The sequence below is a fragment of the Cupressus sempervirens genome, chromosome 6 (genome assembly GCF_028749045.1).
Source record: "Cupressus sempervirens isolate cs-2001-9-10 chromosome 6, ASM2874904v1, whole genome shotgun sequence".
NCBI lineage: Eukaryota > Viridiplantae > Streptophyta > Pinopsida > Cupressales > Cupressaceae > Cupressus > Cupressus sempervirens.
In genome coordinates, this window is record NC_143123.1 from 560,807,331 (window position 1) to 560,951,509 (window position 144,179).

The following is a 144,179-nucleotide window of genomic DNA, read 5'->3' on the forward strand; positions in this document are numbered from 1 at the left end:
TATACCCACAAGCATGAAATCAAAATTTGGGATGGACAAAACATCCTCACTTTGCTCCCTTTAATCATTCACCCACCACTGCACTTCATCTTCTAAAGAAGAGAGTTCTCCAAGTTCTAGTTGTGTGGGTGGTGGAGTACTCATGACACTCTTTCTTCTTTCCAACTCTGTGGATTTTTCTAACTGAGTTCTTCTTTGTAAGGGCACTTGTTCTTCTTCCTCATCTAATTCCATTTCTTTCTCATCTATTTCTTCCTCCAAAATGGTTTTAGAAACTAATGGATTAGGCACTAATCTCTTACTGACTCTTTGCCTCTTGTTTAGCCTAACCTTGATCCTCTTTTATCTAATTGGAACAATAGGGGAAGTATACTATTCTTGAATAGGAGGAATAGAGGTCTCTAGAATTTCTCATTCTTCTTATTGGCTTCAAAAAATAGGAGGTAACTGAAATTCAACCTAGATTTGGGTAGCTCAACCATTCTAGGGCTCTTGTGGACTTAGCTCTCATTGCTAGGAAGAGACCTCTTCTACAACATGCTCTATCTGAATCCTCTGAGGAGAATCTCTCTTCCTCTTTCCCTTCCTCTCTAAAGGGTGATAATATCCCACTGGGTGATCAAGTTGGTAGACTATTTTACACCTGATAGGAGATTGGATATCAAAGGTAGGAATAGTGACTTTCCTCCCTTTACCCCTCTCTGGGAAAGCATGTGCATGGAAGATCGTTGTATCCAGAAGTGGATTGAGTGGAAAAGGCTTCTTAATCCAACTCTTTGTCATTGGAATGACATGTGTCAGTCGATGATTGATATCATCTCCTTCCTCTCTATCAACTTCTCTATTCAAAATGAGTCTCTTAGCAGCTTTATCTATATTAAATAGGGGATTCAGTAGTTCCTTTGAGTCCTGTAGCCTTATCTCATCAGGGATGGTCAAATGGAGAGCCTTTTCTGCTAGATACAAAGTCATCCTACAATAGTCTCTAATGTAGACATCATAGTCATTTGTGGCATTCATCCAATGATCTTCAATGACATCCTCATGATAGAAATCCTTCCCTACTAAGTTTTCCTCTTTGCCCACATTGTCAAAATATGGTCGAGGAGAATTGTACTCTTCAAGAGGATAGTTCTGGCATTCCCACTCAAATATCAAAATATCTTGTTTTCTCTTCACTTGATATGCTTCTACAGCTAATGGCCAATCCCAACAAGGTCTCTGTAGTCTTTTGATCCTCTCATAAGCTAACTCAAACTATTGGGATATTTCCATTAGGACCAACTTGTCACTTGGGTACCTTGGGAGTTTTTTTAGATTGATAGATGCACCACCTACCCGAATATATGTAAATGTCCTGAACTAGATAAAATATGCTTTGAGAGACATGATATGTTCCTTGGCTTCCTTGGATAATCTCTTCCCATAGTCCCCTTTGATGAATTGAATGATCACAAAGATGAAAGTATCATTCACAATTCTATACTCCTTGCTCTGTGGTGATAGCTTCTTCTTCACTAACTAAGGATAAACTATGTATGGCTAAGCATTGGGGTCCTGCATACTGGCTTTCTTGTATAACCTAGGATAGTTTGTTGCCCTTGCTACAAGTGGGTACACCACATAAGAATTCATATATAACTTCTTCTTTTCCTTTACCATCCTCAACTACTCACACAAGTTTTCACTAAGTGTGGTGGCTCAATCTAGTGGTATCTTTGCATGCCTAATGGTCTCAATGAAGTTGACCATCAATGGAACAAGATAACCTATTAAAGGTAAGCCCATGACTCTCCTCAAGAGAATGATAGAGTATTTGATGTCATCTTCCATGTATCCTCGAGTCATATCCACTTTGCTAATTGTCTTTCCTTGAGGTGGCTTCTCAATGAAGTATAATGAATATATTATATCGATGGCCTCTTGGTGATGCTCCTTGTACCATCTTTTAGTTGCTTCATAGGAGAGTCAAATGAATTGATTGGCTTTGGGAAAATGGAAGACCCTCTTGATGTTATTAGATCACATATCTAAGACCACTTCTCTGGTGATGCTCTTAACCACCCTTTCATGAGGAACAAAGTGTCAAGATAAGGTCGTGATCAATTCTACTGACTATATGGTCCTTGGATGTGATTTTGCATTCACTAATCTATAATGGATTAGTGCAGAACTCATGGTTGACCTTTCTATCAGATTGTTTCAAACTCTCAAGAATTCTCCCAAGTCTGTGTGTCCAAGGTTAGTGTCTTTGATCTCAGTGTAATCATCATGTAACCTCAACTTTGGGGGTACACCTTAGAACTTGAAAACTATGGGTTTTGTTGTTGATACAAATGTAGAAACCATCTGATCATGTTACCTCCACATTATGAGAAAAGAAAACATGATCAATCATTGGATAGAGTAGAAAGAAAAGAAAAACAACATAAGAAAAAAAAAGGTCCCCCTTGGGGACTTATTTATTTTTTGTGTTTGAAAATTTTTATGTTTTTTATAATTTTTATAATTTTTTTATTTTATTTTACTTTTTAAAATAAATATAATAAATTTTAACAAATGAAAATCTAAACTAAACCAAAAAGGGGGCAAAGGTACTGCCATTTGCATGCCTAAGGGTAGCGTGATGTAGGCACCACCACCCATATGCCTGAGGGTGGCACTATGCTTGGTGCTAGCCTAAGGGCAACACTACGTGGGTGCCAGCCCAAGGGCACTATGCACTAGCTCGAGGGCAGTGTTGCAAGGGTGCCAACCTAAGGGTTGTGTGGTGTGTCCATCTGAGGGTGCTACATGGGCACCAACCCAAGGACAATACGGTGTGCTTTCCTGAGCGTGACCCTACTTATGCCCACCTGAAGGTAGCAGGGAGCACGTGTACCAAGGGTGGCACTACACTAGATGAACAACACATGAATGAAAGCGGGGAACTTACACTCCCTTCTCCAAAACTTGACAAAAATGAAGATGAAGAGGGGAGAAAGGGTTTTATAGCCCTCCCCCTCCTCTTGGACAAAATGCAATGCATGTTGTGCGTTGGGTGCATGCACATGGGTGAGGAGAAGAGAGATTTTTTTTAATTAATTTTTTTGAAACTTGGATTTAATTTTCTTTTTCCTAATGTTTTTGCATTTTTGACATTTTTTTCGTGATTTTCTCATTTTTTGATTTTTTGAAACTTTGACTCTACGATGCAAACTTCAAAAAAAAATTCTTCTTTTGACTCTTGAATTGTGAGTTCAAGAGTCAAAAAGAGTAGGAGGTCCCCATTCCTAGCGAGGAATGAGGTGTGTGTTGTGGACACCACAAAAAATAGCCCTAAAAAAAGGAAGAAATGACCAAGGCATTTCTTCATCAGAAAAAATTCCACCAACATGTATCAAATACCAACCAGACTTTAAACATCTCGAGCTTCTTTTGGATGACTCTTCAATCAAAATCCTAGAACTCAAAACCTTCCAACTGAATGTGTGCATTGTGTATTCATTTCCTTTGATGTGCAAGGATGGATTCAATCAAAGTTTTCTAACAACTTGAAACAATCTTCCACTCCTCCCAGCTCATTCATTTGGAATTTCCATGAAAGCTTTTTATCAGTCGATTACTTAACTAGATGAGAGAACCAGTTTAAGGGCTCTTAGCAGGATGCCATGTTCTTTTGAATTTTTGTATTTTGAATAATTGCTCCATGTTGTTCAAAATGTTACTTTTGATGGAATAATACTTTGAATATAAGATACTTCATTTTGAGAGCATATCTTTTGCCATTTTAGATCTTTGGAATTCTTTAGACTTAACACTGCATTTTTCTTTTTCTTTTTTTTATCCTAGCTATGCTTAAACTGTATTATTGAAAACATCAATGTTGTTTCTTGTATTCCATATCTTATGAACATCCCTTGCGTTCCTCTTTTAGAACTTTCATAAAACTCTCACTCCAAATCATTGATCTTAGTAACCTTTTGAGGAGACCCCTCATGTTTGAATTAGTTGAAATTTGGATTGTCTCTCGCTATCTTCGACTTCAAATAAACAACACCTAAACCAATAAAATCTTTAAAGTTACAAAGTGTTGAGAACTTGGTCATCTAGGCCTCTGATTTTCAAATTGAGAGTCATATTTCCACAAGAAATATCTATCACTTAGTTGGTATAAGACACACAATCATCTAAATGTTTTGACAAAGAAATACATCTTCCTAAAATTGGAACCAAGAAGTGGTTAGTGAAATCTTAAGAGAAAATATCAAGTACTCCTTACCCCCAGGACTAACACAACTTTGAAAGAAACACATGACTGAAAGAAAACACATAATATGAAAGCAAACACACTTGCAGAAATAAACACACTTGTAGGAATAAAAATCTAAGCTAAATGTAGAAATAAAATCTAACTAATTCATTTTTGTCTTTTAGGTTTCAAAATAATGCTTCAAAAGCTGTCCATTTATGGGAAAGGGAAGAAATTTCCCCCATAAGGAACTAAGGCTAAAAGAGTTTTCTCCTAGGATCTCCACGATTTGATAAAGACTCATCCATAATCATTGAAACTTGGTATGACTACCTGGTTTTTCTTTTGCCTTGTCCAAAAGTAGAACAAGGTTAGAAATCTTGAAAGATTTGATCGTAGCTCTCTTGTTTAACCATCTTTTCACAATAACTTGATGTTTAGCCATGTGGTCTAATGTAGATGTTAATTTTTCATCCATCTCTAAAATATTCATCAATCTAATTTGTACTTTGTCAACATCTTCAGCATACCCACTCATGAATTTCAAAATAGGAATTTTGAGGTTAAGAGGAAACACTGGTTCTTGCCAATATACAAGAAAAAATGGAGAAGTCCCCAAGGCATTTTTGACTCTTACTTGATCTATCCATATGGCATATTTCAATTGTGTACACCAATCCCTAGGATTCTCTTTCAACAAACATTTTATTACTATGATCAAGTTCTTGTTTGTAGATTCTGCTACCCCATTTCCTTGTAGGTAGTAATTTGAAGAAAACTCGATAATGACTTTATTTCAAAATGCCCATTGGGTCAAGAATGTGGATGCAAATGTGGACCAATTATCATGCACAAGGAACAAAGGCATTTCAAATATGGTAATAATGTGTTCTTCCATAAAGTTAGTCACCACCTTAGCAGTGCAATTTTTGAATGTCTCTACCTCCATCCATTGTGTACAATAGTCTATAGCTTTAAGGATGAATGCATTTCCAGTTGATGATGATGGATTGACTAGACCTATGAAATCCAGTCCCCACTTTGCAAAGGGGTGCACCTCATACACTGGTTATAGTGGCATTGTTGGGTGCCTTTCTTTGTTAGCACTAGTTTGACATATATGGCAAGAACATACATGCTCAAAACTATCCTTAAATATCGAGGGCCAAAAATAACCTAATCTTAAAATCATGTGAGCTATTCCTTTTGCTAAACCATGTCCTATACCATACTTGTCATGGAAATTCTCCAAGACATCCTTAGTTTCTTCACATCCTAAGCATTTCAAATAGATCCCTTCATAGTTCCTTTTATACAACTTGTTATCAAGTAACATGTAGGACTCACATTTCATCTTAAGTCCCCTACATTATGAACTATTCATCCATTTGGGGCATTTTTCTTGTAAGAGATAATAAACAATGTCTTCGTACCACACATCTGTCACCACTCCTTGGTTAATATCAACTTGTGACACAACCATCTTCTTTTGATCATCTTCATCTATCTCATTGTCAAACTTGAATTCCTTTCCATTTCCATCTTGGTTATCAGCTATCATTTTTGACAACCCTTGACCTAGGACTAATCTCATAGATTGAATTTTGAGATGAATTCTTGAAGTATGGCCATCCACTTTCCTCTCCTTTCACCAAGTTCATTCTACTTTATAAACTGCCCATTTATGGGCAAGGGAAGAAATTCCCCCTATAAGGAACTGAGCCTAAAAGTGTTTTCTCCTAGGATCTTCATGATTTCATAAGGACCCATCCACAAGTGTTGAAACTTGGTATGATTGCCCAACTTTTCTTTTGCCTTGTCCCAGAGTAGAACAAGGTAATAAATCTTAAATGATTTGATCGTGGCTCTCTGTCGAACCATCTTTTCACAACAGCTTGATATTTAGCCATGTGGTCCAATGCAGTTGTTCATTTTTCATACCTCTCTAAAAAAATCATCAATCTAATTTGTACTTTGTTAGCATCTTTAGCATACCCACTCATGAATTTCAAAATGGGAATTTTGAGGTTTAGTGGGAACATTGGTTCTTGCTCATATAAAAGAAAATATGGAGAAGTCCCCAAGGCATTTTTGACTCTTACTCGATCTATCCATAGGGTGTATTTTAGTTGTGTATTCCAATCCCTAAGATTCTCCTTCAACAAACATTTTATTATTGTGATCAAGTTCTTGTTTCTAGATTTCGCTACCCCATTTTGTTGCAGGTAGCAATTTGAAGAAAACTTGATAATGACTTTGTTTTCAAATACCCATTGGGTTAGGAATGTGGATGCAAATGTGGACCCATTATCACACACAAGGGTGAAAGGCATTCTAAATCTGGTAATAATGTGTTCTTCTAGAAAGATAGTCACCACCTTAGCAATGCAATTTCTAAATGTCTCTACCTTTGTCCATCATGTACAATAATCTATAGTTGTAAGGATGAATGCATGTCCAATTGATGATGATGGATTGACTGGGCCTATGAAATCCAATCCCCACTTTACAAAGGGGCACACCTCATACACTAGTTGTAGTAGCATTGTTGGGTGCCTTTCTTTGTTAGCATTAGTTTGACATATATGGCAAGAACAGACATGTTCAAAACTATCCTTAAATATCGAGGGCCAAAAATAACCTAATCTTAAAATCATGTGAGTTGTTGCTTCTACTGAACCATGTCCTATACCATACTTGTCATTGAAATGTTCCAAGACACCCTTAGCTTCTGCATGTCCTAAGCATTTTAAATAGATCCCTTCATAGTTCCTTTTATACAACTTATGATGGAGTAACATGTAGGACTCACATTTCATCTTAAGTCCCCCATGTTGTGAACTATTCATCCATTTGGGGCATTGGTCTTGTAAGAGATAATAAACAATGTCTTGATACCACACATCTATCACCACTCCTTGGTTAATATCAACTTGTGACACAACCATCTTCTTTTGATCATCTTAATTAGTCTCATTGTCAAACTTGAATTCCTTTTGATTTCCATATTGGTTATTAGCTATCATTTTTGACAACTCTTGACCTCAAACTAATATCATAGATTTAAATTTGAGATGAATTCTTGAAGTATGGCCATCCACTTTCCTCTCCTTTCACCAAGTTCATTCTGCATCAAAATCATTTTTACTGTTGGATCAAGAACAATTGCATACACCTTACTTCTAAGTATGTAATGACAGAACGTCTTTGCTTCCTTGATTAACATAAAGGACTATTTACCAAGGTTTGAATATTTCAACTCTATTTTCTTTAAAGGACAACTCATAAAAGCAATTGGTTGCTAATCTTCTTTCTCTATTTGTTGTGTTAGGATCCCTGCACAAGAATGTTTGGAAGCAAAGGAATAGATTTTAAATGGAAACTCATAATCTAGACTCACCAAAATTGTGGTAGTGGAAATGGTAACCTTAATATCTTTGAAAGATTTCTTTTGCACAAGAACCAAATTTGCCATCCATGTGGAATGGCAGATAGGAAATATGATCTTAGCATTCAGTAGCTTCTTGACTTCTTTCATGATTAATTGTTCAATGAGAGGATTTACTAGTCTTTGTCTTTTTTTGAATGGTTTGGCATCAGGTTTCAATGAGATGTCATGTGTGATAATCTTAGGATCATAAGTCTTTAGCTCTTCATAGCTCCAGGAAATGACATCCTTATACTCGGTGAGTAATTTGAGCATGTCATCCCTTTCTTGTGAGTTGCATATTTTTCCTCTCAGTACTATTCTTGGTTCCTCATTAGTACCCAAATTTTATGAATCACATTCTTTGATTCCCTTTACTTAAGTTTCCCTTCAATTGAGTGTTGATTCATCATGATCAAAGATAAATTCAAGTTCAACCATTCCTTTTGGAATGGTGTTGGTTTTCAAATTAAGGATTATGTCTTCATCCTCAAGCTCATCATTTTCAAGCTTATCATCAAGTGTATCATCAATATCTTGTCCCTGAAAATGGAAACTACACATAATAAACTCGAGTATATGTTAATCATCCTAAAAAACTTGAAACTTGGTGATATTGTGAGGAATGGGAGGAACAAAAACCAATTCTACTAAGAATCTTTTTAACTTTGTTTAAAGCACTAGTTGAAATAACGAGGGCATCTTCTACCACATTCTTTCTTCTTGGAATGGACTTGATGTTTAAGGTCTGAAAGTCATCCAAGATGTCCTATACCCTTTTCCTATAAGCAAGTAATCTTTTGGCATTGCAAGAATATATGAATTTTAGTTGTTGTATGACTAATTGGGAATCCCCTTTGATTTCAAGAGTTGTGACTCCTTTTTTGAGTGTAAAAAGGAGTCCTTGGATTAATGCCTCATATTCTGCACCATTATTAGTACATCCAAATTGTAGTCAATATGCAACATGGAAAGATCTACTGTTTGGGTTGATTAATTTGATACCTACATTGACTCCCATCTTGTATCAGAACCATCAGAGAGGAGTGTGAAAATTACATTATCCTTGGGCTTTCTAACTTTTTGCTTATTTATCCTTAACTTTTCTTTTTCTTGAACCTTGAATGACTGTTTCTTACAAACCCATTATAACTTTCCTTGTGCAGGACTTGATGAGTCCCCTTCATATCCTGTAGATAGAGAAAGTGTGTGTTTTTCTTGTTTTTCTTGAATTTCCCCTATCAGCTCTTTGATTTTCTCAACGTTAGGTTCAGGATGAATGACTACTAAAGGCCATCCTTTACCTTTAACATATCATCTTCTTCTTTGAACTTTGATCATCGCTGGAGGAGGAGAAGAAAAATCTCCACCATCTAAAGCTGTATCACTATATGATATGTTTAGATCTTTACTTTCTTCTTCAATCTTTTCAACAAGGTGGGATGAGTTCATAGAATCTTGACTTTCTGTGAGTTCATCTATTGAGGTCGTTGTATCCTTGTTTTCCATCATCTGGGTCAATACCTTTGCAACTACTTCTTGACATGATGAAAATTACAATTTTGAATGAACAACTTTGTGCAATTGACAAAATCCTAGAAGGAGGAGGATGCTAGGATCAACTTCCTCTCCTAAAAATTGTAAATTAGTCACCATATTTTCTATGAATTGTGTCACGATTTCACTTTTGGGTACATGCATCTTAGCTTCTTAATTTTGATCTTGAGGTGTATTGTTTGGAACCATATCCAATACCATGACTTTCTATGAACCCAAATTTGATTGTAAGAAAGTTATCTCATTCAGGGAATTGTAATCTATGATAATTGTTTTCAATTTGGGCTTAGTATCTATCTTGATTTGATTATTCAATCCTTTCCATGGCAACCATAATTGAGTGAAGTCTGTAGAAAACCATCCTCTCAGACATTTTGTCCATTCTCTACGCAAGAGGAATCCATATGTCTCTGAGATATCAACCACATGTATGTCAATAACATCCTGCATTCAAGGATCAACTATTAACTATATCCGCACATCTTTCAATATTGCAATGAATTTCACCTCTGTTTTATCCAACTCTATCACCACTCAGTTAGAGGGTTGAGGAGTAACTCCTAGCCTTTGGGCTATTGATAATGGAACTATGTTACATGAAGCTCCTAAATAAATGAGGCAATTATGAAGATTCTTCTCATATATCCTTATACTCATAATAAATGTGGGTACCTCAACTTTATCCTTGAACATAGTGGGCATCGCTTCAGTAGCATTTACTTGTTGTGACACTATCTTTTGAGGGACAACATTTGTATTGTGGGAAACCTTTGTATAACCCAATATCTTCATGAGAACTTCTCTTTGTTGTGCATAATTCTATAACATGTCAAACATGGACATATTGGCTTTAGTTTTCTTTAGATATTCTACTACATTGTACTTTTCAATAGACCAAGTGAGATTCTTTAGTATTTTTGGTATGTTGACTTGATTCTAATACTACTGTCCTCCCTGGACTGGTCTTACTGGTGGTGGATTATTATTTTCTCTTCTCAAAAAGATCACAGTAAGAGGGTCCATAGCATTCAAATAAATCTAAATAGAAACTTCAACTGGTATGATGTATGGCATTTCCAACTTGGAGTAGACTATATGAAAGTGATGGTTCAAGTGTGAAACTATCTCAACTGGGTGTCTTTTTATTGATATGAATTGTTGATGTATCATAGCTAGATTTATGAATGTTTTGAATTGTTCCAAAAACAAATTTTTTAATGTATCCCAATCTCCAATGCATCTGGGTGGCAATTTGTCATACCAATTGAAAGCAGTTTCTCCCAAGAGTAGGGAAATAAATGAAGAACCATGTCCTCATTAGCCACTTGTTTTTAGTTCCAAATTTCTTTGAAAAATTTGACATGATCTTCAGTAGTTTGTGTTTCACCATAGATGAATCTTGGGAAAATTTTCTCGAGATTCTTAGGGATTTCATTAAGTGTACCTCTCAAGTTAATGGGTGAGTCTATAGCATTTGTGAAAAATGCCATTGGAGGATTTGGTGGACCTAACAGTGGTTTTTGAGGAGTAGCTATTAGAGTATGTGGTGGCTCACCAAGTGTTTGGAGTGGAGGTGGAGTTGAAGAAAATGATGAAAGTTTGAAAGAAAGTGGTTGAACTTAGGATGTTCCCTTGTCACTACATGGTTTACGAAAGTGGGTAAGCTCGAGAAACTCATGTGCATTTGACATAGACCTTAATGCTCACTAAAATGGGGATCTTGGATCAATATCCTCTAGCTTGTATTAATTATGGAAAAAGTGCAGCTTTATAGAAGTGCACTTTCTCACCTCTCTAAATTTTGTGCACCAGAGAGTTTTGCAGACCTTCGAATCTACAGACCTGCATACTTATGAACCTATGGAGTTGCAGACTTGTGGAACTGTGGACTTGCGTACCTAGATTTTTGAAAATACCAAAACTACTTTTTGAACTCGTATGGACTGTAGATTATTGCAACGGTGCAACAATTATGAAACTTTCTCAAATTTTCTTCATTTATGGGAGTATGTTCTTTAGTTTGTGGCCTTCCTTCTAGTGCCACTTCTATTGGGCATTCATTTTGTATGAGGTCAATGGCAGGAATCCATTGTTTAATTTCTCTCTTGAAAAGAAAATCTTTTAAAGGATCCACTCCAAGGTTCAGTGTTTGTCTTGTGACGTACCAAAATTAACTTAGTAGAAGATAAATGTGAGTATTCTTGAGGAGGCCTTTGCTAGTTCTAAAAGACTCTTTTATCTCAGGATCGAAGTAAATCTATTCACTGTCTCAAAATATCACACCAAAAGAACAATATTTTTTATTATTTTCTGTTTTCAATCTCTAACAATTTAGCTACTATGAGGTCATATTCTAATAGGGGGTTAGTAAAGCAAATAACAAAACTAAAAACAAATAACATGAAATTGAAATGACTTGAAATTGAAATTCCTAAATGAACATAAGCTACATAACACAACACGTTGTGAGTTAAACCTTTTAAGAAATTAGTAGGAAACCAATGAAGATAGGAGCAGTGCTTCCTAGAATTCACTGATGCAATCATCAGTGAGAATATTTAACAAATCGAAGGATGTTTCACTCTTCATCAAATCACAAGGCCACAAAAAGTGTGCTTATGTGATACAAAGAGTTAGGTAGTAACAATTTGATGATCTCTCCTCAAGCTTGTTATGTCAGCAAAATTTGTAAATCTATAGCAAACATTAGAACTAAAAGATCGCACAACCAGAAAAAATGTAGTAAACCTTTGGCTCAATCACAATCTCATTAATAAAATTCACAAAAATATGACACATTCAGGCAAGAATCACTACACTCCAAATGCGAGCACCAAAATCATAATTTTATTGCATAATAACAGTGGCCTTTATAACAATTCATAATGGGGTATTTATAAGAAATCATCTCCTCAATATATGTTGAGAGTGAGAGATATCTTTCATGCAACAACATGCTTTTAACTAATAAAATAAACTAAATATGTACATATTATCAACTAATATGGTGCTTAGAGGGACTCCATTCATATTTTATTCATTAATTGGATGCATGAGCCCTTTACATGGGAAAAAAAAAGAAGCAACAATAGAGAAAGTAGGAGGAAGCCATCAATCGAAGTGGAAGTTTATGGAGACACCAAAAATAGAAGCTGGTCCTTCACTAGGCATGTGTCAAAGTTAACTTGCCATCAAAACATGCTCTTGATGCATGGAAAGTGCTATTTTTAGAATTGGTAGTCAACTATTGGTGCACCTCTAAATTGTGGGGCTATGGACCTATAAACCTATGGAGCTACAGAGCTGCAGAGCTGGGGAGATACAAACCTCGACTAGGTGAAAAACTCAAAATTTTATGAAGTGTCAAAATTGAAATTCTAGCATCGATGTTTTCTTCTTCATCATCCCAAAGCTATGTTTGGATGTTTTCCCTTGGATTTTTCTATCATCTCAGTCATTTTTCCCACATCTGGAAGATCTAAAGCCTCATACTTGTCCTTGACCTTCTGTCTATAGTTTTCCACCTCAATTCAATTCTCTACAAAATCTTTGAGTTTGGTGTCCAACTCTAACAATGCTTCCTCTTTCCTAAAGGCTTGTCTGATGTCTTCATCATTGGATGCTTCCTCTAAACTCTTCTTGAAATTCTCCACTACTACCTCAACTGGCAATAGCTTCTCTCATTCTTCATCTTCAAAAATTTCCAAGCATGCATTGTTGTACAACTTTTCTACTTCAAAAATTTTCTCTCAGGCTTGGTCCTTGAGCCTATGGATTTCCTCATGTAATGTATCCATCACTTTATTTCCATCTACTATCTTCTCTATCCAATCATCTATCATTTCTAACTCTTCTCTAGTATATACATCAATTAGAGTGCGGTACCTTTGGCCTTTTATGGCTTGTAGAGTTTGCAAATCTTTGCTCCATGCCTATACCTCATCCATGATACTAAAGTCCTACCTCAAAATTGCCACAATTTTATCAATATTCTCTTGCATAGCATGCAACAAATTCAAACTTCCTATGATTATAGTGACACCTTTATCCTCAAGGTTGTCTTGCCATTCATGACAAGCTTTCAAAAAGTGATTGAGCCATACACCTTCCCCTTCTCTAAGAATGGTATTTAGAGTCTCCTTGGGGTGCTAAGGATCAAGAGGTCCAACAACTTTGGCTAAATATCCCTTTAGGATCTCAACTTGCCTTTGAAGAGTTCATAGTTTAATTTCATCCTACTCCATGTGAATGAGAACATCTTTGACTCCCATAGTCATCATCTATTAGGTTGTATCCCATGTAGGCTTTCTCAACATAATATCTTTCACTTCATAGTCCTCAAGACTAACATCAAGAATAATAGCTTCTTCATTTGTACCTTCATGAGGGTGAGCCACTTGTGCAAATAAGTCCTAGTTCCATATGGTAGTGATGAATGCAAATGGAATTTCATCATGTAATGGAGACTTGGGCTTCTTCAAGATCTCTACAATATCACAAAAGTTATCCTCTGAAGCACAAAATTGATGCTCGGCTCTTCTCATTATTTCTTTTTGGAACCATCTTGGGATGTGTCTCTCTACAAACTTGTCTCTAGATGATGAAGGGGCATGTTCAACTACCTTCTTCCCTTTATTACTCTTTTTTGTAGTCTCCTACTATGAGGACTCTTCTTCTATAGTCTCAGTCTTTGTAAATCCTGTAGTTTGATCCTCAACATCTTAAGAAAGTTGTTGCACATATTCTACTATCTATGCCTCTTTCGATGCCTCACCAGTAACCCTTGGTTTTGGTTTCCCTTGTGATGATGGTTCCTTTTGAACATGTTCCTCTTCTAAACTTGGAGGTGGGGGAGTTATTGAACCCTTATTTGCCACCGTAATCATTGGTGGAGATGGAGGAGTGAGATTAGGACCCTATGTCTTTGGTGGCATATGCATCTAGTCTTTCTATTGGATTTTACCTATAGGAGTATCCATGATCTTACCTCCAACTAACTCCATACCTACATGCATGAAATCAAAATCTAGGATGTAGAAAACATCTTCACCTTGCTCCCTTTTCTTATTCACCCACCGCTCCACTTCATGTTCTAAAGAAGAGAGTTCTATAGGTTCTACTTTGGTGGGTGGTGGGGTACTCGTGGCACTCTTTCTTCTTTCCAACTTTGTGGCTTTTGCTAATTAAGTTCTTCTTTGTAAGGGTACTTGTTCTTCCTCATCTATTTCGTCCTCCAGAATGGTTTAAGGAACTAATGGATTAGGCACTAATCTCTTACTGACTCTTTGCCTCTTGTTCATCCTAACCTTGATCCTCTTTTGTCTCTTTGGAACCATAGAAGAAGAAGACTCTTCTTGCATAGGAGGAATAGAGGTCTCTACAATTTATCCCTCTTCTAGTTGGCTTGGAAAAATAGGAGGCAACTAAAGTTCAACCTAGATTTGGATAGCTCCACCATCCTAGGGCTCTTGTGGACTTGGCTCCCATTACTGGGAAAAGACCTATTCTACAACATGCTCTATCTGAATCCTCTAAGGAGAGGCTCTCTTCCTCTTTCCCTTCCTCTTCAAAGGGTGATAATATCCCACTGGGCAATCAAGATGGTAAATTGTTTCATGCCTGATAGGAGATTGGAGCACAAAGGTAGGAATAGTGACTTTCCTCCCTTTACCCCTCTTTGGGTGAGCATGTGTGTGGAAGATCATTGTATCTAGAACTGGATTGAGTGGAAAAGGCTTCTTAATCCAACTCTCTATCATTCAAATGACATGTCTCACTTGATGATTAATATCATCTCCTTCCTCTCTATCAAATTTTGCATTCAAAATGGGTCTCTTAGCAACTTTATCTGCATTGAATAGGCGATCCAATAGTTCCTTGGAGTCCTATAGCCTTATCTCATTAGGGATGGTAAAATGGGGAGCCTTTTCTACTAGATACAAAGTCATCCTATAATAGTATTTGATGCGAACATCATAGTTTTTTGTGGCATTCATCCAATGATCTTCAATGGCATCCTCATGATAGAAATCCTTCCCTACCAAGTTTTCCAATTTTCCCACATTGTCAAAATATGGCCAAGGAGAGTTGTACTCTTCAAGAGGATAGTTCTCCCATTCCCACTCAAATGTTAGAATATCCTATTTTCTCTTAACTTGATATGCTCCTATGACCAATTGCCAATCCCAACAAGGTCTCTATAGTATTTTGATCCTCTCATAAGTTGACTCAATCTGTCAAGATATTTCCATTAGGACCAACTTGTCACTTGGGTACCTCAGGAGTTTCTTTAGATTGATAGATGCACCACCTACCTAAATACATGTAAATATCCTAAATTGGATGAAATATGCTCCAAGATTTGTGATCTATGCCTTGTCTTCCTCATATAATCTCTTCACATAGTCCCCTTTGATGAATCAAATGATCACAAAGATGAAAGCATCATTCACAATTCTATACTCCTTACTCTGCGATGAGAGCTTCTTGTTCACTAACTAAGGATAGACTATGTATGGCCAAGCATTGGGGTCCTACATATTGCCTTTCTATTATAACCCAAGATAGTTCATTGCCCTTCCTGCAAGTAGGTACACCACATAAGAAGTCATATAGAACTTCTTCTTGTCCTTTACCATTCTTAGCTACTCACACATGTTTTCACTAAGTGTGGTGGCCCAATCTAGTGGAATCTTTGCATGCCTAATGGTCTCAATGAAGTTGACCATCAATAGAATGAGATAACCTACTGCAGGTAAGCCCATGACTCTACTCAAGAGAATGATAGAGTAGTCGATGTCATCTTTCATGTATCCCAGAGTCATATCCACTTTTCTAATTGTCTTTCCTCAAGGTGGCTTCTCAATGAAGTATAAGGAATGGATGATATTGATGGCCTCTTGGTGATGCTCCTTGTACCATCTTTCAGTTGCTTCATAGGAGAGTCAAATGAACTGATTAGCTTTGGGAAGATGGAAGACCCTCTCGATGTGATCAAGTCATAGATCGAAGACCACTTCTCTAGTGATGCTCTTAACCACCCTTTCATGAGGAATGAAGTGCCGAGACAAGGTCATGATCAATTCAACTAACTATATGGTCCCTGGGTGTGATGCTGTATTCACTAATCTAGAACAAATTAGTGCAGACCTCAAGGTCTACCTTTCTATTGGCCTATTTCAAACTCTCTAGAATTCTCCCAAGTCGGTGTGTCTAAGGTCAGTGTCTTTGATCTCAACGTAATCATCATGTAACCTCAACTTTGGGGGTATGCCTTGGAACTTGAAAACTATGGGTTTTGCTACTTATCTGGATGTGGATGCCATCTGATCACATTACCTATGCATTATGAGAAAAGAAAACATGATCAGTCGTTAGATAGCATAGGAGAAAAAAAAACGTAAGAAAAAAGGTCCCCCTTAGGGACTTATTTATTTATTGTGTTTGAATTTTTTTATATTATTTTGTTTATTTTATAATTTTTTTTAAATTAATAATTTTAATAAACAAAGAACTAAACTAAACTAAAAAAGGGGGTTGAGGTGCTACCGCACACACACTTGAGGGTAGCACAATGTGGGTGGCACCATGCGCAATGCCTGCCCGAGGGTAGTATTGCACGGGTGCCAACCCTAGGGAAATGCGGTGCCCCTACCCGATGGTGCTATGTTGCACCACCTAACTTGGATTTAATTTATTTTTCCTAATGTTTTTGCATTTTTTACTTTTTTTTTGTGATTTTCTCTTTTTTTAAGTTTTTTGTGTTTTTTTGAATTTTGACTCTATAATGCAAACTTCTAAAAAAAATTCTTCTTCCAACTCTCGAATTGTGAGTCTGAGAGTCAAAAGTAGTAGGGGGTCCCCATTCCTAGTGAAGAATGGGGCAAGTGTTGTGGGTAGCACAAAAAATAGCCCTGAAAAAAGAAAAAAATGACCAAGGCATTTCTTCATCAGCAAACATTCCACCAAGATGTGTCAAATACAGCCCATACTTTGACCATCTTGAGTGTCTTTTGGATGACTCTTCAATCAAAATCTTAGAAATCAAAATAACTTAGTGTGTGCATTGTGTATTCATTTCCTTTGATGTGCTAGGATGCAGTCAATCAAAGTTTTCTAACAACTTGAAACAATCTTCCAGTCATCCCTGCTCATTTGTTTTGGATCTCCATGAAGGCTTTTTATCAATCAATTACTTGACTAGATGAGAGAACCAATTCAAGGGCTCTTGGTAGGATGCCATATTCTTTTGAATTTTTGGCTTTTGAATAATTTCTCCATGTCATTCAAAATGTTACTTTTGATGGAAGAATACTTTGAATATAAGATAGTTCATTTTGAGAGCGTATCTTTTGCAATTTTAGATCTTTGGGATCCTTCATACTTAACACTAGATTCTGCTTCTTCTTCTTGTTTGTATCCTAGCTATCCTGAAACTGTGTAGCCAAAACATTGGTATCATTTCTTGGATTTGATCTCTTATGAACATCCCTTGTGTTCCTCTTTTAGAACTTTTTGAAAAACTCGCATGCCAAATCATTGATCTTAGTAACATTTCAAGGAGACCCCACCTATTTAAACTAGTTGAAATTTGGACTGTCTCTTGCTATCTGTGACTTCAAATCAACAACACCTAAAACAATGAAATCTTTAAATTTTCAAAGTGTTGAGAACTTGGTGGTCTAGGCCTCTGATTTCCAAATTGAGAGTTGTATTTCCACAAGAAATATCCATAACTTGGTTCGTATAAGATAGACAATTGTCTAAATGTTTTGACAAAGAAATACCTCTTCTTGAAATTAGAACTAAGAAGTGGTTAGTGAAATCTTAAGAGAAAATCTCAAGTACACCTTACCCCCTAGGACTAATGCAACTTTGAAAGGAAACACACAACTGAAAGAAAACACACAATATGAAAGCAAACACACTTGTGAAAATAAACACACTTGTAGGAATGAAAATCTAAGCTAAATGCATAAATAAAATCTAAGTAATTTTTTTTTGTATTTTAGGCTTCAAAATAATGCTTCAGAAACTGCCCATTTACGAGCAAAGGAAGAAATTCCCCCTAATAAGGAATTGAGCCTAAAAGTGTTTTCTCCTAGGATATTTGTGATTTAATAAGGACCTATCCACAAGAATTGAAACTTGGTACGACTACCCAACCTTTTTTTTCCTTGTCCCAGAGTAGAACAAGGTCAAAAATCCTAAATGATTTGATTGTGGCTCTCTTGTCAAACCATGTTTTCACAACAGCTTGATGTTTAGCCATGTTCTTGAATGCAACTATTTGTTTTTCATGCATCTCTAAAAGATTCATCAATCTAATTTTTACTTTGTCAACATCTTCAGCGTACCCACTCATGAATTTCAAAACAGAAATGTTGAGGTTCAGTGGGAACACTAGTTCTTGCCCATATACAAGAAAACATGGAGAAGTCCCAAAGGCATTTTTGATGCCTACTCAATCTACCCATAGGGTGTATTTTAGTTTTGTATGCCAATCCCTAGGATTCTCCTTCAACAATCATTTTATTACTATGGTCAAGTTCTTGTTTGTAGATTCTACTACCCCATTTCCTTGTGCATAGTAATTTGAAGAAAATTTGATAATGACTTTTTTTTCAAATGCTCATTGGGTCAAGAATGCAAATGAAAATGTGGATCCATTATCACACACAAGGGCAAAAGGCATTCCAAATCTGGTAACAATGTGTTCTTCCAAAAAGTTAGTCACCACCCTAGCAGTACAATTTCTAAATTTCTCTACCTCCATCCATCATGTACAATAATCCATAGCTATAAGGATGGATACATGTCTATTTGATGATGGTGGATTGATTGGACCTATAAAATCTAGTCCTCACTTTGTGAAGGGGCACACCTTGTACATCAGTTGTAGTGGCATTATTGGGTGCCTTTCTTTGTTAGCATTGGTTTGACATATATGGAAAGAATAGAGATGCTCAAAACTATCCTTAAATATAGAGGGCCACAAATAACCTGATCTTAAAATCATGCGAGCTATTGCTTCTTCTAAACCATGTCTTGTACAATAATTTTCATGGAAATGTTTCAAGACATCCTTAGCTTTTTCATGTCCTAAGCATTTCAAATAGATCCCTTCATAGTTCCTTTTATACAACTTGTTATCAAGTAACATGTAGGACTAACATTTCATCTTAAGTTCCCTATGTTGTGAACTATTCATCCATTTGGGGCATTGGTCTTGTAAGAGATAATAAACAATGTCTTGGTACCACACATCTATCACCCCTCCTTGGTTAATATCAACTTGTGACACAACCATCTTCTTTTGATCATCTTCATCTGTCTCATTGTCAAACTTGAATTCCTTTTCATTTCAATCTTGGTTATCAGCTATCATTTTTTATAGTCCTTGACTTTGGAATAATCTCATAGATTGAATTTCAAGATCAAATTCTTGAATTATGGCCATCCACTTTCCTTTCCTTTCACTAAGTTTGTTCTATGTCAAAAGTGTTTTTACTATTGGATCAAGAACAATTGCATACACCTTACTTCTAAGTATGTAATGACAAAACTTCTTTACTACCTTGATTAATGCAAAGGATTTCTTATCAAGGTTTGAATATTTCAATTCCACATTCTTCAAAGGACAACTCATAAAAGCAATTGGTCACTCATCTTCCTTCTCTCTTTTTTGTGTTAGGATCCCTACACAAGAATGTTTAGAAGCAAAGGAATAGATCTTAAATGGAAACTTTTAATTTGGACTCACCAAAACTAGGGTCATAGAAATGGCAACCTTAATATCTTCAAAAGATTTTTTTATTTTTGGTACCCATTCTATCTTAGTCCCCTTTTTGAGTAAATCATTGAGGGGACAAACTACCTCTACAAATCCACTTATCAATTTGCACACAAAATTTACCTTTCTAATGAAAGACTTCAATTCCTTACAACTATGTGGAGGTGCTAACTTCAAAATAGACTCAACTCTATCCTAATCAATTGAGATTCCAACCTTAGAAATAACATAGCCTAGGAGATTTCCTTTAGTAACACCAAAATTTATCAATAACTTATCAATTTCCACACAAAATTTATCTTTCTGATGAAAGACTTCAATTCCTTCCAACTATGTGGAGGTGCTAACTTCAAAATAGACTTAACTCTATCCAAATCAATCAAGATTCCAACCTTTGAAATAACATGTCCCAGGAAATTTCCTTTAGTAACACCAACTGAACATTTCTTGGGATTGAGGGATATGTTGTATTTATCACATCTATTGAATATCTGCCTTAAGTTAGTAATATGGGTACTTTGATCCTTTGGAAAGATATTCAAGTTGCCCATGTAGATGACTATACACATATTTATCAATCCTTTGAAAGCTTCATCCATTGCTCATTGAAATGTAGCTCCGACATTAATCAATTTAAAAGGCATCCTTCTGTATGCAAAATTTCCCCACTTGATTGCGAAAGCAATCTTCAATTGGTCTTCTTCATTGACCATCACTTGGTTGTATCCTAAGTAACCATCCAAGAAGGACATCATCTTTGAACCATTCACAATTTGCAAAACCTCATGTAGTGAGGGTAAAGGGTAGTTGTCTTTTTGAGATGCTAGATTTAGGTTGCAAAAGTCAACACAAAGACAAATTTCTCTGATCTTCTTCCACATAGGAACCAAATTTTCCACCCATGTGGAATGGTAGATAGGAAATATGATCTTAGCATCTAGAACCTTCTTGACTTATTTCATGATTAATGGTTCAATGAGAGGATTTACTAGTATTTGTCTTTTTTGGAATGGTTTGGCATCAGGTTTCAATGGGATGTCATGTGTGATAATCTTAGGATCATAAGTCTTTAGCTCTTCATAGCTCTAGACAATGACATCCTTATACTCAGTGAGTAATTTGAGCATGTCATCCCTTTCTTGTGAGTTGCATTCTTTTCCTCTTCGTACCATTCTTGGTTCTTCATCAGTACCCAAATTGTACGAATCACATTCTTCGATTCCCTTTTCTTGATTTTCCCTTATGTTGAGTGTTGATTTATCATTATCAAAGATACATTCAAGTTCAACCATTCCTTTTGGAATGGTGTTGGTTTTCAAATTAAGGATTCTATCTTCATCCTCAAGGTCATCATTTGTAGGCTTGTCATCAGGCATATCATCATTCTCGTGTCCTTGAAAATGGCAACTACACATAATAAACTTGAGTATATGTCGATCATCCTAAAAGACCTAGAAGTTGGTGATATTGTCAAGAATGGAAGGAACGACAACCAATTCTATGAAGAATCTTTTTAACATTGTTCTTTCAACTAGTTGCAAAGCGCTAGCTAAAATAGTGAGGGCATCTGTTATCACATTTTTTCTTCTTGGAGTGGACTTGATGTTTAAGGCCTCAAAGTCATCCAAGATGTCCCATACCCTTTTCCTGTAAGCATGTAATCTTTTTTCGTTGCAAGAATATATGGGTTTTACTTATCATATGACCAATTGAGAATTCCCTTCAATTTTAAGAGCTCTGACTCCTTTTTCAAGTGCAAAGAGGATTCCTTGGATTAACACCTCATATTTTGCACCATTATTAGTACATCTAAATTGCAATCGATATGCAACATGGAAAGATCTACATTTTGGGTGGATTAATTTGATACCTACACTAGCTCCCATCTTGCATCTACAACCATTGAAGCAAAGTGTCCAAATTGCATTTTCCTTGCATTTTATGACTTTGTGCTTATTCATCCTTAAATTTTATTTTACTTGAACCCTTAATGACTATTTCTTAGGAACCCATTGTAATTTTCCTTGTGTAGGACTTGATCAGTCCACTTCATATCCTGTAGATAGAGGAAGTGTGTGTTTTTCTTATTTATCTTGAATTTCCCCTATTGGCTCTTTGATTTCCTCAATGTTAGGTTTAGGATGAATGACTACTGAAGTCCATCCTTTACCTTTCATATATCCTCCTCTTATTTGAACTTTGATCATCCTTGGAGAAGGAGAAGAAAAACCTCTACCATCTAAAGAGGTATCACTATACGACACATTTAGATATTCACTTTCTTCTTCAATCTTTTCAACAATGTGAGATGAGTTCACAGAATCTTGACTTTCTATGAGTTCATCTGTTGAGGTCATTGTATCCTTGTTTTCCATCATGTGGGTCAATACCTTTGCAACTACTTCTTGACATGATGAACATTCAAATTTTGAATGACTAACTTTGTGTAATCGACAAAATCCTAGAAGGAGGAAGATGCTAGGATCAGCTTCCTCTCCTAAACATTGTAAATTAGTCACCATACTATCTATGAACTATTTCATGTTTCACTTTTGGGTACTGACACCTTAGGTTCTTCATTTTGATCTTGAGGTGTATTGTTTGGAACCATATCCAATACCATCACTTTGTATGAACCCAAATCTAATTGTAAGAAAGCTATCTCGTTTGGGGCATTGTAATCTATGATCATTGTTTTCAATTTGGGTTCATCATCTATCTTGATTTCATTGTTTAATCCTTTCCATGCCAACCATAATTGAGTGAAGTTTGTATAGAACCATCCTCTTAGACATTTTTTCCATTCTCTACTCAAGAGTAATCCATATGACTCTGGATATCACCCACATGTATGTCAATAACATCCTGGATTTGAGGATCAATTGTTAACTATATCTGCACATCTTTCAATGCTCTAATGACTTTCACCTCCATCTTATCCAACTGTATCACCACTCAGTTAGAGGGTTGAGGACTAACTCCTAGCCATTGGGCTATTGATTATGGCATTGCATTACATGAAGCTCCTGAATCAATGAGGAAATTGTGAAGATTTGTCCTATATATCCTTATACCTAGAAAAAATGTGGGTACCTCAATTTTATCGTTGAACATAGTAGACATTGCTTCTGTAGCATTTACTTGTTGCAACATTGTCTTTTGAGGGACAACATTCATATTGTGGAAAACCTTTGTATTATCCAATGTCTTCATGAGTGCTTCTCTTTGTTTTGGACAATTCTATAACATGTCAAACATGGAGATATTTGCTTTAGCTTTCTTTAGATATTCTACTGCATTGTACTTTTTAGTAGACCAAGTAGGATTCTTCAGTATTGTTGGTATGTTGACTTTATTCTGATACTATTTTCCTCCCTAGACTGGTCTTACCAATGGTAGATTGTTATTTGCTCTTGGATTAGGTGGAGTTGATTGCAAACCTAGAGGAATCAAATCCATCAAGGAGTCCTTTCTATTTTAGAGATTGTATGTATTCTGAGTGTCATTTCTAAAGGTAAACATCTCATCATGTTCAATTCTAATCCTTGGCTAAATGGGAATGATAATTCTTCATTTTCTTGTTGTTCCACTTGTGTATTTCCAATAGCATTGCATTGAATTGAACAGGAGGAGGATTGTCATTTACTTGTGAGTTTTGATTCATCTCCTAATTATCATTGTAGTATGAACCATCATTGTTAGCCATATTTTGGCTATCATGATACTGATTGATATCACCATATTGAACATTGTTGTTGTTGTTATCAGTAGGAATGCTTCTATTATTTGGCCAAGTGTTCCATTGTTATTTTTTCTTTTCGAAGCTATTGTTGTGATCAGGAGGATTGAAGTTGTTTCCTCTACCATTGTTTCCTATATTGTTATTGTTACTATTATTATTGAAGTTCCTGTTGTAATTCTAACCAATTTTTTTTTGTAGGGGATAGCATTATTTCTTTGGAAGTTGTTATTTTATCCTTTTGACAACCTAAGACATGTTAGCTCATTGTTCATTTGTGACATAGTCTTCTTCATTTGACCAACTTCTGAAAGAAGATTGTTATCTACTTCCATAGGAACCATTTCTTTATGTTCAAAGAAAGCTATTTTTGGAGGCTCATGCCTTGGATATGTTATCACTTGAGTTTGTGGAGTGGGTGCTTGCTAAAATGGAACTGGGTTCATAGGCATGAACTAGCTAGGCATGGTGGGTGCTCCCATAGGGTATGTTGGCATTGTAGGTACTGGTTGGGCTAGAATCATCATTCCTTCTCCATTAAGATTGGCTTGTTTCATGAATATGATCACTTTTGCAAAGACGTTGTCCAATGTGTCAATATTTGCTGCAGGAAGTGTTCTTAGAAAGATCATAGTAAGAGGGTCCATAGCATTCAAATAAATCTGAATAGCAACTTCAATTGGTATGGTGTATGGTTTTTCCAACTTGTGGTAGGCCATATCAAAGTGAAGGCTGAAGCATGAAACTATCCTAGCTGGGTCCCTTTTTTTTATAAGAATTGTTGATGTATCACAGTCATATTGATGAATGTTTTGAATTGTTCAAAAACAAATTTTTGAATATATCCCAATCTCCAATGCATCTGGGTGGCAAGTTGACGTACCAATTGAAGGAAATTTCTCCCAAAGTGTGGGGAAATAAATGAAGAACCACATCCTCATTAGCCACTTTCTTTCAGTTGCAAATTTCTTTGAAAACTTTCACATGATCTTCAGTAGTTCATGTTTCACCATAGATGAATCTTGGGCAAAACTTCTCAAGATTCTTAGGGAGGCCATGAAGTGCACCTCTCAAGTTAATGGGTGAGTCTATAGCATTTGTGAAAAAGGCCATTGGAAGATTTGGTGGACCTAACGGTGGTTGTTGGGGAGTAGCTATCAGAGTATGTGGTGGTTCACTAGGTGTTTGGAGTGGAGGTGGAGTTGAAGAAGATGATGAAAGTTCGAAAGGAAGTGGTTGAACTTGAGATGTTTCCTTGTCACTACATGGTTTACAGAAGTGGGTAAGATTGAGAAAATCATGTGAACTTTGCATAGACACTTAATGCTCACTGAAATGGGGATCTTGGATCAATATCCTCTAGCTTGCAGCAATTCTAGAAAAAGCACAACTCTACAGAAGTACACTTTCTCACCTCTCTAAATTTCATGCACCATAGAGTTTTGCAGACCTACAAACTTGTGTACCTATGGACCTCTCTAAAAACTATGAGTTTCACTGTTGATCTGGATGTGGATGCCATCTAATCATGTTATCTATGTATTACAAGAAAAGAAAACATGAACAACCATTAGATAGCATAGGAGAAATAAAAAATAATGTAAGAAAAAAAAATCTCCCCCTTGGGGACTTATTTATTTTTTGTGTTTGAAAATATTTTATGTTATTTTTTTTATTTTTTTATTTTTTAAAAATATTAATAATTTTAACAAATGAAAAACTAAACTAAACTAAAAAAGGGGTTGGAGGCACCATTGTGTGCATGCCCAAGGGCAATGCGATGTGGGTGTTGTAACGGGTAGACCCAAGGGCAACATGACTCACCCAAGGGCAGCATGACTCGAGCATTGCTATGCATGCACTTGAGGGTGGCATTGTGTGGGAACTATCCTAAGGGTGCTACACGCCCACCCCATGGCTACACTGTATGTGTACCAACCTGAGGGCAGTGTAGCATGCTCACCTGAGGGCACTATGTGAGTGCCAGCCTGAGGGCAGTGCCATGTACCTGCCTGAGTGTGAGGCCTCACCCAATCCACCATAGTATAGATGACATAATTGCATCATGGTACTTTTAATTTGATTTTTTGATATAGTTTTGAGACTATAGGGTTATGTCATTTTAATATCAACATTTTGATGATTCACACTTATTAGAACCTAATTGTTATATTTAATTATTTTATTTCATATTCTAAGCTATTTCAATTTGCTTTAATGGAAACTAAATTACATAAATACTTGAATGTCAAATTGTAATGTTCAAATGAAAATTAGCACCAAAGGATAGGTTTAGATATGCAAATGAACCCAACTCACATACCCTATAACTTAATAGTCATGAATTTAATATCTTATCACCATGATAGAGAATAGGTTATGAGGTTGTTCAGAATGTTAATTTGATCATGTTACATAAGAACCTATTATTTTGTATGAAATTATTGAACACATATGGATACAATTTTATGACTTGATACTATTAGATTTTGATGCGATGCGAAACGTTAATTATATTATGATGATTTATGATTTTTAGTTAAACGTTAATTCAATTATGATGCTTTATAAGATGAAGGATTGTGATATGTAGATAAACGTAATTTGATAATGAGGACAAGAAGAAATATGGTTAAATTTGAAAATTGGTTTTATATTGTGATGACATAATTGTGGAAACATTCTAACAATTTGAGGAATTAACCCTAGAAACTCACACACAAACCCCTCGTTATGTGATTAAGGGATATTGCTAGGAATGTCATTATCCTTAACCTGATTGAAAAGATACTAGTTAACAAGTCCACATATTAGTGATTTCCATTTAAATACATATACTAGGATCCATTTATTTGCTTAAGTAATTTAATGGATATGACCTTAGTGTTCATGGTTATGATAGACAAGTATTGTGATAGTGTATAGAATGGTAATTTCATTATGATAAGAAAGATAAATGTTGATGCACATATTTTGATATTGAAATGTTTTGAATAGTTTATGGAAATAATTAGATGGAAGTTAACTGAATAAGTTAGTGTGGATTAAGTGGTATTGGATTATTCTGCACTTATCTACATGTATTTTTATATTATTTCATTGGACTATTGACATTGAGCTAAGTGTGCAAGAAAGTGGAACCATGGGAATTATTGGGGAAACAAGTTCCAAACCTTGTGAACATAGTTTAACCAAGGCGAATCTTTGGAAGATTCAAAAGCCTTGTTGTGAAAGTATTTTTTTTCTTTTCTTCATAATTGTATGGTTGCTTGCTTGTGAATATGTTTAATCATATATTAGATACATTAAAGGCATGCCAATGAAAATGTAATGTATTTTTATGTGTGTCACTTGACACTTGTATAGTCTATGTGTCACCTATAGTGTTGGTCTCAAGGTTACTCAATCTTGGTCCTCTTCCTTCTTTTCAAATTAATGCTTGAGTACACCCATTTGGGAGAGAGTGTTGGATGGGTCACATCATGTTGCAATTCGAATTCAAACTTGACAGGGAGTTTAGGGGGTCTAAATGGGATCCTAATGTGTTATTTTATTGCTAAAAATCTACCCTAATGGTAATATAGTAGGTTAGGGGCCTAAATTTAAGTATTTTAATATTTTCCTAGCTTTGGGAACCCCTTAAACAAAGCCAACTTGAACCAATTCGAAATTTGAGTTTTTCTATGATAAAACCCTCTCAACCCCACTTGGTCAACCTTCTAATTTTGGAGGAACAAAAATATAAGATAGGGAGGCTTGATGTTTCTTACTAAAAAAAGGGTTAGTGGAGAGTCTTTTAAGGGGGGGGGTGACAAGTTAGTGGGTTGTTCACCCACTCTCTAATTTTAGAGATAACTAAGTTTTGGAGGGAGATTAAGGGGGCTCTACTACAACTATCCTTACCCTAGCTTGGACCAAGGTTGGTGGCTCAAAAATGTTCTTTTATTATTTTCTTTAGTATGGATAAGAAAATCTGCAAGTGTGAAAAGTTATCAATGGAGTATGCATTGCATTGCCAATCTTGTGTTATGAGCTTGTCATTGTGTTGGGAAGAAGTGAATGTGTTTTATGCTTTTGGAGATCCTTTCTTGGTTTTTTTTTGTTGTTCTCCTTTTTTTTTTTGTTGTTTCTTGTTTGAATGTGAGTGTTGATTGTGAATTATGGGTGTGAAGACTTCACTCACCCTTGGGAGGGCAGAGAAGCCTTGGGTGAAGGGCACAAGTTGGGCTTGACATTGCAGGTGAGAAAAGAAATCTTTTTCTTTTACCTCATGATGAGGTTTTTTATTATCATGGAGCATGGGCTCCATCATGGCCATGAATCTTGTTTTTTGGGAGGAATAAGGAGGTTTGGTGGATGAGGAGAAGATGGTTGTTTTGAAGGCCTTGAGAGGCAATGCAGTGGCAATATGTTGTTATGTTGTGGTGGCCTTGAGAGGCAAAATGCATTGGCAATATGATATATATATATATTGTTAGAATTTCTCCTCCTTGAAGAGCCCACCTTCACCCAACGTTTTATGATTCCAATGGAGAAGCATTGTGCTAGCCATGAGAGGGTGTTGATCGTATTTTGTGTTGTGTTTCATGCAAAGTTTGGTGAAGTATGTGTGCAACCTATTTGGTTCTTATTTCCCCTACTCGGTGGGTGGCTTCATAGAAGCCTAGGATGGGAGGTGAGCCTCCATGGTTCCAAGTTTTGTGTTGTTTTGCAGGTTATGTGAAGATGCATACCATGGAGTGTTAGGGTTTCACCCTAGTCAAAATGGAGAAAATCCAAATGTGTAATAGGAGTCTCAATGTTCAAGTTCTCATTGTTCATGTTTTCAATGTTCATGGTGATCAATGTTCATGCAACTCATTGTTCATGTCTTTCAATGTTCATGTTCCTTATGATTTTGGAAGGTCTCTTGTGTTGTCTCATTGTGATGAAAGGAGATTGTACCATTGTTACCTAATGCATATGTAGAGGAAATAAATTTGAAAATGTTGTATATGTATGTTCCTTGTTAAGAAATGATCATTTGAAGCTTCATGAGTTAACGAAGAGATAGTAGGAGATGTAGAATACTTTGGCATCATTGTTCCATTTGAAGATTGTGGAAGGTTGAAGAATTGTATGCTTATATTTCTCTTGTAATGAAATCTTCTATGTTAAATTTGATATGTTATGAAGAAAGATTAAATGAGATTCTTCTCCTTGATGTATTGATAGACATGGATTTCATAAAAGGACATGTAGTTGAATGTTATGAGTAGAGTTAGTAAGATTCAAAATATATGAGTTGCATTGAAAGATTGTATGTTGTGTATTTCAAAATTTGAAATAAAATCTTCATGTTTGAAGGCTCACTATACATGTATAAAACATTATGTACTTGGTCCCCAAGTTCAATTAGGTTTTGCTAAGAAGGCTTAACCATCCTACTAGCACAAATGTTCATTGAATTATGAAGGAATGAAAGGAGGATTTTACATGAGTAAAGAGAGTGCATATTTCAACCTTGCTGAAAGTCCACATTTTTCTCTTTGGAAAATGTATGGGGAGGAAAATAAAATCCTCTCCTAGAATACAGAGTAATATTTTAATCTAGAGAAGATTCCTAAAATCATGAACTTGAAAGATTAGTTGAAAATATATATATATATATATATATAAAACATATGTGTACATCTAGTAGACCTAAGTATTATAGAGTGACACTCATCAAAATTCATGTAGAGAAACACAACTTGAATCTCGTGACCCTAAGTATGCACAAAATCCACTTACAAGTAGAGATCAAGGAAACGTTAAATCATTAGAATAATAGTCTAGATATTTAACACTAACCTAGCATATCCCCTATACTCTACTTCACCTTGCTTTATTAAAAAAAAATATACATACATATCTATATATGCTAAGGGACTAATTATGGCCATGCATCGTGGCGGCCATGTGATAAACAAAAAAAAATCATAATAATAAGACAACTCAACAATAAAAAATAACATAGAACCCACTAGGCAAGTGTCTAGTCATAGTAAAAAAGGGGGGACAAGACATTATGGCTTTCTGACACAACTATGAGTTTTCCCATCAAATTTCTTCACATCAAACAAAGCCTATTGTATGCAGATTTTATAAATTACATTCTCCCCAATAAAAATTGTCTTGGTAGGAGTGCATGCATTTAGAAGGGAGGAGGATTGGTAGCTTGGAAAGCATTCCTAGGGGGATATTTAAACTTCCAAAAATATGTGGCAGACCTATCCAAAATTAGAAGATGTAATCAAGTCAACAACATCAAAAATTTGTATTTTCATGTAAGCCTATGCTTGGTAGCTCAAAATTTGAAAAAGGAGGGTTAGGAAAATAAAGTAAAGCAATTAAATGATAAGGAAATAATAGCATATGTAATGGGAATTAAGGTAAATGAATAGATTTTAAATTGTATTTGAGAGTAATTAACATGAAATATATTGAATTAGGATATTAAATGAGCCTTTTTTAATTGTTGAAAATTAGATTATTGTTTTGTCAGGTATTAGTGGTTAGGATAAAATAAGAGGAAGAAAATAAGTTTATGAAATTAGTAGTAATAAGTTGGAACCAATAGAATTAATTTTCTTATGGAATATATTTTACATTATGGAAAGCTAGATTTTATATATATATATATAATTCATTAAATATCAATATGATACTGAGTCAATTTTGGAATTGAATAATGTTATGTGAGTAAGTTCTTTTATAAAATGAATTAATATTAGGTCTCATGATAATGGTTTCTTTTTTAAAAAAAATAATAAATAAATAAATAAACACAATAAAATTATTGTATTTTGCCTTGGTAAAATTTGGGAATGACACTGAGCGTAGACTACTTGCGCTTGTCTGAGGGTAGCACAGAGTGTGCATGCTCAAGGTGGGCACTGCACTAGATGAACAACACATGGGGGCAAGCAAGGGAACTTACCTTCCCTTCTCCAAAACTTGACAAAAATGAAGATGAAGAGGGGGGAAAGGGTCTTATAGCCCTCCACCCCCTCTCATGCAAAATGCAGTGGGTGTTGTGCCTTGGTACGTGCACGCGAGTGAGGAGAGGAGAGATTTTATTTTTTCTGAAACTTGGATTTATTTATTTTTCCTAATGTTTTTGTGTTCTTGACTTTTTTTTTGTGTGATTTTCTCATTTTTTGTGTTTTTCCAAGGCAAAATTCTAAAGAAAATTTCTTTTTTCTGACTCTCGAATTGTGAGTTTGGGAGTCAAAAAAATTAGGGGGTCCCTATGCTTAGCAAGGAATGGGGTGTGTGTTGTGGACACCACGACAGAACTACATAGTTGAATCCTAATAGCAATATCAGAATTTGACTTGTTGAGAAAATATCTCATACTTATCAACTGATGAGCATAATGGGCTTTCTAATGATTGGTTCATAAGGCACAACACTTGGTGTAGGCTTTTCAAATGGGTTTGCAAGCATAGTGGTTTCACCATGATAGAGGAAACTCTATAGTATGCATGCTCAAGCTAGAGTACTAGTAGGATGGTTGACCTCCTAGGAAATCTCAATGCTCCACCTCTATGAGCATCACCTAGACCCAATGGATGCTAAGAGTTCCATTCATTCTCATGAGAGATGGGTTAGCTATGAACTATGAACCACTACTCATGAAACATGGGTCAATGAGTTTGAATGAAACTACACAGTTGAATCATGATAGAAATATAACAATAGTAAATTTTCTAATGGGAGGATATCCAAGGGGATGACCCTATGAGATAAATAAAAAAATCCCTAGAAATATTACATCTAAGGTATTCATGTTGTTCATGTTGATTACAGTTTCTTCTTCCAATTGACCACCTAGACTTCTTATTGCACTTACCACTTCTTTCATTCTTATAGCATACTGAGCAACATTTTCACCTTCCTCCATTTTTATGTCATCAAATTTTCCTCTTAGGCTTTCTCTCTTTTCTTTCTATACATTCAGATCTCCTCCATAGATTTCTGATAAGGTTTTCCACATTTTAAATGTAGTGTCAAAGTCTTTGATGTCATCATATTCTGCATAATTAAGTGTAGAGGCAATCTCCAACATTTCTTGATTGTGCTTCTTCTTTTTGTTCAAATCATTTGTAGTAAGTGGTCCTACTAGATTTACATGCTTTGTTCCAATTGAGGTTTTTGCATAGCCACCTATGGATCCAATGTGCAATTTCATCAAACTCTGTCATGTAGTAAATTTGTCTTTATTGAGCTTGGGAACTTCTATCTTGGACATAATGATCTTCCTGCTTCTAGTACCTTGAAACTAAATCAATAGATGGCTCTGATACCAATTTTTAGAATTTCTTTAGAATAATTGGGAGGGGTGGCGGGGGGGGGATGAATTATTTATTCAAGGTCCAAATGTCCTATTCAAACTTTTCACTAAGTATAGTGAGCACATTAAACCATTCATTCATCCAAGCTTTAACTTTTCTAATCAATAAGTTACTGTAAATCAACATGCAAGCCTAACACACAAGAAATTAACACATAACATAGTAATTTATGTGGAAACCCAATTTGAGAAAAAACTATTAGTAACATGCTACTCAATTCTCACTCTTTTGAAGTGATGCCTTTTGAAAGGCCTTACAACACACTATTAAATGTGACCTTGTTAGAGGATTTAACCACCTTATTAGAAGTGGGCCTGGTTAAAGGACTTTAGAACATTCACTTGGAATGCCACCCTGTTAAAGGATTTACAAATGTCTATTAAACCAACCTAAGTCCATAGAATTTTTAGATCTAATACAATTGCTAGAGAGCATTAGAAAATCTTTACCTAACTACAACATACAACTTATCTTGTAGATCTCAAATCACTTCACAGCTCATATTCTTTTCTGGCCTTTAATCTCTACAACTCTGATAGCTTACCCTCCTTTCAAGCTTAGTCTCCTTGTGTCTTCTTGAGTCTCCTTTCTCAATGTACCAGTGCAATCATCTCTTTATAACCAATCATAGAATCAGAGCCTTTGTGCTCTTCTTTCTCCTAGATGTCACCTCCTTGACACCCTCCCAACCACTTTGTAGATTTGGCTCTTTAGCAGCAACAATATCAGCAAATCTTTGCTTCTTGGTCTAAGACTCCCTAAATAGAAGTCTTGGAGTTCCTTTTCCTGCTCAATTCTTCCATTTATTAAATTTCAATTCATATGAATTATGTAGAATTAATTACATCTAACCCATATTTTGTTTCCTCTAAAAACTTCTTAAATAATCCTTTAGAATTTGCACAAAAATTATTTCATAGGATTCTATGCCACCAGCTCATCATCCTTATCTTACAACTTATTCACAAAAGTCAATGTAACCACTTTGTCAGCTCAAATTTGGCTAATCTTCATCATTTGAAATAATGTAGCAACTTGGCACTATTGAAATACTGGTGCTCAGCACATACTATGTTACTCGGTGCCCACTGTGTTTTTCTTGATGCTCAACACCCAAGGATCTCTTGGCACCAACTAAGAATTTTTTGATGCTCGACACCTGATCTTCACTCAACACCTAAAGATCACTCAACATACACTAGAATTTTTTGTTACTCGACTCCAACTAAGAATTTTCTTAGCTTCAACTAACTTGCTCGACACCCACTAAAGATCTTAGTTTAAGCTTTACAATCAACCTTGTTACAACTTCTTCCTCCAATGTGTCTAAGTATGACCAACCTCTTTATTTTAGAGTATGCTATAAATACATCATTTAACCACTATCTTAACTAATCCTTGTAATTCATTACAAAATCATAACTCAACCTTTCCCTTAGGTGCTCTTGTTACATCTTGTTGATCAAATCCTCTTCATCAATCAACGAAGTGATAGTACTTGGATCTTATAAGAAAATGCCATTCCTAAATGTAGCAAGTTTGACATCAATGACAAAAAAATGATTGAAAAACATTCTCTTAACAACAATCTTCCTTCTTTGCAACAATATCCCTCTTTGATCTTCAACAATGAGCTTTTCAATCAGATTTCCAACAACATATGCATGTTGTAATTGTTAGTGATGTTTTTATGTGGCTATAGTAAAGCTTTGCTGGTATGAAAAGTAATACTAGTTTAATGTCCATAATCAAGGGATTGCATTTTTTATATATGGAAAAATGTGACCAAAATAAGGCATGCCTATGTCCTTGCATGCTCTTTATTCAAATGTTGCTTACATGTAATAAGATTGGGATTATTATCTTGTGTTGTCCATTTTACTTGTCATGGCATTAGGTATTCTATAACTGCACTTTACTATATTGTCTATAGGAACTGAGATTTTCATTGAATTTATCGATTCAAGATGGTTCTTTTCTCAATCAAGTGAAGCCAAACATATGAATAATGAATGGTTTTTTGTTGCCAAAGATGTTTATTATGTATTTACAAGATCATACTATCAAAAGATGAGCTTTATTGATTCATGTTATAATCTACAATCTGAATTCCTAGAAGAAAGTTGTAAAATGTGGAAAAGAATAAACTTTTTTTTGTAGTTGAACATTTTGTACTTTAGAGGAAATCTAAAAGATAGAGTCTGTATTAGACTTGGACCTGAATTAGTCATGCAAGTACAATTAAGGTGTTTTTACACAATTATTTTAAATTAAAATTTATTTCATCAATAGTAGATCCCTACTTTAGGAGTGCATCTAGACCTTTAATGAAGTTCATTTTCTTGGTTGCTTCGACTGTGCACTCTAGTAGAAATGCCTAATATAAAAGAGTTGTGTTAGATGAAGACCAACTTCATGTGTTGCATCTTAATTTCTTTATTAAAAAACACTCAAGCCAAAGAGAAATTCTACATCTAAAAAATAATTCTCTTCATCGCAACTATGAACTAATAGTATTTGCATTATTGATGGATAAAATTGTTATAGGATTTCATTATCTCCTTTAATGCCAATAGTGTGACAATGAATAACATTAGCTAGGTGCATCTATCAAAGATGCCTTTTTAAATAGGCAGACAATGTAACCAAAAATATATATTTCATCAGTAATGTATGTGTATTCTCAGTAGTAGGAATTCATTATGTTCTTCAATGCCAATGGTGTGATGGTGACCAACATTAATGAGGGGCATCCAAGATGCCTTATTTATAGGTCAGATTAATAGATAATGTAGCCAAAAAAATAGAAATCATCATAATGTATCTATAATCTACATGTAGAAATGAATCTCTGCCCTATATAAAGTACATCTTCCTAGGTGAATAGACTACACCTTGGCATGAATTGCTTGTAACAAAAATTCTATAGCAGATCAAGATGACCAACTTGTTAATCTAAATCATACTAATAGAAAGTATGTGGACAAAGGGTCCTTGGATAGTCCAATAGGTTTTGTGCATAACTTTCTCTGTTGATAGAAAACAAACAATTTTCAATATATGGTGTAGGTTTATATTTGTTCATCTAATAAAGTTGTAGGGTGAATATGAGATATTTTTATATCAATGATTTAATGGATGTTAAGTGGTCCGTTTAAAAGTGTTTTAATGAATTGGCTAGGAGTTGAACCAAGGGTCTTTGGTTTGTTGCTTAGATGCTCACCATTGAGCTACCAAACCTCTCGGTGACCATTCCATCCATAAGTACTAAAGACTTTTAGTATTTCCTAGCTTTGGCTGACCTAGGATATGATAACATATTACACTTTTCTTTGACCAGCTAGGAGGTAATCTTAGGGCTTTCATTTACTACTAGTGTCCTCTAAAATTGTGTTGAGTACTCTTGGTGACTAGGCCATCTTTGTTTCAGGCATGGCTTTTTTATAGATCATCAATCAATTCAAATTGATAAATAAATTTTTCAAAATGGAAGCCACAAACAAAAAATGAACACCACCAAAACACAGACTAACACTCAAAACGTAAATTGTAAAATTGATAATTGGACTAACCTTAGAAAAATTGGAGACAAAATGACATTGAAAAAGAAAATTATTAATTCTAAGTTGCCCTACCATCAACAATTTGAGAATAAAATCCACTAAATTATAATCCAATAAATATTCAAGAGCTTGTAACTTAAGTCTTGGGTACACCTCTATTTCAAGTTTCATTTATATTTCACCAACATGTATGATTAAATGTTTACTATCTTAAACCCTTTTTTTCCTTTTGTAAAGAAGACAAACACACTTGGCACAAAGGATCAAGATGGAAGCTATGTTGAAGTTTTGGCAATTTTACTTCACATATTCATCTGGTCCAGATAAAGGGTCAAGATAGTCCAGTGTTTACCTAGAATATGCCATACACCTAGACAAAGAAGCTAATTAAATTTTTTCAAGGTCATGGTTTTATTGAGGCTCATAACAAAAGCATTCTCATGTCAGTAGCAAGATGCAAGTATTGACATGCATCCTACCTCCAAAGCAATCTTTTACTAGGTACCTGTCTTCTCAACTAGTAATCATCTATCACTACCATTGAAGCCTTCCACACAACCCAACTGATCAATCAAAAGTCCCCTCAAATGCCCTTCCCTTACAAAATCACCAAATGTTGCTCTTTTAGTTGCCTTTGTTGTTGTTCATTCTCTTGCCTCAGTAGTTGCCCTTTCCCTTGCCTCTATAGCTATTTTCTCCATGGCTACTCTTTGTGCTCTTTCTCATGCTTCAGCAACTACCCTCTCATGAGCCTCTCTAGTTTCCCTCTCAACTATAGCTCTTTGTGCCTTTTCACACGTGTTAATAATTGCTCTCTCATGAGCCTCCTTTCTTGCCCTCTCCACAACTACTCTCTCTCTCTCTCTCTCTCTCTCTCTCTCTCTCTCTCTCTCTCTCTCTCCTTTTCTATTCTAAGCCTTTCTCTTTCTCATTCCTCTTTTCTCTCTCCTCTCTCTCAACAAGCCTCCCAAGCTGTCCTTGCCACCCTTTCCCTTTCTTCATGCTCAGCAACCTGTTCGACTAGTCTTTTTTCTTTCTCTTTCTTTTCACTCTACCTAACCTTGACCATATCCTCTTCATTTTCCTTCTCTTTCACTTTCCTAGAAACTTTTAGTTTTTCTTCAACCTTTTCCATGCCATCCTTTATTGTAGCTATTGCTGAATTTCTACCAATTTCTTCTTTATATGATGATTTATCCTCTCTTTATTGAGCATAACCTTGAGACCTACCCATTGCAAACTCTTCAATTTCATTGATTGAAGAAATGATAGATGGTTTTTTAGAACCAAATGCTTCTATATATGATTTTGAGGGCCCCTACTTGATCACTAGAGGAGGTAACCTTGATGGTGGTGGGGCTGATATAGGTTGTGTAAAAAGTTGAATGTCATCTACAGTAATCCATTTATCATAGACAATCTCTGAGCTATCATTAGGCTTTTCAAGCAAAGAAGCCTCCTTTGAATTTAAGTTACTAGAAAATGTAGAGTCTTCATGCAAAGAATGGTTATTGGTATTTGAAGAAGATTTTATGGAAGCATAGGCAATGCCACTTGGTATGTCAAAATCTACTAAAGGGTCGATTGAATATATCTTGGTATGATTTTTCTCTACGTTATTTGTCGAGACTTTATTTGGAGATTTTCTTTCCATAGCCTCTCTATTATCCTTAGTTTGAGGACTTGAGAATTGATTTGTCTTTAATGGGTTTTGGTCTTTACCAAAATTATAGATGGGAGATAAGGCTAGGGGAACTACTTGAGAAAAGCCAAATTTTTCTATCATTCATACGAGAAGACTTGATTGGCATGCCAAATTATTCAAGAGGGTCGTGAAATGTAGCTAATAATGCATTTGAGGAAAAAGAATATAATTCTAAAACTACAACAAACAAATCAATTGCAAGCTTCTGGGAAGAATCATTGGGTTGCTGGAGCTTAGTCTCAGATGTGGCCCTACAATAAACTGTAAGATTATTTGCCTAAAATGAGTTCTTCCATCAAAACATACTATGTGTCTCCTACACAGACATAAAATCAGTAGGTGTTAAATCCATGATTAAACATTTAAATCATATATATATATATATATATATATATATATATTTAAAGGGAAATCTATGTGAAAGGAATTGAGATGTTTGATTAGAGAGCCACATTGGAAAATTTTTAAATTGAATATGTATTTATAAAATTCATGTAAGATTTGTGGATGATCAAAAAAATAAATCAACTAAAGCTTTTAGTTCAAATATTTATGGGAGTTTGAGATTGGTGTTTGCAGCCACCATGAAGAAGAAATATCATTGTTCTACTCAAGAGAATAGTGATCACTATAGTATGATTGTATTGTAGTAGGAGATTGCCAAAAGCTTAGCATTTGGGACATGATTATTCATAATAAAGGTAATACCATGGATGCAATGTAGCTGGAAGATTCTTGGGTTTGGTTCAAAAGAAAGTTGAGTTTGGAGTCACAGTTCATGAGTTTAGGAAAGGTTGATTCATACCAAAATGCAACAAAAATTGGAGATCATTGTTAAAGATGTTGATGAAAAATGTGGAGAGGTAAAATGGAAAAGAGGTCTCATGCCATTCAAAGCTTGAAAAAATTGAAGCATTTGATGAAGATGAATTTGAAGTTGTCAAAGAATACCAGTGCAAATATTAAATGAATGACTTTGCTATAAAAATTAGTTTATTTATTCAGATATTGCAATAGAGATCAAAGGTTTTGTCTTTTAAACACCCACAAGTTTATAAAGATAAATCACAAGTTTTAGAAATTTGTTGTATTTGTTTGAAGAGTCTACTCTCATGAAGCTGTATATAAATTGAATCAGAATGCCCAATTTTTTCTTAGAAAGTTCTTAATAGTATGAAGGCTATAGAAAATATTTGGAGCGTACATGAGTATTTATCTAGCTTAAGGGTCATGGAAGGTCTATGTAGGAGAGTACATTTCATGTCTGTAGATCAAAAGATGAGGCGAATAGTTGTTTGGAATTGTGAAAAAATAGCAAAATCATCAATTGATAAGGAAGGAATATGGTTGAATACCAAAACATTATTTATGTAAGCATTTTTGAAGCTAGCAAGACTCATTGGAATACCAAAACATATATAGTGTGATTCTATGGAAGGTCTTGATAAAATAAGAGAATCACACATGAACCAACAATGTGCTTGTAACCAGAAGGTGAGAGCTCATGGGTACAATGTCTTAATACCAATATGGGTGTAAATTTTTGCAATTAGATTTATTCAAATATGGCTGAATGATAGGTTATGGCCTTTAATTAGAAGAAGCCACCATTGATAGAAAAAGCGATATGATAGAGAAACATGACTGAGAAACTCAAACACATAAAAATTAAATTAAATCAAGAATATTGACAAAATCAAATCTTAAATCCCTCTTAAGCTCAAATAGAAAATTAGGGCTAGCAATAAGAGGAAGATAAAGTATTAGTGGATTTGGCTTGTCTGAACTTTGTGCTAGAATTCCAAACAATACATGCTTCCACCCACCTAACTAAAATAGATGCCCTAAAATTTATGTTTCCCAATATTGATAATACTACAACTCCAACACTAGAAAAATGACAACTTCACTAGGAATTATAAAAGACAAATTGAGGAAGAAAAATAGAGATAACATACTAAGTAAATCTATGAAATGCACAATGCTTGTTGTAGGATCAAAACTAGGCTTGTTTGAGTATTGAATCTAATAAGATCTAAATTGTGTTTCCTACAATGATCAATCACTACCCCAATATTACTTGCGAAGCCCCAATATCACTCATGAAGCCCCAATATCACCTACCAATTTCTATGCCTACGTAGGAATGAAATAACATAAAAGTATCACAATATGACTATAAGCCCGCATGAATATATCAATTTTAACATACTTTTTGACCAATATACTTTTAACATATTAAGGTTATGACCTGAGTTGGTTGAAACTTTGAACAACATGGGAAAAATTTAGGACATTTTTGACCAATATGGGGATGGAAACCAAAGGATAAAATAAATCATACCTTTGGTCAAAAAATTTGGTTGAAAAACAAGTGCAAATGTAGTAGTGCTCACTCCTAATGGGGTGATTAAATCCTTTAACAAGGTCATATTTAATAATGTGTATTGTAACCTTTAATAGGGTTGGCCTTTTATAAGGAATCACTTCAAAAGAGTAAAAAAGAGTAGCATGTTACTAGTGGCTTTTCTAAAATTGGGGTTTCATGTAAATCATTGCGTCAAATGTGTTGTTGAATCAATTATATCTACAATTTGATTTGACAATAACCTACAAGTTCTAAGTGATTGCATAGTCTTATGGATGCATGCAAGATGATAAATCTTTTATGGGTTCACTAAGCTATGAAAAGTTTTATTTATACATGTGGACCTTGGATAACTAATTCACCCACCCTTTAGTTATTCTAAAAGAATTCCAACAATTGGTATCAGAGCCATCTGCTTAAGAGGACTAGTTTGAAGGTACTAGAAGCACAAAGATCGAGATGTCAAAAATAGAAGTACCCAAGCCTAATAGGGATAAATTTCCTACATGGAAAAGTTTGGTGAAGCTACACCTTGGAGGACTTGGAGATCATGCACAATCTACCATTACTATTGACCATGTTGATCCTATTGGAGCCCCAACTAGTGAGGATATGTAAAAGAAGAAAGAGCATAACTAGGCAATGCTAGAGATTGCTTCTACCCAAAGTTATGCTGAATTTGATAATATCAAGAGTCTTGACATTGAACAAAAAATGTGGGATGCCTTAACCACCAGCTATGGAGGAGAAACTAATGTTCTAAGGGCCAAGGATGAAAGTCTAAGAGGTAAGTTTGATGATATGAGAAGGGAAGAAGGTAAAAATATTGCTCAATATGTCACAAGGATAAAATAAGTTGTTAATGAAATAAGATGAGCTATTGGTAAAATAGATGATGATACTATACTAAGAAAAGTTTTTAAAACACTATTGCTTATATATGCTATTAGAGTTTCTGCAATTCAAGAAATGAGATGTATACTAGGTAATAATCTATCTCTTGGAGGTATTGTAAGTAGGCTCACTACTTTTGAGCTATCTAACTTTGATAATTACAAATCTAAAAATATTGAATCTACTTTCAAAGATAAGCTATCATTAAAGGAACCAAATGAGAAGAAGAAGAAGAAAAAGACAAAGTGTGTGTCCAATGATAGTGATATAGATGAGGAGGATGTAGAACAACTTGAAGCACTACTAGCAAGGAGATTTCACAAAGGTAAAGGCAAGTTCAAAGATAAATTACCTATCATTTTCTTCAATTAAAATGAGGTTGGTCATATTGCTGCTAGATGTCCAGAGAAGAACTATAGAGGTGGTGATAAGTACAAAAGTAGAAGAGATTAAGACAAAAAAGACTACAAAGACAAAGGCAAGAAGTATTGCTACATTGCTAAAGAAGAAACAAGAGATGAATCTGGTGAACTTGTGTATGTTGTAATGAAGGAAAAATTTTATGAAAATGAGGAAAATAAACTTGTTACTTGTATGAAAAAGAATGATAGATGGATCATTAACAATGGGTGTTCACATCACACGACTAGAGATAAAAGTAAGTTCATTGCCTTAAATTTTTATGATGGAAATAGTGTAGGATTTGGTAATGATGTACCATGATTAATAAAAGGAAAAGGTTCTATCAAACTCATAGATAAGATTTTTTGTGAGAATTCTTACTATGTTGAAGGACTTAACTTAATATATTGAGTGTGTCACAACCAAATAATTCAAGATGTAAGGTTGAGCTTGAAAACAAGATTGTTAAGATATATGACACTAATGGTAAACTGATTGGAAAGGGTGATCAAACTAGGAGCAATCTATTCTACCTTGACATAGAAGATACTTCTTGTCTAATTGTAAAGTTTGATGATGTATGGCTATGTTACAAAAGGTTATGTCACATTAATTTTGATAATTTGGTTAGTATTAGTAACATGAGAAAATTTAGAGGTTTTCCTAAGTTGAAGAAGCCTAATAATATCATATGCAAATAATGTTAGACAAAATAAAAATCAAGTTTTAAGAGTAAAACTCATATCTCCAAAGGAATACTAGAGATTGTTCATACTGACTTGTGTGGACCAATTGAGGTGCAAAGCTACAAAGGAGATAAGTATATTGTGCTACTTGTTGATGATTATTCTAGAATAATGACAATTATGTTTCTAAAATAGAGATTTGATGCTTTCCAAATGTTTAAGTGGTACTTAGCAAGAGTTGAGAATGAAACATGTAAAAGTCTAAAATGTTTTAGATTTGAAAGAGGAGGTGAATTTACATTTAATGAGTTTGAGATGTTCTGTAATGACAGAGGAATCAAAATGTAGATATCTTCCCCTCGAACCCCTCAACAAAATGTAACTGCTAAAAGGAGGAATAGGTTTGTAATGGACTATAAGTACAACTAACTGTCTATACCTTGAAACTAGTACAAGTCAAGAAAGGTACTCATTCAACACCTTTTGAACTATGGTATGGATACTCACCTAATGTAAAATATTTTAAGGTATTTGGAAGCAAGTGTTATATTACCAAAGGCTTTAGGAATGGTAAACTAGATGCAAAAAGTGAAGAAGGTATATTCCTAGGCTATTCGATAAGAAGTAAAGCTTATAAGTGTTTAAATACAAACACTTAAAATGTTGTGGAAAGTGAAAATGTGAAATTAACACTTAAAAAGTTGTGGAAAGTGAAAATGTGAAATTTGATCAATATACAGAAGTATATGAGTTTGAACATATGAGAGAACTAGAAGAATACAAATCATTTGTATACTTTTATGAATGAATGCCTGATGAACATGTCATGCCCAAAATATAGGGCAAAAACACATCAACAATTTTTTTTAATTTTGAAAAGTGATAATAGGATTAAATATAATAAATAAACATTTGAATAGAATCACTTAAATTCCTCATACACATGTATAATTATGAAATTTAATTACAAATCAAATGAGATTCTTTCTTGATATATTTTAAACTTAATTTTCATAACTTTATATACATCACTATGTTACCTAATTAACCTCAATCAAATGAATACAATTTTGAAACATAAGAATGCCACAGGAAGGTGAAACATAATTTTATCCATTTAACATAAATCAACTGAATGAAATTTCAAAATATATAATGCCATAGTAAGATAAAATATCATCAAATCTAATTTCAAGTAAACATATTCAAAAACTAAAAAACTAGAAAAATCACATGCAAGAGTATTACTCAATTTTTTTTTATCAAACTACGTGGTCCAGTCATTTCTCATTTATTTTATTGAACCACTTGATTCAAAGGCTCCATCAGGAAAGAACCAAGAAGAAAACTCAACATCGTTGCCATTTCCACAATAAGTTAACAATAATGTTTTTACATAGGATTTCAATCCCAAGGAGAAATCTCCCAACATAACTGGAATTCTAATAACAATTCTGAATTTTCTTCTTGGCTCCATAATAGGGAAACCATTATGAAGTCTAAAACACATCATGGTGATCATGGAGAGAACAAAAACTAATTAGGAGACAACCAAACTTAACATGAAGACAAATTCAAACATTCACTCCCATCCAAGTTTACACAACAAGTTTGACATTGAACTAGACTAGGGAGAAAATGAATTTTTTCAATAGGAGACATCAGCCACAACACCAAAACATATGCCCTTTTAGGCAAGGTATATTTTAGTGGCTAATATTCATAAATTGGCTAATTTTAGATTTTTCTGGCTAGTAATTTGGCTAATAATTTAAGATTTGATACAACCTAAATCGCCATAGTTTTATAAAATTTAGTTCTAGAATATTTAAAATCACTCTATAATTTATTTTATTAAAAAATTTTAACTCAGATATTCGCAACAATATTCATTACATAATTAGATTTGAGTCACCTAAATATAACATATTATTGGAGAAATTAAATTGAGCAGACCAATAATTATCATAATTATTAGTTATTTTAGGAATATATCACCAATATTTAGTTTCCACTATTGATTTAAAGTATATGCAACAATCCTCATAATATTCCATGAGGTAAAATAATGTTTAATTTTGATTTGTAATATTCCATGGTGATTAATGAACTTCCTATTATTATTGAGATTCATCAATATTTTATATAAAATAATTATGATTCAAAAATAATCGCCAATATTAATCGTATTTAGAATAAAAAATTGAGAGATTCGCTAATAGAAATAATTTCATTTTTTCAAAATAATGAAAAATTTGTGAATATTTTATATCTTTTTTTGGAGGCGGCTTTCTTAAAGTTTACCCTACTTTTACGGCTATAAACTTAAGAACTTCTATTCTTCCAATCTTAATTTCCAAAACTCATACACATAGTTTGTGCTGACGAGTAGGTGCCCATAACACCCTACTCTCTCTCCCTCTTCTCGTCCTAAGAAGAGACTCTACATTGTTGGAGTCCAACTAAAGACCTCCTCCTATACATGGCCACTTCTGCCCTATCTGAGGGTGAGTAATGCCAATACACCCATACAATCCCTTTAAAAATCAAAGCAAGAAAAAGAAAGGAAAACCTTTCAAGAAAGACCCATTTCAATCCCTTCCAAACATACTCAAAAAACACATGAACATACATATCCAAAAAAATAACTTAAGCATGAAACAAAACATGAACAACATGACCTGAGGGATTCCTACTTTCAGAATAAGGTTATGGAAATTGATGAAATTTGAGATGAGCTTTATTTCCTCTTCTTCTCTTTCAATCCTGAATTTGCTCTCTAAAACTAGAGGTTGGGTGAACACTCATTCTCTCTCAAAATTTTCTCTAAATAAGATCCTAAACTTAACCACCTTCAAAATGTAATAACTCCCCCACTTGCCTAAATGTTCTAGAGTCTTCTAACTCAACTAGACATAAGGCTAACTTCAAGGTGCAGTTAAACTAATCCACCTCATGATGAAAATAATCAATTTTCGTAATAAAAAAAAGAAGAGATATTTTGGTGACCATGAAAGTCCACAAATGGGGCCAGAGGGGTGGAAAATGCCTCCAACCCATACCCATACCCCTTAGGTACTTATTTTTCATGATTTTAGGTCTCCAAGACTAATTAGGGACCTAACAAAATGCTATTAAAATATTGGACTTCCTAACAATGCTCAAAAATGAAAATTAATCCCTAATCTTGATTAGGGTACTTAATCTCAATTACTAATTGATTAGCAAAAAGGTAGAATATATAGCCCAACTTAGATATTTAGGTTACTTGGTTAACCCTAACTATCATGTTGAAATGCATATATGAGTCACAAGTGTCAAGTGACACTATAAAATGACTATTACAAAATATTAACACTTCGAGATCACAAAATGATACATTCGTTCATTTCACAATACAAATAAAATATGAACAATGGGGCTTTCATCTTTCATTAGATTCAACCCTAGTTTCTATAAATAGTGCATAGGGTTTAGTTTTGTTTCTCTATTAGATTTTCCAGCTAAAATATCTTGCACACTCATTACACACATCGGTAGCTCAAGAAAATCACATGCATATATTTAAAACTTATTTGGATAGTCACATAAATCAAAACATAAATCTTTCATTTAAATAGCCCTTTCTAATTTTGGCACTCACATTTAGTCATTAGTAATTACATAATCAATATAACATAATTTTATTCATTAATTCAAATTAAAATACTAGAATGATCATCATTACGCATGTATATACCTAAACATCATAAACATCACTAATTAATAAATACTAAATTATCTAGATGTGTATAACCTAATCTTTGAGGTACCATAATCAATGTCATCATCATTGGGTTAAAACACCTCATATCATCATTAGTGAAATTTTAAAGTTTAAATAGTCAAGATAATGTAATAGTTCTCAAATTACTGAGTATTAAAACATGGATGTATCAACTGATCTCAATTTTTATTTGGAGATTCACAACATAAAACATTACTTCATATCCATTTCAAACCCTTATAATTGTTTTAACAAAGAAAAAATATTTGATAATTACATATGAGGAGGGATCTTATAGAACAAGATGTTGCAAATCAAGCTACAAACCAAGAACAAGTTTCAATGACTATCAAGTTACATACTATGAGTGTTGAGTTACATTTAGGAACTAGGCTACACTCAAATGTTGAGCTACAGAATGAAGTTAAAGCACTTTCTGATTCTAATATTAGTATATGTGAAAGAGATATGTTGAGCTACAGAATGAAGTTAAAGAACTTTCTGATTCTAAGATTAGTATACGTGAAAGAGATACTGAACTACTTGATAGAGATGTACATAGTGACGTTAAAGTTGAAAGACCAAATAAAAAAAATAGAATTAAACCAAGATTGTCAAAATATGTCAAGAGACATCATCCTACTACACAAATTATTAGAGATAAAGATGCTAGACCAATGATAAGAAAATTATTGAGGAATTATACATGTTTTTTGAGCATGAAAGAACATAAATCAATGAGAGATTCCTTAGAAGATGTAGACTAGAGTAAATCCATGGAAGAAGGGATTGAAACAAAAGAAGAAAAAAAGAACATGGACTCTAGTTCCTAGACCAAAAGACAAAAATGTGATTGGCACCAAGTGGGTATTCATAAGTAAGCTAGATGAAAATGGTGAAGTCACAAGGAACAAGGCATGGTTAATCTATAAAGCATATGCACAAAAAGAAGGAATTGACAATGGAGAAACTTTTTCTCCTATTGCTAGATTGGAAGAAGTAAGGACTCCACTTGCTTATTTTTCATACAAAGGTTTTAAAATTTATCAAATGGATGTTAAGTCTGCATTTCTAAATGGCATATTAGAGGAAGAAGTTTACATAGAACAGCTAGAAGGATTTGTTGATATTGACAATAAAAACATGGTATGTAGAGTACACAAAGCTCTATATGGTTTGAAAGAAGCACCAACAGCATGGTATGAGAGACTTCATAAGTACCTTGTGAAGATTGGATTTGAAAGGACTGATGATAACAACAATCTATACATGAAGACATAGAAAGGGAAAGGTATTTTGTTATCTAATTTTTTTGTTGATGATATCATATTTGGAGGTCAAGATGCTTTATGCAATGCTTTTGCAAATGAAATGAAGCAAGAATTTGAAATGTCTATGTTTAGAGAGATCAAATTCTTTGTGGGTTCACAAGTATATTAGATGAAATATGGTATATACATCACATAGACAAAATATGTCAAGGAGATACTAAAAAACTTTGGATTGGAGGTTTCCAAACCAGTAAGTACACCTATGGTGATAGGACATAAATTGTCAAAGAATGATGATTCAGCTAAGGTGAATCAAACATATATAGGTCTATGATTGGAAAATTACAATATGTAGTATACAATAGATCTAACATTGCATTATCTATAGGGATAGCTCCAAGATTATCTATTAATCCTAGGGAGAATCATTTGATGGCTATAAAGAGAATAATGAGATATCTTAAAGGAATAGAGATATATGGTCTATACTATACGAAAAATAAGAAATTTAAATTAAGAGCCTATAATGATGTTGATTGGGCTAGAAACATTGATGATAGAAAAAGCACCAGTGAAGGAACATTTTTCTTAGGCAAGAGACTAGTTACATGGACTAGCAAGAAACAAAATTGCACTTCACAATCTACTATTGAAGATGAATATATTGTTGCCACTATAAATTATACAAACATCGTATGGATGAAATAGCTACTCAAAGGTATGAAGGAAGAGATCACAGAATTAGTGATACTTTATTGTGACAATACAAGTACTATAAACATATCAAAGAATCTTGTGATGCACACAAATACTAGGCACATTGCAATCAAGTATCATTACTTGAGAGAATTAGTTCAAGATAAAGAGGTGAAGATAGAATATGTTAACAAAAAAGAACAAATTGTTGATATCTCCACAAAATCTCTACCTAAGGATGCTCATGAGTATCTAAGAGGTAAACTAGTGGTGATACCCCTATCAAACACTATCTAAGTAACAAAAGGAGTGCCCTGCATCAAATAAGATAATTTTTATATATTAAAAATTGATGTAGTGTATCTTACTTTAGGAGCTACCTAAAGTAATAAAAGAGTTGAAGCTAAAAATTAGTCACAAATAAGGTGACAGAGGGAGAAATTGAAGAAGTTCATATCTACATATTAAGATGACAAGTCTTTGGCATTATTGTGAAAGAGGGAGAAATATAAGAATGAATTAAACTAATCCTAGAGGGACATTTACTAATAAAAGGGAAAAAGAAGAAAGAGGAGGATAGTTATTGATCAGAAGAAATAAAAGAGATTAAAGATTGAACAAGAAGGAGAAATCTGAAATCGTAACATCTACCTAGTAAGAGGAAGATAATTGTAGAAGGGAGATACAAGAAGTATTTCAAAGGGACTTATAAGGATGACTCAAAAGAGCTTTATAACCTACTCAAAAGATGAAAATTGTTGATAGAGGGAGAAATTCCAATACAAGGAATTCTTTTCTTTTTGGTATTTTGTTGGTCTTACTATTTTAACCTAGTTAGTTTGGTTGATCAGTTTGATTTTCCATTGATACCAAAGAGGGAGATTGTTGAAGGAGATTGATTGAGAATAGATTGTTTAAATCATTATTTTGTCACTAATGTCAAACCTTCTATTTTCTGCTAAGACAACTACTTATTTGATCGTTGGAGAGGATTTGATCAAAAGATGTAACAATAGCACCTAGAGGAAAGGTTGAGTTATGTTATGAAAAGGAGTACAAGAATTAGCTAAGATAGTGATAACATGGAGTATTGATAATATAATTAAGGTTACAAACACTAGTTCCACTAACTAGGTTTAGAAGAACAATTTAAATAAATTTTTTATGTAGAGCTTGACCATGCAGGTAGTAAGTGCCAAGCAAAGTCAATGCAAGCTGAGCAAAAAATTAGTTAGAGCCAAGTAAAAGTGAACTCTAGTGTATGTTGAGAAAAATGGTGGATTCTGAGTAAAGTTTAGTTGATGTCAAGAACCAGTAAACTTTAGTTTGTGCTGAGTAATTTGCATAGTGGATGTCGAGTAGTGTAGTGTGTGCTAAGCATCAGAAACAAACCAATGCCAATTGGCTGCATTACTTGAAAGATTGTGAATTCAATGGATCTAACTTGACAAGTTTTTTTTCTTAGATTATGTAAACCAAGTGGAAGATAAGATCGATGAGTTGGTGGCCCATAATTCACAGTAAACTATTTTGAGCAAAAATTTAAAGTGGATTGAAGGAGAAGTTTCTAGAAGTGATATGGAATGAGGGTTAGATTCATTGAATCCTACCTAATCTATCCTAAGCCTAATTTGGATAATGGAGAATGAATGAAAAAATATCTCAATTTCCTATTTATACGAATCTCTAGTTAGAAACAAGGGTTGTCATATGCAAGAACCTAAAGAAGATAAGAAGTCAAGGGCATTGCTTCATCAAGTGACCTAAGAGAAGAGTCTGCATTGGCATGTTAAACAAGAAGGCTTAAGGGTATGAATGCTTGAAGGGTGAACAAGCTATCAAAAATGAAATGTGTGAAGACTGAGTAGAATGGAGGACTAAAATGAAGATCTATAATTTACAAATGAAGTTGTAAGTTCTTATCATATCAAGCCTTACTATTACTCTCTAATAATTGTATTAGTCTAGAAAAAATCCTTTGGATTAAGGTTGACCTAATAGTCATTTAAAAATCTTTTAATTGGGTGACATTCTAAGTGAATGGTGTAATGTCCTCTAACAAAGCTCACTCCTAATAGGGTATTAAAATTCTTTAATGGGGTCACATTTAACTATGTGTATTGTAACCTTTAACAAGGTTGGCCTTTCATAGGGAATCACTTTAGAAGAGTGAAAAAAATTAGCATGTTATTGGTGGTTTTTCTCAAAATGGGTTTTCATGTAAATCATTATATCAAATGTGTTACTGAATTTATTATATTTCATGTTTACATTTTTGCAAAATGTTTTGACAATAACCTACTAGTTTTAAGTGATTGCATAATCTTATGGATGCATGCATGATGATAAATGTTTTATGGGTTCACTAAGCTGTGAAAATTTTTACTTATACATGTGGACCTTGCATAACTAATTCACACCACCCCCCCCCAGTTATTCTAAAAGTATTCCAATAATTGTCTACTCAAGGAATTCACTCGAAAGTTACATGTGCAAAGTACTCCTTTAGATCATCAACTATTCTCTTATCAAGCATAATCTTTTCATCTTTTATTTGATAGATATGATTAACCTAGTTGATCACCAACTGTAAATCACAAAATATGTTTAGTTCATCTATTGTCCATTCAATGATGATTATTATCCCATTAATCAAGGCTTTGTATTAAAAAATGTTGTTTGTACAAGGAAAAAGAATCTTGTACACCTTGGGTAGGGAATATTTTGTGGGGTGATGAAGAGAATTATAGCACTAGACCCTTTTTATGGGAGCAATCCATGAAGGAACACAATGTAATGCCCCACCATGTGACCCAAAAGAAGTTAACCTAAATTTTTACTAAGTTTGTCAAACTTTTATTAATTTAAATAATAATATTATTTAGATTTTATTAAAAATAAAGCTCCTAAATAAATTATTATTAAATTAAATAAATAAATATATGTCTAAATTAGAACTTTAATTAAATCTTTTAAGTTTAATTCTTTCATGCACATTTAAAAAACTTTTTAATTAAAATATTCTTTTATATTTTCTTTTCCTCCACTTATTAATTAGTATAAGCACTATTTAAAGCATAGTTTGTCATTTAAATTAATAAGAATAATTAAAGCTCATTATTTCAATGCAAATCTAATTTAATGTCATGCCCACAATTCAATAAGGCAAAAACACAACTAAATTTTTTTTTGAAGTGTAGAAGCTAAAGGTAAGAAACTTAATCTATCCTTAAACTAGGAGGTGTTGAAGTTAGACGATGAAATGAAGTTTTCTCCACTTGGGAACTAAATCTCAAGTTCATGACGAGGAGGTCACTTGGTTGTGCAAGTGAGATCCAAATTTGCATTAATGTAGTTGTGAGAGTTCTAAGGATTGCAACGAGTAAGGTGTTTTATCAATTATTCATTTTGTTTCTATTAATATTAAGTTTACCTTTATATTAATATTTTTAAAATTTATTTATTATTAATATTCAATTATTATTATTATTATTATTTCAAAACCACATATACCTTATATTCTTAAGATACATCTTTTATTTTAATTGTTAACATTATTATTATTTAATATTAAATTAAAATATCTATATTTGTAAATAATGTTCAATTAGATATCATATAATACTACCATCTAATCACATACTTTCATTTTTTAAAACATATCACCACACTTACAATCACAACCCTAATTTAATACAATTTTATGTATATTTAAATTTTCTTTAGAAAGAAGAAAAATAAATAAAAATAAAAAGAAAGAATAACAACCAACTATTTAACCTCTACTTCTCTTTACTCAAATATATATATATATATATAGAAAAAAATTAACTAACCACCCCAACTTTTTTACCATATCCTTTGTTTAACTTAACACATTAGTAATCATTTTTACATGTACTAATATTAAATAGCAATTTACATTATCAACTTTTTACCTATCTTTAATTCCACCCAAAAAACCTTTTTTAAAAATAATAAAATAAATTAAAAAAAACCTAAAATAAATTACATTATCACAAAACACTACACAATTCATTACAAGACAACCCAACCCAAGGCTTGCATAAAGATTCAACAATTGAATCAAGTTATAGGGTGAAGGTGGGCTCTCTCCATGAGGAGGATTTCCAAGTTAAGATTCAAAAATATGCACATATTCCCATTATCAACATGCCCTTTTGAGGCATACAATGACTTTCCTCTTCTCACACCTCCTTATACCTCCCAAAATTCAAGTAAACAAGAATTCCATATTCCATTGAACACATAAAAATCATCTCCACACATGGGAGAGTTCATCAACTACATGAGTGAGCCCAACTAACCCCTTCACCCAAGCATCTCTTCCCTCCCAAGGGTGAGTGATGCTTCACACCCATTACACAAACACACAATATGAAAACAAAACAAGATTAAAAAAAGGAATCACATAAACTTCTCACATGCAACACTCAAACAAAAGATCTTTTTTCACAACCACATCTACAATACACCAAATTTACCATGGAAAGAAGAATACCATATCAACTCTATAGGAAAATAAGAACACCATGAATAACGGATACCAACCTTACTCTGAGCAATGGAAAATGAAAGTTATAGTAGAGTTCCTTATCCTCTTCCTCCAAACCCTAGTTGTCTCTAAGGATAGAGAGTGGGCAAGTGAGTTTCCAATTTGGCCATGCCTCTATACATCACTTTCATTTTCGGATTCAATAAAAAATGCATTCTTTTTGTGGTCTCCTAGGTCTTGTGGGCACCCTAGTTGTCATTATTAGCCCCCTAACTTAAAGTATTAACATAGGTAGGGTTTATTTTTATAACAAATTCACTTTAGAGCTACTTTATGGCCCTCAAAATGCTACGTAAGTTCAAATTATAAATTCTTATGGTGGGCACCTTGTTCTCTTTTCTAATTTAAAGCAATAAGTCAAATTTATCAATTAAGGTATTTAACTTAGGATAAGGTGGCCACATGATCCATCACTAAAGAACATGTCATTTTCACATAATGAGTACAAGTGTCAAGTGATACACACAAAATTCACTATACATGACACATGACACATTCATAATCTACACATAAAATACAAACCACACACATGCATCTCACATTTACAAAATAACACATCATAACGAGGTTTACGAATCTTATAAAGATTCACCTTGGCAATGTAATATTAACATGTTTTTATACCTTGTGTCCCCATTATGTTTCCATGATTCCTTTCTTGCACTCTACACTCGAGCATTAGTAGTCCAATGAAAAGCCACATATAAAATACATATGAAAGTAAGAGTACATGATACTTTGTTAGTCTACCATTCACATACATCACATTCCATAATTAACTTCCTATTCTGTATCATTTACATATTAAGCATTTAATCATTTACCCTAAAAAACAAATTGCATATTATTAACTTTTCTAACAACAATTTAAGCATTAGAATCACATTAAAACCCATTTCTAACATAATAATGAAATAATGAATAAATATCCATTAGATCATTGACTATGCCAATTATGTCCTAATACATATCATAATGGAAAATCACAAAGTAAATATCATTGGTTATCTAGCAAAATTTACTATCCATCAAGTATCAAAATATATGTCGAGATATCCAGTCCTAGGTAAAAAAATAGAAATACAATATCTATGCTATGATGGATCAGTGTGAGGCCTCACATTTAATAATTATTAATTAAATAATCATAATAAAATAATATTAAATCTTTAATTTTTTATATTTTAATTCTATTTTTATCCAATTTCTTAAATTAGACTTTTAAAATAAATATTTTAAATTGAATTACATATTTAATTAATTTCTAATTAAATAACCTCATATTCTAATCTTTCTTTAACCAATTTTCTAAATTTAGACTTTTTATTTAAAGCATAAATTTAAATAGTTTTTAATTAATCAAATATTCACATATTTTAATATTTTCTTTTTAATCAAATAATATTTATTACTCAACTAATAATATTATTTAGAGTTTATTATTAAAATAAAAATCTTAAATAATAATTATTAAATTAAATAAATATAAATATGCTAAAATGAGAACATTAATTTAATCTTTTAAATTTAATTCTTTTATTTAATTAATTGAAAGAAAGGCTGAAATAATATACATCATGAAATAGATTATACCATCTCTTAAGATCTTATGAAATCAAATACAATACAATAGTACAACCATCCATCATAAAAATACAATAACATATAGAAATGAACATCTATATAAACACATCCAACAATAGCATCTAATGGTTGAATCTCAATGGTATAAGAAAAGGCACTACCACTTGACCTCATGGAACCTCAAAAGGTCCACTCCCACCATGTTGAGGAGATAGTCTCAAGTCCCAAAGAGGATAACAAACTCAAAAATCAAATCCAACATCTAGGTTCAAGGAATCACCTGAAAGCAATCTAACTCAAAGGTACCAAGACACACATATCAACTAATCCCAAAGGCAACACAAACACATAGGAAATCTACTATGCAAGTTGGCACGTGTCATCGCATAAACTAAATCTAGAGTTAATTGGCTAGTCTTTTAATCTTTTGGCCCCCAAGTGACTCTATGCAGCACTAGTATCCTTTTGTACTAACAATGCATAGTAATGAGTCAACTCTAAGGTTACCCAGCTAGTCTTTTGATCCTCTAGCCCCTTACTTTTTGTGGTACCAATATCTTGTTAATTCATTTTAAACCTATTACCATTTTAAAATGTACTAAAACTACTAAGCAACAAAATGCTTAGTACCAGAAAGACAGTACATACACAATCCAAAGACTAGCCAATTCTTATTAACAATTACATATGCAAAGTATTTGGACCCAACTTCAAGAAAACCATAGATGGTTTTCTACTTTTTTGGCTCTACAAAACCAGGGTGGGTATACCCAGGTATGATTCAAAACTGGAACAATTATATGAAGATTATTCTTAGTTTCATTTTGATTCTCATTTCAAAATCCTCAAACATATACATAATTCTTTACTAACTTGATAAACATATCCCATAAATAGATATGGCCAAGAATTCTTCTATAGATCTGCAGATGTTCTTAACAATAGTGGCTAACTGAAGCTAAAACATTCCATGCAGACAAGTACTAGCCAACCTTTGAAGATCTACAGGAAATAAAAGTAAAATTTGATTTAATGCTGCATTTTGATAACCATTTATGATATATTTCTCCTTTAGCTGAATCAATTTGATCAGTGCCTAATCCATTGGGGTTCAGAGTCTATAGCAAGTTCTCAGATCTAGTTTGTTTCCTTACAACAAATTCTATCAGCAATTCTTATCAGAATCCATCATTCAAAATCCTTTCCACTACTACAGAAACCTTATCACATTCATCAAAGATTTTATTTAATCTATTGAATTAACAACAGTGATAAATAGATATGCAACCTAACTAGATTGCATTCAATTGCACAAGCCTTTATCAAGACAACCAAGTAATTGGAAGGAGACAAGATTCAGAAAAGAATAATATGGGGACAGTTCACAATTTGCATTCATCTTCTTTGAAAATGGTATATCATTTACAATAGACTCAAAATGACCTTCAGAAAGAAACATAGCTCATTCTATATTCGAGTATTCTTAGAGAATTGATAGAGAAAATACATCATAAACTTGCTTTCAAAATTTGGACCAAAAATAGGCTAAGCATATTATTTAGAAAAATAGAATTTGAACCATTCTTTAGCCTTGGAATCTCACTTAAATAGTGTGAGATGCAACAAGCTTCAGTCTAAATGAAAAAGATAGGTGTCCTGTTACAAAATTGGGTATATTACCCCTTTTCAAAAGAAACCAAACACCTTAACTAAAAAAAGGAACAAATAAAATAGTAGCAAATGACAGATGGAGCATAAAATCTTCAATTTTGTCCTTTTCTCTAACAACTCCCTATTGGTAATGCTTTAATCTCTGCGATTGCCTCCCAAACAAATATTTCTCTTTTGGTGGGCCATTCACATTCCTTAAGTATTATTAGTTCATCCACAATTTTATGGCAGTTGGCATCAGTAATCACCCTTCCTTCTATGGTAAACCTATTCATTTTAGTTTCAAACTTGAAAAGGGTATCAATTAGTTTATTGAAAAGACATTCATCAATACCATCTTGGAGAATGGATACCACTTGTGGCAAGTCTACAATGCAATCAAAAGAATTAGAGTACTCATTAAAATCTTTTAACTTATCATCAGAATCTATAATAGAAGGAATTAAAGAATTGAAACCACTTGTTAGCACTTTCAATTTACTTTGAATTACTACCAGCTTCCCTGTGAAGATTTGCAATAATTCTTTCACCTTGTCCGTACCCTCCTTCACAGTAATAACTTTATCTGGGAGGTCTAGTTTCCTGGCTAACAAGGGTATCAACTTATCAAAAAATTGCATATATGGCCCCCATTGTTGAAAAATAGGCTCAAGCCATCTGATTGCATCTTTGCATACCTGTTCTGCAGATTGAAGATAGATGAATGTATTATAGGCATCTTGAGATATTCTTTTCAGAATGCTTATTCTATGATTTAATACATTCATCAAGGCATTTTTCTTAGTGTCATTGTCAGACTGGGACACTTCTATTTCCACACTAAGCACAGGCACTGGCACTGTTACCCCTATAGCTATTTCCTCTCTTTGGGCCTCTACTTCTACCATGTGCCTTCTTTCTTCTTCTTGCCTTGGTGCATGTTCTGCCTCTGCTGCTACCTTGTGTTGTTCTTTGAGGGATTGTGTTTCTATTTTCAAAATTTTAATTTTTTCCTCTAACTCTTCTATTCTTTGTTTCTGTACATGGCTCATTTTGAGCTCTTCTTCATATGTTCCTCTAATATCAAGGCATTCATTGAACATTGTAGGTATCTTATCCTCAATTTCATCAACCTTTTCTTCATTCATGAGAGCAAAATGTTTGACCAAGCTGGAGATCTCCTTTCTAGTAGTGCTCTCCAATGTTCATACAATCATATTGCCCTAAGCAGTTTCTTCTATATCCATCATCTTAGGCTTCTTAGTGTCAGGGGCCACACTCCATACTGCTAGGGTTTTAGTATCCACATTAAAACCTGACCCTCTTTTAAAGCCTTCACTGCTAGTGGCTTCATAACTTATGGCCTTATCTTGTCTTCTCATTTGGTCCAACACAAAGGCTTTCTCAATATCCCAATGTGGTATTAGAATCATACCACTCCTATGTACCAATTCTCTGTCTTCTACAATAGTCATTGTTTCACTTTCAGGGTAATAAGCCAACAATTTTTCAACTAACTCTTTATTTTTCTCTGGATCTTCTCCTGGTAGGAGACTCAATGTGAGTTCATCTTGTTTGATCTTGTAGAGAAAACTTTTAAACTCTGATGATTTAATAAAATCTTCATCTTCCATGAACTTTTTAGATTGAATGAGCCTATCATCCAACCTTGATGCTGCAATTTGTAAATCAGTAGAAGCTTTTCCTGCTTTAGTAGCCCTTTGGTGAAAATAATTTTACCTAATATCAGAAAAATACTCACTATTTCCAAAGATGACTTGTATGGCTTTGCTTACCACCTTTTTAGGGCTATGCATTGTCTTTTGTCTTTTATTTCCTTGTGGCACCCAGGCTGAAGTTGATGGTTGCTCTTCTTCTAGCTCAATTTCCAATTGTGTATCTAGCTCAAGGGATTCTCTATTTACAATGGCTTCCTCTCCCTCTGGCTCATGAGGCATTTGCGACATAATATGGTCAAAATTTTCAACCATCTTCCTCAGATTATTAGGATATGGAAATTCTGTATAGAGACCCTTAATATCAGGGTTAGTTCTCTTCAAAGCATTCTCCACTTTCCTTATTTCCTCATACTTCCTTAATAACTCATCTACCTCCCCTATTGCTACTATGTTGACAATTAGGTCTTCTATAGGGATTGGCTTGCTTGGAGGTAGAATAAAACCCCTAATGGCCTTAACCTCATTTGCAATATAATTGTCAGGGTCATACATCCTATAGGGCCTAGTAGAAAATTTATATTGACCTAAATAGTCACTTAATTTCTCAAATGCATTCTTGCCTATTTCAAAATCTCCTACTTTAAAGGTTCTACAAAAAAAGGTAGGCTTATGCAAAGAAGGAGGTATCATTTCTTTATTCATCAATAAGAATTGCCAAAAGAATTCAATAATAGCCAGTTTGGGAGGTAAATATTTTGGCAGTAGATGAGGAGGTTGTGGGCATGCAAAAACTCTGATTAAAGTACATTCTTTAAACAAAAATATACTTCCCCAGTTATAATCTAATTTTGTTTTTTCATCTAAGAAAGAGGGCCTAAGCAGAGTCTTCAAAACATTAGGTGCCCTAAAGAAAGTATGATCTAGTTGCCTCATGATAATAGAACTGAACAAATTAAAAAACACTAGGGCATTTGAATAAAAGAAATCCTTATGCAAAATATGAGTCCAAAGTTGAACAAGTAACTCACCAAATTCATCATAAGTTTGATCAATGAAGTCTCCACTGATGTACCCAATGTTGCTATATAGGATAAGGTGCATCAGCAATGAATAATGGTGGAACTTGAAGTCTTTCAGCTCTCCTTTCTTAGCATCACAAATCTGTATGTGCATAATATCAATGATAAAGGCCACATAATCATACTCCTTATGATGAAAAGGATCCTGTATGTCACATGCCATCTAGAAAAAGAGAACCATATTAACAATCTTCTGCACCATCACTCTCCAATACTTTGTGCAACCCATACACTATGGTTTTGAAGTAATTTTTGAACCTACTCAAAGGTAAAAAGTCTCCCACCTTTCTTGGAATTAACCATGCCTTCTTAACTCTATAAGGAATATGTGGCAACATGACATTGTTTACAAAATAGGTTTTATTCCTAGAAAATTTTCCATGTAAATCCGCAATGTCAATATGTACATCTATTTGTCCCATCAATCCAAAAGCCTCAACAAAAGAAGTTCTATCCAATGTACACAATACATTCCCATTATGCCTGTGGAAAGTCTTGGTTACTAGATTTTATGAATTTATTAGGGCCTTCAATAGATCAACATCAATGAACACTTCTGGGAATATTAATTTCGCCATATTTTTGTTCCATGGGTTACATACTAGCACATTCTCTACTCTATTCGGATAAAAATACATGAAAAGATCATAACCAGTCATTCTAGGGCATTTAACATCTTGAAAAAAAGCATAAGGGTCTCTGAATATATGATCGTTTGAAAAAATTGCATTTGATTACCTTGGAAGGAGTTTTAGCCAGTCTTCTGCATGCTTGTTTGGTTTTCTGACGCTTGTCCTCTTTTCTATCTTAACAGCAGATTTCTTTCTTTTTCCTTTTGGTGTGACTTCTACAACATCATCACCTTCATCCTTGAATTCGAATTCTTCTTCATGCATCTCTTCAACTTCTTGGTCAGCCATGTTTTCTTCAAACTATACTTTGAATTCTTTTGCAATTGCACAGGATACACAGAGCTCTGTAAGTTTCAAATTTCAGAACAGAACAGAAACAAGCTTCTTGATGCTAACAATTCAATCAAATCCTTGACATTTTAATTACATATCTACCAACCTTTTTTAATAAATTTAGCATGCATGAGCTTTAAAATTATGATTGCATGTTGTCATCAGGGTATATCAGTCGCAAATTTTGATTCTGATGTACTTTTCAAAACTTCATTTTGCTTGGTTATAGTAATTTTGTCCTTTTTTCTTATTTTTCATGACACATCAGATGTTTTTTCTTTAAAAGATTGTCTTTCATTCTTACGTTGGGTCAAACCTTCAATCTTCGTAATGCCTGAGGTGCCCTCGATGGATCTCTACGTTCACTCAAAGAGGCTTCAAAATGCCCTAATCGTAAGAACATAATGGTGCCTTGACACTATTTTGCAAATCCTTTTTACATTCTTATCACACCTTTTACCCCGTAGGATCTCAAGCCTTTTTACTGCACACTTTTGCTTTTATGATTTATGCTTCTTCCATATAAGCATAAAAATCCTTATCTCAGCCTTCTCACCTTTTATGCTCATATGCAACCCTTCACATCGGAGCATCGGTAACCTTTCTACTAACATCTTCGTTCTTACAATTCAACCATTCCTTGTATGAGTGTAAAACCTTTGCTCAAGCTTTCCTTCTATCCTTTACACTCATATGTGCATGTATTTGCAGAGACCTTGGAAATTCCTTCTATGTTGCTCTACTGACTTCATTTCTCAGGACACTGTAAGGCTTCAAAACTTACCTTTTGCTTTTACGATTTATCTTCATGCGTAGCATCAGAGAGCCTTCTCAACTGATATTGAATTCTTATGTTTACCCTTTATCGTATAAGCGTAAAGCCCTTTACCTTCCTTTATTCACCACTTTACGCTTGCATGCTAAGACTGAACTCATAACTATGGAGAAAGGAAAAAATAACCCTTCATTCATACATTTAACTTGCAAGTGTAAGGGCATAATGACAAAAACTGCCCTTCTCAGATATCAATGACTCAGATTTGATCTTAGAACATTTAAAAATAACATCATCGTTGATTTTGTGCACATGCAAAAAATACCTCAAGTCATGTGCCATGAGAGATGGGCCCATCTGACATAGATGTCGTGCCTCCACCTAATTCGCTGCAATTGGGCTCTTTTGACACTTCAACAGGTCCCACTTGACGCCTTTACTGCTGAAACAAGGCTTTATGATCGTTCGCAAACTCAAAAATGTAGGCCTGTAAATACCATTGAACCTTGCCTTCACTCTTATGAAATTATTTTACTCGTAACATCGTAAAACCTTTGTGCACCCTTCAAATCCAGCTTTACACCTTATCAGGGTATTACGCCTTTATGCTACTAATTGAAACGTATATGCTAGATCACCACCCGATACCTCTCTGCTCCTTCGCTCAAGTTTCTTCCTCGTAAGCCTGTAACATGAGAATTTTTAACGAATGACAAACCTTTACGCTTCTACGCTGTGTTACAAAATGTAGCCACAAAAGCTAAGAGCAAAAGGCATTCCACTCTTATGTGAAACTTCACACTGTAAGGCCGTAAGGGATGAACTTAAAGCATTTTACAACTCCTTAAAAATTAAAAGTGAAGCAAGGGTTTCCAGACTTGGGACAATTTCATGGCTATTTTAAGAGACCAACCTTGAGAAGTTAGTAGAATCTGACAACACATAAAATAGGGCAAATCTAGGGAAACCTAAAAACTTCCAGAATCTCTTGAAATAAAAACCCCAGTCTGCAGTATTTAAAAACTCAAATGATTTTTCACCAAAAAATATTCAAAATTTTTGCAAACGTGAAAATTAAACCAACAGTGGCTTTGTCTGGGGATGATAGGCTACTTGGGTCTATGCGAGAATTCAGAATCTATGGGAGAGAAGACCACATACTTGGTGCAAAAATGACAACTTCTTCAGAGAGCACAGAGCAACACACAGAAACAAGCAACCAGACTAAACATGGATGCTTACAAGGATTTATAGAATATACAGAATGTACAAAACACTAGGAAACCCTAAAACTACTGTTCATGGAGAAAATAAGTATCTTTCAAGAAAAATACCTCTTAAAGAACTGTCCATGAACTGGCAGTTCAAGAATATTGTCCAATAAATCTTTGAGCATATAGGAATCCTCACCCTAAGTAGTTTCAATCAAATAAGGGTCTAACCAGATAGGATCAAATTTGTCATGTTTCCCTTTATCTTCAATTCTAGCACTCCACATTAAGACTATATCTCCATCTTCAAACTTTCTGCGTATAGTTCTTTTATCATAGAGTGTCTTAGCTTGCTGTTGCAACTTTTGGTTCTTTAGAGTTGCTTCTCTTCTGGTTTTTGTCAGTCCTACCAATTCATCCATTCTTTCTTGCATTTCATCTGTAGTATCTTTATCATACAACTAGATGTAATTGTAGAGTCCCATCAAGTTGTTCTGAGGCATTCTGGCTTGAATTCCATACACTAAATCAAATGGAGCTATACCAATTGCTTTCTTTATAGTTACTCTATCAGCCCATATTGCCAACTGTAACTTGGAATCCCATGCCTTTTTATTATCATCCAAGGTTCTCTTAATGACCTTCAACAGGCTCTTATTTGTGGACTCAGCTTGTCCATTCCCTTGTGGATGATATGGAGAATATGATGACCTTGTTATTGCATATTTATCACAAAACTTAATGTATTCCTCAGACCTAAAGCACATAGCATTGTCTGTTACCATTTTCTGTCGACAACCAAACCTAGAAATAATATTATTCAGTAAGAAATTATTGACAACTTTACTTGTTGCATTTCTTGTGGGGATAGGCTCTACCCATTTTGTAAAGTAGTCAGTAGCAACTAGAATCCAAGAATAGCCAATGCTAGACTTGGGGAAAATCTCTCCTATGAAATCTAGGCCCCATTGTTGAAAAGGAGTTTGAATCTCCACTGGCTTCAATGGGGTATGTCCTGAGAACTTTAGCTTTCTAGCAAACCTCTGACAAGGATCACACTTCCTAACCATAACTTGGGCATCCTTGAAAAGGGAAGGCCACCAAAATCTAGCCTTCATTATCTTATGTGCAGTAGTTTTGGCCATATAGTGTCCCCCACACACTCCAACATGCATTTCTTTCAAGACCTCTTTTTCCTTTTCTTTATCAACACATTTCAATAATACTCCCTCAAAATTTCTCCACCATAGGTTGCTTTGGACAATTACATACCTGATGGCTTGCAATTTAGTATTCCTCTTTTCATTTTTAGGCAAATGGGAAGGAGCTTCCATGTGTTGCAAGTAATATATGACATTAGTGTACCAATCAAATTGGTCCATGTCACATAAGTCAGCTCTGAGATCATCATTTACTAGATTTATCTGATTAGCCTCTAGATTAGCTTCATCCATGAGTTTGGCCAAATCTTGACCCCTTGCTAACTTTGTTATCTATATATCAATGTTGAATTCCTAGATTCTATCGATCCATCTACACCTCCTACCTAATACTTCCTATTGAGAAAATATATCCTTGACTGCAGCACTAGGTACAAAAGTGATAACAGTAGCATGTACCAGGTAACATCTGAAAGCTTTTACAGCCTTTACTAAAGCATATGATTGCTTTTCATTTATTTCATACTTAATTTTAGTAGGCTATAGTGACTTACTGAAAAAGGCAATAGGCTGCTCATATCCTTCTTGATTTTTCTACAATAAGACTATAGCCACAGTGTGGAAGGATGCAATAGAAAAAATATGCATGAGTTTTGAATAATCTAGGGTTCTCAATACTGGAGCATTTTTTATTGCAATTTTAATATCCTAGAATGCTTATGAAGGCTCACCATTCCAATCTATATTGGCTCCCTTTTTGAGCATCTTTGAGATAGGTCTACTAATCTCAGCAAAATTTGTAACAAATCTTCTAAGGAAATTAACTTGGCCAAAAAAAGATTGAATTCTTTTTACATTTTTTGGCTTGGGGACTTTTTCAATAGTCGCTACTCTCTCAGGGTCTATTTTTACCCCATCCTTAGACAGTATATGTCCTAGAAGTTTTCCTTATGTGACCACAAATGTGCATTTCTTTGGGTTTAAAGAAACTCTATATTCCAGAGCTTTGATAAAGATTTTTTCCAAATGTTTTCGGTGATCCTTAGCCTTATTAGAATATTTTGTAAGATCATCCTAGTACACAACCATAGATTTATCAATATAATTATGAAATGCTACATCCATAGCTCTTTGGAAGGTAGCTCCTACATTAATCAGGCCAAAAGGAATCCTCACATATACATATGTTCCCCATCGGGTTGTGAAGGCTGTCTTGAACTGTTCACTTTCCTTTACTAGAACTTGATTATATCTAGAGAAACCATCCATCATTGACATTAACTTAGAGCCAATCACTTACTGCAACATGGCTTCCATATTTGGTAGCCCATAATTGTCTTTCAGAGATGTAATGTTTAAATTTCTAAAATCCACACATAGCCTAATATCTCCATTCTTCTTCCTGACAGGAACCAAGTTTGAAACCCAGGTGGAATGCCTAATTGTTTTCATTATGCCGACATCCCTTAGTTTCATCAACTCCTCTTGCATTTTTGGGGCCAGGGTAGGACTCACTGGTCTCTATTTTTGCCTGAAAGGTTTTACATTGTCTTTTAATGGTATGACATGCTGGAATAGATCCACCCTATAAGCCTTAAGGTCATCATATGACCAAGCAAAAACATGTTTTTATTTTCTAAGTAGGTCAATCAATGTTTTCCTGATTTTAACAGGCAGATTTTGGCCGATATATACCCTTTTGGGAACTTCATCAGTGCCCAAGTTTATCTCTTCTAACTCCTGAGATTTGGGGTCATTAACTCCTAATTTTACTCTGTCCTAGTTATCAAAAATATTTTCCAAGACTACTAACCCCTTTAGCACCTTATTTTTTTTCAATTGCATAATCTCTTGACCAAAAATGGTTTCCTTTCCATTTATGGTTTCAATCAGTTCACTGCAATCCATTTCCTGACTCTGGTACTTGTCTTCATTTAACAAAAAAGTTGTAATATCTTTTTCATCTTCAAAGACTTGCCAATTTTCAATATTATCAAGTATGGAAGGTCTATTTTGTACCTCAATCTGAGAGATTCCTACAAATGCTATCTCTTTGGCTTGATTGCTACATTCGCTAACAAATCAGCCATCTTATTTTGATTCCTATCTCTCCATGATATCCCAAATGCATCAAAGAATTATATTTGATCCCAAACTACATTTCTATATTGCTTTAATCTCTTATTCTTGGATAAGTAGGTTCCTTTGATCTGAGAGATAATTAGTTCAAAATCCCCTATGACACATAATTTCTTAATTCTATAATGTATGGCAACTTTGAGTCCTAGTAGCAATGCTTCATATTCTGCAATATTATTTGTGCAGGAAAACTTCAAAGTGAATGAATACCTAAAAGTGGTATTTTCAGGGGACACAAAAACTACACCTGCCCCTGCACCCTCTTTAGAACTAGCCCCATCAAAGAACATTGTCCATAATTTTGGTGAGTTCATGCAACATTCAACTTCATGTTCAATGATAGTAGGTAAATGTTCAACTTCCTAAATAATTAATTCAGCCTTGAAAGAATTAATCCTAGTATCTAGGAAACAAGTGGTATCTTTGTCAATTTCTTCTCCTAAAATGTGATTAACCCTTGGCTCCCTATTTACCCTGATAGCTTTGTCCCCTATATGAAAAGTGGCATAAGTGAGATCACATTGCAAGCTTCCCCCCATGGTAGCACTCCATTTCTTGGAGAGTAACATTCCATAGTGTGGAGGTATATCTACCACAAGGACAGACATGGTTAATTCTACTTTAGGAAATGTGGCCAGTTTGAATGGTAAGGCATTTATGGTACCTATGATTGGGACTTCCCTAGCATCCATCCTTCTGCATCTGCCCTACTTGGTATTCACCTTCAAACCTAAGGCTTCCATTACTTTAAAAGGCATTATAGTGTTGGAAGCTTCTGAGTCTATCATGCATTTTTTTAAGGTCTTCCCTTTTATGATTAGATTGAGGAAAAAAGGATCAAAATCTTCTATAAATGCCACTGAGGAATCATCTAAAAACATTTGAGGAATCTGGGATATGATACCACTATCCTCTATTACTAATGGGGTTTGTTGGGACATAGTTTGATCTACAACAATATTATTTTTTCCTATTCCACCCAACCATGATAAAGCCTTGTTCTTATGCTCTTCAATTATAAACAGTTCAGACAAGGGCACTTTTACAGTAATTTGAGACAACATAGATATCATATCAATAGGTTAAACAATAGTGGGTTTTACAAGAGCACCTGGAGTTGGAATCTTTTGAGTAGCAGGCACCACATTTTTCTTGATAACATCAGGTTCTGATTTCTTTGGTTGCATAACTAGTTTTTTTGCTTCACTTATCTAAAATTGAACCTTCTTCTTTGGTTCCCATTTCTTACCCTTATTTTCCTTGATCTTAGGAACATCTACATTGACTTTCTTGTTTTGATCATTCATCTTATGAGTGATATCTTTGATGAATGCACTAGATGGATTTCCTGCATCATTATTTACTGCTCTATTTCTCAAATTGTAGTTACTATGGACTTGTAAAATCATTTCTGCTATAATTCTATCAATCTCCTCTTTGGAGGGCATTCTTAAGCTTGTGAGACCTACATCAAAAAATGTACATCATACCTTATCTGTATCATACCCTTCATCATCTGAAAGCACTTGTTGATGATGTAAATGACAAGCAATTCTCTGGCTAGTAATATCATTTTTAGGCTCTTTTGAATCAGAATCTATCAAATCATCACACATGCTTACCATATTGCAACTTATATCATCATGTCTTTTCTCTTCAGTTTCTTCTTCAGGTTGCACTCCTTGACCTTGGGCAAATGACTGAGCAACATCACAATAATCAGTAGAATGATGTGATTGGCATATAATGCACCATGGTACATCATCATTCATATTTACAGTGTTCCTTTGCTAGGGATTTGGAGTACCCTTATCCTTCACATTGTGGTTCTAGTTGGGAACTGGCTTACCATCTTTCCACTAAGTGGTGTAAGGGTAATTTTCCATTCTAGGCTGCCTATTGAAACTATTGTTATTCATAGGGGGTCTTTCTGCAACATTTGGCTTATTGAAATTAGTGGGATTCATCTTCTTGAGAAATTCCAAAACCTGGCCTATAGTAGGTTCTTCTGGCTTTTTTCCTATAGGAGTTTTGTCACCCTCCCTTTTATTATTGCTCTTAGGATTAAAAAGCTTTGGATCATCCCTCCTACCCATTTTACCAAATGCCTTCCTATTATTCTCTATATTTACTGCAACTTTATAGGCATCCCTTAAATTTTTAGGGTCCTTATCCCTCAATTGATTAGCCATTTTGCTATCAAAAGCATTGAAATATGTTGTGAGACAGACATCTTCATTCAATCTCATAACTTGAAATAGTCTGTACATACCTTTCTGGAATCTTACATTGAAATCAAATGTGGACTCATTTGGATTCTTCTTGATGTTGTTGAACTCATTCAACATGAATCCTGCATTAGTATTGTCTCCATATTGTTCTTTGAACAATTTTTCCAAATCATTCCATGAGGTAATACTATCATCAAGAAACCTCCTAAACCAATCCCTTGCATCCTCTGTTAGTGAATGCACAAGTAATTTCATTACCATATCTTCATGTACAACTTCATAATCATTCAACATATCAATGAAAATTCTCAAATGTTCTTCACTAGTAACAACATTATTCCCAGAGAACTTAACCACTTTATCTCTTAAATCAAATGATATGGGATGTGGAGCACCAGGAATACCAGCAAATGATATTTGTCTATACTTTTCTAGGTATATAGGTTTCTTCTAGAAACCAGGAACATTTGAGGCACTAGCTATATTAGCTTGACTCAAAGGAGCAGCTTGGGATTTTTGAGGTGGGACAAATGGGACTTGGATGCCAATAGTGGAAGATGAGGTAGGAGTAGATTGGGGTACTCCCTAAGTTGAGATTATTGGACCACTAGCTGGTGCAGGAATTGCAAATGGGATAAAAAAATTGGGCCATGAAGCCAATGTATAATTAGACTTTATGAATTGTATTTTTCTCCTAGTTTCTACAGCTTGAGCTTCATTCTCAACCTTCTCAAGTTATTTTGCAAGATCTCCCCTCTCTTTTCGAGCCTTCTCCAGATCTAGATCTAATTTTGACATGGAGGGTTGTATAGGTCTGCTTGGTATAGCTTGAGGCTCATTTATTTGGATTCCTATAGCCTCACCTTTCCCTTTATCTGGAGCTTTTGTAGTGGGCTCTAAAAGATCCACTTGAACAGGTTTATAGGCTTGGATTTGAGCAATAACTGGTTCTTGCCTTTGATTTAGGTTTTTCTCTTGTTCTTGAACTTTAGCTCTCAGATTATCAACATCTCCAAAAATGTCCTTATAGAGAGTTATGGTATTTTCTTCTAACTTTTTATTCTGCTCCTTCAAAGTAGCCATCCTTCTCAGCAAAGCATCCCTTTCTATTATGGCATCCAAAGTGGCTTGCTCTTTCTCTTTTTCAAGATGAGTGCATTTAGCTTCTTCCTCAGCAATCCATTTCTTCAAAAATCCTATTTTGAAGTGCACTTCTTTAGGATCTGTAGAAGTTCCTTCTGAATCAATAGGGTCATCCAAATATATAAGGTTTGATTCCACGTAAGGGGCTACTTTGGGATTAAAAGGATTATCAAATGAACTCCTAAATCCTAGCCTATAGTTCATATATTCTATAGGATCTAGCCTTGATGAAGCAACTCCTATTATAGACACATCTTTATCTTGAAAGACTCTCTCATCTGGTAGTGGGGTACTGAAAATTCCTCCTAAGAGTCTTGTAGTTTTGGATTAAGAACTAAGGGAAGAAGACTCTCTTCCTACTACTAGTTGATAATGAGAATTGATAGATGCAATACATCTGGGTTTCCAAGTGGGATTTAGATTTGTCTTCTTCTTATTTTGGTTCTTCCTACCACCTTGGGGTAAATTAGTAAACATTGATACATCAAGATTGGCTCTTATGTAAGCTCTTGTGTTCTTTCTCTTGTCAGCCATATTCACCTTTTGTTACAATAAGCACTAGCTTCAAAAACTTGACTGAGTCACCACCCTATCTCGGGAAAATATGTAATGACAGTTATTGCTGACTCAAGGAAAACAATACACAAGTAGAAACAAAAATATCTGGCAAAGACAGACCAATTACTGATGTCGTAAGACTGCAACTCTTGCTTGTTAGATAAGACACTTGGATAGGCTAGATATGTCAGTGTGTAGCAATGGTACTTGGGCTCTATCTTCTTTAAATTCTCAAGGTTTGTCACTAAAAGATTCCCTTATAACCATGGGCAAAACTTAGATAACATGACACACACATACACAACAGGACCAAAGAAACTATAGTACTTTCTCACAAATGTGTTGGACAACTCCCCAACAGAGTCACCATTTTGTTGGCATTTTAAAATGCACTAAAACTACTAAGTGACAAAATGCTTAATACCAGAAAGATAGTAAATACACAATCTAAAGACTAGCTAATTCTTATTAACAGTTGAATATGCAAAGTATTTGGACCCAACTTCAAGAAAACCACAAATGGTTTTCTACTCTTTTGGCTCTGCAAAACTAGGGTGGGTATACCTAGGGATGATTCAAAACTGGAACAACTGTATGAGGATTATTCTTAGTTTCATTCTGATTCTCTTTTCAAAATCCTCAAACATATACATAATTCTTTACTAACTTGATAAACACATCCCATAAAATAGATATGGCAAAGAATCCTTATATAGATCTGCAGATGTTCTTAACAATAGTGGCTAATTGAAGCTAAAACATTCCATGTAGACAAGTACTGGCCAGCCTTTGAAGATCTACAGGAAATAAAAGTAAAATTTTATTTAATGCTGCATTTTGATAACCATTTATGATATATTTCTCCTTCAGCTGAATCAATTTGATCAGTGCCTAATCCATTGGAAATCAGAGTCTATAGCAAGTTCTCATATCTAGTTTGTTGCCTTACAACAAATTCTATCAGCAATTCTTATCAAAATCCATCATTCAAAATCCTTTCCACTACTAAAGAAACCTTATCACATTCATCAAAGCTTTTATTTAATAAATTGAATTAACAGAAGTGATAAATAGATATACAACCTAACTAGATTGCATTCAATTGCACAAGCCTTTACTTATACAATATCAAGACAACCAAGTAATTGGAAGGATACAAGATTCAGAAAAGAATAATATGGGGACAATTCACAATTTTTATGCATCTTCTTTGAAAATGGTATATCATTTACAATAGACTTAGAATGACCTTCAGAAAGAAACACAGCTCATTCTATATTCATGTATTCTCAGAGAATTGATAGAGAAAATACATCATAAACTTGCTTTCAAAATTTGGACCAAAAACAGACTAAGCATATTACTTAGAAAAATAGAATTAAGACCATTCTTTAGCCTTGGAATCTCACTTAAATAGTGTGAGATGCAACAAGCTTTAGGCTAAAAGAAAAAGATAGGCGTCCTTTTACAAAATTGGGTATATTAACCCTTTTCAAAAGAAACTGAGCACCTTAACTCAAAAAAGGAACAAATAAAATAGTAGCAAATGACAGCTGGAGCATAAAATCTTCAATTTTGTCCTTTTCTCTAATTGCTCCCTATTGGTAATGCTTTAATCTCTACGATTGGCTCCCAAAAAAATATTTCTCTTTTGGTGGGCCATTCACATTCCTTAACTGTTGTTAGTTCATCCACAGTTTTTTGCCACCTGGCATCAGTAATCACCCTTCCTTCTATGGTAAACCTATTCATTTCAGTTTGAAACTTGAAAAGGGTATCAATTAGTTTATTGAAAAGACATTCATCAATACCATCTTGGAGAATGGATACCACTTGTGGCAAGTCTACAATACGATCAAAAGAATTAGAACACTCATTAAAATCTTTTAACTTATCATCAAAATCAATAAGAAAAGGAATTAAAGAATTGAAACCATTTGTTAGTACTTTCAATTTACATTGAATTACTGCCAGTTTCCCTATGAAGATTTGCAATAATTCTTTCACCTTGTCCATAGCCTCCTTCACAGTAATAACTTTATCTAGGAGGTCTGGTTTCTTGGCTAACAAGGGTATCAACCTATCAAAAAATTACATATATGGGCCCCATTGTTGAAAAATAGGCTCAAGCCATCTGATTGCATCTTTGCATACATGTTCTGCAGATTGAAGATTGATGAATGTATTATAAGCATCTTGAGATATTCTATTCAGGATGCTTATTCTATGATTTAATACATTCATCAAGCCATTTTTCTTAGTGTCACTGTCAAATTGTGACACTTTTGTTTCTACACTAAGCACAAGCACTGGCACTGTTACCCCTATAGGTATTTCCTCTATTTGGGCCTCTACTTCTACCATGTGCCTTCTTTCTTCTTCTTGCCTTGGTGCATGTTTTGCCTCTGCTGCTACCTTGAGTTGTTCTTTGAGGAATTTTGTTTCTATTTCCAAAATTTTAATTTTTTCCTCTAACGCTTCTATTCTTTGTTTCTGTACATGGCTCATTTTGAGCTCTTCTTCATATGTTCTTCTAATATCAAGGCATTTATTGAACATTGCAGCTAGCTTATCCTCAATTTCATCAACCTTTTCTTCATTCATGAGAGCAAAATGTTTGACCAAGCTGGAGATCTCCTTCCCAGCAGTGCTCTCCAATGTCCATACAATCATATTGCCCTGAGCAGTTTCTTCTATATCCATCATCTTAGGCTTCTTAGTGTTAGGGGCCACACTCCATACTGCTAGGGTTTTAGTATCCACATTAAAACCTGACCCTCTTTTAAAGCTTTTACTGCTAGTGGCTTCATCACTGATGGCCTTATCTTGTCTTCTCATTTGGTCCAACACAAAGGCTTTCTCAATATCCCAATGTGGTATTAGAATCATACCACTCCTATGTACAAATTCTCTGGCTTTTGTAGTAGTCATTGTTTCACTTTCAGGGTCATAAGCCTACAATTCTTCAACTAACTCTTTATTTTTCTATGGATCTTCTCCTGGCATGAGACTCAATGTGAGTTCATTTTTTTTTATCTTGTAGAGAAAACTTTTAAACTCTGATGATTTAATAAAATCATCATCTTCCATGAACCTTTCAGATTGAATGAGCATGTCATCCAATCTTGGTGCTACAATTTCTAAATCAGTAGAAGCTTTTCCTACTTCAGTAGCCCTTTGGTTAAAATAATTTTGCCTAATATCAAAAAAATACTCACTATTTCTAGACATGAATTGCATGGCTCTGCTTACCACCTTTTCAGGGATATGCATTGTCTTTTGTCTTTTATTTCCTTGTGGCACCCATGCTGAAGTTGATGGTTGCTCTTCTTCTAGCTCAATTTCTAATTGTGTATCTGGCTTAGGGGATTCTCTATTTACAATGGCTTCCTCTCCCCTTGGCTCATGAGGCATTTGTGACATAATATGGTCAAAATTTTCAACCATCTTCCTCAGATTATTAGGATATGGAAATTCTGTATAAAAACCCTTAAAATCAGGGTTGGTTCTCTTCAAAGCATTCTCCACTTTCCTTATTTCCTCATACTTCCTTAATAACTCATCTGCCTCCCCTATTGCTACTATGTTGGCAATTAGGTCCTCTACAGAGATTGGCTTTCTTGGAGGTAGAATAAAACCCCTAATGGCCTTAACCTCATTTGCAATATAACTGTGAGGGTCATACATCCTATAGGGCCTAGTAGAAAATTTATATTGACCTAAATAGTCACTTAATTTCTCAAATGCATTCTTGCCTATTTCAAAATTGCCTACTTTAAAAATTCTACAAACAAAGGTAGGCTTGTGCAAAGAAGGAGGTATCATTTCTTTATTCATCAATAAGAATTGCCAAAAGAATTCAATAATAGCCAGTCTGGGAGGTAAATATTTTTGCAGTAGATGAGGAGGTTGTGGGCATTCAAAAACTCTGATTAAAGTACATTCTTTAAACAAAAAAAAACTTCCCTAGTTATGATCTAATTTTTTTTTTTCATCTAAGAAAGAGGGCCTAAGTAGAGTTTTCAAAACATTGGGTGCCCTAAAAAAAGTATGATCTAGTTGCCTCATGATAACAGAACTGAACAAATTAAAAAACACTAGGGCATTTGAATAAAAGAAATCCTTATGCCAAATACAAGTCCAAAGTTGAACAGGTAACTCACCAAATTCATCAGAATTTTGATCAATGAAGTCTCCACTGATGTACACAATGTTGCTATATAGGATAAGGTGCATCAGTAATGAATAATGGTGGAACTTGAAGTCTTTTAGCTCTCCTTTCTTAGCATCACAAATTTGCATGTGCATATTGTCAATGATAAAGGCCACATAATCATACTCCTTATGATGAAAAGGATCCTATATGTCACATGCCATCAAAAAAATAGAACCATATACACAATCTTCTACACCATCACTCTCCAATACTTTGTGCAACCCATACACTGTATTTTTGTAGTAATTTTTGAACCTACTCAAAGGTAAAAAGTCTCCCACCTTTCTTGGAATTAATCCTGCCTTCTTAACTCTGTAAGGAATATGTGGCAACATGACATTGTTTACAAAATAGGTTTTATTCCTAGCGAATTTTCCTTGTAAATCCGCAATGTCAATAGGTACATCTATTTGTCCCATCAATCCAAAACCCTCAACAAAAGAAGTTCTATCCAATGTACACAATACACTCCCATTATGCCTGTGGAAAGTCCTAGTTACTGGATTGTATGAATTTATTAGGGCCTTCAAAAAATCAACATCAATGAACACTTCTGGGAATATTAATTTTGCCATAGTTCTATTCCATGGGTTAAATACTGGCACATTCTCTACTCTATTCTGATAAAAATACATGAAAAGATTGTAACTAGTCATTCGAAGGCATTCAACATCTTGAACAAAAGCATAAGGGGCTCTGAATATATGATCATTTGCAAAAATTGTGTTTGATGACCTTGGAAGGAGTTTTAGCCAATCTTCTGCATGGTTATTTAGTTTTCTGACCCTTGTCCTCTTTTATGTATTAACAGCAGATTTCTTTCTTTTTCCTTTTGTTGTGACTTCTACAACATCATCACCTTCATCCTCGACTTCGAATTCTTCTTTGTGCATCTCTTCAACTTCTTGGTTAACCATGTTTTCTTCAAACTATACTTTGAATTCTTTTGCAATTGAATAGGATACACAACGCTCTGTAACTTTCAAATTTCAGAACAGAACAGAAACAAGCTTCTTAATGCTGACAATTCAATCAAATCCTTGACATTTTAATTACATATCTGCTAGCCTTTGTTAATAAATTTAGCATGCATGAGCTTTAAAATTATGATCGCAAGTTGCCATCAGTGTATATTAGCCGCAAATTTTGATTTTGATGTACTTTTCAAAACTTTATTTTGCTTGGTTATAGTAATTTTGTCCTTTTTTCTTATCTTTCATGACACATTAGGTGTTTTTTCTTTAAAAGACTATCTGCCATTCTTACACTGGGTCAAACCTTCAATCTTCATCATGTCGAAAGTGCCCTCGATGGATCTCTACATTCACTTGGAGAGGCTTCAAAATGTCCTAATTGTAAGAACGTAATGGTTCCTTGACATTGTTTTACAAATTCTTTTTATGTTCTTACGCCACTTTTTACCCCATAGGATCTCAATCCTTTTTACTGCATACTTTCTCTTTTACGATTTAAGCTTCTTCCATATAAGCGTAAAAATCCTTATCTCAACCTTCTCACCTTTTATGCTCATACGCAACCCTTCTAACACGAGAGCATCGGTAACCTTTCTACTAAATCTTCGTTCTTATGATTCAACCATTCCTCGTATGAGTGTAAAACCTTTGCTCAAGCTTTCCTTCTATCCTTTACGCTCATATGTGCACGTATCTGCGGAGACCTTGGAAATTCCTTCTATGTTGCTCTACTTACTTCATTTCTCGACACACCGTAAGGCTTCAAAACTTACCTTTCACTTTTACAATTTATCTTCATGCGTAGCATCGGAGAGTCTTCTCAACTAATATTGCATTCTTACGTTTACCCTTTATCGTCTAAGCGTAAAGCCCTTTATCTTCCTTTATTCACCACGTTATGCTTACATGCTGAGACTGAACTCATAACCACAAAGAAAGGAAAAAACAACCCTTTGTTCATACGTTTAACTTGTAAGTGTAAGGGCGTAATGACAAAAACTACCCTGCTCAGATATCAATGACTTAGATTTGATCTCAGAACATTTAAAAATAACATCGTCGTTGATTTTGTGCACATGCAAAAATCATACCTCAAGTCATGTACCATGCAGAATGGGCCCATCTAACATAGATGTTGTGCCTCCACCTGATTTGCTGCAATCGGGCCCTTCTGACACTTCAATAGGTCCCACTTGATGCCTTTACTACTGAAACAAGGCTTTACGATCGTCCACAAACTCAAAAATGTAGGCTCGTAAACACCATTGAACCTTGCCTTCACTCTTACAGAATTCTTTTACTCATAACATCGTAAAACCTTCGTGCACCCTTCAGATCCAGCTTTACACCTTGTCGGGGTATTATGCCTTTACGCTACCAATTGAAATGTATATGCATAGATCACCACCCAATACCTCTCTGCTCCTTTTCTCAAGCTTCTTCCTTGTAAGCCCATAACATGAGAATTTTTAAAGTGTGATAGACCTTTACACTTCTTTGCTATGTTACAAAATGTAGCCACAGAAGCCAAGAGAAAAAGGCATTTTGCTCTTACGTGAAACTTCACACCATAAGACTATAAAGGCCAAACTTAAAGCATTTTACAATTCCTTCTCAAAAATTAAAAGGGAAGCAAGGGTTTCCAGACTTGGGACAATTTCATGGCTATTTTAAGAGGCCAACCTTGAGAAGTTAGTAGAATCTAACAACACATGAAATTGAGCAAAACTAGGACAACCTAAAAACTTCCAAAATCTCTTGAAATAAAAACCCCAGTCTGCAGTATTTAAAAACTCAAATGATTTTTCACCAAAAAATATTCAAAATTTTTGTAAATGTGAAAATTAGACCAACAAAACCCATCTAATTAAATGTTATCACTTATTAAATAACCTACAATGCATTATCCTGGCAACCACTTTGGGCCCCAACCTCCATTGCAAGCGACTTCCCAACTTAACATATAGATAACCTACCCTAAGCTTACTAAAATCAAAAGATCTCAAAAGACCACATACCATACATTAGTTCTTAAACAAGAAAGTGACAAGTATTAGAAAACACTGATCATAATCATAGATTCCACCAATATGATCATCTTAATAGGATTGATCCCAAAATCAAGTATACATAAACCATTCCATGTCATAATATGACATCACCAAGAACAAATCATACAAACACCTCAGTCCTATAAAAGTGACTAGAAAGCAATCCAAATACAACTAATCAAATACTCAAAGGTTATATTAGATAGGTCAAACCATTCACCTCTATTTCACACAAGAACACTGGAAAGAAATAACAATCAATGCATCAAAACATCTCATAGAGCATACCAGACACATTACCATGATTGAGTATAAAAGATCAAGATCAAAACATCATCATGACATCACAAAATAGAACTCTTAAGCCTCTAGCAAACATCCCGACTAGCCAAAACTAAGACAAACCCAAAAACCCCAACACCAATAAATCACATACAAAAGTGAATTCCATAATTCATTAGGTTTTGAAAACACATAAGTTTGATCTTCCCTATAGGTTTTTAGATTAAATAATAGACAATTTTATTATGGAAATCAATTTTCTCAAACAAGACTTTCAACCCAGAGAACTTTTGAAAATAGAAACACAACAGACACGAAGAAGATAGGAATTCTAAGAATGAACAACTACTACACAAACCCACAAGATCCTACCTGAATTTGATGCTAAAAAAATGAATGCATAAACACACAAGAATCTTCTTTTTCCTTCAAAATCTCTCTTTTCAAAAATTGGCTCCTCCAAACCCATGTATCTATAAATAAGCTCTAATTTCCTTAATAAAGTGTTTTCCCCCCAAATCAAGGCTTTGATCATGCAATCATGCAAAAACCCTTTGTCTTTAATTGCTATATTTTAATTTTCATACACACACTTTATGCAATTTAATTAAAATAAACTTTATTAAATTAAAGCTTTCTCTCCCTTATTAAATCATGTAACATTTTTTTAATGATACTTATTAACTTAACTAATAATATTATTTAGAGTTTATTAGAAATAAAACTCCTAAATAAATTATTATTAAATTAAAAAATATATAAATATGCCTAAATTGGAACTTTAATCAAAACTTTTAAATTTAATTTTTTAATGCACATTTAAAGAACTTTTTGATTAAATTATTCTTTTATATTTTTTCTATTAAATATAAGAGGATCAAAAAACAATAGAACTAAAGAGTTTATAGAGTATCAACGAGGAGGCCTAACCTCCATCCAACAAAAGAGTATCAAATGTACAATGACATCAAAACATGAGGAACAACCAACTAATGTAAAACATCAAAATGAACATACAACAAGGTAGTCTATTAGATTGTGGTGAATGATCAAGAAAGTACTATACATACTTCATAAATTCTTTGGGGTTTGGGGCATCGCCCTAAAAAATTAAAATTTGGGCCCTATTTTATTGAGATTTTGGGCTGACATGTAATTATTAGTTATAAACCTAAAGTGGTTAAAATACTTGTATAAAAGGGCTTAGGGTTAGGGATTATTTTATAAGGTGTGATGCAAACTTGGTTCTTGTAGTGGTATTGAGCTATAAGGGATTATGGATTGTAATCACTGGATCATAAAAATATTAGACTTTTTGTTTGGTCGATGTAGCCTAGGGATTGGGTGAACCATGTTAAATCTTGGTGTCTTGTATTTTTCTTTGTGTGATCTATTATTTTTTGTTATTGGTTATATTTGTACGTAATTGTTATTTATGTTTGTGGTTTAATCCGAACAATGTCTAGTCAAGCAGACCCTCCATCCAAATAATGTTTCTACGCTCTTGAATTTGATTTAGTATGAGCAACTCTTTTTTTTCTAGCATTAACATTCTTCCTGATCTCCTTGTTTAGTCTTTTACACACCCGATCAAAAGCATGCAGGTCATCCAACATTCTTCTCCATTGATATCCATGTTTTAGCTCATAATAGAGGAAGGTAACATGACCATCTTCTAGGAATCTCTTCAACTTGTCTTTCTCAATCAACATAGTGGCCTGAACCTACAAGAAAATTTTTAAATGTGTGATTTTTTGAAAAAACTTAGTAAGAACCCTCGGCCTACCTTGGTACCTCTCCTTGTTCCTACATTTCCAGATCTACTAAAGGATGTTAGAGGACAACATATTCCATAAGAGATTTGAATCCTTATGAAGACCAAGGATATGACCAACAACAATGTCAATAATAGTAATATTAATAGGATAAATAATACCAAACATTTTCCAAATCTCTTTAGCAAAAATACAGTCAAATAAAATGTGTCTACCAATATCAAGAACCTTACGAAGGCTACATATATCATAATCAACATGAACTCTTTTAACAGGAAGCCTATCCAAAATAACAAGCTACTTAAAAAAATTAATTTTTGGTCCAATAGGAGATTTCCATAAGTAATCAAAATATTTTTTCCAAACACCAGCTTCAAAAGAAGAGTACCACACATTATTAACATGCTTAATGATATCTTTATTCTGATCAATAATTCTATAAATATTCTTAGCTTTAAGGTTAGCCATGATAACTCCATCCGGCCATTTACATTTAAGATGTGTATGAAAATCAAAAAAACAAATATTGGGTAGACCGTTAGAGGCTTGAATAATCATATTGTAAGTTTTATTTTTCAAATAAGGGATGGCATACTTCCTTTTGAGCTCATCCCATGAAGTGAGGCAATCTTGCTTAAAGAGATCAGAAAATTGATTTAAACATTTCTTGGCCCAAGACCTGATAGAGCATCCTTGGGATAGGGCTAGGGGTTTTCCATTAAGGTGGAGCTTCCACTAAATGAATCTTTCACCATGAAGCAAAATTTTTCTATAATAGTCCTTGTTGGTGATAAATTTTCCTTGACATGGTCCCAGGCCTTCCAAACAGATTTGAACACCACAAAGCCTTGGACAATGACAAGGAAGCATCCAACAAGGAGATCACAAAAAGGGAGATTCTTCAAAGACCTAGATTTCTTAGGACAACCTTTTTCAATGTTATGTCTAATAAGAACCTTCCAAGGACTGTTACCCTTCAAGGAGTGAAAGATCCATTTAGCAAAAAGGGAAATGCCTTGGATTTTGAGGTCCTTAAGCCCCAACCCCCCAAGGATCTTGTTGGTATGGCACCACTCCCATTTAAGCAACTTTTTGTTACATTTACCATCAAACCAAAGAAATTATCTAATAGCCTTTTGGATTTCCAAAATTTGATAGTCACTGAACAACCAAGTAGAAGAGTAATATAAACTGTATGAAGATAGAATCTTTTGACAAACTTGAATTCTACCAGTCAAAGAGAGGGCTCTATTATGACATTTATTAAGTTTCTTATATATTTTATCCTTAATCTAGGACCACATGTCCTTGAGAGTAGGTTCAATATAAAAAAGGATGCCCAGGTACTTAACAATCTTATTGGGACCACCCCATTAGAGACTATAATGGGAAAACTAGTTAGGAGGTTTTTTCACGCTAGTCCAGATAGGTGGATTTAGATTAGGAGATGGGAGCACCAAAAATAGAGCAGAATAATTCAAGCTTTCCTTGAAGGATCTTAAAATTATTTTTTAGAAAGTTCAAAAAATGGGGCGGTGTCATTGGCAAACTGACAATTAATAAGCTCATCATCATTAGGGAGAAAAAAACCTCTAACCTTAGGGGATAGAGAGTTATCCCTGAGAATATAGGAAAGAGCTTTTGAGGAAATAAAAAAGAGGGCAAGGGCTAATGGGTAACCCTACCTAATGGAGTGATCAAGATAGAAAGGTGTCAACAGCGAACTGTTAACCTCAAATTGGGTAGAGGTATCTTTAAGAAGAGCCTGGACAACATTACAAAAATAGGGGGGAATCCAAATACTTCCAGCAACATAATAATGAACTTCCATTCAATCTTATCGTACACTTTTTCAAAATCAAGAAGAAGCATGACAGAATCCTGGTGAGAACATTTAGCCCATTCCATGGCTTTCCAAGTAGTAATAAGGTTCTTGAGGATGTACCTACCCTTGATGAAGCATGTTTGGGTGTCACAAAAAAATTTAGGGAGAATATCAACTAACCTAAGAGCCAGGACTTTGGCAACAATCTTATAAGAGACGTTAAGAAGAGTAATAGGCCTCCAATTTTTTATGAGAGTTTTATCACCATCCTTAGGGAGGATTTTAATAATGCCTCTATCAAAGTACCATTGGAGAAAGCTTTAGCATAAATGTCATGAAGATCTTTACTTATCTAGCTTATGTTGGCTTTATAGAACTCAATAGGAAACCCATCCAGGCCAGGGGCCTTGTCATTATTGAGAGCCTTAACAACAGTCTCAATCTCCTCAAGAGAGATAGATTTAGATAAACTTGAGACATCATTAACATTCACCTTAATAGGAATCAATGGTTTACACTTGTTCTTGTTATCTTTAGCTTCCTTGGAATCCTCAGAGGTGAAAAGGGTCTTATAGTAATCGACAAAAGCTTCAGTGATAATCTCAGGGTCATAAATATCTTGATTATCAACATAGAGCTTATCAATGTATTCTCTGCAGTGCTTATGTTTAAGGAGATTGAAAAAAAATTAGAACCCATCTCCAAATTGGAGCCAATGGGCTCTAGATCTAATTTTAGCCCCCTAAATTTTAACCTATTGATGTTTCCTAAGAGTGTCCTTAGCCGCCATGACTTGAGACAAGAGATCAAAGTTTGAAGAGTTCTCTTGGATATTGCTCTTAGCCCTCTGAAGCTCAGTGCTCAATTGCTTCTAAATGAATCTATAGCCTTTTTCCCTCTTCTGGAAAATAGTCTAAAGGAAACACTTCTAAGAAAGCAGGTTGAGATTCCATCTATCTAGATTAGATAAATGATGAAGATTAACTTTATTGATGCCTCTAATGATCTGAATGGCCGCAAAGACATCCTCATCCTTAAGAAGGCTAGAATTCAATATAAACTTATGAGAAGAGACCTTATTATGTAGGGGGGCCTTGATAAAATTGAACTTGGTAAAAATAGGGTGGTGGTCAGAAAGAGTAGTGGTAGTGACCTAAACAATATTACCAAACCGACCAGGAGGGAAGGAGAAAGAGTGCTTATTAACATAAAAATGGTCAAGCCTAGAGTAGATCCTTGCCTAGCCTTGCTGAAAATTGCATCGCATATGCCAAATACTAGGCTTAAGATTCCTATTACCCACAATAGGATCAAATAAAATTTTAGAGTTTAAGAATAAAGGGGTTGCCCCCAACTTTATCATCTTGAGATTCAATCATGTTTAAATCACCTCTAAATAGCTATGGGATATTAGAAAAGGAGATCAACCAATCCTAGAAAATACTTCTTTCTTTGGGGTCATTGGAAGCATATATAAAGCAAATGTCAAAAATGTTATCATCCTATTGGAAAGTACACCAAACAACTCTCTAACAAGGAGAAAAACCATTCTTAGAGATGTAATATTCCCATTTAGGGTTAATGAGATGGGAAATGCCACCTCTTCCCCTCTCATGCTTAGTAAACAATTTAATGGTGTCTTTCCAAATGAAATTGAGATTACATTCAAGCATGAATCTAGTAGCTTTAACTTCTTGCATCATAAAAAAGTCTAAAGACTCAAACAAGTTAATCAAACATTTAATAACAAATTTTCTATCAGGAGACTCAAGCCCTCTAACATTCTAGGATAAGTATTTCATTTGGAAACAATGTTAAGGGTGGACCACATGGCAACATTAATTGAGGGTGAGGCTAAATCTGAAACCTTTCCTTGTTCCTACCCAGAAGCTTTTTTTTTAGAACCAGGAGGCCTACCTCTTCACTTAGCCGTTAGGGCATCAACTCTAGATTCATCAAAAAGTTCAATCTGGGAATCAATTTCCATGGATGGCATACCAAAGGAACCATCAAGAGTTGGTTTGGCTGGAATAATTTCGATGGCATAGTCATCCTTGATTTCTTTGAAAATCTTCTACGGTACATTTCGAGAGGAAGCTTTGGAAAGGGATCCTTTAGCTACCTCATTTTGTGGGATCTCAATATTTTGCACAATATTAGGGCTATTATTATGAGGAGTAGATTGACTAACAAAATTACTAGATCCTACGGTAGTGCTAGGAACCAAAGGATTTTGAGGGCCAGCAATGTTTCTAGGACCAGTGCTACTACTTTTATTCTTTTTTTGTTACGAACCACAACAAACCCATTATCTGAGTTAGGGTCAATGGCCAAATTTGTAGAGGGATTATTTTAGGAGTGTAAATCAACTAGAATGGAAATGAGGTTATGATTAACAAAAGTGATTTAAGGTGATATTGACTTATTTGAGTCAAGAATGGGAATAGAACTGGAGGTTTTGATCGAGGGATTAGGGATTAATGGGTTAGGGTTCTTAGTAGAGTCTTTTCTAATTATAGGGAAGTCCTTTCATAGATATCCCTCTTTACAATAGAGGAAGCAAGAATTTAGCCCACCTAGGACTTCTCTTGGGAAAACATAGGAGTCATTGAGGATATTGACCACAATATTAGTAGGGATTTCTTTCCCAAGAAGGAGAGAGATTAATATTTGAGTATCCATATGTGGAACTAATCTTACTGAGTTATCCATTCTAATAGTTTTCCCTAGAGGTTCCAGCAAATGGGGCAAAAAATGCCATAGGAAAGGAGGAATATTTTTAACAAGGATCCATCTTGGAGTGGATAAGGCTAAAACTTCACCATGCACCGCATCTAGTGATCATGCCTATGAGGCCTCACCTCGATCCATCATATCATAGTGATACATTATTATTTAGATACTCATGACTCAATATGTTGAGACACTATCAGATACTTTGAACATATTATATTATTTCATGTTGGGTGGAGTTTTACTTTCAGATATTTGGTTTTGTCATTTAATGCTTTATGAACATGTGTATTGAAGTAAGGGTAAAAGCACAAACCTATGTCACCTTTTGTGATATCTTGTACCATTTCGATCAAAACACTTTCGACCATAACAATTTTGACCGTAAAGGATCCGGCCGTACACACGTGGCAGTTTCGCGTGCCTATGTGGCATGTACCATTCCAGCCAAAACTGATTCGGCCAAAAGGGTTATGATCGAAACCCCAAAATGGAATAAAACTCGGCGCAAACCTCTAGCAGCTATCATTGTTACTGTTGTAGTTCCTAAATGTTTGGAGAGAGGATTAAGGGTTTCGGCCATAACTGGTTGGTGTTTTTTCCCTCCCTATTTTTTAATAGTTTTTAAACATATTTTTTGATTAGTAGATGTTAATCGTACTTAAAATAGTTGTTTTTTACGTATTTTGTGAGTGGAATGCTTTAAATTATTTATTTTTTAATATGTTTAAATTATTTTAATTATTTTAGATTATTTAAGAATGGTATTTAAATTAACTTGTTAGCAAAAATGTAGTTAAACATGAGATAAAAACGTAGAAAGACATTAATTAAAAGTGTAGAAAAATAATAGGAAAAATATTAGAGTCAAATATAGAAAAACATTAGTTAAAAGTGTAGAAAAATATTAGGTTAAAATATTAAAAAACATTAGGTTAAAATATACAAAAACATTAGGTTAAAATATACAAAAATATACCTTCTAACATAACCTTATATTAACTACAATCATAACCCATACCACATTCTAACCATAACATAGGCCCTCTACTAACCGAATGAACCACACTTAGATATTCATGATGTTCATTTTAACAACTAGTTATTGTTAGGTAATAATGATTCTTACATTACCAAATGACACATAACGACCTCATGATACATTTCTAAGTATTTTTATCCATATATATGTTAAGGGGACCTAGGGACTCCTACTAGGTCATTACGTCTGTTATAGGTTGTAATAGGTATTCATATGTTTACTAGCACATAATAGGTATTGTTAGGTAATAATGAGTCTTACAATACCAAACAACACAATACTTGATCACTTATGTCAACTACATTTTTCAATACCTTATCCATACATGTGTGTCTTAAGGGGACATAGGAGTCGTAATAGGTCATACTAATTTTTATAGGTTAGATAATAAATATTAATATGTATTATTAGGATATAATAGGTCTTATTAGGTAATGATGATTCTTACATTACCATATGACACATAACAACCTCATGATACATTTTTAGGTATTTTTATCCATATATATGTTAAGAGGACCTAGGGACTCCTACTAGGTCATTACGTTTGTTATAGGTTGTAATAGGTACATTCATATGTTTACTAGCACATAATAGGTATTGTCAAGTAATAATAAGTCTTACATTACCAAACAACACATTACTACATCACTTATGTCAGCTGCATTTTTCAATACCTTATCCATACATGTGTGTCTTAAGGGGACACAGGAGTCATAATAGGTCATACTATTTTTTATAGGTTCTAATAAATCTTAATATGTATTATTAGGATATAATAGGTCTTATTAGGTAATGATGATTCTTACATTACCAAATGACACATAACGACCTCATGATACATTTTTAGGTATTTTATCCATATATATGTTAAGGGGACCCAGGGACTCCTACTAGGTCATTACATCTGTTATAGGTTGTAATAGGTATTCATATGTTTACTAGCACATAATAGGTATTGTAAGGTAATAATGAGTCTTACATTACCAAACAACACATTACTTGATCACTTACGTCAACTACATTTTTCAATACGTTATCCATACATGTGTGTCTTAAGGGGACATAGGAGTCATAATAGATCATACTATTTTTTATAGGTTCTAATAAATCTTAATATGTATTCTTAGGATATAATAGGTCTTATTAGGTAATGATGATTCTTACATTACCATATGACACATAACGACCTCATGATACATTTTTAGGTATTTTTATCCATATATATGTTAAGGGGACCTAGGGACTCCTACTAGGTCATTACATCTATTATAGGTTGTAATAGGTATTCATATGTTTACTAGCACATAATAGGTATTGTCAGGTAATAATGAGTCTTACATTACCAAACAACACATTACTTGATCACTTATGTCAACTACGTTTTTCAATACCTTATCCATACATGTGTGTCTTAAGGGGACATAGGAGTCGTAATAGGTCATATTATTTTTTATAGGTTAGATAATAAATCTTAATATGTATTATTAGGATATAATAGGTCTTATTAGGTAATGATGATTCTTACATTACCATATGACACATAACGACCTCATGATACATTTTTAGGTATTTTTATCCATATATATGTTAAGGGGACCTAGGGACTCCTACTAGGTCATTACGTCTGTTATAGGTTGTAATAGGTACATTCATATGTTTACAAGCACATAATAGGTATTTTTAGGTAATAATAAGTCTTACATTACCAAACAACACATTACTTGATTACTTATGTCAACTGCATTTTTCAATACCTTATCCATACATGTGTGTCTTAAGGGGACATAGGAGTGGTAATAGGTCATACTAATTTTTATAGGTTAGATAATAAATCTTAATATGTATTATTAGGATATAATAGGTCTTATTAGGTAATGATGATTCTTACATTACCATATGACACATAACGACCTCATGATACATTTTTAGGTATTTTTATCCATATATATGTTAAGGGGACCTAGGGACTCCTACTAGGTCATTACGTTTGTTATAGGTTGTAATAGGTACATTCATATGTTTACTAGCACATAATAGGTATTGTCAGGTAATAATAAGTCTTACATTACCAAACAACACATTACTAGATCACTTATGTCAGCTGCATTTTTCAATACCTTATCCATACATGTGTGTCTTAAGGGGACATAGGAGTCATAATAGGTCATACTATTTTTTATAGGTTCTAATAAATCTTAATATGTATTATTAGGATATAATAGGTATTATTAGGTAATGATGATTCTTACATTACCATATGACACATAATGACCTCATGATACATTTTTAGGTATTTTTATCCATATATATGTTAAGGGGACCTAGGGACTCCTACTAGGTCATTACGTCTGTTATAGGTTGTAATAAGTATTCATATGTTTACTAGCACATAATAGGTATTTTCCTAGGTAATAATGAGTCTTACATTACCAAACAACACATTACTTGATCACTTATGTCAACTGTGTTTTTCAATATGTTATCCATACATGTGTGTCTTAAGGGGACATAGGAGTCATATTAGGACCTCATGATACATTTCTAGGTATTTTTATCCATATATATGTTAAGGGGACCTAGGGACTCCTACTAGGTCATTACATCTATTATAGGTTGTAATAGGTATTCATATGTTTAAACTAGCACATAATAGACTGACCTTACTATCAACCTTAATAAAACTATATCCCATTTACTTTATTAACATTCTTAACTCTAATTCAAACTAGTAAATTAAGTCATGAGTTCTAAATTGTAAATTAACATTTGCTAACTAAACTCATTTACTTATCTAGTAACAATTTTTTCTATCCCTATGTCCTAACTGTCATCTACACTCTGGGCCATAATCATCAAAGCATTTACATCAAAATTTAGATTTTAGTCAAGAATTATATTTTTTTATTGCATGTATGTACATGTGAGCACTTAGTTATCATTTAATCAAGAAATTTTATTTTATTTTTATTGCATATACATGTACATGTACGAATATTTATTTTTCACATTTGCATGAGCACGTTACAATGTACATTAGATATGGTCTCTAAGATAATTTGTTTTAAAATACATATGTATGTTACATGATTGTTTATTTAGCACCATACATTTAATGTTGTGTATTTATATGTACATGTGTTTCAAATTAAATTTAACTTTTAATTATTTTAATTTAAATAGACTTGTATGTTTATATTTGTATATATATATTGCATGTGCAGATCTCTACATATTTATCACTCAGATTGTAGCTTCACATTCATATTCTCATATTTATTTTCATATATACACTATGGCATCCGGTTCTATGGATCGTGCTCCTGCATCCTCAGGGGATGCCAGTGTTCATGGTGGGGGTCAGAGTGCTGAGTCTGGTATAGCACGTAGAGCAACCTCCACCCATGATAGACAATAGTTATTTAGAGATACAGTGGCAAGATTATCTCGTGCTATGCAGGTTTTGGATAGCTCACTTTCCTCTTCTACCACCCTCCCTAATAGGGAGAATGTTATAGCGATGTGAGAGGAGTTATTCTGTATGATTCAGATAGTTGAATCATACAACCCTTTTGATGATATGAGCATTGAGACATTTTATTCTTCTTTATCTCACAGTGTCACTAGCACTGTGAAGTACACACAGATTGATACTGAGGTTTCCACTGGCATGGTGAAAACCATGTTTCCATCTTATGCACATCATCGTAGAGTCAGAGCCTACTCTACGACAAAGTGTACTGATCCACTCATTACACCATTGATGTATCCTTGTTGGTTGGCTACTCATCATAGATGGCCACAGAAGGATGAGTTCCCCCTATATTTCTGCAAACAATTGTTTGCAAAATTTCATTTACACTATGATGTTGACTATACAGATTATCCACGGCATGTTGGGCAGGGTCAGGGGAGACTTTCTAATAGATTTAGACCCGTGGACACTCCTGTGCTTGTTAACAAATGGGCAATGGTGGGTCCAAACCTTTTGGTTATGCCGACAGGTCCACAGATGGCTACTGCAGGTGAGAGTGTTCCTGATGACACAATTAGGACACAAATTTTTTCGAGCATCGCCACCGTCACCACACAGTTACACAAGATTTCTTCTGATCGATGTAGTCGATATATGCTACGGTCTCGAGGTACCGCTCCCACAGCTACATCATCTAGCACACCTATTGATGATGATTATGGGGTTGCAGACATACCTTCTCCTGTAGACATTTCTGCAGTCTTAGAGGTGGATGCATTGCATTGTTTGGCATCATATTTAGCATCTGATCTTTTAGATGCATATCGAGCATTATCTACACTCTTAGGGATTCCACTTCATGACATGAGCTCTCAGATTAGACATATTTTGTCACATACAGCAGTCCCAAAGGATTCACAGAGGCAGGAGGACATTCTTGCACCTTCTACTACTCCTACTGCTACACAGGCCCAGGCTACAGCACCAGCCCCAGCTACTCAGGACCCTACAGCACCCCCCCCCTACTCAAGATCTCAGTGGCACCATATAGCCTGGTCTATTTACTTCCATGCTTTCAGATCAGGGCTGCACTATTGACTTGGATGCTGATACTATTTTTTCATTACATGATTCAGATATCAGTCAGATTGGTAGAGCATTACATAATGCTACGGTAAATATATCTATATGTTTAGATTTATTTTTATTATAGTAAATAATATGTCTATATGTTTAAATCAATCTATATGTGTGTGTTTGTGTATGTGTTATAGGGTTTGACTGATAGTATGTTACATTTTGCTTATCTGAAGATAGTGCCGACAGATCTTACACGTCGTGAGTCCTAGGTATGTTATAATATATATATATATATATATTTGATTTATATACATGTAGATCTTGATATAATTTATCTGTACACATAATTAAATGTCTCACTTGTTATCATTTGACATAGGGTTCAGATGCAACTGATAGACCCTTTTGGGGACAAGGCCCAGGATCAGGAGGGGGGATGTAGCTGATTAGATCATATGTGGCCTTTTATTTTACTACACACATGTTATGTCTAGATACATATTTATATGGATAGTTTGATGTTTTATATGTTATTTCCATATGCATACATTTTATATCCAGACACTTTGATGTCTTGTATGTTATTTTCAAATACATAGTTTATATGGACACTTTAATGTTTTATATGTTATTTCTAGATACGTGTTTATATCATGGACACTAAATGATGTTTTATATGTTATTTCGATATACATGCTTATATGGAGATTTTGATGTTTTATATATGTTATTTCTAGACATTTGATCTACATGATCTATTTTTATACATTTAATATGGGTACATTATATTCTCCAGATATATGCACATGTATGTTATTGATCTTTTAATGTAGACGTCTATTTTATTGATCTTTTGATGTCTTCATCTTTTATGTAACTTATGTATGTGTTATGCACATGTTTCTATATGTTATTCATATTTTCAATATTCAAGTTTACATGTATATGTATAGTTATTCATCTTAATGCCTTAATCTAAGTGTAATTAACTATATAATTTTAATGGTCAATGTACATAACAATATAACATATATTTAATGACATGTCTTAATTAACTATATTTAGTCTAATTATATTTAATGTAGATCATGTATTAACTATATTTAATGACATGCCTTAATTAACGATAATTAACTATATTTAACCTAATTAACTATAACTAACTATATTTAATCCTATTAACTATATTTAATCTAATTATATTTAATATCTTACTAATTAACTCTATTTAATGATTTAATTAGTTACTCTATTTAATGACATGTCTTAATTAACTATAATTAACTATATTTAACCTAATTAACTATAACTAACTATATTTAATCTAATTATATTTAATGTCTTAATAATTAACTCTATTTAATGACTTAATTAACTCTATTTAATGACATGCCTTAATTAATTATATTTAACTTTTAAATTAACTATATTTAATCTAATTATATTTAATGTCTTAATAATTAACTCTATTTAATAACTTAATTAACTATATTTAATGACATACATTCTTAATTAACTATAATTAACAGCATTTAATTAATAAAATATAATGTACATGTAATTATATGTAACATAGTTCATATAACATATACATGTAATCTTAACATAATGATTATATACAAACATAAAGAATGTATCATATAAGAACATATAAAGATTATATGTACACATACAAATACATACAAATACTAAAAAGGTTGTCTTAAGGAGAGGTCCTAAGAGACCTGGTCTTAAATGAGATATCCATGTCGAATTTAAATAAAAATAACAATACATGTCTAATTTTGCATATGCAAGATAAATGATCCAATGTACAAAAATTTATATAAAGCAAATATCCTATCAATATTAAATATGAAAGTATAAGAGCTATACAGGCATAACTCAACTAGAGCTCCACAATAAGTACATAGGTAAACTAGAGCTCCACAAACAATGTATTGTTAGGATCCTCTCTACTTTTTATTATCTCTAGATGTTGTTCATGTTCTTCAATAGGCAATTTCCACTTTTGATTTCCACGATGTCCTTTTCTTTGTACAGCTTCAAATTGTAATTTGGTTGCTATAACATGGTTGCTATAGTGTAAAACCTTTTCTCCAGGCTTGTATTCAATAAATTCAATACCACTACCAATTACCCTTGCTTGTTGATAATATGTTCATTCAATAACAATTGATCCAATTCAATATGACTGTTCATCAACATCTATAGTTCCTTCTAGCAACTTGTGTTTTGCTTTTGTGCATCTTAAAAGATAATAGTCCACATTTTCTGCATTATCTGGTAAGGCTTGAACTACAAAAATATCTCCTGCATGTATATAAAAAGAGAAATATAAATTAATTTAAAAAAAAATATACATGTATATTAATTTATATATATGTATATATGCACACAAACCTGCCACAACTAAATCAAAAATGCACTCATAATCAGCTGAATATACATGATCATGAATGTCAATGTCAATGTCAACATCTTCAAAAGGAGGCTTTCTAACTATCTCCTTCAAATCCCAATGTGAAACATATCCATTCTCAATATTTTCACATGCACTCACTACATTGTCCTTAATGCAATCATCAAAAAAACATGTTTTCTCTCTTACTTTAAGTATTGGAGGTTTACGGTTTCCTATAGTCATCACTTGATGTAAACTTCTAATTCCAAGAATCGTTTGACAATTGTAAGGATTAGATCGATCTATATCTGTTACAAATACAAAAACTAATTGTCATATTTCAAAATAAATATTTAATTAAAAACTCAACTTGATTTGAAAAAGACATTAAAAATAAATATAATTTAGTTCACCTTTCACCTCCCAAAAGTAACGCTTATTGTATTCAGTATCTCGAGTAGCAAAATGAACTTTGCACCATTCAACAATTTGATTTGCGCTCTCTATCCTATTCCCTGTATGTCCATAAAATATGCATGTATATATAAAATTTAAAATATATGCTATTAGAGTATTAAACATGTACATTTAAAAAATGCATATATTTACTTGCAAGTTCATGTTGTCGAAGTGCACATTTTATACATGCTCCTGCTCCATCATGCTCCCCTTTTCCGTGTCCACTTTCAAAGAAATTCCATAAAAACTTAACATTGGTTCTAGCATGTTGCATTGCTAACCAATTAAATGCTTTTGTAGATTTGAATTGTCCTGTGAATGTGAAACATGATAAGTATCTAAAATTATCCAAGTACATATATTAAATAGAAATAGACATGTCCAAATAAATACAAGTTAAAATAAAGTTAAATAAATGTGTAATTATTTGGTGTATACTAACCTGCACATCCATCAGACCAAATCTAGTGCTCTGAAACATTTATTCCATGATTTCTGAGATCTTCAGAGAACATTGCAAAACAATGAGCCACACAACTCCTGTCATGAACTTTACCATCACTAATATAGAAATGAACCTCTTTGATGATGATGCGTTCATTTTCATCCAATCTTTCTATCTGATCCACCTCGAATTGTGCATTTCTATAGGTCACTTGCACAAATATTGCAACTTGTTCAGAATGATAATATTGGCTTTAGAGCTCTGTATGAGGTGCAAATGTATAATTCTCAGAAAAAATTTACAATTGAAAGTATACAACCAGGTGGAAAACAATTTTTGGAATCACGAAACTGTTTAGCTTGCCATCGTGCACCATGACAATGCTGGATATGTGGATATATCAATGGACGAAACTTGGCCATGAACTCATCATAATGCAATTCACTCTCCTTCAATACAATTTTTCTAGATTCATCCCCTCTATTATTTTGGTATGTCTCATATTCATATCTCATCCATGAAACTAGTGTGGATTCATTAATATTCTCAACTTGCATAATTTGAGAAAATTTGTGTAAATCTGCACAAACTTCACACTGATTTTTGATGCATTGCACTTTGAATTCATCTAAATCTTCTAATTTATCACATAATATGGACATCACAAATTGTGTTGTACTACTAGGGATGACCAAATTAGGATCAAGTATTGCCATAAATTTTTTAAATGATTGCAAGTGTAGACCAAATTCAACATGATTTCTACAACAACAAGTTTCTCGCATCTTATTTATGCGTACAAAGGAAGGACGTAAACTCTCAAAAATTCTTTGACATATTTTGACATTTGAAAATTCTTGTTTGAATGCTTCAAAAAGTTCACTTTGAGTTATATCTATGAAATGTTTTGGATGTTCAATTTTGGCCCCTGTTTCTTGATCTTTAATTTGTATAGTATCACGCCTGTTGGAAGAAACACGAGAATGTGTGATCCAAAATTCAATAACTTGTCTTTTTACTTCTTCAAAAATTCTATCTTTTCAAGGAACTCTATAAATAGTCACCCAGTTATTCTCAATGTTATCATCTAGCATATTTCTCCTCTTGATGTATCTCTGGACAGTTCTTCTAGATATATGTAGTACATCAGAAATTGCACGTACCTATTTTCTATGTGTCAATTTTATACTAGATATAGTAGTCATCAATGCTCTACGTGCATTACTCAAATCACCTCCTCGAGTTGTGTTGTCAATTTTGTTATAAGCATTTTGCAAATTTTCAACTATTGTTTTATTAATATTATGAGCATGGCTTTTCCTATTATCAACACCCAACAACTCTAAGACAGGTCACATATCTCTTCTCCTAAATAACTTGACAAATAATTGCGCCTATCCAAATATACTTTTATCCTTGAAATATTCATCCCACATGTTCTGACAATGCTTTTTAAGAGTGTTAACATTTATCATATCTTTAGATGGAATTTGGTTAAAAAGTAGTTCTTCATCCAAATCCATCAAATTTTTTATGCTTTCTAATTTGTCTCTAACAATAGAACTGCCAATTTCTTCCTCTTCATTACTTTCATTTTCTTCATGAATCTCATCATGTTCAGGAATTTCAGTAGGTTGGTTTTGAGCATGTTTTGTATGGCCTTTCATTTTGTCATCTCTTTTTCTATCATATTTCCTTGATCTTTTCCTTTTACTACCCATTGAATAATTCAACCTATAGAAAAAAAATTAAAAAAATAGATTTTACTAAATATCAGCTAATGGTTCAATATATAATACATAAAAATAAAAATAATTAGAAGAGAAAAAAAGAACCTTCAAATTATTCGATCCTTTGCAATATTGATTAAATCCGCAAAACAATTGTTGAAAATTGCTTCAAAATTAATTTTATTTTGCAAATCTTCTTTCAATTTTCGCTATCCCTGTATATTTAATTATTTAAAAAAGACAAAACAATATTTTTTTATATCAAAAAGTCACACTAACCGCTAGCGGTTTCTCAAGCCGTCTAGGGGTTTCGACCGTAACTGTTTCGGCCGAAACGGTTATAGCCGAAACAGTTTCGACCGTAACTGTCTATGTGGTAGCCAAACAAGCAAAAATTAGAACTTCTATAAATATCTCACTTTGAAGGCCAATTTGACCTACTAAATTGAAGTATTTTTTAAAACTAAAAATATACTTTAGTAGTTCTCGGAGTCACAATTATGATTGTATAATTTTTTTAAAGTTTTGATTATGAATAATATGTTATAATTTAAAAATATTACAAGTAGGTATCTTAAGATTCAGGAAGATGTCTATTCAAAAATAAGAAAAAAATAGTAAATCATGTTAATTTTTTTTTTTTTTAATGGTGCACTAGAGGAGAGAGTCTTCTTCAAGAATATGTAATTTTTAAAAAAAAATATGTAGATTTGATGGAAAATGTTTGACGGGAGAAAAAAATTGTCTATTTCTTATAACTTTGACTTTCACCAGTTATAACTTTAAAAATATTAGCCGAATTTTTATTTTTATTTTTTGGTGCACCAGGTATACATGTTAACTCTAACATATTCCAAAATCAAACCAAAATATGAACATTTGCATATATTTGTTTGACAGGAAAAAAAACTCTATATTTTTAGTATTTTTAAACAATTAAAAAATACACTTTAAAAATTCAAAAATAAATAAAATTTTCACTCAATTTTTTTTAAAAAAAATTATAGACATAAACTTCATCCAATTTTATACATTTCATTAGTTTACATCATCTTCAAATTCTAAGCACAAATGCCACTTTTATTTCGTTAAAGTTGAAGACTTTAAATTCTGATATCACTTCTCCTTTATAAAAGGTGACACAGGTTTGTGCTTTTACCCATAAGTGAATAAAAAATTAACATTGTGAAATTTTAATGATTGAGAATATGAGTAGAACAATAGAAACCTTGATTAATTGGAAGATGTATGTTTCAATTTATGTGATATCCCTGATACATATATACATGTGTGCATGTGATCTTGTGGGGCTACTGATGTGTACAATGAGTGTGCAGGATATTTTAGCCAAGAAACTTGATGGAGGAACAAAACTGATCCCTATGTTCCATTTGTGGAAACCTTGTTGTTCATATCTTAATTGTATTGTGAGATGTATGAATGTATCTTTCTATAATTTAGTAAATGTTAATGTTCCCTAACAGTATTTTTATAGTGTCGCTTGACACTCATGAATGGTTTAGGCATTCTAGCATGCTAGTTATGGTTGAACAAGTAGCCCTTGAATCTAAGTTAGACCAAGTTAGTGACCTTTTCTGCTAATCATTTTTTAATCAAATTATTTACCCTTAATCCAGATTAGTGCTTAGTCTGCATTTTGGAGTTGTTAGATAGTCCTAAATTTTCCTAGCTTTTGTTTGGTCCCAAATCAATTCCTAAGGCCTTAAATCATGAAATCTTAATACCCAAGGGGTATGGGTATGGGTTGGGGGCATTTTCTAACCCCCTAGCCCCTTTTGTTGACTTTTGAGGTCACTCAAAAAGTCCATTTTTGCTTTAGTGCGAAAATAGAATGATTTCACCATGGGTTGAATGAGCCTAACCCCACCTTGAGGTTAGCCTTAGGTTTAATTGAGTTAGAAACCTCTAGATTTTTAGGCAAGTGGGAGAAGTAATTGCATTTTTTAGGTGGTTGAGTTTGGATCTTATTTAGAGGCTTTTTTTGAGTAGTTTTGGTTGTTACCCAATCTCTAGTTTTAGAGTGAAGTTTTGGAAGATTGAAAACAAGGAAGAAAAAGCTCTTCTCAACTTGTTCATTTTACCATAACCTTTTTGTGAAGGTAGGAGTTCTTCATCTCCTTTGTTCATGTTGTTCCTGTTGTTCATGTTGCTCATGTTGTTTCATGCTTGATTCATGCTTATGTTATTGTGTTGTTCATTGGTATGCTTGTATGTATGTTGGGTATGCTTGGAAAGGATTGAAACATGTTTTTCTTGAATGCTTTTCCTTCATGTTTTGCTTGAATTTCAAAGTTTCCTTGTATAGGTGCTTTGGCATTACTCAACCTCAGATAGGGTAGAAGTGGTCAATTTCAGAAAGGTCTTTAGTTGGACTCCAACAGTGTAGAGTCTCTTCTCAGGACAAGAAGAGGGAGAGAGGGTAGGGTGTTATGAGCCCCTACAACACAAACCATGTATGAGTTTTAGCATGTAAGAATTGGAAGAATGGAAGTTCTTGAGTTATAGCCCCGATTGAGCATCTATTTTGGTGTTGTGTCTGACATCTCCTGTTGGAAAAATCCACCTTCTCCCTAGTTTTGTATCAGTTGTGAAAACCCAATATGGAAATGAATGTCTGATTTAATTCCTTGTTATGCTTGTTTGTCACATGGTTAGTTTTCATTCCCTCCACGATTTCAACAATGTATTACAGAAAATGAAATGGGTCCCTTGTTAAGGGCCATGAAGGAAATTTAAATTGATTGTTGAAATTCAATTTGTTTGGGATTAAAATCCTGTGTAGAAATGTAATTTAAACCTTTGTTGTAGTGGCAATGATGTCAAGTTTTCTTCCTAATTCTTTCCTGGCGGAGCCTTGAATCAGGTGGTCAATAAAATGATGAATGAGTAATATCATTTCTTTTGAGGTTTTCATACTTTCAGTCATATGTATGTGTATCAAAAAAAAAAGAGAGTTAAAATGGTGATGTGCAATTATGTAAATTTCAATTTTCAAATATGTTAAGGCAAAATTATGTTATGTGTGGAACGTTAATTCATTTTTGTAGTTATGAGGAAATAAGGCCAATCGTGTAATGTTGTTAAAATGAGTTATTCAAGTTCTTGGTGTAACTAGGTAGCTAGTGCATTCTATTAGAATTTTTTTAAAAAAATGGATTGTATTGGAAAAATTATAGTTAGAAAAAAAAAGAGGCCTTCAAAAAAAAATGTATTCTTAGAGTACAAATTCTCTCTGGTTTTCGTATGGGGAAAGAAATTAATATCCTCGCTTGTAACAGAGAATCTTACAAAGTATCTCCTAGAGATTCTTCTTGAATAAAATAAATAAATTAACTTTTGAATAAATGAATACACAAAAACAAATAAATAAATACTAATACTTATAACAAATATCCTAAAACTATCCTAGCTACTTTCCTTTTAAACTTAACTCCATCCTCTTCCTTTACTGGCATTGGAAAGGACACATCTCTATTGTCTTTCCTTCCATGTGCCCCAAGACTAGGCTTGACAGTGGGTTCTTGGGCCAATAAGAGGCAAGCAGGTTGGGAAGTGGCTTTAAAGCCAATGTTATTAATGTATGTCTTAGAGACCCTTCCATCCACTTGCTTTCTCTTCCAGTGCATAGTCTTAAGACATGGTTCTTTTCCATGCACGTGCCCCCATTTGGAATGGTCAAATCAGCTTTAGTGCAGTAGGTGACCTATGTGGTTAGGCTAGCCTTGTCCTAATCATTGTTTTAGTTTTTTTTAAAACCTGTGTACTTTTCCTTGGGTAAGCAAGCTAGAAGAAGGAAAAGTTTTGGTTTAAATGTGTGGTCTATGCTTGGGGTAGCGAGCCCATTCCTTGGAGTTGGGTGTAGGCAGCTTCATAGGTTTGTTTCTTGGTGGAGTAGTATGTTAGCTTGTAGCTTAGAGTTAGTTGTGTTTTTAGGATGTGAGTCTAGTTTTGTTTGTTGCTAAGTGTTCTTATGCCTTAATTAATTTTTGTTTATTTTACTGTAATTGAGTTTAAGTTTAGTTATATATAAATGTTTCTTATTAAATATTTAGTATAGGTTAAGTGTTTTAAATAAAGTTTTCTCCTTGTAGTATTTAAGTGTGGCAGCTCTTAGTTAATTTTAAATTAGGTATAATGTTAAATTGCATATCTTTTAATATTATTTTATGTATCTATTAGTTAGTATATTTAATTTGTCTTAATTTTATTAGTAATTTAATTAATGTATTTAAAAGTTTAGTATATGACTAGACTTACAGATCATGTTAATTTGTTTTGTTTAGTTAAATTTAAGTTCAATTTATGTTGTTATTCAAATAATTTATATTTATCATTGTAATCTTAATGTACTAATGAACCAAATTTTGATACCAATTTAATAATGAAAATTTAACTTTAATGATGTATTCCTTCTCATAATTATAAACTTAAGATGAATTGTAGTAAACATATTCCTTCACTTGCAAATCAAACTCTTAAACCTTAGTGAACCTAATTATTATTATCTTTAAAAAAAATTGTGTGTTTTTGCCCTCATATTTTGGCCATGACAATGCCAAAACCCTAAATGAAGTAGACCCCATAGACGAGTATTATTTTTTAAGGACTTCTTTCTAAGCATTTGGGTTTTTAAAAAAAAAATACAAACCTTTTTGTATTTTCCAACAAAATGGTCTATGAAACCCTAATTTATTGTTCAAAAAATTGTGAAACCAATATCCATGAATTTGCATGGAGGACACTTATCTAGTTCAACAGCTGAAAAGAATATTGCATAATTTCTTAACCTAGCTTTCTCTTTAACAATTTCATCCAATATCTCTGAATTAGGAACAACAACAAAGGGAGTAGTGGTAGCTAAGGTGAACTTATCATTTTTGGTACCTTCATCAGAGCAGGGGTTGGAGAATTCAAATGTGGCCTTCGAACTAACATCTGTGGAGTGAGCCATAGCCCCAGAGAAGGACTTGGGTCGAGAGTTGGGTGGGTTAGAATGAGTCTGCGTGGCATTACTGCCCGCAAAAATAGCCTCAAGAGGAGCATTGTCAAATAAAGAATTGTTGTTAAAAACATTTACTTTGCATCTGCCATCCCCATCATGGCCACTGGAGGATGCATCCATACTAGATTCCACCATTGTCTTCAAATCTAGACCTCAAAAGAATAAAATATCTGAAGGGATGTGTGCCTAGATCCGACTGAAAAAATCACTGTTATGATTTACAGCCCTTATCTGAGCATAGTTCATAGGTATATTATAATTGTTGCTACCTTTGAATTTGTAGCTGTTACAATGAGATTAGGTCTCTGCCTTAGGTGATTTGCAGAGAGCCAAGTTATTCACATTCACCATTTTAGAGAATAGAATTACAAAGATTAGGTTGTTGTTTTAGAGAGCAGAGATATTCACATTTTCTCTGATTCTATAAAATTTTATCTACATAGAGATATTCACATTCGCATTCTGAGATGGATTTTTTCCCCATTCTTTTATATTTTCTTTTCCTCCACTTATTAATTAGTGTAAGAACTATTTAAAGCATAGTTTTTAAATTTAAATTAATAAGAATAATTAAAGCTCATTATTTCAATGCAACACTAATTTAATAATTATTAATTAAATAATCATAATAAAACAATAGTAAATCATTAATCTTTTATATTTTAATTCTATTTTTATCAAACTTCTTAAATTAGACTTTTAAAATAAATATTTTAAACTAAAGTACATAATTAATTAATTTCTAATTAATTAAATAACATCAAAGAATTAATTAAATAACATCATATTCTAATATTTCTTTAACCAATTTTGTAAATTTAGGCCTCTAATTTACACTTCAAAATTTTGACTTTTTATTTAAAGCATAAATTTAATTAGTTTTCAATTAATCAAATTAATTAAATAACATCATGGTCTAATATTTCTTTAACCACTTTTGTAAATTTAGACCTCTAATTTACACTTCAAAATTTTGACTTTTTATTTAAAGCATAAATTTAATTATTTTTCAATTAATCAAATATTCACATATTTTATTATTTTTTTTAATCAAATAATATTTATTACTCAACTAATAATATTATTTAGAGTTTATTATTAAAATAAAACTCTTAAATAATAATTATTAAATTAAATAAATATAAAGATGCTAAAATGAGAACTTTAGTTTACTCTTTTAAATTTAATTCTTTTATTTAATTAATTTTTCATTAATTAAATATTGAAGTTTCTATATACAATTTGCATGCAACAACTTTAAGCAATTTAAATTAAAATATCTCTATTAAATAATTATTTTTCTCACTTTAATTAATTTATTATATTTTAATTTCACCCATAAGCTTTATGTAATTTAATTAAAATAAACTTTATTAAATAATTGCTTACTCTTTTATTAATTTATTATATTTTAATTTCATGTATAAGCTTTATGCAATTTAATTAAAATAAATTTTATTAAATAATTGCTTACTCTCTCTTATTAATTTATTATATTTTAATTTCATGCATAAGCTTTATGCAATATAATTAAAATAATCTTTATTATATAATTTCTTACTCTCTCTTATTAATTTATTATATTTTAGTTTCATACATAAGCTTTATGCAATTTAGTTAAAATAAACTTTATTAAATAATTGCTTACTCTCTCTTGTTAATTTATTATATTTTAATTTCATACATATGCTTTATACAATTTAATTAAAACAACTTTATTAAATTTATGTTCTCTTTCTCTCTCTTTAATTATGAGATGTTTTAATTATTTATTTATTAATTCAACTAATAATATTATTTAGAGTTCATTATTTAAAATAAAACTTTTAAATAATAATTATTAATTTAAATAAATATAATTAAGCCTAAATTTGAACTAAAACGTTATCTTTAAGTTGAATTCTTTTATTTAATTAATTCACGAGATTTTTTTTTTGAAATAAAGGGGTAAAAACATTATTGAAGATCAAAAAGCACCAGTACAAAGAAAGCAAGGACCTAACATCCCAAGGAAAAAAAAGCACATAGAGATAAAATAGCCAACACCATCATCTATCACCATTCTCAACCCTATCCTCATGAAGAATATTTATTAAATCAAGACAAAGCTCCTGAGGGACCAACTCCCACTCCTCAATTCTCCATCCCTTAGCATGCTTAGAAGCTCATTTTGCCAAACAATCAGCTGCCCTATTCCACTCCCTTGGAATATGGACAAAAGTCACCATTTCCATCAAAAAACTAATCCACAAATTTTTTTGCACAATCCTAGCCAACTGCTAGTTAACATCAGCCACTTTCTATTCAATAAGTAGATTGATCAAAACTAGGGAATCAAATTCACAAACTATCCTTCTCCACCCAAAAGCATGAGCTTTTTGAAGAGCAACAAGAATAGCCAGCCCTTCCACTAGGTTAATGGTTTGTATCCCATCATAGATCAAAAAGATAAAGATCACTGAGCCCAAAGAATCTCTACCAATCCCACCAATACCAGTTATTGCACTTTGAAGATCCATCAATATTGATCTTCAAGATGCCATAGGGGGGAAGCTAGAATTTTCCAACCCTATCAATTTTTGGCTTCTCATGACGTTGTCTCTTAGCCCTAGTTAAGGCCAAAGAAGACCCCTAAATCCCCAATCTCTCCACCAACTCTATATCTCATTCCCCAAAAGGGAGTTCCACTTCACACTTAACCTCCACTATCTCTTGAACTATGCCCAATAACCTCTACCAAATTTGTTGCACTAGTCTATGTTCTCCATGAAAAATCCTTCGATTGTACTCTAGCCAAATTTTCCACAATAGGAAGATAGGCCCCATAAACTACACCTCCTCTAGAAAGGGAGCCACAAAAGGGGGCCAATGCATTCCTTACCAAAACTCAAATAAGGATTAAGCATGAACACAAGGAGTTGTCTAAACATCCCACCAAAAATGCCAAAGTTGTAGGGAAAAAGAGCAACAAAAGAATAAGTGGGTAGAGTCCTCCTCATTAGCCCCACACATAACACACATATAATTATCAAGGTCCCCTCTCTTTTTCATATTATCCCAAGTCAAACACTTATTCCAATCCAACACCCAAACAAAATAGTTACATTTTCGCCAAGAAAACTTGTTCTAGACCTTTTTCCACCACTGTATTTCAGGCCCAACCAACTTATAAGATAACAACCTACTATAACCAGAGGCTACAGTATAGGTCTCCATAGGATTGGGAGGCTAGGAAAACATGTCATCTTCCCAGAGAGAGAAACATGTTCTACTAGAGAGGATATTTTCTGGCACAACACATTCCTCTTGTAAACTAGCAACCAACCATTCATTTGGGGACTTCCATTTAGCCATCTCCATCTAAACACAGGGGGAAAATGGCTTAAAGTCACTCACCCATGACCAACCAGCCTCTATAAACCATTGACAAAGAATCTCTTATTTGGAAAACTGAGAAGTGATGGGAGGATAACCATCCCAAGAATCTAACCAAAGTTGGGCCTTTGCCCCTCTCTTGCAGATCCAAAATAATCCATCCTTAACAAGCATGACCCCTTTCTTAAGGGTGTACCAAATCATAGATCCCTTCCCCACAAGGGGATAGCTAGAAATATTGAGATGAGTGATCCTTAAGAGACACTTCTAAGAAAGAACCTTGGCCCAACTCTTATCCTACTCATTACACCACTACTAGTAAAGTTTAGTGGCCAAAGCCTCCCTAGTCAAAGTTGATTGCCTCAAGCCTAATCCACCATATTTTTTTGGACTGCACAAAACTTCGCATCTAACCAAACTCCATTTGGAGGACTCCAAGAAACTAGCCCATAAAAATTGGCACACCACAGAATCAAGATCCTTAAGAAAGCCCATAGGAGCAACCTAGAGCATGCATCTATAAATAGGCAAAGCCTAGACAACTGACTTAATCAACTGGACATGACCAACAAAAGATAACCAATGATGAGTCTAGTGATTAAATTTCACCTAAAATTTGTCAAAAATAATCTTCCAAGACTCACTGGTTAGTCTACTCATTGAGATGGGAATGCCAAGATATGTTAATGGAAGATTTCCAATTTGAAATCTCAAAGTGTGAGCAATCCTTTTTTGAATAGGGCCCAAAGTATTGAAGAAGAAGACGGAATATTTTCCCTCATTAATCCACTAACTAGAGGTAACTAGGTATGCATCCAAGATCCCTTGTAGATTAGAGGCCTCCCTCATTCTATCCATCCCCATAAAAGTAGTATCATCCACAAATTGTAAGTGGGTTTGCGGAGGTAAGGCTCCACCCCACCTCTAACCTCGAATAAGACCAGACTCCACATTCCATTTAATCCATCTCCCCAAGCCTTTAGCCAAAAGAATAAACAAATAATGGGAGATAGGGTCTCCCTAACAATTCCCCCTTGAAGCCCCAAAAATCTCAGAATGACTCCCATTGATAAGCATTGAGAAAGAAACTGAAGTAACAGAGCTCCAAACCCATTGAATCCATTCTTCCACAAAGCCAAAAACACTAAGAACCCACCAAAGGAAGGACCACCTAACTCTCTCATAAGCCTTAGCCATGTCCAGTTTGATAAAAATCACTTTTTCTTTTGATCTGGCCATAGAATGGATGACCTTAGTTGTAATGACAATCCCATCCAAAATTTTCCTACTAGCTGCAAAACCACTTTCCTCTTTGGGGATCAAATCTACAAGCCCCTTCTTCAACCTTTCAGCAATAAGTTTAGAAATAATTTTATAGATAACATTGCATAAAGAAATGAGCCAAAATTAGCTTAACCTATTAGCCCACTCAATCTTGGGGATGAAAGCAATAAAATTAGCATTTAGAGGCCTTAACATCTACTTATTGTGTTGAGACTAATGAACCATAGCCAAGAGATCAAATTTGATGATATCCCAGAATTCTTGAAAATAATCTATTGGAAAACCATCTCGATCTAGTGCCTTCCCCTTCTTCATATTAAACACAATCCCTTCAAGCTCTTTAAGTGAGATATCTCACATGAGCTACTAATTCATATCTCCAAATACAAGAGAAGGGATACAAGAAAGAATTTGTGCTTCCTCAAGAGACCCCTCTTGCGAGGCCTCTCAAAAGAAAGACTCAAAGTACTACACTGCCTCACTAGAATTTTTTGGGAAGGAAGAAAGATGGTCTCCCCTATCATTCAATAGTCTAGAAATAGAATTGCTATGGCATTTGGGTTTCACAGAGTTGAAGAAAAAAGTAGTATTTTTGTCCCCTTCCTGGAGCCACTCAATTTAAGCATTTTTTTCCAATACATTTCCTCTCATAGTTCCCATTCTTCTAGAATTTTCATAGCCAAAGCCTCATCCTAGAGAAATTTAGTTGTGATATCATCCTCCCTTATTCTCCTTGTAATATCATCCAAATCTGCATGGGCCAATGCCTTTGCATGAAAGACATTCCCAAAATATAGACAATTCCTATGTTTGAGCTCAAATTTAACATATTGAAGAAGCTTAGTAAAGATATACATTGATGTACTATAGGCTAGTCTCCCCTTCCTCCACTAATAGAAAATAAAATCATTCAAAGATGGGTCCTATAAGCACATGAGTTGGAACCTAAAAGAAGGCATACAAAGCACCTGAATTGATTCTATAGCTAGCTTGATAGACCAATGGTTCAATCCTCTCCAATCCAAGATCTTAGAGCAAGATGACCACATCCCTCTATCCTAGTAAAAAGAAACAAGGAAGCAATCTAACCTTTCTGCAATACAAAACTCAACAACCTAATGATTGTTCTAGGTGAACTAGCCATCGTTAGGTTTGATATCAAAAAGATTCAAGGTATTGATATTGTCTTGAAGCAGTAGTGCAAAGGGCTCCAACCTTCTAGTACCACCACGCTTCTCAGCCAACTCACAAATAGCATTGAAGTCTGCAACCAAAATCCAAGGATGGAAAGACATCATGATACGAACCAATCTAATGTGGGACCACAAATGTTGTTTTCCCTAGAATATGATGTCCCATGTCTCATGGCTAGTAGCAATCATAGACATAGAGGACTTAGAGGAAATCAACCAAAGAGGCTGGACTCTTTGAGGATTCCATAAGTATGCCAGATGCTTGGAAGCTCCATGAGCTCCAATGCACTGGCACTCCCCATTTCTCCACAACTTAGGCATCAAACCTTGCATAATCTCAATAGATAACTTATTTTTCTACAAAAAGACAACATTAGGACCTTGTTGTTAGATTGTGGTGACAGATCAGGAAAGTACTATACATACTCCATAATTTTGTGGGGTTCAAATTTTTTTTGGGTACTATTGATAGATTTACCACTAAAGTTATGGCTAATTTATGGCCGACATGTTATAACCCTAAAGTGGTTTAATACTTGTATAAAAGGGTTTAGGGTTGGGTATTTTCATTATGTTGTGATGCAAAATTTCTTTTTGCGGTGGTATTGAGCTATAATGGATTACATACTATAATAAGGTTGTAATGATTGGATTGTAATAAGATCAAACTTTTTGTTTGGTGCACATAGCTCAGGGATTGGGTGAATGATGGGGACACAACCCAAGCACAAAATGGACACAACAGGAAAAGGGAAATTGTATTAACTATGAAAATAAGCTAGTACATTTAGTACAGAGAAATTAGACTTCAAAACATGCCCTAAGGGCTTACAATAGCACAAAATTGGAGATAATTTCTCCTTTTGGTACCTCCTCTCAAATTCCACTCCGAACTTCCTTTTACAATGCCAAAAATGTCCTTAAATAGACCTCGGAGAGTTAAGGACTAGGAGTACATTCTAGAAAGTGCTAGTAGGCATCCACCGACCAAGTAGAAGGCTCCAAAAGCTGTGTTAGAAGTTGGTGCAAATCTAGAAGAATCCAAAAATGGTATCGAACTTCTGAGAGGCATAACTTTTGAACCATAGCTTCGATTGAGGAACTGTTTACATTTTCGAAAAGCTCTCAAAGTGCTCTATAGTCCAATGGACCAGCTTCATTCATCCCCCATTTTTTGGCCCTCTTTGAGGTCATTTAATTCCCCTAACCTGACTGTGAAGCATTCTTAGGAGGTCTCCAAAAATTGAAAAATTGTGATAACTTTCAAACCGTGGGGCCTTTTGACCTGATTCTTTTTCTGGAATGCTCTAAATTGTAATTACATTCATCTGGCCAATTTACACCTCCTAGTTCACCAAAATGATGGCTCAATTACATACTCTTATTTTTTTGACATTTACACGTATCACAAGGTGTCCAAATACTCTATCCTAGAACATTGATAGTGGAACTGTGAGAGTTGGAACCTTTATTTGAACCAAATGAGTATCCAAAAATGAAAACACATGAAATAGAAACTAAGTCTAAGTACATTTTTTTGGGTGACACAGGTTTTCCCTTATACCTCTGGATGCTCCTGTATCAGACACCCAGGGTAGATTGAAAAGTGACCCTGTCACTTTATGAATGGTAGAGGAAATCCCAAATGGGAAACCTCAGCTGCTGAAATCCGAGTTGAGTCCTCTATCGACTGTCCTTTCCACTTGACCAAATACTCTTCATACTACCTATTTTTGGTACTCCTACCCACACGATGATCTAGAATGTCTTCTATCTCCTCCTTTTTAGAAGCAGGAATTGGACATGGCTCTAACATCAGTTCCTCATCTGCACCATCATCATGATACTCTGTTAAGTCTACAATGTTGAAAATAGGAAAAATGTGAATACCATCTAGCAACTCCACCTCATATGCATTTTCAAAATTTTGCAAGGGCCAAATTTCTTCATTTTCACCTTGTTGTAAGTAACAGTTGGAAATATTTCTTTTTGTAAGTGTACCATGACTAGATCCCCTACCTCGAATTCTTTATGTCTTCTCCTTTGATCAGCCCTAGCTTTATACTCTTGATTCATCTTGGTAATGTGTGCTTGAACCTCCTCATGTAGATGATTGATATGTTTAGCAAATTCTTCAGCTTTAGCACTTGTCCTCTCCCCTTGCTCTATCTTCCTCAATTCTAGCGCAGTCCTTGGGCTTCTTCCATATACAATTTAGAATGGTGATCTACCAGTACTCCTATTTACAGATTTATTGTAAGCAAACTCAGCTTGTGATAGAATCAAATCCCACCCCTTGGGCTTATTCCCAACTAAACATCTCAGCAAATTTCCTAGACTTCTATTTACCACTTCTGTTTGGTCATCAGTCTGTGGGTGATGTCTAGAGCTCAATTTCAAGTCTGTTCTCAACTTTTTCCAGAATGTTCTCCAGAAATATTTCACAAATTTAGTGTCTTTGTCAGAAACTATACTCCTTGAAAGACCATGTAGTCTTACCACCTCTTTGAAAAACAAGTCTGCAATATGGACATCATCATGAGTTTTGTGGAATGGAATGAAATGTGCCATTTTGGAGAACCTATCAACCACCACAAATACTGAGTCATTACCACTTGGTGTCCTCGACAATCCAAGAACAAAATCCATACTTATGTCCTCCCATGGCTTTGATGGAATAGGCAATGGCTGATATAGTCCAGTATTGTGGCTAAATCCCTTGGCAACTTGACAAACTTCTTCACATCTTGTGAAATCTGAGGCCAAAAATAATGTTCTCTAAGAATGGCAATGGTCTTATCTTGACCAAAATGTCTTTCCATCCCTCAACTATGTTTCTCTTTAATCATATTTTTCCTCATGGAACTCCTTGGAATGCACAATTGGCTACCCTTGAATAACATACCATCCTAAATCAGATAGTCTAACCATTTAGTTTTGTCTATATCAATAGGCTCTTTACAAGCTTTCCATGCTTCAGCAAAATCAAGATCTTCAGGGTATAGATTCTTGAGTTCATCAAACCCAACTACTTCAACCTGCATTACTGTAAGCAACAACTGTCTTCTGCTTAGTGCATCTACAACCCTGTTAGATTTTCCACTTCTATGTTTCAACACAAATGTATAGCTCTGCAAAAACTCTACCCACTTCATATGCGTCTGATTCAATTTAACTTGGCTATTTAGGTATTGTAATGCTTGGTGATCAGTATACAAAACAAATTCCTTTGGCAATAAATAATGCCTCCATTTATTTAAGGCCTGAACTATTGCATAGAACTCTTGATCATAAATAGAATACTTCTTCTTTGCATCATTCAATTTTTCACTATAATATGCAATAGGCTTACCTTCTTGGCTCAATAAAGCCCCAATAGCACTGCCACTAGCATCACAATCCACCTGGAACACCTTTCTAAAATTTGGAAGTGCCAACACAGGCTGCTCTATCACCTTCTTCTCCAGCAATTCAAAACTTCTCGTAGCTACTGCAGTCCATTTGAACTCTTTTCTATCCCCTCTTATTGTGTCAGTTAGTGGTGCACATATGCCAATAAAATTCTTAATAAAATTCCTGTAAAAACTAACCAAACCATGAAATGATCTTACCTCAGTAGCAAACCTTAGAGTAGGCCATTCCAAGATGGCTTTTACCTTCTCTAGATCCATTTTAAGACCTTCAGGTGATATAAAAAACCCCAAATAGACTAATTCCCTTTTTGCAAAGATACACTTCTTCAAATTAATTAATAGTTTCTCTTCCCTTAACCTTTCAAGGACACTATGAATATGCAATAAATGTTCTTCCAAAGTCTTGCTGAAAATTAAAATATCATCCAAATAGACAATAACAAATTTTCCCAAGAACTTCTTAAGTACCTCATTCATAAGCCGCATGAAGGTGCTTGGGGCGTTCATCAATCCAAAGGGCATGACTAACCACTCATAAAGACCCTTCTTCATATTGAAGGCCATTTTCCACTCATCTCCTTCTTGAATCTGTATCTAGTGATAACCACTCTTGAGATCTATCTTTGTGAAGTACTGAACTTCACTCAAGCAGTCCATAAGATCATCCATTCTTGGCAAAGGAAACTGAGATTTGATGGTTATCCTATTTATAGCTCAAGATTCTGTACACATCCTCCACTCTCCATCCTTCTTTGGTGCCAATACTACAGGTACTGCACATGGACTCAGGCTCTCCTGAGTCAAGCCCTTCCTCAATAGTTCCTAAACCTATCTATTTAGCTCCCCAGTTTCAGTAGGAGTCATCCTATGAGCAACCTTGTTAGGCAAACTAGCTCCTAGGATTAAATCTATCTTATGACTGATTTGCCTTACTGGTGGAAACCCTTCTGAAACATTATCAAAGATAATTTCTCCAAACTCACCTAGTAAATCTGAAACTTCAAGTGGTATTTCACTACTACCTTCTTTATCTTTCCTAGGAATCAAATTATAGCACATATGCTGATGTTTCATTCCATCTAAAAACTTTCTTCCATCAACAAGACAAATCCTAGCACTGCTACATACCTTTTCACCTTCCTTTTTTATGGGCTTCAGTTTGTGGCAAACTCCATCCTTTGTTAGAGAGTATGTGTTTGCATGACCATCATGAACTGCATGTCTATCAAACTACCATGGTCTACCCAGCAATAGATGGCAAACATCCATTGGAATAACATCACAGAGAACTTCATCATGGTAACTCCCAATTTTGAATTTCACGAGACATTGTTCACTTACCAGGACCTTATGATCATCTTTCACCCAAGCAATCCGATAGGGCTAGGGATGTTTCTCCCTCTTGAGCTTTAGCTTAGAGACCATCTCCTCTAACACCAAGTTGTTAGTGCTACCACCATCAATGATTACATCACAAATTTTTCCTCACATTTGCACCTAGTATGGAACAAACTCATCCTTTGTCCTAGTTCAATCTCACCACTTAGTAGGACCCTTTCATTTGCCAAGGTCTCTCCTCTTTCTGCATCCTCTAAATGTGATGACTCTGCATCTTCATCCACATGAGCAACCCTAGCTTGACCCTCAGATCTCCTATCTATCCTTCCTTGTTGCTGAGGGAATTCAAAGGCATGATTACCTTGTTCATTACAATGGAAATAGGTACCAAGAAAGCCTCCTCTTCCTTGTCTATGTCCTCTACCTCTTCCTCTCTAATTTCCAAAGTCTTGATCATGGGAGCGGTTGAAACCCTCATTCCTTTGGTTCCTGCTAGTACCCCCATCTTCATTTTTATTTTGGGTTTCATTTCGGCCTCCAGATGACCTACTACTTCCCCTTCCTCCTTGACCATGCCCTCTTTGTCTACCTTCAAACCTCTTATTCAGCTTCTCTTCAACTTGTAGGGCAAACTGGTATGCCTCTTCAATGTTGGTCATTCTTACCAGACGTAATTCCTCCTGGATGCTAGGTCGTAACCCACTGATATAACAAGAAACCTTCTCCTTATTTACTTTTTCATGCCCTACTCTAATCAAAAGTTGATAAAAATCTTCTGTATATTCTTGGACTGATCTTCCTGCTTGCTTTAGCCCATGCATCCTCTTAAACAAATGAACCTCATAGACCACAAGAATGAACTGCTTCTTCAATTTGTCCACCATGCAATCCCACCTTGTGATCTTCTCCTTTCCTCTTCTGTTTCTTTCCAATTGAACCTCTTGCCACCAAATTTTGGCATGGCCTTTCAGTTTGGCCTTTGCAAACTTAAACCTATCTGGGTCCCTAATATCCTCATACTCAAAGTATTCTTCCAGTTCATTGATCCAGTTGATCAACTCATCTAGTTTCAAATTTCCTAAAAATACACCCACATCAATTGTAAGTCTTTTCCCAAACTTAGTAATGGCCCTAAAAAGCCTTTCCTCTACCTGATTCAAAACTTTCCCATCAAATTCCCCTTCTAGTCTAGTTTCTTCTTCTTCATTGTCATCCTCACTATCGTCACTTGTGGCAACATTTGTTCCTCTACGAAGCTCCTCCTATAATGCCTGTACCTGCCTTTGCAGGGCTCTAACCTCCTTCGGATTAATAGCTCCAACCCTTCCACCATGCTCTCTTCATGGAGGCATCTTCTTAACTCAAACCCACAACCACACAATCCTAGTGCAAACTGCCTCACAGTCAGTGCTCTGTCTACACACTCAGGAAAACCAGCTCTGATACCACTTGATGGGGACACAACCCAAGCACATAATGGACACAATAGGAAAAGGGAAATTGTATTAACTGTGAAAATAAGCTAGTACATTTAGTACAGAGAAAATAGACTTCAAAACATGCCCTAAGGGCTTACAATAGCACAAAACTGGAGATAATTTCTCCTTTTAGTACCTCCTCTCAAATTTCACTCCGAACTACCTTTTACAATGCCAAAAATGTCCTTAAATAGAGCCTAGAGAGTTAAGGACTAGGAGTACATTCTAGAAAGTGCTAGTAGGCATCCAATGACCAAGTAGAAGGCTCTAGAAGTTGTGTTAGAAGTTGGTGCAAATCTAGAAGAATCTAAAAATGGTAACCGAAATTTCGGGAGGCATAACTTTTGAATCGTAGCTCCGATTGACAAACCGTTTACATTTTTGGAAAGCTCTCAAAGTGCTCTATATCCCTATGGACCAAATTCACTTGTCCCCCATTTTTTGTCCCTTTTTGAGGTCATTTAATGCCCCTAAGATGACTTTGAAGCATTCTTAGGAGGTTTCCAAAAATTGAAAATTTGCGATAACTTTCAAACCGTGTGGCCTTTTGACCTAATTCTTTTTTTGGAATGCTCTAAATTGCAATTACATTCATTTGGCCTATTTACACCTCCTAGTTGACAAAAATGATGGCTCAATTACATAATCCTATTTTTTTACATTTACACGTATCCCAAGGTGTTCAAATACTCTATCCTAGAACACTAATAGTGAAACTATGAGAGTTGGAACCTTTATTTGACCCAAATAGGTATCCAAAAATGAAAACACATGAAATAGAAACTAAGTCCAAGTATTTTTTTTGGCTGACACAAGATTGCCCTTATACCTCTGGATGCTCTTGCATCAATGAACCACATTAAATCTTGTTGCCTTGTGTTCATTTCTGTGTGATCTATTATTTTTCTATTATTGATTATATTTGCATGTAGTTTTTTATTCCTATCAGTGGTTTATCCTAACAAGTGGTATCAGAGCCTAGTTTTTTTTTAGTTATCCTCTATAGGAAAGTTTCATAGTTGAGTGGGAGTCTCATAGTTGAGGGGGAGCAATGGAAAATGAGGGTAAGCTGAGGGTTGATAGGTTTAATGGGTATAACTTCTAGTTATGGAAGATGCAAATGGAAGACTATCTATATCAAAAGGATTTATGGAAGCCATTGGAAGGAAAATTCAAGAATCAGGGATCTATGTCAGATACTGAATGAGATCTTTTGGATAGAAAGGCACTTGGAAGCATTTAGTTATGCTTAACACCATCAATGGCATTTAATATTACAAAAGTGAAGATGACAGAAGAGTTGAAGAAAACCCTAGCGACATTATATGAAAAGCCCTCCACTTCAAACAAGGTATTTCTCATGAAGCATTTATTTAATATAAAAATGGTAGAAGATGGATCTATTGCAGACCATTTAAATGAATTTAATACTATTACTAGTCAATTATCTTCTGTGGGTATCAATTTTGATGAAAAAATTAGGGCTCTCTTGATTTTGTGTTCTTTGCCAAAAAGTTGGAATGGCTTGGTAAGGTGGTGAGTAATTCTATTCCTGGATCTAGTACCCTAAAATGTGAAGATGTGATTCATGTTGTTTTGAGTGAGGAAACTCGTAGGAAATCTTCAGGTGGATCTACATCAGAAAGTGCTTTGAATGCACAAAGTAGGGGCAGAACGACTGAGAGAGGAAGTAACTCTAAAAATTGTGAGAAATCAAGAGGAAAGTCAAAGGGGGAGAGGTCTCTATCAAGAGGACCAAACAATTGCTAGTACTATGGAAAACTAGGGCACAAAAGGAAAGATTACTGGAATCAAAAGAAAAATGAAGGAGATAAATCATATGGAGACAAGGAGGCTAATGTGATAAGTAAAAAATCCAAAGAGGATGCTTTGCTTTTGACTTTAGAAAATGTTGATGATTCATGGGTTTTAGATTATGGTGCTTCATTTCATGCTACACCTCATAGAGGTTATTTCATTGATTATGTCCAAGGAGATTTTGGGCTTGTTTATTTGGGGGATAATGAACCCTATCAGATTGTTGGAAAGGTAAAAATTAAGATTAAGTTGAAGAATGGGAATCATTGGCTACTACATGAGGTAAGACATGTTCCAAGGCTAAGTAGGAATTTAATTTCAGCAGGGCAACTCGGTGATGAGGGTTGTGTAGTTACTTTTAATGATAAAAATTGGAAGGTTTCAAAAGGTTCCCTTGTAGTAGCAAAAGGTGTGAAAGTAGGCACCTTATATCTTTGTACAGGTCATATTGTTCCTTATACTTTGATTGTTTTAGAGAAAAATGAATGTTCAAGAACAATTGCTGCAGTTGATTAGGGAGAACAAATAGTTGTTGTAGATTTCAATATAACACTATGGTACAATAGACTTGGGTACATGAGTGAGAAAGGTATGAAAGTACTTCATTCAATGAAAGTTTTACTAGGTTTGAAATGTGTTAATATGAATTTTTGTCAAAGTTGTGTGTATGAAAAACAAAAGAGAGTGAGTTTTGTAAAGACTAGAAAGGAAAACAAAAAGGAGAAATTAGAGCTTGTGCATATAGATGTATGGGGACTAGCTCAGGTATCTTCCCTTGCTAGCTCTCATTACTATGTTACATTTATTGATGATGCACCTAGAAAAGTATGGGTTTATTTCCTTAGATAAAAATCTAATGTATTTCAAACTTTTAAGAAATGGAAATGCTTGATTGAAAATGAGACTGGTAAGAAATTAAAATGTCTTAGATCTGATAATGGCGGTGAGTATTGGAGTCATGAATTTGAAGATTATTGCTCCACTAATGGTATTTGTAGATAGAAAATTGTTCCAAGGACTCCATAGAAAAATAGAGTGGCTGAATGCATGAATAGGACTATAATGGAATGTGCAAGGAGCATGAGGTTGCATGTTGGGTTACCCTTACACATGTGGGTGGAGGCTGTCAATACTACAATATATTTGATTAATAGAGGTCCCTCTACTCCTTTGGGCTGTGGTATTCTAGAGGAGGCATGGACTAGTATGAAGGTGAGTTATTCTTTTCTCAAGACCTTTAGTTGTGAAGCTTTTGCTCATATAGACTCTTAAAATAGAACTAAGCTAGAAGCTAAATCAAAGAAATGTGTTTTTTTTGGATATGACATTAATGAATTTTGTTATAGGCTTTGGGATTTTGAAAATCATAAAATTGTTAGAAGTCGGGATGTCATATTCAATGAGAAATGTTGTACAAAGATTTTTTGTAGCAACATGAGAAGAAAGAAGATGATTATGTAGTGGGAGATGATACTCCAAAAGCTAATGTTCTAGCCATTCCTCATGATGTGAAACAACTACAACAACAAATACCACACACACCAGTGAATATCAGACAGTCAACGAGGAAAATTAGACCTCCACAAATATTTTCTCCCTCCTTGTATTCTATTTTACTTACTGATGATAGTGAACCTAAAAGTTATGATGAAGTTGTGGAGGTGGATACTAATATTCAGTGGGAGTCTACAATGAAAGATGAAATGGACTCTTTGCTAAAGAATAAGACATGGGATCTATGCAAGTTGCCTACAGGTAAAAAGGCCTTATAGAAGAAGTGGGTTTATAGGTTGAAAGAAGAGGAAGGAGGTAAGAAAAGATTTAAGGCTAGGTTAGTTGTAAAAGGATTTGCACAGAAAAAGGGAATTGATTTTGATGAAATATTCTCTCTTGTTGTTAAAATGACTTCTATCCGTACCATTTTAAGTCTTGTGGCTACTAAAGATTTGAATTTAGAGCAGCTAGATGTTAAAACAACCTTCCTTCATGGTGATTTGGATGAAGAAATATATATGGCTCAGCCATAGGGATTTGAAGTCAAAGGTAAGGAGAACTTAGTGTGCAAATTGAAGAAAAGTTTATATGGCTTGAAGCAAGCACCTCGGCAATGGTATCTAAAATTTGACAGGTTTATGCATGAGCATGGCTATAACAGGTGTCATTCAGATTATTGTGTTTATTTTAAGAGGTTGGATGATGACAGCTACATTATTTTATGTTTATATTTTGATGATATGCTTGTAGCTGGGTCTAACATGGATCATATTAAGGGGCTGAAATGCCAGTTAGCACATGCATTTTCTATGAAGGATTTGGGGGTAGCAAAACAAATCTTTGGTATGAAGATTTACAGAGATAGGAAAAATAGAAAATTGATGCTATCTTAGGTTGATTATGTTGAGAAGGTGTTGCAATGTTTCTCTATGGAGAATGCTAAAGCTATCAGCACACCTTTACCTAGTCATTTGAATTTGACTAAGGAGATGTGTCCTAAGACATAGGAAGAGGAGGATAAGATGTCCAAGGTACCTTATGCTTCATCTATAGGAATCTTGATGTATGCTATGGTATGCACTAGGCTAGATATTGCACATGCAATGGGAGTCATTAGCAGGTATATGAGTCATCCAAGATTTGAGCATTGGAATGTTGTCAGGTGGATTCTCAGATATTTGAGAGGAACATCCAATAAGTGTTTACACTTTGGAGGCCATACTATTGATTTGTAGGGCTATGTTGACTTAGATTTGGCAAGGGATATTGATACTAGGTGGAGTACTATAGGTTATGTCTTTACTTTTGGTGGGGCAACCATGAGCTAGGTTTCTAGATTATAGAAGATTAATGCTCTATCCACTACAGAGGTAGAGTATGTTGCTGCTATAGAGGCAGCAACGGAGATGATATGGCTTCAATCCTTCTTGGAAGAATTGGGACATCCTCAAAAGGATAATTATTTGTTCACAGATAGTCAGAGTACCATTCATCTTGCCAAGAATTCAATTCTGCATTCTAAGACCAAACACATATAGTTGTGGTACCATTTCATTCGGTCAATTTTGGAGGATGGACAGTTAAAGCTAGAGAAGATACATACAAATGAAAATCCAGTAGATATGTTGACAAAGGTTGTAACAAGGGAGAAGCTAAACTCCTCTTTAGCTTCAGTTGGTCTTTTAGACTAAACATGAATAAAAAAATAACAAAGTCCAGGGTAGTTTGATCCAGTGGGAGCCCCATGTGGTAGTGGTATTGCTATATTATTAGCCTCCAAGTGGGAGATTTTTGTTTAGTGTGGAGGCTGATCAATCCCCAAGTGGGAGATGGTTAGATTGTGGTGACTGATCAGGAAAGTACTATACATACTCCATAATTTTTTGGGGTTCAGGGCATCACCCAAAAAAAAAAAAATTGGTACTATTCGTAGATTCACCATTCATAGATTTGCCACTAAAGTTATGGCTAATTTATAGCCAACATGTTATAACCCTAAAGTAGTTTAATACTTGTATAAAAGGGTTTAGGGTTGGGTATTTTCATTATGTTGTGATGCAAAATTGCTTCTTGCGAAGGTATTGAGCTATAAGGGATTACAGACTATAATCAAGTTGTAATCACTAGATTGTAATAAGATTGGACTTGCTGTTTGGTGGACATAGCCCAAGGATTGGGTGAACCACATTAAATATTGGTGCCCTGTGTTCATTTTTGTGTGATCTATTATTTTTCTATTATTGGTTATATTTTGCATGTAGTTTTTTATTTTTGTCTGTGGTTTATCCTAACACTTGCCTTCTAACTAACTCATGAACCACTTTTTGTCTAGGGCTATTGTTCAAGCCCCTTATATTCCATCATAGAAAAATCATTTCAAGGGGCATTAAAAAATAGAATCCAAAGGCTTAACAGCCATTGACTCCACCAAATTCTCACCAGCTAATTTAATCTTTTTCATATCCTTTTTTCTGCTAGGTTTAACAAATTGCTATGCCTCACCCTTCTTAATATCTTTTTAAAAAATGCCTAATTTAGAGGAGGCTTAGTCTTTGCTATCGATTCTAAACTAATGTTCTACCCAATAGACAAAAAATCTACTCCTGTTGTAGTAACAATGGCCAAAGGTTCCTGCATCTAAAAAATTTGCCTTTTCTGATTCACTTCCAAGTGTTGACAATCATCCCCTTGTGGGTCCATAGAAGCATCAAGAATAGGATCCTCCTGAGCTAAGCCCACAAGCCCCTGATCCAAGTTGATCAAACCCAAGTTCACCTCCTATTGGCTAAGCTCATCCAAAAAATCAAATCTGTTGAAGGTACCATCATCATACTTTCTTTAAAAGGCCTCTTTCAACCCCTTTTCTGATTTTGAGCCTTGACTGGGGAAAAACCATCAAAAGCCACTACCTCATCTAGAGAACTAATCTGTTTCAAGAAGATTACTCACAAGCTGTGAAGGTTGGGTCTCCCTAGACTTGTACCTTGGGCATCTCCACTACAAATGGCCATATTCTTGACAAATCCAACATCAAAAAGGAAGAATTTTATAATCCAAATGTTACACTCAAGAATAAGAACTTGCATACATCTCTATTGCATCAAGTAAAGGCCTACTTAGATCAATTTCAACATAAATGTGCACAAAATTCATTATCTTTTTACCCAAAGTTTGCGATGAAGTCCCTACAAGGTTACCAAGCATAGAGGCCAAAAGGTACAACACATCCTCCCAAAAACATTCCACCAAGAACTTTGAAAAGTGAACCCACATTGGGACATGATTTGGAAGCTCCTTAGTAGGACTGAATCCAACATGTCATGGCTTAATAAATAACTCAACCTTATTATGGAAATAAGAGCCTCCCTCAAATACCCAATTGCAATCAAAAGTGCAGTTAAAAGTAACCATGAAATAACTATTTGCCAGCAACATTATCTCCATTTCCCCCTTTGGCTCCTAAGTCCTCCAAGTCCAAACCTCCAAAAATTGCAAGAAAACCCTCATCCCCAAAAACTTACAATAAGGAGTGATGTGAATAATACTCAACATCTTCAGCAATCATCTCAACTGGAATAATCATTTTTTCCCTCTCCTTGCATCTCTCGAGACATCTATTAGTCTTCATAATCCTTGAGCGATTAGGTAACCCCAAATAAATAGTCCTAGAGTTTAGAGCAAAGAGATTATTATAAAAAGGTCTTCATCCCTTGATTTGGAAACTTAGGGCCTAATGTTGCTTGAAAATCCAAGTGAGGGCTCCTCATTGTCGTCTCAACCTTACCATCATCCATTATGCCAAGGAAAATGTGAATACCAAAGAATGGCAAAGGGAATCCTTCCCTCACCCTAAATATAATCCCCTCCCAACACCAAACCCACACCTTCGATCCTCCCATTCCTTGCAGAAGAGAACAAACCAAGGCTATGGGTGAGGAGATCTACTAGCAACAGCAATGTCTTCCCACTCAATACATGGATTATATAGAAAGCATGAGAAGTAACCCTTGCACGACTCAAAACTCATCCTCTGGATAGATGGCCTTGTCATGGACCCAGCAAGGCCACCCCAATCCTAACCTTACAACCACCAAGCTCCCACATTCCTAGCGCTAAGAAAACTAGACAAAGCTAGGGCACAAGTGCCCTAGCTCAAGATGCAGTTCGATCACTCAACAACCATCGATAATTTCATGAGATATTTTTTATTAATATATTTATTAACTTAATTAATGACATTATTCAGAGTTTACTATTAAAATAAAACTCCTAAATAATTATCATTAAATCAAATAAATATAAATATATCAAGTTAGAACTTTAATATAATCTTTTAAATTTAATTAATTCACAAGACATTTTAATAATATATTTATCAATTCAACTAACAATATTATTTAGATTTTATTATTTAAAATAAAACTCCTAAATAATTATTGTTAAATTAAATAAATATAAATATGTCAAAAAGAGAACTTTAATATAATCCTTTAAATTTAATTCTTCTATTTAATTGATTTCTCAATTAATTAGATATAATTAAATATCAAATTTCTTTACAAATCTTTCATTAAATTAAATCATTAAATTATCCTTTAATTTGATTTAACTATAATAGAAAATTACAGCAGACCTACAAAACCAAATATGACAACTCATCATACTAAACATAAAACTAAATCAAACACCGAGGTCAAAATCATGAATTCATGTCACTTGACAAATTTGGAAAGTTGAAACTAACTCAGATACTTATCCTATTTTCTAGGAAAATTAGCTTAGGTTAGGATTTGGACTCAAGAGTTATCTCACCACTTATACCATTGAAATACTGTGATAGGGTACCCTCATCCTGGCAATTCAGAGAAGTCGATACCTGGTACTTGTAATCTACATAAAATCCACGTATGTATAAACATAATATTCTAAACTAAATAAGTAATGGTAGGAAGTGGTGCATCGTGTAAATCCCAACTAGTAGGTGACTACAAATCACTTCCTCAACCACATCATAAATGTTAAACATACATGCACACCATACACATGCAAGTATGGAGTAAGTATCCCTAGAAACTGCATAAAAATCATTTGTCTAACTAACATCATTCAATAACTAAAATAACTAGCACTAAGTAGCTCTCTCTCTCTCTCTCTCTCTCTCTCTCTCTCTCTCTCTCTCTATCTATCTATATATATCAACTGAATATGAAATACAACTAATCAGTTTTGATAATCCAACACCACTATTCATAAAACATAATAATAGAACAGGAAAAAAAGAATCTAGTCAAAATAAATCAAAAAAGTCAAGTAGGGGGTAGGCATTACATCCACTTCCCCTAGAATTAGGCTTGCTCCTGGAAGCCTACAAGAAAGATAAACTAAACTAAGGGTAGGCATTACATCTACTCCCTCTAGACTTAGGCTTAGTTCTAGAAGCCTACTACAATGACTAAGATAACTAAAAGTCAAAGAGTACTATCTATAATGTCAAACAAAAAGCTCATTTAAGAAACTAATACAAATAAGTTAACTATGTATACACTTTCAGTCACTTAGAGCAATATGATTCTAGTTTAATAATAAACTAAAAACCATATTGATCCAACATTTATCTTTTAAACAAATACTAAAATAGATCCCCTAATAAACTCCAAACAAAAGATCAACATCTCTAAATCCATTGGAAAATATAAAAGTTATGATGTATAGACATAAACCAAAATTCAAGAACAACAAAAATGCTCACAAAATCAATCAAAGTCATACCATCTTAGAGCATAATCATAAGAAAGTATGCCTGAAATCCAACTCACAAGTTTTTCCTTTTTCTATGTTTCAAGTATCAAGTCTAAAGTTTCAAGTTTGAAGTTTCTAACTATTAAAGTTGCAAAAGATACATAACACTATTTATGTTTCATTTAAGTTTGAAGTTCAAGTTTGTAAAAGATACATTTAATTGTTTAAATTTTGATTTTACTTAACTAGTTCAAGTGTTCAAGCTTGTAATAAATACATATCATAGTTTTGTTTTGTTTCAATTCAACTATTAAAAACTAGTGGTGTTCCAATATACCTAGAGCTCCCAGTGTAGAAACTCAAGCTCTGATAACAGATGTAATGCCTTGTCATATGACCCAAAAGAAGTTAACCTAAAGTTTTACTAAGTTTGTCAAACCTTTTTTTAATATAATATCTATTAATTTAACTAATAATATTATTTAAATTTTATTAAAAAAAATCCTAAATAAATTATTATTAAATTAAATAAATATAAATATGCCTAAATTAGAACTATAATCAAATCTTTTAAATTTAATTCTTTCATACACATTTAGAGAATTTTTTAATTAAAACATTCTTTTATATTTTCTTTTCCTCCACTTATTAATGAGTGTAAGCACTATTTAAAGCATAGTTTATTATTTAAATTTATAAGAATAATTAAAGCTCATTATTTCAATGCAACTCTAATTTAATAATTATTAATTAAATAATCATAATAAAACAATATTAAATCTTTAATCTTTTATATTTTAATTCTATTTTTATCCAAATTCTTAAATTAGACTTTTAAAACAAATATTTAAACTGAAGTACATATTTAATTAATTTCTAATTAATTAAATAACATCATATTCTAATCTTTCTTTAACCAATTTTCTAAATTTCAACCTCTAATTTACACTTCTAAATCTAGAATTTTTATTCAAAGCATAAAATTAATTAGTTTTTAATTAATCAAATATTCACATATTTTAATATATTTTTTAAATCAAATAAGATTTATTACTCAACTAATAATATTATTTAGAGTTTATTATTAAAATAAAACTCTTAAATAATAATTTTTAAATTAAATAAATATAAATATGCTAAAATGAGAACTTTAATTTAATTTTTTAAATTTAATTCTTTTATTTAATTAATTTTTCAATTAATTAAATATTGAAATATCTATATACAATTTTTATTTATCAACTTTAGGCAATTTAAATTAAAATATCTTTATTAAATTAATTTTTTTCTCACTTGAATTAATTTATTATATTTTAATTTCACGCATAAGCTTTATGTAATTTAATTAAAGTAAACTTTATTAAATAATTGATTGCTCTCTCTTATTAATTTATTATATATTAATTGCATGCATAAGCTTTATGCAATTTAGTTAAAATAAACTTTATTAAATAATTGCTTACTCTCTCTTATTAATTTATTATATTTTAATTTCATACATACACTTTATGCAATTTAATTAAAATAACTTTATTAAATCTTGTTAGAATCTGAAAAGATTAATAACCCAAAAAACTAGTGCAAAGAGTAAATATCTAAACTATGAATGCAAATGATACAAAATCAAAATAGCATCATAGAGTTAGTCTCCAAGAGAGTAATGCAAATGCTGAAAGCAAAATAGCATTAAGAGGATGCAAAAACAAGAGATACAAATACAAGCCAGGTAGCATGCTTATATAGGCTAGGAAGAGGGAGGAGGTGGCAACACCAACTAATGAGGAGCAACCATCTATTGGACTAAAGATAGCAAAGTATCTTCCCAAGATAGCTAATGGATGCTCACATGTAGGAAGGTGACACCTCACAACCATTCACCTAATAAGACATGCTTTATTAACCTAAGCAAGATTATTAAAAGTGTAGGAAAAACCTATCAAAATAGAAAAAATAAAAAACTACACTAACACCCCCCCATAAGTGAAGCTTAGGTGGATGTAGAAATGGGTCCCGGCAAGTCAAGCCTTATGAGGTACCCATGTACATAAAATTCCCCCAAAAGAGAGAGAAAAGAGACTCCCCAAAGAAAATTAGGACTCCAAGTGAGAGGAAGAGACCCCCCCAAAAGATGTAGCATCCCGCACCTCCAGCAAAGCTTGCAAATTTTGTCCGGTAGATCCACTTGCATTGAACAAGTTTTCTTCCCTTAGGAAAAAGGACAAGATCCCAAGTGTGGTTCCTCATCAAGGAACTATACTCTTCCTGCATAGTTGTATCCCACTCAAAAATACCAGAAGCCTCACGAAAGGACTGTGGATTTGAGGCAGTAGCAATGAAGATATGTAGAGCATCCTAGAATTGTGAACGAGTCTACTTGGTGTCTGATGGATCCCCAACCCAATCACATGTAAACTGCAAGGTCTGTCTAGCCCAAAGTGGACCGGAAGATGGAGAATCTAGAGGAGAATCATCAACCTGTAAATGATGACTAAGAGAGGAAGGAGGTGAGTCCTCTGAATCACTCTCTGCATCAGAAGTGGAGGTAGAAGACTGCTCAAGTGAATCTGTTCCATTAGAAGATCTATCATGTATTCCAAGTGACTCCAATGTCAAAGTAGAAGGCAACCCTATGACCATGCTCTGCTGGTTAAGCTGATGCAAGTAGTGGAAGTTAAGATGGCCAAACTGCTCATGCCATAATCTGCTCACATCATTAGAGTGAGTGAGTGAAACAGTCAAAGGAGGATCAGGAACAAAGTGAGAAAACATATAGAGTCGTGATTGATGATCTGCTCTCCCAACTGCAACTGTAGAATCACTGTGAAACTCACTTATCTCCACTGAATTAGGAGTGAACTCAACCCACTTGCCTAAACCTGTGTGAGTGATCTGGTGCACCGATAGGGGATTAGTTGACAATGAGGGTACATAAGGAACATCATGGAATGTGCCATCCCCCACATCAACAGACCCTCTCCCACACACCTCAATAGGAGTGTTGTCACCCATCAAAATAGAAGGCATAGTACATTGCTCCAAGGATGCAATTTCTTCCTTAAATGAAGCCATGTGATGTGAAGCACCTAAATCAAGAACCCAAGTGGATGGTGAGGAAGAAACTGCAAAAAGGGCCTTGCCCTTTCCTTTCCCCTTGCTGTTTTCTTTTTCTTTGTTAGACCCTTCATTAGAACTTTGTTTGATAGACTCAGGAACACTGATATTATTCTTCTCAAGAATGTATGTCAAGTGATCAAGTTGTTTCTGCAAACATTTATGTTCATCATGACCAAGTCTTTTACAATAGGCACATTTGACCTTTTCTTTCTTAGGCTTATCACCCTTGGAAGATGGTGTATCAATAGTTGCTTTTGAAGAAACCGGCATCTGATCCTTCTTCTCCTCGCTATTCTTTTGTTTCTTGTCCTTACTATTGTTGTTACTACTTTGTCCTTGTTGTTCTTTTGTGCCTTGGTTAGTAGCCAAGGCATGTGACTTAAAGGACTTAAGAATGCCCATCTGGATTAGCTTGTCCTATTCTCGAGTGAGATTGATAGCAAAATCATCTAAAGATGGCATCGTGAATTGAGTACCAAGTGCACCCTTAGTAGCATAGAAGGTAGAAACAAACACAGAATATTCTGAACTTAGCTTAGAGAGAATACTAAGAATTAGTTGTTCATCTTTCTTTTCAATTCCACATTGTTTTAACTGTAGCCTTAGTGATTTCAATTTGGTGAAGAAATCTTGGATTGTGTTGAAATTGCCTGGACTCAAACTAATTAATTCATTTTCCAACATATGACCCCTCATTGAATCTTGTGTGCCAAATAGTGTCTCTAGCTTTGTCCATACTTCATTTGGTGTATCCAAAGACTCAATGTGAAATAGCAAGTCAGGAGAAACAGACAAACACAATATTCCATATGCCTCATCACATTTGTTAAACCACTTAGGCTTGTCTTCATCTTTAGTAGGTTCAGTTTCAAGTCCCATAGTTATCCTATTTAATCCAGCTTTCTTTAAGTGAATTGTCATGTGTGATTTCCACTCAAAGTAATTGTATGGAGTTAGGATGGGCATATTTGTTTGATCCATGATGAAGAAATGCAGAGAAGAAATGCTAAAAAGAAGAGAACCCAGCCACGACAATGCCCCCCCCCCTCTTTACTCAATCAAAGAACCCCCCCTCAAAGAAATAGGATTTGGCACTTTATTTTAGTGCATTTACAACTACCACTAGAAAGAATTACTTAGTGGTCTTGATTTCAATGCATTACAAACCCTCATGAAGAGCATATGCTAGAAGTGAAACTTGGGCACAATAATCAAGGAAATAAATAGCACCAATGTGATCTACTCAAAAAATCATGCACTTTCAAAAAAAGAATCGCCTCGATATGAGGTCGTATGAGAAAGTTATGATCCTCCGAAGTTTCCAAAACAAGAACTGTGTAGAGTCACAGCTGAGAATCTGCAATTTCTGAAGAATTCATGCATGAAAATCAAAAAATAACTCCAATAGTGGATAGAGTACAAAAAAATAGCCAAGTTCATAACAAGAATCATCAAAATCGGAGTCCGTATGAGCAAGAACGAGACATTTGAAAACTGCATTCAAATCTGCGACTGCCAACGGAGAGGGGTATGGCTGTAGCTTTGCATGCTCGATTTTGAAAAATATACAGCTTGCATGCAAAATCTAAAAGATACCCAGATAGTTTTTTTGGGGTTGCAAACAAAACCCAGAAAGCGTTTTTCTTCATGATGAACAGAAGATGTTGCTGTAGTGTAAATCAGACGCCTTTAACAGAAAAAAATGGCTCCAAAAATTAGAAAACGACCCCAGCAACCAAAATTTAACATGCAAATGCTGGATCAGCTTCTCAAGTCCATCAATGGCATGCTGGAACCTGCAAAACTGATTGAAAACTCTAAATATGCAAGTTGGTTGTCAGATTTGGGATTGAAACCCCAGAGAAAAATCATTTTTGTCAAAACTTTTCTGATTCTCAGTATCATCTAAAGATGCAAGAGAAGAGCATACTTCATTTTTCAAAAAACTACAATAAAATTTATTTGCCCCCCCCGAATCTCTCAAATAAGGAAACTAAAATCTACTCTTGCACATAGAAAAGCTCTGATACCATGTTAGAATCTGAAAAGATTAATAACCCAAAAAACTAGTGCAAAGAGTAAATATCTAAACTATGAATGCAAATGATACAAAATCAAAATAGCATCATAGAGTTAGTCTCCAAGAGAGTAATGCAAATGCTGAAAGCAAAATAGCATTAAGAGGATGCAAAAACAAGAGATACAAATACAAGCCAGGTAGCATGCTTATATAGGCTAGGAAGAGGGAGGAGGTGGCAACACCAACCAATGAGGAGAAACCATCTATTGGACTAAAGATAGCAAAGTATCTTCCCAAGATAGCTAATGGATGCTCACATGTAGGAAGGTGACACCTCACAACCATTCACCTAATAAGACATGCTTTATTAACCTAAGCAAGATTATTAAAAGTGTAGGAAAAACCTATCAAAATAGGAAAAATAAAAAACTACACTAACAAATCTATGTTTTCTCTCTCTAGTTAATTATGAGATATTTTCATAATATATTTATTAAATCAACTAATAATATTATTTAGAGTTTATTATTTAAAATAAAAGCCTTAAATAATTATTATTAGTTTAAATAAATATAATTATGCCTAAATTAAAACTAAAACTTTATCTTTAAGTTGAATCATTTTATTTAATTAATTCACGAGATGTTTTTTAATAATATATTTATTAACTTAATTAATAACATTATTTAGTGTTTATTATTAAAATAAAACTCATAAATAATTATCATTAAATAAAATAAATATAAATATGTCAAAATTAGAACTTTAATATAACCCTTTAAATTTAATTATTTTATTTAATTAATTCACCAGATGTTTTAATAATATATTTATTAATTCAACTAATAATATTATTTAGAGTTTATTATTTAAAATAAAACTCCTAAGTAATTATTGTTAAATTAAATAAATATAAATATGTCAAAAATAGAAATTTAATATAATATTTTTAATTTAGTTCTTATATTTAATTAATTTCTCAATTAATTAAATATCAAATTTCTTTATAAATCTTCCATTAAATTAAATCATTAAATTATCATTTAACTTGATTTAATTATAACAATAAATCACAATAGACCTACAAAACCAAATATGACAACTCATCATACAGAACATAAAACTAAACTAAACACTAGGGTCAAAATCAAAAATTTATGTCACTTGATGAATTTGGAAAGGAGAAACTAACTTAGATACTTGTCCTATTTTCTAGGACAATTGTCTCATGTTAGGATTTGGACTCAAGAGTTATCTCTCCAATTATACCACTGAAATATTGCGATAGGGGTACGCTGATCTTGGCAATTCAAGGAAGTCGATACCTGGCACCTGTAATCTGCATAAAATCCACACATGTACAAACACAATATTCTAAACTAAACAAGCAATGACAAGAAGTGGTGCATCGTGTAGATCACAACTAGTAGGTGACCACAACTCCCTTCCTCAACCACATCAGAAATGTCAAACATAAAGAATTATTCGTCTAACTAACATCATTCAATAACTAAAATAACTAGCACTAAGCACCTCAACATAAAATAATTGAATATGAAATACAACTAATCAATTCTAGTAATCTGACACCACTATTCATAAAACATAATAATAGAATAGACCTAAAAAAATCTAGTCAAAACAAATCAGAAAAGTCAAGTAGGAGTTAGGCATTACACACAACCCATGTTTGGTGTGTCAATGGTAGAATAGATTCATTAGAAAATTCAACATTTATTGGTTGGTGATTTGTAATAATCCTTCTGCCAGTGTATCACTGGTCACTCTTCTCTTGATAGCTTTCTATTCTAGATATTCAATATCAAATTCCTTTTGGATGATAACCCATTTTTCTTGCCTTCTTGTCATAGTAGCTTTTCTAAGTGAGTACTTTAATGGATCAATCTTTGTAATCAATCTTGTAGTATGAGTGAAAATGTAGTTCCCCAACTTCTATGATGTGAAAATAATTGCAAAGAAGGCTTTCTCAATGATACTGTAATTCATCTCATACGAGAGAAATATATGATTGATGTAGTAAATACCATGTTCCTTATTGTTTTGATCCTCTTGAGCTATTAAGAAACCTAGAAATGAGTCTATTATTGATATATATATAATGAGCATCTTCCCTTTAGTGAAAGGAATCAGTATTGGCAGATTAGCAAGATACTTCTTGATCTATGTTAATCTTTTATTAGAATTTGTGGTCTGGTTGAACTTCACCCTGTAATGCAAATTTTTGGTGAAGAGTTGTGATTTATTTGCTAACTATGATATGAACTAGAAAATATACATAAGACTTCCCTATAGCCCTCTAATTTGACTGGTGTTTCAAGGTGAAGGCATCTCCATTATAGCTTGAACCTTTTTGGCATCCACCTTTATGCCTTTTGCGAACATAATGTACCCTACTAATTTTCCTAATGTTACACCAAAGGCACACTTCTTAGGATTGAAATGTCCCTTTACTAATTTTATATGATATTTCACACCTCTAATCAGATTTTCAAAATCAAACAACTAATATCACAAAGATCCACCAAATTTCTCAAGAAACCCCAAATTGGGTATGCCGAAAATAGTGCCAAAAGCTTCACAGCTTCACCTATTATTAATAAATCTGAAAGTGGAAATTTTTACAAAAATTTGAGCAGCATAATAGCCTATAAAATTTCATTTCCATATCTGTATAACATGCACACAATAGCTCCCAAATGGAGGACAAAAAAAATGCTCATTGGGCTCTCGAAAATAGCACAAAATAGCCCAAAATCACCACAAAAACTTAATAATCTACCACAAAAGTATAATCATATCCAAATAAATATTTTCAGCTCTATTTTAACATTTAAAAGTCTGATATACAGTAGCAACCCAAACTGATATGAAATACTCAACTGGAAACACCAAACTCTTACAAAATATACACCCGAAAACCCACAAATCTGCACTATTCAGCACAAAGGCAAACTTTGCATGAGCATGCACATGGAATGGCTTCAAACTCCTATCCTTAGACTTCCTAGAAATTTGCAAACTCCCATTCTTGGGTCTCCCTGGAAACCTGCAAACTTCCATTCTTGGGTCTCCTTCTCCACAGGTTTGGCAGCCTCTGAAGAATAACAAAGAAATGAGCAAAAATCAAATTCTGGAATGAGCCCAGAATGCCTCCAAATGCCTTAAAAGAGGGCATAACCCTAACTCATGTCCAAGAGGGGTTAATAAAACATATTTTAATAATAATCTTCATTTATTAGTCCATTAGCTTCCAAAGATTATCCCCTTTTTCCAAAACTTCACCTTTTTGGGCCTGCCTTCCTTAGAAAAGATTATTATTTTTAATTATTTGAAAAGGGGACATGACAAGTCCTCCCCTCCCAAACATTGCTTGTCCTCAAGCAATGGCTGAACAATAAACCAATCAATCCACCTGGATCCCAAATGTAGTCATGAACTATACTACTACCAATTAACACGGGCTCCTGCAATATCCTCTGCAATATGACCAAGAGGAATCCATAATCAAACTGACGATTATAGCTCAACCAAACTCCAAAATCACCACTACCACAATCAAAAACCCATGAGACACAAACTCTTAGAACATCAGAACCCAAGTAAAGGGCACAAATCAAAATGCCAACATAGTAAATACCATCAATGTATCCCATTGGCCTATACGGAATGTACAATCCAACTCTGCAACAATGGTGAATGCTCTCGAATGAAATTGTACCAAGTATGGAGAATCCACACACTATACAACTCTTGCAATCAACATAACTCTGCAAATCACTAGCCACTGTCTCATAACCATAACTCCCATGCACTACTGATGGTAAAAAGACATCACAAGATAAAGAGCAAGAAATGGAACCCAAACCAAGTTTGTCTACCATCAACTCCTCATCACAAGGATCAAATGCTAACTGATGTACATACCCTGCGATATAATGTTGATAAAAAAAAACCAACCTCATTCAACAGCTCACCATGAACAAGTGATACAACCCACTATGACTGTTCACTAGCTAAGTCAGGAGATGTCATAGCCAAAGGAGTAGAATCAATAACAACACCCGCTGAAGCATCACTCCAAAACTCCTGCTCTAAGTCATGTATTATCAAGCTATCAATTTTAGGACCTATTGCCATGTTGTACCCATCACAACTCTCATCTTGAGGCATCAAACTATCCCATAACTAATGATAAGCACTAGGAACCAAAGTACGTCTCTGTATCATCATCTCATCAACATGGTCATGAGCATATCTCACAATGCAATGTTGATAGAATGAACCAATCTCAACCAGTGGCTCAGACTGCAATCCAGATGTAAATAACTGCAATTGATCATTAACCAAGTTGGAATTGACTACTACCTCTGAAGACATCACCAAGGGAGTAGTATTACTAGCTGAAACCATGCCAACTGTCGGCTCACCAACATCACACATGGTCTTTGATACATCATCTCTAGTCTTCATGCCATTAGTACTAGAGGTCACCACCATGTCAGGCATACCACAACAATCTGTTGCAGCACCCAACTCAACTAAACTTGACTCTAGTGGGGACAAACTCGATATGCCAATATTAGTATTAAGGATGGATGCATCCCCATCTTTACTATCTTTGACAATCTCGACCATGGACATCCTCAAATCACCAGACACCATAGCTTGTGACTATATAGAATCTAGTAAAGACTGTAGTTGCTCTAACTCCATTGTCACCTTAGCCAAATGAAACTATGACTCCTTGAAAGCCAACTATGTACTCTCAAGAATCTCAGAAGTCACCTCAAGCTACTGAGTAAGCTCACTCACCTCATCTTCCTTGGCCAACAATGCATCGTATGTTGTACTGCCCCACTTCATAAGATAATCTCTATCAGCTACCAACTACATATAATCCTGTCTTAGAATTTGGATAGCCTCCCATAAAGAGTGGAACTCTATCAAGGAAAGATAACTACCTCCCTGCTCATCACTAGTAGGAGAACCCCATCCATAAACAGCTAATAATTGACGAGTAGCATCAAAATGCTGGCAAGTGATAGCAATGTCTCGCTCACTAACTCTCAACTGATTAGACACATGATGGCACTAGCTAGACTATCTCCTACAAACCTCCTTTGATGCATTGTCTAAAGGAGTATCCTCAAAGTTACTAGTCTCTAGAGTATTACCATCCATATCCTGTGAATCAACTCCAAAGCTCATATCAACAAACAGAGTATCAAAAACTGTAGCACTGCTATCCAACTCCTCTATACCAAAAGAAACTGCCAAGGAAACTAAGTCTTCAAAACTGCCCACTACATCCTCCTGGATGTCATCAATGCCAATATGATCCTGGGACTCATCTGTACACACTGCCAAATATGAAAGATCATCAACACACTCCAGCAAGTATGGTCGACTGGATGTATGAACAAAGCCCAACACCGGTGTATAAAAACTAATCCCAACATCAGATAAGCTACTAGCACAAGAAAAGACAACACCGTGCAATCTACTAATCAAATCCATGATAGCACCCAAACAAACACTACTACCAAAAAGTGTTAAAGATCTCCAGTCAACTGAATTAATATAACAATCTTGAGTCCATATCTGTAAACTAGAATCAGCTGGTAACTCAACCAAAATCCTCACTTGAGTAATGTGACCAATACCAACTAACTCCACATACCTGTCATGATGAGATAATGAAGTCACAATACTGTCTTTGTTCACTTTCAGCTGGCTGGAAAAATTGTGTGAAGTACTACTAGCCTCAACCTCATGTGATGATGCATCTAACTGTGCCTGGTACTCTTTCTCAGAAAAGTCATGAATGCTCAATGTCTTCTCATCTCTACCAGGTATCTCACCATCATGCACAACAACATCCTCATTATCATCATCTGAACCCAATACATTGTAGTCACTACCTATTGTAACTATACCATCCTGAATACCTATGATATCACCCTTTAATGACCTCTATACAATTGTCTTATTTTGAGTATCAAGTTGACCATTACTATCAATTTGCGTAATATCCTTTCTCACTGCCTCCTGTGGTGGAGTAGAATCTGAGACCTCTGCCTAGCTATAAGCTAGTTTCTCAAACTCCTCATGAAAGTTTTTGGTAATTGTGTCATCTGCCCTATGGGAAAATTTGCCAAATAGAAATCTAGTCAACTTATCAACCTTAGCTGGGTTGGACAACGTGTCATTCATTATATGATGGTGCTCAACCAACTGTTTAGACATTTCATGGCTTATTTTCCTAAATTTATCTCGAATGTCTAAATAACCATCCTTTCTACTGTTCTGACTCTAGATATCAATTGTCCAAGATCTTGTCCTTTGAGACTCTATACTATACCTGTCCATTTTGGATAAAGTAGACTATAACCTCAATAGGTTATAACTTCTTCAAAAACCAAGAACTAACATGCAATTGATTAGAAGTAGCATGCAACCATAGATTTTGACATGCAGCTGATTAGAAGCAACATGCAACCACCAAATTCACCAAGAACTAACATGCAAATGATTAGAAGTAGCATGCAACCATATATTTTGACATGCAACTAATTAGAAGCAACATGCAATCATAAATTATGACATGCTAGATCTGGGTAGTTGTCAAAACTGACATGCAAACTTCTACAAACCCTCAGGCTGGCAAGATCATGGCTCTGATACCACTGAAATGTCCCTTTACTAATTTTATATGATATTTCATGTGTCTAATCAGATTTTCAAAATCAAACAACTAATATCACAAAGATCCACCAAATTTCTCAAGAAACCCCAAATTGGGTATGCCAAAAATAGTGCCAAAAGCTTCACAGCTTCACCTATTATTAATAAATTTGAAAGTGGAAATTTTTACAGAAATTTGAGCAAAATAAAAGCCTATAAAATTTCATTTCCAGATCTATATAACATGCACACAATAGCTCCCAAATGGAGGACAAAAACAATGCTCATTGGGCTCCCGAAAATAGCACAAAATAGCCTGAAATCACCACAAAAAATTAATAATCTATAAAAGAAGTATAATCATATCCAAATACATATTTTCAGCTCTATTTTAACATTTAAAATTCTTATATATAGAAGCAACCCAAACTGATATGAAATACTCAACTGGAAACACCAAACTCTTACAAAATATACACCCGAAAACCCACAAATCTGCACTGTTCAGCACAAAGAAAAACTCTGCATGAGCATGCACATGGAATGGCTTTAAAATCCCATCCTTAGCCTTCCTATAAACCTGTAAACTCCCATTCTTGGGTCTCCTTGGAAACCTGCAAACTCCCGTTCTTGGGTCTCCTTCTCCACAGGTTTGGTAGCCTTTGAAGAATAACAAAGAAATGAGCAAAAATCAAGTTCTAGAATGAGACCAGAATGCCTCCAAACCCCTTAAAAGAGGGCATAACCCTAACTCACATCCAAGAGGGTTTAATAAAACATATTTTAATAATAATCTTCATTTATTAGTCCATTAGCTTCCAAAGATTATCCCCTTTTTCCAAAACTTCACCTTTTTGGGCCTGCCCGCCTTAGAAAAGATTATTATTTTTAATTATTTGAAAAGGGGACATGAAAAGGATTCACTCTAAGACTATTTTTTTTGATGTGATCTAAGATAGGTCCCAAGTCTTTTAGATGAGTACTTCTCTACATACTCTTAGCTAGAATATCATCAACATAGTCTTCCATTGTTTTGTGCATCATATCATGGAATATTGACATTACTATATGTTGATATGTGGCACCAAAATTATTTAAATCAAATGGCATTACATTCTAAAAATAGGTCTCCTATCTATAGGTGAAGGTAGTCTTATCTTTGTCTTTTGGCACAATTTTGCTTTTTTTTTTATAGCTAAAGAAACCTATTGATTGATGGAAGTATAAACAAGATACAAATTTATTGAGAGGGGTCTTAATATATCTTTGCAAATCTCTAAATAGAGTCCTTACTTTATTGTAAGTGTTAAGTCCTTTAACAAGGTGAGTCCTAGTAGTCTTAAATTGTTTTAACATGGCAAACCCCTCATAGTGTAGATTATATATTGTGATTAGACAATGTAACCCTAAGAAGTTAACTTTATTACTATAGTAGTGAAGATTTGTGGGTGTCATCCCAACCCCAATTTTACCTTCACCTTGAAGGGTTTCCTACTAAAAAATATTGTGTCATGTGTTTATTTTCATGCATGTGATAGATTAGATTTACTTTTTACAACAAGTTTACTCTTACGAGTTTTATATGCACAAGATAACTGGTGAATGTGTAAATGAATTGTTGAAAAGAAAAATTGGTAAAGATTCTAATTCACCCCCCTTTCTATATCTAGTTATCTTATTTATAGTTCCATCAATCAATAAAACCATCCATTACTAAGTACATCTCACACCCAACCATCAAGTCCACCATCATATCAATGTTAGGTAGTGGAAAATAATCATTAGCACATACTTTTTTGAGATCATGGAAATTAGTGTAAACCCTAATAGACTTATCATGTTTCAAGATTGGAAATACATTTGATATCCATTCAGCATAATCAATGATGTGAATGAAATGAGCTTTCAATAGTTTTTCCAATTCAACTTTGACAAGAAGTGCCACTTGAGGGTGCATCCTTCTAAGTTTTTTTTTTAGATGTTTCACTCCTAATGCAATGGACAAATGATGCATAATAAGATCATGATCTAAACCTGGCATATCTGAATATGTCCATGGAAAGTTGATCTTCATTTCTTGGAAGAAAGAAATGAATTCTTATTTTTCCTCAATAGATAATGATTGTGAAAGATGTATGATATGCAAATTTTCTTCAGTATCTAGATTATTGGTTGCATTGTATTGGTTAATAGTTTGTTCTCCTATTACATTTTGTAATCTTGACTCTTTGATACCCACTACTTGGAGAGACAAAAGGATTTTTATCAACAAATGGGTTAAGTATTCTATCACTATTATTTTTTGGCACAAAAAATTTAGGCAAATAGATTTGGATGACCAATCACACCCAATGGAATGACTATAATAAATGATCTTGATATTTCCTAACTCTTACTTCTATTCTAAATGTAGTATTAACCATCTAAATGCAAAAGAGGAAGAGAATAAGAAATGCACATGAGGGAAAATGGAATTACTTTGACTACTAGGCTTGAATGAAATGGAATTCAGCAAGTTACTAATAGATTCACACACATCTATCCTTCAATTACCAATGAAACTATCTAGCATAATATGAAATGAACAAGGGAGGAAGAAGATTATACATAAAGAAAGTAAATGGAATCATCTCTACTACAAATATCAAAATGAAATGGAATCCACCTGATTATCAAAAGATCTCATGTAATTCTCCTACAACTCTTAATGCATAGCTAATCTATCCATGGGCAATAAAGTATGACAAGAAAATAGGGTAAATGGAATTACAAATAAATTCACCATAAGTTTGCCAACTTTGTATTGTCAAGTGAGGTTATATTTATAGTTTTCTATTATCCTTTCTTAATTCTAGCAAAGCAATAGTCACATAATAGAAAAGAAAATGAGAATAAAATATAAAATTATCTAATCTACATCATAATATGAGCACATGTATCTCTTCTACTAAGGATTCTAAATCCATGGTATTTCTGAAAACACTCGATGACTATTTGTCTTCATGTAATTCTATGAAATCTTATTAAGATATTCATTCTTTTAAATTATGTTATTTGGCATCATATCCATATAATTTGAATTCCAGTGATCACTACAAGTTTGAATTCTGGCCATTGATTTGAAATTAAAGATCATGATTAAAACATTATGACCTTCCTTTATAAATTCCTCTATGGGTGCACCTTGTACATGTGCATTTCTGTCATTATGTCGTTATGAATATTTTCCTTACAACTTTACATAGCAAGATGGCAATAAACATAGATCTTTTTCTGATCTGATGGTGGTAATAAACAATGTTAAGTCTCTTTGTTTTGATGTGTGGGTCTACTTTCCAGCTAGGTATGTTGTGGTAGACAGATGGCAGTAATTCAATGCTTAAAGAGTTTTGATGACTATAGAATGTAATGGGACCATTGAGACACGTGCCTTCACATCACTTTGTTGCATAGATTATCAAATGGACATCTTTTTATAATGAAACAATGACCTCCATGGATCTTCTTTGATTTGACAATGGTGAAAAAGGTCTTAAACCTTTGTTTTCCTCTGCATTATGGGTCCATATTTTGGTTATACACACCATGGTGAATAGTTGGAACATTTTCAGTTTCTAGAGAGTTTGATGTTGAACTATTTGTAATTAGTGGCATATAATGGGCCCATCTATTGTGATGTGGAGCCTAATCAGACTCAGAGGTTTATTCAGCATAGTTTCCCTCAAGATTATTTCTATGAGGGTTAGGGGGTAGTGCCACCAAGATAGTGTCAAGGGGCAGTATTGAGCTGGAAGGGATTATAGATTGTAATCAGATAATAATAATATTGGACTTTTTGTTGGTGGATGTAGCCCAAAGATTGGGTTAACCATGTTAAATCTTGGTGTCTTGTGTTCTCTTTTATATGATCTACTATTTTTTGGTATTCGTTATATTTGCATGTAACTGTTATTTATGTCCGAGATTAATCCTAACAAGTGTTATCAAAGCCAAATGATCATCATTGTTTTTTTAGCTAGATTATTGTCATTTTTTTTAGTGATCCTGTATAGGAAGGTGACAAGGGTAAGCTAAAGGTGGAGAAGTTTAATGGGCAGAACTCTAAATTATAGAAGATGGAAATGGAGAACTATCTTTATTAGAAGGATTTATGGAAGCTGTTTGAAGGAAAATCCAAGAAACAAGGAACTATATTAGATGAATATTGGGAGATTTTAGATAGAAAGACACTTGGAAGCATTCTATTATTCTTGGAACCATCAGTGAAATTTAACATTACAAAAGAAAATAAGATAGAAGAGTTGATGGAAACTCTAGTAAAACTCTATGAAAAACCCTTTGCTTCAAACAAGGTATTTCTTATGAAGCATTTAGTTAATATGAAAATAGTAGAAGGTGGATCTTTTGTAGATCACTTAAATGAGTTTAATATTGTTACTATTAAGTTATCTTCTATGGGTATTAATTTTGATGAAGAAATTAGGGCTCTCTTGATTTTTTGTTCTTTGCCTGAAAGCTGGAATGGCTTGGTAATGGCTATGAGTAATCCTATTTCTGGATCTAATACCCTAGATTTTCATGATGTGATTAGTGAGGAAACTTAGAGGAAATCCTTAGGTGGATCTACATTAGGAAGTGCTTTGAATGCACAAAGTAGAGGCAAAATGATTGAGAGAGGAAACAATTTTGGAAATCATGGGAAATCAAGAGGAAAGTCAAAGGGGAAGAGGTCTCAATTCAGAGGACCGAGAGATTGTTGGTACTATTGTAAAATAGGGCATAAGAATAAATTTTGTTGGACTCTAAAGAACAATGAGGGTATGTGCAGGATCGTGGTGTGCCAAAAAGTGGCGATCTGAAAAATATGTAGTTCTGAAATGCCTCAAAGAATTTCAAAATCTATTCCCACTTTTTTCCCACCCATCCTGATACTAAATGAAAACAATTAATACCTTTATAATTTGTACTATATCTTTCAATACCAACCTTATATGGTCATCTTTAAAACATCCTGAAAATGTGTTTTTGGCATGTTCTTATGTGTTTTTTACTTCAAGCATGTAGTTGACAACTTTTTTTAAACCAAAATTTGATGTAATGAAAAGGTTTTCTTAAGAATGTTCTTAGCTTTTCATAAATGTAAGTTTTTTCAAATTACGAGTTCAGTAAGTAATTATTACTTATTTTCTAATGGAGTTAGCTACAAAGTGTTGATTGACATATTGGTTGAAAAATAGCTATAACTTTCAAATCATATAAGATTTATGAAATCCAAAAGATGTGTCACATTCTATGCTTTGACTAGTATAAGAAAAAAAAAAAAAAAAACTTAATTTTGATTTTTTTTGAACTAGTTAAGGTGGTCAGACATGGGAGTTTTTTAATTCTGAAAATAGTATAGTAGAAAATTCATAATTAATTATTTATTTGGAATAAAAATTGCCAAAAATATGCGTGACATCCAAGCATGAGTCTACTTTTTATATCTAAAATTATATTTAAAAATATTATCATTTGATTATGATTAAGGTGGTCAGACATACACCTACTTTTTATTTTTGCCCTGAAATTTTTGTAGAATTGCATTAAAATCCAAACTTTTGACCAATCAAATAATTTTTTCTCCAAATAAGGCCTTGTATTTTAGAAACTAGATTCAATTTCCTACAGATTATTTTCTTACAACTTTTTGATATAGAGAATAGAACCACTTTAAAATTATGTGTCAAGTTGACATAACCTTGATTTGTTGGTTTTTCACTGCCACTTAATGCCATAGTTTGGTACACCATGATCCTGCACATACCCATGAAGGAGATAAACTAGAAGGGAACAAGGAGGCAAATATGGTAAGTAACAAATTCAAAGAGGATGATTTTCTTCTATCTTTAGAAAGTGTTGATGATTCATGGGTTCTAGATTCTGGTGCTTTATTTCATGCTACACCTTATAGATGTTATTTCATTGATTATGTCTAAGGAGATTTTTGGCTTGTTTATTTGGGGGGTAATGAACCCTGTCAAATTGTTGGAAAAGGAAAAGTTAAGATTAAGTTGCAGAATGGGAATCATCGGCTACTACATGAGGTAAGACATGTTCTAAGGTTGAGTAGGAATTTAATTTTGAGAAGGCAACTCGGTGATGAGGGTTGTGCAGTTACTTTTAATGATAAAAATTAGAAAGTTTCAAATTGTTCCTTTGTAGTAGAAAAAGGTGTGAAAGTAGGAACCTTAATATTTTTAAAGGTTATATTGTTCCTTCTACTTTAATTCTATTAGAGAGACATGAATGTTCAAGAATAGTTGTTGCAGTTGAGCAAGGAGAACAAATAGCTACTATAGATTTTGATACAACACTGTGGCAAAATAGACTTGGGCACATGAGTGAGAAAGGTATGAAATTACTTCATTCAAAGAAAGTTTTACCAGGTCTAAAATTTTTCAATATGGATTTCTATTAAAGTTGTGTGTATGGAAAACAAAATAGAGTGATTTTTGTGAAGACTAGGAAGGAAAACATAAAAGAGAAATTAGAGCTCATGCATATCGATGTATGGGGGCCAACTTAGGTATCTTCCCTTGGTGGCTCTCATTATTATGTTACATTTATTGATGATGCAACTAGAAAAATATGGGTTTATTTTCTTAGACAGAAATCTAATGTATTTCAAACTTTTAAGAAATGGAAATGCTTGGTTGAAAATGAGACTAGAATGAAATTAAAATATCTCAAATCTGATAATGGTAATGAGTATTGTAGTCATGAATTTGAATATTTATTGGTTGAGTAATTGTATTCATAGATAGAAAACTATTCCAAGGACTCCACATAAAAATGGAGTGGCTGAATGCATGAACAAGACTATAATGGAGTGTGCAAGAAGTATAAGGTTGCATGTTGGGTTGCCGTTAAACATGTGGGTGGAGGCTATCACTATTGTTGTATACTTGATTAATAGAGGTCTCTCTACTCCTTTGGGCTGTGGTATTCCAGAGGAAGCATGGAATGGTAAGAAGGTGAGCTATTCTTTTCTCAAAACCTTCAGTTGTGAAGCATTTTCTAATATAGATTCTAAACATTGAACCAAGCTAGAAGCTAAGTTAAAGAAATGTGTATTTCTTGGATATGTCATTAATGAATTTGGTTACTAAGAAGAAGGGATGTCATATTCAATGAGACAATGTTGTACAAAGATCATTTGCAGCAACATGAGAAGAAAGAAAATGATTATGTAGTGTTGGATGATACTCCAAAAGTTAATGTTCTAGAAATTTCTCATAGTGTGCAACAACCATAACAAAAAATACCACACACACCAGTGAATGTTAGATGGTCAACAAGGATAAGTAGACCTCTAGAAAGATTTTTTCCTTCTTTGTATTCCATTTTACTTACTGATGCTAGTGAGCCTAAATGTTATGATGAATCTATGTAGGTGGATACTAAGATTTAGTGGGAGTCTACAATGAAAGAAGAAATGGACTCTTTGCTAAAAACTAAGACATGGGATTTATGCAAGTTTCCTATGAATAAAAAGGCTTTGTAGAATAAATGGGTTTATAGGTTAAAAGAAGAGGATGGAAGTAAGAAAAGATTTAAAGCTAGGTTAGTTGTAAAAAGAATTGCATAGAAAAAGGGCATTGATTTTAATGAGATATTCTCTCCTGCTGTTAAGATGATTTCCATTCACACTATTTTTAGTATTGTGGCTACTAAAAATTTGCATTTGGAGTAGCTTGATGTTAAAACAACCTTCCTTCATGGTGATTTGGATGAAGAGATATATATGGCATAGCCACAGTGATTTGTTGGTTTACTTTCTTATTCAAGTTATAAAGTAATTAACAATATCCAATATCTAGTTGTGGTCAAAAGTATGTATAATATTGATTCAACCCCCCACCACCCCCCACTCCCTAGTATTATCTATTACTAATAATTAATATAAGAGAAAAGTTACTCAAATGAGGCTCAGTATCATGAGTAAGATCCTTATGGATATGGAAGAGTTAAAGAGAACTATTGAAGAATCTCTTGAGAAAATTGATCTTCTTACTGAAGAAAAAGATAACCTAAAAGATAGGTATGAAGGTGAAAAAGCTTATATTGGCAAACTGAAAGATATGATTGATGACCTAAGATCTAGGATGGAATCAAAAGAACATATTAGAGACAATGATGAAGTAAGAAATCTCAAGATATAAAATGAGATCTTAAAGCATGAGTTGAAAATTTATTGGACTTACGTTGAGTCTAAAGAAAGATAATTATAAGATTGAACCAAATCTAAAATATGAGAATGCAGACCTAAGATCTTAGTGTTCTCAAGTAACATCTAAACTAGATTCTATTAAGATAGAGCATGCAAAATCAAAAAAGTACAATACTATTGTAAAAGAAGAACTCATAGAAAAAATTGATGACCAATTATTTCACCAAACATCTTCTTATGATAAGACAGCCCTTGGATATCTTATTAGACAAAATTTAGCCAAGAAAACCAAAGTTAGGATAGAACTAGATCCAGTTGTTGAGATCCTTAAAGAAACTAATTAGAATAGGATAGAATCAAGCATATCGATAAAAGTACCTAAGGAAAAAGAGAAAACTAATCTGTGTGAATTAAGATAAATATAATCAAATAGAATCATCACATAAGTAAGTTAGATATGAATTCAAAGGTAGGTGTTTTATATGAAATGAAGTTGGTCAGATGAAAAGAGATTTCATAGGTAAGTCTTTTAAACATATCACTAATTTCTATTATTATAATTTTCATAGCTATGGTCATAAAATAGTAGGTTGTAAGAATCCTAAGTTTGATAGTAGTAATGGAAATAGTAGAATGTTTAGGAACACTAACCCTATAGGTAATAAAAGAGGAGAGATCACAAAGAAGATCCAATGATGGTGAAGGAACTAATTGACAAAGCATATAGGTTGTATACTAAAAATGCAACAACATTGGAGATATTGCAATGAATTGTAGAGCACCTGATAGTCAAAATGTAACCAAGCAAAGAAGTAATGCACTTGTATGTCAGTTATGCAATAACTTTGGATAGACAACAAGGTTTTGTAGAATGGATAGAAGAAATTTCAATATGAATACTAATTAAAGAAGGAAAAATAATAGAAATGACACAAGAAGTGAAAATGATAGTGATAACAAAAAAAAGGAAGCACTTAAAGAGCATGTTGATGAATTTAAGGAAGAATTTGTGAAAGTTAATAATCCAAAAAGTTCTTATATAGTTTTAGAAGAATAGTATTTTGATGCACCTAATGGAAGATTAAAGTCAACAATTGTTTGTACTCATCCTATTTAAATTAACAATTTATAGTAGAAGTATAGTGTTGGCTATTGATAACTAGTTATAGAAAAAAATTGGAAGTTGCATAGCTAGTAGAAGGTAGAAGACATAGTGAGGACCCTATGGCAATGTGTGCAAGTGCTTTTGTGATTGCAGTAAGTCCAAAGGAAGAAATGAAGCTTACTATTAATCAGAAATATATTATGAAGATAAAGTAGATACACATTTAATGCAAAGTTAAAATTGAAATGATTGAAGGATTGCAAACAATATTGTCAGTGCCATTTATTCATGTAAAGAGTTTGGAGTATTTTTGAGATATTCGACAACGAATTTAGAGCAAATTGAACCCTCTGAAAATGTGAAGTTGCAGAAGTCCTAATACATGATAACTAAGGTATTTTGTGAAGCTTTTAGTTGGAATTTTTAGTATAATCATTTACCATTATATTTAGCTAGTCATTATGTGTTGTTAGTGAGATACCAAGGTAAAATTTTAAGAAGCACCTATTTACTTCTCTTATTGATGATCCTTCAGGAGCATTTTCTAAAATTGTAGCTAATGTAATTCATGTACAAGATGTGAGAAGCTACATTTACTACAAATTTGAGATTATTGGTGATGAAGAAATTCACAAGGATTTAGTAGTTATGTGCAATGGAAACCTAACCCTTAAACTCGAGTACACATATTTGAATGAGCTAAACCTAATCATGTATACATTTTATATAGAAATTGATAATCATGAGTGGAGCAAGACTATATAGAGTAGAGTACATGAAGAAATGTTTTGGATTGGTGATATACTCATTGTGATTGATAATGACCTAATTCATAAGATCACTGGACTAAGAAATGAAGGTTGTAACCCAATAATTGGCAGGAATGTTAGAAAAATTATTGAAAAAGCCTTGAAGATAAAGTTTGATGGATAAAATATGAAGCTTGACCTAATCAATAACACTATAATTTGAGTGTTAATAAATATTATTGGATATAAATTCAATCACAATTCAAGGGTAAATTCTATGCTATAAATATTTCTACATGCAACATATGTGATGGTAGTTGAAAAGACAAGTAATTATGTGTCAGATAGTCAGTGTGCAATTGTTGGATAACATTATGATTTATGGTATAAACTAATAGAACATGTATGGAGGAAGGAGAACCAAGAGTAAAAGATACTATGGGATATGAAATATGTAAATAAATCATAGAAGGTTATGAAAAGATAGTTGATGTAGGAGCACCTACTCTAGAATCCTCAAATAAGGCACCTAAGGATCCTAAATAATCTACTTAGGTAAGTTTCGCACATTGATCCAGTTGTAAGGCCTAGTTCTCGGACTAAGTAACTAAGGTAAAAAATGATCAATAAGCCTTAAAATACATAGGATTCTAGGTTTTTAAATTTTTTTTAATATTTAGATCCATATTGGATCACTTTCATAAGGTTTGGACCAAGTTTGGTCTCTAGATTTGCATTTTTGCAAATTGTGCAAAAATTGCTCAAAAAGTTGTTAGCAACTTTTGAGTAAATTTTCTAAAAGTTATCAAATAATTAAAAACTATTCTCCCTATTGGAATTTTAAAACTACTAAACAAAAAAAGGTTCAATACCAAATTGATATTACTCACACAACCTAAGGATTAGCCAATTCCTATTAACAATTACATGTGCAAACCATTTGGACCCAACTTCAACAAAACCAAGGGTGGTTTTCTACTCTTTAGCTCTGCAATACCAACGTGGGTATACCCAAGGGATGATTCAAGGCTAAAATCTACTATATGAGAATTATTTTAGTTTCATTCTGATTCGCATCTCATATCCTCAAACATATGCATGATTTTTACATTTTAGATAAGACACATCCCATATAGCAGATTTGGTCAAAATTCTTCTATAGATTTTCAAGTGTTCTTAGCAATAGTGGCTAATTAAGGCTAAAAAACTCCATGCAAACAAGTGCTGACCATCTTTGAAAATCTTCAAGAAAAGTAAAATAAAGCTAATTGTGATTTTATATTTGAAACTTCTTTATGGTATACCTATCTATAGACTAAATCAACAAGATTAGTGCCTATTCCATTGGGACTCAAAGCCTACTACAATTTCATGGATCTAATTTGTTGCTTTACAACAAATATTATCAACAATTCTTACTAAGGTTCATTCTTATAGATATCCTATCCATTACCATGATAATCCCATCAAAACCATCAAAGAATTTACATAATTTGTTGAATTAATAGTAGTAATGAGTTGATATACAATCTAAATGAATTGCATTCAATTGAACAAGCTTTACTCACACAATCTCAAAATAACCAGGTAACAGAAAAGGAGACAAAATCCAATAAGAACTGATATGAGCACAGCTCAAAATTTGTATTAATTTTCATTGAAAATTATATACAATTGTAGTAAACTCAAAATAAACTTAGGAAGAAAGACAAAGATCATTCCATATTAATGTATTCTTAGAAAATTTGCAGAGAAGATACATTATAAAGTTTTTGGTCAAAGACTAGACTAGAAACATCCTAAGTATGAAAATAAAAATGCATTAAAAATTGGACCATTCTCTAGCCCTCGGATCTCACTTATATAATTTGAGATGCAATAAGCTTGAGGCATAGAGAACTGATAGGTGTCTATTACAAGAGATATTTACATACACCTGTCACAAAAAGAAAAAATTGTCAGTAATAGAAAGATTTGTACATCAAACATTCTTTTGTGGGTCCCTTTCTATTACATCCTCTTTTAATATTGATTTTTCAATTGGCTATTATTCTGATTCTTCTGATACACACTTGCTATTCCTACCAATGATGAAATCTATTCCGATGATTGTAGATTAACCTCAACTTATTGGTTTTCACTATCTTCATCCTAAACTAACAAAACCACTTTTACCCTTAACTGATTATATGTCATGTAAACATTCTGGGTCTTTGAGCTTGTAGCTAGAAATAATTGGTGACCTTCATCTTCCTCATCTTTTGGATCTGGTGTTTTTGTGTCAATAATTTTTACCTCATCCTCCTATATGACATCATCATCTATATCAACCTCTTTTAACTGCTCACTAGAAGCAATATCTGCCATCCATTTGTCAAATTGTGCATCATCTACCTAGTTGAATTGCAGAATATCATTTAGCTTCTTAAGTATATACTCATCCTCATTATCAATACTAACAAATTCTTGTTTCAAAGAATTAAAAAAAAACTAGATTTTCACCAATTCCTCTATCGCAGTGGCCCACCAAGCATGCCCTTTTTCATTTATAACCTTATTCATCCTTAGACAAAATAGGTCATACAATTCCTTAGCCCATTCATCCTTATTATTCAATTTATTCTTTCTATCCAAGGCATGAGGAAACAAATCAAATTTTTTATTCTTATATTTGCTTAAATATGAAACAAACTTTAGTTGCAAAGCAACTCTTCTATTATCAAAATATGACAAATCATTAGCAATATCATATGTCTTTTAAATATGTTCATGGGAAGACCTTATAACAAAATAACATAAAAAGGTAATTTCTTTCTTTCTCTTTCCCCACTTATTAACAATAGGCTTCAAGGCTTCATCATTGCTTTTAAATTCCTCCCATATACTTATTAATTTTACAAACTAGTCATAAAATAGGGGCCATTCAATTTTATTTACCAGGTACATTAGAGCCTTCGTAAGTTTATCCTCATATTGTACTTTCATCTCCACATGTAATGCCCAAATTTTACATTTTTCTTCGTCAAAATATTCTACTATATAATATTGAGGCCTTTATGGTGAGTCTGGTATTTCTATAAAAGGAGTGGATTTAAAAGGCTCCACTAGAGGGTGAGGATATGTTATTCTAGGTCTTGTAGACCTCCCCATTAATTTATTCTCAAGTTTAACTCTCTTTTGAACTTCCTTATTGTAGGCTTCCAGAATTGTTTCATACTTACTTTGCAACTCAAACATGGCCCTTTCTTCCTTTTGAGCAGTGGCCAAAACAAATTGAGATGAACCTACATTCCAGTATGAGAGGTATCAACCACTCTCCACACAATAATATTTCTTGTTAATCCTGAGTCATCTGGCTACGATGAAACAACTCTAGATCCCCTTCTCAATGACCACATGACCA

At 33.8% G+C, this 144,179-nt stretch overlaps 1 pseudogene; it reads right to left on the bottom strand.

Annotated features, from left to right (window-relative positions):
- Positions 1-36,331: 36,331 nt before the first annotated feature.
- On the bottom strand, positions 36,332-97,874 carry LOC149553501 (uncharacterized; annotated as a pseudogene).
- Between the last annotated feature and the right edge of the window lie 46,305 nt (positions 97,875-144,179).